This window comes from Pleuronectes platessa, chromosome 1 (assembly GCF_947347685.1).
Source record: "Pleuronectes platessa chromosome 1, fPlePla1.1, whole genome shotgun sequence".
Taxonomy (NCBI): Eukaryota; Metazoa; Chordata; class Actinopteri; order Pleuronectiformes; family Pleuronectidae; genus Pleuronectes; species Pleuronectes platessa.
The window spans coordinates 16,656,548-16,766,787 of NC_070626.1; the positions used below are offsets into that span (position 1 = coordinate 16,656,548).

General features: G+C 41.7%; 7 protein-coding genes across 9 annotated transcripts; 5 read left to right on the plus strand and 2 right to left on the minus strand.

Annotated features, from left to right (window-relative positions):
• The first annotated feature begins 3,804 nt into the window (after positions 1-3,804).
• rcn1 (reticulocalbin 1, EF-hand calcium binding domain) lies at positions 3,805-11,287 on the plus strand. Its single transcript, XM_053424042.1, has 6 exons — positions 3,805-4,269; positions 5,883-6,076; positions 6,163-6,341; positions 8,577-8,637; positions 9,648-9,847; positions 9,977-11,287. Exons 1-6 carry the CDS (start codon positions 4,043-4,045, stop codon positions 10,082-10,084), a joined length of 969 nt encoding a protein of 322 aa, XP_053280017.1. The 5' UTR covers positions 3,805-4,042; the 3' UTR covers positions 10,085-11,287.
• Positions 11,288-19,386: 8,099 nt separating this feature from the next.
• On the minus strand, positions 19,387-30,021 carry wt1b (WT1 transcription factor b). 2 transcript variants are annotated; one of them, XM_053425993.1, is made up of 9 exons: positions 26,804-30,021; positions 24,753-24,875; positions 23,459-23,558; positions 22,257-22,337; positions 21,443-21,548; positions 21,178-21,322; positions 20,794-20,883; positions 20,267-20,350; positions 19,387-20,097 (listed from the first exon to the last, which is right to left on the minus strand). In XM_053425993.1, exons 1-9 carry the CDS (start codon positions 27,222-27,224, stop codon positions 19,976-19,978), a joined length of 1,272 nt encoding a protein of 423 aa, XP_053281968.1. In that variant the 5' UTR covers positions 27,225-30,021; the 3' UTR covers positions 19,387-19,975. The 2 variants fall into 2 exon arrangements, with proteins under 2 accessions (XP_053281968.1, XP_053281967.1); XM_053425992.1 differs by having other exon boundaries at positions 20,258-20,350; positions 26,804-28,804.
• A 7,954-nt stretch (positions 30,022-37,975) lies between these two features.
• eif3m (eukaryotic translation initiation factor 3, subunit M) lies at positions 37,976-44,105 on the plus strand. The gene is made up of 11 exons (XM_053415282.1): positions 37,976-38,121; positions 38,774-38,906; positions 39,125-39,263; positions 39,559-39,682; positions 39,865-39,959; positions 40,084-40,167; positions 40,261-40,360; positions 42,091-42,172; positions 42,567-42,710; positions 43,085-43,145; positions 43,866-44,105. The coding sequence occupies exons 1-11, from the start codon at positions 38,080-38,082 to the stop codon at positions 43,987-43,989; spliced, it is 1,128 nt and encodes a 375-aa protein (XP_053271257.1). The 5' UTR covers positions 37,976-38,079; the 3' UTR covers positions 43,990-44,105.
• Positions 44,106-48,052: 3,947 nt separating this feature from the next.
• On the plus strand, positions 48,053-53,540 carry prrg4 (proline rich Gla (G-carboxyglutamic acid) 4 (transmembrane)). The gene is made up of 6 exons (XM_053424194.1): positions 48,053-48,611; positions 49,015-49,178; positions 49,262-49,289; positions 49,663-49,801; positions 50,542-50,736; positions 51,534-53,540. The coding sequence occupies exons 1-6, from the start codon at positions 48,515-48,517 to the stop codon at positions 51,559-51,561; spliced, it is 651 nt and encodes a 216-aa protein (XP_053280169.1). The 5' UTR covers positions 48,053-48,514; the 3' UTR covers positions 51,562-53,540.
• A 654-nt stretch (positions 53,541-54,194) lies between these two features.
• On the plus strand, positions 54,195-65,124 carry qser1 (glutamine and serine rich 1). Its single transcript, XM_053418416.1, has 13 exons — positions 54,195-54,331; positions 56,327-56,436; positions 56,860-56,997; positions 57,105-60,356; positions 60,693-60,997; positions 61,361-61,477; positions 61,576-61,709; positions 61,799-61,986; positions 62,410-62,547; positions 62,633-62,730; positions 63,010-63,156; positions 63,598-63,693; positions 63,836-65,124. Exons 1-13 carry the CDS (start codon positions 54,222-54,224, stop codon positions 63,974-63,976), a joined length of 4,974 nt encoding a protein of 1,657 aa, XP_053274391.1. The 5' UTR covers positions 54,195-54,221; the 3' UTR covers positions 63,977-65,124.
• Positions 65,125-69,363: 4,239 nt separating this feature from the next.
• Positions 69,364-80,898, plus strand: depdc7a (DEP domain containing 7, paralog a). Of its 2 annotated transcripts, none has more exons than XM_053419695.1 (9): positions 69,364-69,535; positions 75,463-75,925; positions 77,347-77,477; positions 77,581-77,773; positions 78,621-78,841; positions 79,019-79,161; positions 79,242-79,367; positions 79,634-79,712; positions 79,820-80,898. In XM_053419695.1, exons 2-9 carry the CDS (start codon positions 75,471-75,473, stop codon positions 80,041-80,043), a joined length of 1,572 nt encoding a protein of 523 aa, XP_053275670.1. In that variant the 5' UTR covers positions 69,364-69,535; positions 75,463-75,470; the 3' UTR covers positions 80,044-80,898. The 2 variants fall into 2 exon arrangements, with proteins under 2 accessions (XP_053275670.1, XP_053275663.1); XM_053419688.1 differs by lacking the exon at positions 69,364-69,535 and adding an exon at positions 70,678-70,782.
• Positions 80,899-83,034: 2,136 nt separating this feature from the next.
• cstf3 (cleavage stimulation factor, 3' pre-RNA, subunit 3) lies at positions 83,035-95,049 on the minus strand. The gene is made up of 20 exons (XM_053420788.1): positions 94,836-95,049; positions 93,908-94,012; positions 93,629-93,724; positions 89,085-89,117; positions 87,828-87,925; positions 87,656-87,722; positions 87,533-87,567; positions 87,318-87,444; positions 87,145-87,222; positions 86,883-87,045; positions 86,381-86,490; positions 86,155-86,271; positions 85,846-86,064; positions 85,643-85,745; positions 85,459-85,528; positions 85,152-85,347; positions 84,904-85,054; positions 84,619-84,713; positions 84,438-84,498; positions 83,035-83,609 (listed from the first exon to the last, which is right to left on the minus strand). The coding sequence occupies exons 1-20, from the start codon at positions 94,860-94,862 to the stop codon at positions 83,410-83,412; spliced, it is 2,151 nt and encodes a 716-aa protein (XP_053276763.1). The 5' UTR covers positions 94,863-95,049; the 3' UTR covers positions 83,035-83,409.
• Between the last annotated feature and the right edge of the window lie 15,191 nt (positions 95,050-110,240).

Here is a 110,240-nt window from a genome sequence, read left to right on the forward strand (position 1 = left end):
AAGAAAAAAAATCAAAAGACTGTTGTTGAAAATTAGAGCAAAAAAATATCAAAACTAAATAAGATTGAAGTCATATGGTCAAAAATGTTTTTGCCTGTGTTTAATTTGTGAATCCAACTTACAATGCACCTTTTAATTTCACTGACAAAATGAAAATACATCATTTTGGCTCGATAGAGCAAACAAAAAAAACATTTATTCATGTAACTATTTGATCATAACAATACTTTCAAGAATGGAGAGTGTCAACAATACGAAATGAAGTCTCTTTTTACATCTCGGTCCCTAATTTCTCTACAGCGCCTAAACTACAAAAACAACATGTCAGCCTCAAACCAAATTTGTGGCAGCTATAACTCCTGTATCAAATATAATCATTGTCTAAGACAGTGAAGTGATGCACAGCTTTTGTTCAGCAACCAAATATTATCATTTCTCTGATGTTGCAATGTGCTGTGTGCAGACATGTGCCTGGATTCCCAGTAAATAGTAAATGCATGCTGCTGTGGTATATAATTAAAGTACTCACTGTGTTTTTCATCCAAGTTTCTGTAGAGGAAGCTTCTCAATCAGCCTGAAACAGGCCTCACTGTGACAACATGAGGATTTTAAGAAACACTTTCTATTACTAGGCTTCTAAACTCAAGGTTCAATATCATCTGCATATCTGTTTGCCTGCCTGTTTGCACTGCTTTGCTTATTCACCTCAGGAAAATGCGCAATTCATAACATATACATTTTCCTATAGTTTACACTTATCACTTTGGTTTCACAGACACCCGTGAATGTATATAGTTTTACAGTACTGTATTTGACCTTTTCATATAAGAGGGATAGTTCACCCAAAAATGATAATCCCCTCATCTACTCCCCACTATGCTGATGGAGGGGTGGGTGAACTGTTTGAGTCCACAAAACACTTTTGGAGGTTCAGGTGTGAACAGCGTTGAAGCCAAATCCAATACAATTGAAGTAAATGGGGACAATTTCTTCAAATGTAACAAATCAGAAGAAAAACATAAAATGCCTCCATACTGCTCCTGTGTGTCATTCAAGTGTCCGTGGGCTTTGACATTTATATTCGACTTAGAATGGTGTCATTTATGTATTATATATTCCACATTGACACAGGAGGGCTATACATGCCAGGTCATAACTATGTACAACGATTTTGTGTTATTTATAACAATAAAACATATATGATCAAATGAAATAGAGTAATACGCACATTGGGTTCTTTAACACAATACTACTGTATAATTAGCATTGTTACATACAGTACATGCACGTACCTGCCAGCTCCACACTACACACAGCCATCACGGGGTGCAGGCCTCACTGTGACACCATGAAGATATTATAAGGGTATCCTGGTTGCAGTGTTGTGCAAGTTCACTACTCTCATGAACTAGTTCAAAGTTCAGTTCAAACAAGTAAACATGAATAGTTCACGTTCATACTTCACCATTTAAATTCTGAACTAGTTCATATTTCAGTTCATTTCATAGTTTTAAGGTGGACAGTGAGAATGAAAGACTTAACTTGTTAAAGAAAACCTTATCCATCACTACCCCTTGCCTTTACTGTCGGAATGTTTATCAGACAGTGTGTAAAAATCCCTCAGATAATAATAAGGTGCATCGGATCTCGGATGTAGTTGCTGCGTCTCTGCTTTCTCTTTCCATCTGTATATGAGACCGAGAGCTGTTGTGTTGCAGGTATGGCCTGCCCCTTTAAGGAAAGTTTGTAGTGTGTGACGTAGTGCACCAGGGTATTGTGGGAAAATACGCTAAAAGTGTGTTTTTGAGGAGAAGTGACAGAGCACCTAGAGGTGATGCGAGTGTTGCTCCTGCTGTATATCCGAGAAATAAAGTGGCCGCATTCCAAGTAAAGAAACATCTAACCAGTGACAGGGGCGGCTCCTGGTACAGGGGACATAGGAGACTGATTTATCATGACGTGACACATGCAATGTAAAACAATACATTAACGTCTCACCATCATCCTCTAACCCCGGGACGCACCGGAGGTAGAAGCGCTGTGAAAAGCGCTCCGCCTCCTTTCCTCGCCCATGGTAAATACTTTGGCTGTTCGCACCGGCAGCGTAGTGCCGGGAAGAACCAGGAAGCGCCGCAGCCACACACACAAGCACATAATCTCCTGTGGGGGGGTGGCGGCTACAGGCTTGCGTAGGTCAGTCACCTGTGAAGACCAGCATCATTTACCCCTGAACCAGCGCGGAGAAATGAGGATGAAATGTAACATAACAATTTAAAATATAAAATTAAATATAAACAAATTTAATTAAATTAAATATATATTTTTATAATTAAATTAAATGGGGGAAAAAAAAAAAAATGCGCAGAAGCCCATTGCGCACATCCTGCGCAGAAGCCCAATGCGCGCAGCTTCTTTTTTTTTTTTTTTTTAAATTTTTTCCTGTTTTTATATTTAATTAATTTAAATTAACATAGTGTAAGATATTTTGCAAATAATAGAAGAAGTCCTGCCAATTTTAAGTGTAACATATTGCCAGTTTGAAAATGGGAATGAGTGGGATTCAAACCCGGGTCACTGTTGTCAGAGACCGAACACTTTACCGACTAGTCCACTTCAGCTGATAATTTCCACCCGGAACTAAACAGATTAAGACGATGGACAAATTATCGTGTGTGTGTCGGTGTCATTTTATGCTGCTTTTGATAAACACTTCAGAGAAAATATTTTCTACTTTACTACATATATCTGACAGCCTTACTTAAAAGTTACTTTTATATTTTTGGCTTTTAGATACTGGATGAAACCTATTGTTAGAGAATAACCCAGTGTGTGTGTGTGGGGGGGTATTTTTTTAGAGAAGATTCCAGCCGTATAGTGAATGAATCTGGAATACGTTGCTTGTTTGGTCTGCATATGTGTGCCATGAGTGATGGGTAACGTAGTGCGAAGTCAAGTTAGTTGGTTTCGGTTAGGCTAAATCGCGGACATTTTACAGGCACTGAGCAACGACATGATGAAAGCATTCGATTTAGACAGCGTCTCTCCTGAGGAGAAAGTATTGAAATCTCCCGAGGGTCAGTGAACAGGTAGGGGTGGGGCACGTGACAGTCTAGGCAAATGGCTGTAGGGTTTTGTGGGATGCCAGGCTCTCATTGGCTGATGAGTTGGCGTATCAAGGGTGAATGAGGAAGGGGAGTGAAGAATACAGTGGTGGATGATGATAGGAGTGTCGGAGTTAAGAACAAGAAGTGTGTCACCGTTCAAATTATTGTCATTGAGTTGCGATCAGTTCATCGTTCTCATAAAAGTGAACGTGTTCAATGAGCGCGTTCTTTTGCGTTCGTTCATGCACAACACTGCCTGGTTGTGGGACCTAGTTTTGAACCCTTTGTGAGGTTATAAACTTTTACAGGTTTGTGTATTATTTGGGGAAAGGGTCGATTTGAGGCTGTGGGGCCTTGAGGCCAAGTTTTAACCTGTGTACACAGACCTGCACACACTCACACACACAGGGGGGGGGGGGGACATGATGCTGCCCCTGAGGCCGCTTGTCGTGAGGCTGCTCCCTGGACTTCTTGTTCCCACGCTGACCCACGCTGAGTCCACTCACTCACAGCGGGGACGAGTTTGAGCGTCAGCCTGCAACGTGGCGCCCGAATCCCGCTCGTGTTACCGACTCCCCCGCGGACCAATCGCGAGTACCCTGCCGGTCCACAAGGCTGGGCCCTGCCTGAAACGCACGCCGTGATTGGCTGTGCGTCAGGCGGCAGGAAATCCCGGTTTGGTTGCATCCCATTTCCTCGAAGGAAAAAAAAAAGGTGGGACAGGATTTACCTCCCCAAAAAATACGCACCGGAGCGTGAGTGCGGAGTGCGTGTGATCTGAGTGGAGCCGGTTCGGGTTCGTGTGGATGCCGCAGCAGAGAGAGGGAGAGCTCGGTGTGTAGCGGTGCAGCCACTGGGAACTTGCTCCACAGACCGCTTGGCGCATTGTGCGGTGCAGAGTCACAGGCCTGTGTCTCAGGAACCATCAACTTCCTGCCATGGACGCGCCGGGCTTCGTGTGCGCCCTCCTCCTGTGCACGGTGGCGGCGGTGCACGGCAAACCGACGCTGAGGAAGGACCGAGTCATCTTCCAGGACCCGGAGCTGCTCCGGCAGGCGCACGAAGACAACAAGAGCTTCCAGTACGACCATGAGGCCTTCCTGGGCAAAGACGAGGCCAAGACGTTTGACCAGCTCACCCCGGAGGAGAGCAAGGACAGACTCGGGTAAGACCATTATCATTATTATCTTTATTATTCTTTATTCTGGTACATCAGCTGAGAACCAGGCCACCCACTCATTGGCAGCCTCAGGGTTGTTGCATTGAACTTTTGTTTTGTTGAATCACGTCCTCTCACTTCCCCTTCTCCTCCACTGTTGCGTGTGTCTGCTCAGGCTAAACTACATTAAAACTTAACAACGTTCATGAGAGGGATGTGCATGAGGAAGATGCGCATGAGGAAGATGCGCATGAGGAAGATGCGCATGCCAGCACACCCACTGCACAGGCCTGAGTGAAGCAGCGCATCATTCGCACACACTCCTCCTTCCAACAAGACCTAATTGCTTACATCTCAATTATACATCATCGTCATCATTATCATTAAAGAAGCATTCCTAGGTGATGGAGTTGCAGTAAAGTGCTGTGGCAGGAGGCAGACTTCATGCGCAGTGCTGATGTCACAGGCTTCAGGTGCCACGTGGTTCAGTCTGTCTGGGTGACAAGTTGGCACCACGAAACACACGTTGGCTGATCTGGGCTCTCCCCCAAAAGAGAAGCTCGTTCCTGTGGTGCTGAGAGTGGGAGGATCCCTGAAACATCTCAACGTGGCAGCCCCAGCTCTCAGAATACACCACCGCTACTCTGCACTTCTTGAACGCACTGAAATGGGTTTGCCTGCCCCTCCCACCAGAGTCTAATTAGAGCCACATGCCTCGTAGTAAAAAATGGCACTGCCAAATGTATATTTACTTCTGATTGTTGGTGCTGGTGACCACAGGCTTGTGCGCAACTCATCATTGAGTTAGAAAGTGAATCAACTGTGTTTTTCTAGCTGCTTTTCTTACCCGCCACTCAAAGTGCTTTACTGCATCAATCAATCGGTCAAATTGTATCTGTATAGCCCATAGGGACAAATCACAATGTGTCTCATTGGGCTTAACACGCTGCAACATCCTCTGTCCTTAACCCTCCAGAAGAACGAGGAAAAACTACTGAAAAGAAAACCCTGTCGGCAGAGAAAGACCCTCAGAGAGAGTCATATGTCAGGGATCCTCTCCCAGGACGGACTTTAGGGCAGATAGATATCACATGTACCAAAACAGCAATATTTACAAACAGTGTCTAACATAAATGGAGAGTTGTTTAAGGGGTATTTATACAAAGAAAGTGTCTGACAGAGATGAAGGGAGCAGCAGTGTCTTGTCTCCTTCACCCACACAACACTTCTATACACAGCTCTTTTTCTATCACACCATGCAAACCCTGTCGGCACAGTCACCCAAGAATGTGAATGGAAAATAGTCTGTATTTATATAGATCCTTTCTAGTCTTGATTGCCGCTCAGAGCCCTTCACAGTATAGTTTCTCCATTCGCCCATTCCCACACACATTCACACAGAGCATCTATGAGCAGCACTTTCAGGCTCAGTTTGAGCTTCTGTAACTTGCCCAAGGAGTCATCGGCATGAGGAATGGGGGAGCTGGGGATTGAACTGCTGACCTGGTTAGAGGACAACCCGCTTTACAGCCACCCCAGACTTTACTTTTCCGTGAACATAAGACAAAGTGCCATCAATGTCTCCAACAAAGCGTTTCCTCTCTTTCCTTGTCTCGCAGAAAAATCGTGGAGCGGATAGATGGCGACGCCGATGGCTACATCACCACAGACGAGCTGAAGGCGTGGATAAAGCGTGTGCAGAAGCGATATGTGTACGAGAACGTGGCAAAGGTGTGGACTGACTACGACCTGAACAAAGACAACAAGGTTTCATGGGATGAGTACAAGCAAGCCACGTACGGATACTACCTGTGTAAGGAGCCACTTCTTTAAAAGTACAGTTTTAAGGTATAACATTGGCAGGCACCACAGTAACCTGGTTTTAATTCCCCCTCTCAGCCAACCCGGAGGACTTTGAGGAAGCCACGGACCAGTTCAGCTTCAAGAAGATGCTTCCTCGTGACGAGAGGAGGTTTAAGACGGCGGATCTGAACGGGGACCTGGTGGCTGACAAAGAGGAGTTCACAGCCTTTCTCCACCCGGAGGAGTTTGAACACATGAAGGATATAGTGGTTCTGGTAAGCCCTCTGTAACCACCCTTTAATTAAATGTGATTGGAAGAGGCAGGGTAATAAGGCTGGTGTTTGTTGTCTCTAGAGATTCCTCAGAGGGCGTTCTAAAAGCAGACATTTCGATTAACACTGAGAACAAACTAAAATCCAGTCAAGGGAAAGTTTAGTCAGAAATCTACTTTCATTACAGGAGCAAATCTGAGTTTTGTTCCTTGTCTTTAATCTTCCTGGTCCTCTCAGATTAATGTTCTTTGTTTGGATGACTCCCAAATGAAATGTTAACAGAGTCTGGAAATCCTTGAGTTTCTGTATTTTCTTTTTTTTGGAACACGTCCAGAGGGATGGTCCCACTGTCCTATTTAAGACTCTCTTTAAATATAAATTTGGCTGCGTTGGAGCAGTTGTTTGGCAAATGTTAGCAGCGATGCACTATGCAGCTGTGTTCATGAAAGTTGTACCACCCATTTGACAGAGTTAATTATTAATTGCTCATTTTGATGTCACCGAATGTTAACCAGGGAACGGTTCCACCTGTGGCGTCTTCACTGATTCTGGTAAATCTGGATTCAGCTCAGTTTCTCACAATAGGAAGAAAGAGATTAGGTTCCTTCTTTATCTTTCTCACATTCAGTCGTATGAGAAAAATTCAGGAGACACTTGATGGCTCTGGTGTAACATGATTATGGGACAGATAACTAAAGGAGCTCCTAGAGGAAGGAACGTGAAGCCACCTCACCGAGCACCAACTCTACACCTACACTCTCATTCACATAACAGGACGCTCTGTTGAAATGTCCAGCGTCACATTTCTTCCTGCTGATCTCTGCTGCTCCGGCTTTCAGAGGCTGGAAACCTCCACCACAGCTCAACACTGCTCACCACTCCAATCATTACCCTCAGGTGTATGCATGTGCACAGAAAACACCACCTTTTATTTTGCCATGCACGGTACAAGGTTTTTGTTTTCACAAGACAAATGGTTGTCATCATATATGTTCAGATAATTCCCATGTTCTGAATTTTGTTTCATGTAAACGATCCATCCATCTCAAGCTGCTTTCAGACACACACTGGACTCTGGAGAACGGACATTCTCCAGAGGGGCTTTATGTCCGAGTGAGAGGCTCCAGCTTTTCTGCGGACTTACTCCAGAGATTCTGCGAACAACATCCAGAAGACATGTATAGGCTAAATATAGGTTGCCAGCTTACTACAGGAACAATACATAGAGACCAACAACCACTCATGTTCACATTCCCACCATCTTTATTAAACGTAACCCCAATCTGCATGTCTCAGGACCAGAGTACCCAGAGCAAGTTCACACAAACACAGGGAGAACATGCAGACTCCACACAGAAAGACCAAACCGGGATTCAAACCAAATCTCAATGTGAAGCAACAGTGCTGACCACTGCTCCAGTAATCAACCATTGACCATTGAATCAGTCAACCCTTCCATTCACTACAGTATCAAACCGCTGCTCAGCTTCACACCACATTCAATTTGAATATAACCAGTAATTGATAATGATTTATTTAAAAATCATCCCATGAATTAAGTTTACAATGCACACATGTTGTATAGCCTTGTTCCTAGTCTTAAACTATGACATGAATGTTACTGACTGACCTTGAATGCAGCACTGTGATTGTGACATGTCCCTCACAAGCTCACTAAAGTAAGAATACCTCTGACACTCAGTGTTTACAGATCTACAGTGGCCGATCGCTTTTTCATATTTAATGTCTTGTTTACACGCAACCTTTCACAGGTTATAGAAAATGGATGGGTGCTCTTATTTATTATTCGCCCGCTATTAGAGTAGAGAAGCTTCATGTCCATTAATGATTCAGCAGGGTTCAGAAAGGCCGTCTCACCTGCAGGATGTATACACTGATTTGAATCTGTGTAGCTGCGTGCATGTGATACCACCACATGCACTTCAGTTGCTAAACATGCAAGTGTGTGGTTGTTAACTAATGCTCACACTGCAGACCATCAAGTGACCGTTTAGTTCAATTCAAACACCGTCACATCCAGGGTGTTGGAGAGAAAACGATCGAGCAAGGCTTAAAAGAGTTTTGCTACATGAGAAGGTGTCTGTTAGCTGACCCCCGTACATTCACTCATCCTGCCTGGGGCAACCTGTTAGTCTTTTATTACTCAAAGTGAAAGTTTCACTGTTATTGACCCGTTTGTCTTCATTTAATGACACCAATAACTCCTTGTGAATGCAGGAGACCCTGGGGGACATTGACAAGAACGGCGACGGACATGTGGATGAGGACGAGTACATCGGTGAGTTCAAGCAATGAATTCAAGTGAATCTAATACATTTTAAATAAACAAACCAAAACACAGTAATGGAAATAACAGCAATATAACCATTCAGTGGTAATTAGCTGCACAAGCTAAATACATAGTGCATCTAGAAAGAATTGAGACTGCTTCACGTTTTGTTGTGTTCCAGACTTATACTAAAACTGTCTAAACTAGGCTTTTCCTTCTTCGGTCACGTCATAATGATAAATCAACAAAAAAAACTTTTCTTTTTCAAATTTATTGAAACGAAAATCTGAATGATCTCTTTGACATGTGTGTTTTTATTACTCTTGACATTTAGCTTAGGTATCAGTAATAGTTCTCCTTGTATGGAGTTCACTGATTTCACATTGGCTGGAAAGGCTCACATCTGTATACAGCCTTGAAGCTGCCAATGACAGAGCAAAGAAACTTCCTGCGGAGGAAGCCAATGCAGTGATTTCAGAACTGGTGTAATGTGCTTCCCTATCTTGGTGTTTGTGAGGACTGTGTGAGCTGTGAAGGCGTCAGAATATTGTAGCCCACTGTAAATGTTTTTCTGTATCTTATTTAGACAGAAATCCTTTGATTCTTGCAATGTTTTTTTTAAAGATGGCATTAGGCTGTTTTGGTAATTTTTATCATTATAAGTCCATAGCTACAGAAAAAATGTCCAGCTTGATTAGGGGATTTGTAGCTATGGAATCAAGGTGAGCACCGACTTTTGACCTTTTTAAATGATTTTTCTTTTTTTGTTTAGTTGTATAAAATTCTGGCACAAACATTCATTATTCAGTAAATGTAAGGTGCTGCAGTTATGTGGTGACGCTGTTATGTAGAGTTGTGTCATTTGCACAGTTATGATGGGAGATGTTACAATATTCTATTATCTGAGTGAGCAGAAGCCTGTAGATACTAACTAGAAGAGTCCCGTAAATGGAGCCTTGAGGAAGGCCACCCAGTTTTCCACTCCTCTGCTAACATCCCATCTGTATTTGTTGTTTCAGCGGACATGTTTGCTCATGAGGACGGGGGTCCTGAGCCAGAGTGGGTCAAGACTGAGCGGGAGCAGTTTTCTGATTTCCGAGACCTGAACAAAGATGGTAAAATGGACCAGGACGAGATCCGCCAATGGATCATGCCCCAAGACTACGACCATGCCCAGGCTGAGGCCAGACATCTGGTCTACGAGTCGGATCAGGACAAGGTACAATGTGACTGAGATTCAGCAACAAGCTCAAGTCTTGTGTCTTTTCTTCTGGCCAAAATATTTCACTACATTAAATATTGTTATAACATTTACTGATCTTGCGATTCGCTTGTCTTCTCTTCTCAGGATCAGATGCTGACCAAAGAAGAGATTATTGAGAACTGGAACATGTTCGTTGGAAGTCAGGCCACCAACTATGGAGAAGACCTCACCAGGAACCATGACGAGCTCTGAGCTCTGTGTGTGTGTGGGTGTGAGTGGGTGTCTGTATGTGTAAGAAGGGTTCTTGAACATCTTTGTCTTTAGAGACAGAATCACAGACTCTTCTGCCTCCTCCTACCACCACTGCCACCACGCCATTGTTTCCTGGTAATAGTGGGACGGACGTCAGTGTGCGGAACTTTTAAACAAACACTGTAGATTTCAAACAAGCGGAGGATGAAGTTCTGTCCTGCCACTAGGAGTCCGTCTCGGTGTTTGCGTCGACTACTCGGTTTCTGACATTCAGGAGCAGAGCTTACTCTCCATCGATGGTGCCTTCCAGCCGCATGGCCGGCTTCGCTGCCTCAGAGATCTGTGCAGACAGTCTTTTCATAAAACCCGTCAAAGCTGAATGCTGAGCTTTACGTGAATGGTCAGATACAGGAACAGCAACGTTAATGTGAAACTACAGCCCGAAACGATTATGCTGGTTTTATTTATTTATAAAAATAACTTCTGAACTTAAGGTCTGAGTGTCTTACAGGATTACAGTGTTCAAATAGAGATTTTTTTTTTTCACTGAAAACACGTTGTTTTTTTTGTTTGCCTTATTGTTATTATTATTTTTGAATTAGTTTCATGCTATAAATCTAACTAATCTTTAACGGAATGGTTTTTGCACGCGTTTGTTTTTATTTTAGGCTGTGAAAGTTTTTTTTGTTTGTTAGTATTTTTGTTCATGGTTTGAAATGTATTTATTGATCTACTTAGGGCCAAACGTTTGCTCTGTTACTTTACAGCTATTCAGTTTAACTCAGTGTTGGATTTTCTTTGATGACTCTAATGTATGAAATACATAACAAGAGGGAAGACAAGTTTCCTCATGTTCTTGTTACATCTATGTTCATCTTGTGTATCAGATTAACCCAATGTTTTTATTTCCACTGTATTGGACATTACATATACTGTATATTCACCTGGTGATCAGAAATTCTACATTTATCATTTTGTTTTATGTTTTTGTATTCCGAAATCGATATTTGATATGACAGGTGCAAAGAGCTGTGTAGTCAAATTCACGTAACTGAAAACCATTTTCCTCCTCATTTTTCTTGTTTCTTTATTAACCCAAACCTCAGCTGCATGAATCTTCCACTTCACACATAGGCACAAACAAGTTTCTTTTTCCATACTGCACATGAGTTTTGTCACAATTAAAGTAAAAGTAAAGTTGTATTTATTTGTGTATGAAGCTGCTTAACATCAGTATTGAGAGAACAAGGAATTATAATTTATAAAAATTGAAAAGAAATACAACAAATTTTCTGCAAATTTTGGTAAAATAATTTATGGTAATGTAATAATATTACTTACAATTTCAACAGGGCCTCATTGTCTGTCAGTGCTCGGGCCCTAAAAAATGAAATCCTGCAAAGTCGCTTCTGCGCAGGAGATGTAGGAGGTAAATATATATATTTTTTTAATTAAAGTAAAAAATAATAACCAGGATTGCTCAACCCTTGAAAGTACCAACTGTGTGACAAAAAATTAATCTTGGAGTTAGTTTGTATCTTATTGTGATGACACTCATCTCAATTTGAAGTTGATCTGATGTAAGCCCTGGTACAAGTACCTCAAAGTAAAAATGTGGAATATGGCCAAAATGGCCACTAAATACAAAATAGCAGGCTTCCTGTTGCGTTTTTGAAATTGCACCTTTTTTGTTTGCCTGGTCATGCTACACATTTGTATCAATTTGTGTGAAGATCGGTCAATGCGAACATGTTCCGGGGGTCTCGGGGCGGGTCAACGTTGAGCCATTTTTACCACGCTCATTGAAAATTTCTCCAGAATCCGTAGATTTTGACAACTTTCAAATTTTCTGCAAATTTTGGTAAGAATCTGAGCATGATAAAGCCCTCAAAAAGCCAATTAATTTGCCTGTAAAAAACAAATAACCCTTACAATTTCAAAAGGGCCTCAGTGTCTGTCAGTGCCTGTCAGTGCTCGGCCCTAATAATTTCTTTACAAAAAATTTCTTTTAATTTTTTCCAAAAGGAAACATTTCAGACTAGCACTGAAGACGTCCTCGGTGGCTGAGAAGCACAGGTGTGTTTTGATAGCTACGACTGAACAGCTAAGTTATATTTAAGACTTTTTAAATGTGTTTCTCTCTAGAGCGTCTGTCCCCAATCTCAGGGGGTCTGCACTCACTATGAATATTCCAGACATTTCCCTTTTGTCTTCTCACATGGGCTCACTCTCTGGACATTTTACAATGGGGGCTGGCAGGAATATTTCTGGAAGTACTCCCACAATTATGTTCTCATGTACAGCCTCTTCAGAACATTTCAGGACACATCTGAAAGCAGCTCTAAAGAGATGTAGACATCCAAACCCTCATGGGTTAATTGCAGGTCAGGAGAGAGACGGGCGACAACATGTGTTGAGTTCACACATGTGCTGTGTGGGGTTTAAAGCTTCACACTGGCCACACTGAAGGCAGCTTCTTTGTCTTGGGTGTAGGCCGCCCCAAGTCTTCGAGTCGGTATTCAAGTTTTCGATGCGCTGAACATCAGGAACACGCAAATGCTGTTAACACTTCTCATGACTAATCGCAGTCTACACACACGCACAGCGGACATGGAGTTAAGCTGACTTGCTGCTGCTGCTGGCTGTGGCAGTAAAACTCTTAGATGTAACTGAGAAAGCAGCTCTGCCACCCAGCCTGTCCCCTCTGCCTGCTCATGTGGAACATATGGATATATGTGTGCCAGTTAGCAAGGCAAGTCAAGCGGGACCAATGCGATAAAGCTCATTAGGAACAAGGGACAGGGCGATGTATGTGTGTGCTGTGTTACTCTGTTGTAATGCAGGACCTTCTTCCAACACTCTCAGAACCGCAGGAGCCATAAAACGTCCTGTTTGGTAATTTTTTAATCCTTAACATTTCTTTAGGTTTAGGTGACTTTGCTGAAATATGTTACCAGATTCTTGCATGGTTTCCACTTGCAGAGTGTCGTCCCAGAATGCAAATCCCTTTTTAGATGAATTCCTGCTCCAGGTCTGATGAACAAGGTGTGACTTTTAGTGGCATCTGTATTTTTATTAATTTTTAGGTCCCGATGATCGTAAATCAGCCACAGGATTGATTGTGATGGTACCCAGGGCAAAATTTAAACATGAGGTAGCTTTTAGTCACTATGCACTATTTTAATTTTGCCTCATATTTATACAGATTTATAATTTGTATTTCTCTCCACCTCTGTTGATCTCTCTACCCCTTTCATTACACTCTTTTGAATCTCTTATATTCTCTTATATTGAAAATCATTTTAAACTCTACTGATTTTAAATAGATTTCTTCTCTGGATTTGTCTCTGTCTTGTTCTTAATATCTCTGTTCACCACCTCTTCCTATGAAATCTGCTTTATAAATAAAACGGCCTTGATCCAGTCCATCAGATAATATAACGTTTGCTTTATTGCCATGTTACACAGTGCGGGGGTCAGTCGTGCATCCCACATTTGAATAATTGGGGCAGCTTAAAACACCAAGTAGCTCAATGGACTTCCTCCAAACAGCATATGAGGGTTGTCATGTGTCTGGGTGCATCTGTGCGTCTGGGTCAACATGTGAGTGAAGGTGGATGAGTGTTAGCGGTGCGTAGAGGGATGTGTAAGAACCAAATGCGAGATGTGGAGGGGGGGGGGGGGACGTGGCCTGTGTGCGGCCTGCCTCGCGGTCATGTTTAACAGCCTGCCCCTCCTGTTTATGATAGGATCCTAATCATTCACACTGGGGGAGTGTGTGTGTTTGTTGGTGTGTGCGTGTGTGTGTGTGTGTGTGTGTGTGTGTGTGTGTGTGTGTGTGTGTGTGTGTGTGTGCAGTAATGCCTTCGGACGGCGCTCATATGAGTGTCTGCGTAGATCAACCCCTCTCCACTGACAATAATGAGCCCTCTGGGTGAGGAGAAGGGGGGTCATAAAGAGTGTAGCATATTAATGTCTGTGACCATGAATTACCCCCCCCCCCCCCCCCCCCATTCAGTATTAGTATCCACCAACAATCAAGAGTTACATTTTTTCATTGCACTCTGCAAATTGTATCTCAGCAAAACCAAAAATGGACCATTCATCCGCATGAAAAAGTACACATGTACAGACTCCTCTGTTCCTCTGCTCCCCTCTGACTCTTAGCATCATGACCATGGCCTATTTTCCATCGGAATTTATCTGCGCTTCCTCATCTTTGTCTTTCATCTCTTGTGTTTGTTCCTTCCACCCCGGGGATTTGAAGCTCAGGGTGAGGTTGGTAATGATCTTCGAGACATCTGACCCATCCTGAGGCTTTCATAACAAGCTTTCTCTCCATTATATAATAACATGCACAATGGTAAAAAAGAAAGAAAAAGGACAATATCGTTCATTATCAAGCTTTTTACACGAAACACTTTATATGTCTTACTTGAATTTGACATGTTAAAACTTTTCTCTGCATTTCTTATTCAAGGTCAAGTCATTATTTTCATAGTTTTATCACGGAAACTGCAGCGAATAAGGAGAAGCTGCCCACAGAAGAACTTACTATTAATGCCGTCACCACCATAAAGAGTAGAATTACTTCTACTTCTCAGTAAGCAAAAAGTTATATGTCTTAACTAGAATTTCACCTAGTAGAGCGCAAACCTCCGCCAAGGGCGACCACTCAACTCAAATTAAAACGAGCCTTATAGTTCGGGCCATATTACTTTTCTCATCTACACATTAGCTGTAGGTAAAAGCCATACAGAAGCCATAGCATACCATGCAGCAGCTGAAAAAGACCTACACCCTTATGGAACCACATTTAAATCCACTAGACACAAATATGTATTTGGATATGCATGAAATTGCACACATTCATCGATTTCAGTCCCCAAATATGTTTGAGTCATGTATAATTACCAGAACAATCTACAATTTAAAAAAAGAGCCCATACTTATTGCAATGTTAAAGAATATATCCTAATCTATGATGCAGATCGCACTAACATTTCACAGTCTACATTCAAAGCCTGTACTTGGATGGCATTTTAGAGGCTGATTCTATTTATCTCTTTATGTTATTTGTTGTGTTTTGTGCATCCCATCTCTCATGGTTTTATAAGACAGCAGGGGTTAAATATTTGTTAGACATGAATAAATAACTTGTGTTCAGTACCAGGCTCTATAAATAAAATGTGACTCAAAAGACAGGTTGTGTTTCCAAAAACGTGTAGCCCTTCACTGAGAAATGGACTTCATCTTCAATCATAAATCACAAAATAAACAAACTCTTGATAGAATATCATGAAGCGATTTTAGATTAGCAGGACATATATATATACAAAAAAAGAGCCGTTTCTGATTTGTGGTCAGAATCGTCTAAACCCCACTCATGATCTCAGTGTCTCTAAAACTCGGGCTCCAGCCCCGATGACACGCAGACCATTTCCTCTGTGTTCGTGCAAGTAGTGTGATTGTGTGTGCGTGTCATGTGAATGTAGGCTAATTCAGCGCCTTGCATGTTTCTACTTCTGGAAAATGAAGCTTGAAGGAATCCATCAATCTTTCATGCCATCTCTGAGAGAGTGGGTATCCATCTTCTCCCCCCCCCCCCCCCCCACACCCACCACCACGGGACACTACTCCTCCTAGTGGTGATGGGACAGAACCATGGGTAGGATAAAACCCAGTGTCTTTAAACAACTGCTCCTCGTCCATCATCGTGAGTTTTTATGTGGCCGTCAATGCAGTGTAGATATGAAATAGGCCATTAATGACTACACAATTAGAGAGGAGGCTTTAAAGAGCCATACATTTCAATTTAGGAACCATAAACCTAGTGAGTTGGTAACTAATTGTAACTGCCTTTGGAGTAATGGGAGATCTTTGGACTGAGGTCAGGATGACTCAAACTCAGTTTCAAGCAGCTTTTTACGCGGCTGCGGCGCTGCTCCAGCCGCCCACTCGCTCTGACAGGCCGCCGCATATCCTATTATGATATATGCGGAGAGGAACTTTTCGAATTTTAATTAAAAGACGAACAAAGTGGCCCACAGTGGAGTTCATGACAGTGAGGGTGGAGACAACGTCATCCCAGTGAGACTGATATCTTTGGACAAAACGCCTCTCTCGCTCCATTTGTCAACATTTGTCTCCCTCCTCTCCCTGGTCTTCTCTCCCCACGTCCCAGCATCTGGATACCTTTGGGATGGGGGGGCGGGGGTTGAGAGAGACAGAGGAGGGGGTGAGGCAAGGTCTTTTTTTCATCCGTCCCATCCCACTGCTCCCCGGGGGGCACGGGTTGGTTTGTGATCTTGAATCTCACATGATAGAGACACATCTAATCCTGTTAGGAGTTAATATCTTCCAGCGGAGTAGAGGAGACAGCAGGAGGGAGAAATGAGGAGAAGATGAAAGACGGGACAGGCGAGGGGAGTTATTCATATGTTTTTTTTGTAAAACAGCTCTATCTGTCTCTATTTGCTGGCCCACATATTGGTTTTGGGTTGGAGTATACATAGTATTTGTGTTTCTGTGCCTGTGTACTCTCATGGGACCCTCCCGGCTGCTGCCTGCGTATCCGACAGACTCCTCTCAAGGTGTTTTCCCCTCGCTGTCTTTCTGTATCTGCTCCATCTCTGCTCCCTGAGTGAGAAAGTTTACCCTCTAGGCCCCATCTGAGCTCCAGGCCCCCCAAGGCCTCTGCATTCCCAGTGCTCCTACACACCGGAGCCCCTCAGGCTCCCTGCTATACCACAGGGAAAACCCCCCAAGAACCCCTAGGCCCCTCAGACTGCCGAGCAGCAGCTCTGCACAAGAGAGCTGCAGCCTGAGGGGAGGAGGCGGGGGTGTCTGGGAATACAACTGAAAACATGCTTCACTTAACATATGAACAGTCCCCGACAGCGCCTCCTGTTGGAGTAGCATTTTTTTTTTTGCATGTGGGCCTTGTAACTCCTGTGAAGTTTCCTCTCTGGGGCCTTGACCTTGTTAACAATCCCTTGAGGCTCATAGAGGCCTCTGTGTGCTACATGTGCACTGACCTTTCCAGCTCCCAGAGGTTAAATTACGTCTTTTTTTTGCCCCAAAGAATCACAGCAGGAGCTTTATGCTGATAATAAATAAATAAATAAAATAATAATATCTCTCCTTATTAGACCAAGTCATTGAGAAGCCTCATTATTACATCTGCCTAAGGGAGGTCATGTTTTCACCCCCCGTTTGTTTATTTGCAAACAAGATTACAAAAACAACTGAGTGGATTCTCATGAAACTTGGAGGAAGGATGTGGTATGGGTCAGGGGAGAACCAATACAATGTTGGGCCAGAATCAGATTTTTTTCCACCTTGTGTCATCGGGCATTTTTAATTTTCTCATGGAAGAATTTATGGCTCTTCAGGGAAGAAATCCAGCACATTTAAGAAACTAATATCTGTGAATGTGTGATGTGTGACTGAATCTAAGGGGACTGTTGCTGTTGGGCCTTGACAGAGATACGTCCGCTACTGAGGGCCATTCTAATTCTATGTGACTTCAAGCAGAGTGCAAAGAAGGTAAAGGTGGTAAGTTGCATACATCATGGAGTGAACTGTACTTATTTCTTGGCTCTGATTGAGAGATGGAGGTTATATCGCGCTCGCATTCAAAAGGAAACCTTCTGGGGCGCTTGCCTGCGGTTCTGAGGCTGTGAAGTTAGCAGGCCTGCTGTCCTACAGATGTCTTGGGCTGTGCGTTACCAGGTGTGTGTCACCTGAGATTACCCACGCTGACACCCCTTAAAGGCAAACAGCCAGCAGTACAGCTGAGGGGGCATCTGGTGGCGTGTGTGTGTGTGTCTGTGTGCGTGCGTGTGTGTGTGTGTGTGTGTTCATGCATTCAGATCGGTGGTAACGTTTGGCAGAAAGGGGAACGGAATGCAGAGGTTTGCTGTGTTATCAGATATCTCCCATCTGAAACTTTCTCAATCAATTTCTGGAATGTAGATCAGGTACATCAGTGCAGGGTCGAGGTCAGCGTGTCTTTGAGTGTGTGAGGATGATTGGAGGCATTTAAAGCATGCACGCTCACACACATACACACACACACACACACACACACACACACACACACACACAGAGAGAGTCTTGGCAGTCTGCAGTTAAGAGTGAACTGGAGTGAGTAAAATGCTCAACTCTGCTGTCCCTCTGATCTTCGGCCCCCTGCTTCCCGGCTCCCCTGCAGAGCGAGAACAAAGAGAAGCACGTCTTAATCAAAGTGCAACGGATTAAGAAAAAGAAAAAGAACACAACATCACAGAGATACCACCTCGCGGCCATTACGTGGATTGGAAAACCAACTTGAATCAGCACTTCAAATGAGCCGTACGTGACCCCTGAAATGGGAGAGCGGCGTCTTAATCTCTCTCGCAGGGTCTGCAGTGGGAATGAAACAAGTAGAGTGCAGCTGCAGAGCTAAGGCCTCCGGTAAACGTGTGCAGGGGTTTCCATCTGTGAACATGTAGCCAACAGCTAACTCTACATATGTGCTTGTACATGTGTGTTTACATTGCTTTTCCAGGTATGTGACTTCATTAGCCCACAGAGCCATGCTCATGTTTTATTAACGTACCTGCTGCAGCTGAACCATCCCATCGCTCGTCGTCTCGCACACGAGCTGACACACAACTCCATCCACATCATCCATATTTGATGTTCCAGGGCCTGTTCTCAACGTGCCTTCCTGTTTCTCACGTTCATTTTTTTTTGCATTAACATATTTATTGTGGAGATTCAGGGCCACTAAGAGGAAGACGGGGTGGATGTGGGCCATATGAAGTCCTGAGGTGGAGTATCTCACTGTCGGAGGCCCATGTGCTGGAGTGAAAAGGCTGATACTGCCATCATGTGGATTAAGGATGCAAAGTGTCGTTTTAAACCGAAGGCTATTATTTACGTTTGTGTGTGCGTGTGTGTGTGTCTGTGTGTGTGTGTCAGGGCGTTTGCAGAAGGGGGCAGTCAGTGAAGTATAGAGCCAGGTGACACTGAGGTATGTGTCTTCTCTAATGAGATTTATTGGGCTCCAGATGTTCGTGGTTATGAAGATGTGTGTTGGAGATTTAGGAGGGTGAGACCTGCACCCTGTCAGAGTCACGGCTGGGGTGCTGGTTTACTGTCTGTCACCCACCACCCCTCACCTTGACCACCCCCCCCACCCTAGCTCCCCTGCTCATAGGTGGCCTCTTAGCCCGACAACAACTACAACATTGGTCATTTCCCCCCCTCTCTCGTACCCACGCGCAAGAAAGCACATACACTTAGACTCTCAAAACTGATGTGGAACGACATTTTATAAATGAAACAAAAAGCACAGAAAATACAAAAGGAATGTCTATAGATGTGGGCAAATACAAACATATACAAAGGTGGTGGTGGCGAGTGTAAAGATATATGTTCACGTTCCACCAAAAGCAACAATTCTCCTTGCTCAGCTTCATGGACAAAAAGTTTGTCCATTCCCTAAATCCAGTTTACACGGTCCAGCACATTTTTCAAGGTGACGTAACTTTAACAATAAAACAAAAAGCCAGTGCAAGTGTACTGAAATTTCAAAAATCAATATTTTTCCTCAAAAAAATCTTCTTGGCTCAGATTTACCGTATCCTTTCAAGGTCTGAGTTTTAAAGTCAGATGAGCGAGCCCTGGTTCAGGTGCCTCTCGGGGAATCTCGTGGATCATCTGTGAGTTCTTGAACCCGACGTCATCTGGGCGGCTGAGGGAGGCATCAGCTGTGCTCATCCCATCAGCGAGTCTGACAAGGCACCATAACCGCTGACCAGGCTCCAAGCTTCTCTCTCTACTAGCTGGCACAACATATTGTCACCTTCCTCCTCCTCCTCCTCCTCCTCGTCTCCTCGCTGTTCAGATGGCAGGCTGCAGCTTGGTCAGGTTCCTCTGGTGCATGCTGTGGTGGCGCACCAGCTCGTCAGAGCGGGCAAACTTCTTCTGACAGTTGGACCAGCGGCAGGTAAAGGGCTTCTCACCTGACAAGGAGGGGACGAGCAAAGGAAACACAAAACAAGATAAATTGTTGCTTTAGAGTGAATTCAACCCCTGGGAATGCAAGCTGGTGTTTTGTTGTGCATGACTTGTATAAAGTCAGACAAAAAGGAATGGAGACGTAGAAAATAAAGGTATACGCACTTGTTTTACCTGTATGAGTCCGAGTGTGCGTCTTAAGGTGGTCTGACCGTGAAAACTTTCTCTGACACGTCTCGCACTGAAAGGGCTTCACTCCTACACACACAGAGAGAGAGAGAGAGAGAGAGAGAGGGCGTGGGGGTCAGGGCCGTGGGAGAGAGGGAATGTGAAATGAGAGAAAGGTTGAACGTTTAAACATTTCATTAGATCACTGTAAGAGACGAAACACTTTACAAATTACTAAAGATCGTTTTACAAAGTTTCTTATATCAGAAAAACATGAGGAAGTTCTCTTTTGAAATTCAAAATATTTTGAATTAAAACATAAAAATAGTTTGGAGCTTTTATGAAGTCAATCTTTGAAACATAGACAATATTTGTCTAATTATTGAAACCAGGATTTATGTGGTAAAAGAAACATTCTTTTTTATTGTTCTTAGGACTAAGAGAGGTAGTTTCTTAAACTTTGAGTCATGGTGTTTTGCACTGGATTAAATTTGGATTTACAATAACTCCCCCCAAATGAAACACTTGTGTACCTGTGTGTCTGCGCTGGTGCCTCTTTAACTGGTCTGAGCGGGAGAATCTGCGGCCACAGTCTGTGAAGTCACACTGGTAAGGCTTCTCTCCTGCAAAATAAAACACCCACATCGTCATCATCAACATAATCATCATCAGCCATCAAAATGATTCATATGTTACGTGATTAGATTTGATTCATCTGGGTAACGTTTGCTCCATCTTTATCGATCCTCCTTTCACACACACAGCTACACACACACTCAAACCAGAGCCACAAACTCTCCCTGATAAAACACGTGATGGTTTTATCTCTTCTTCAGACTTTGTCATTGTAATGTATGAGGAGAAGATGTCTGCCGGGGTCCGAGCAGGAGTCAGTGGTGTAAATCACATCGTCTCACCGGTGTGTTTGCGGCCGTGCATCTGCAGATGTGACAGTTTGAAGTATCTCTTGCTGCAGCCTGGATAAGCACAGACAAATGGACGCTTCTCATTGGCCTCTGACCTCACAACAGGAGGAGCGATGCCAGGTACCCGTCTGACGTCCTTTAGAAAGAGAGGATAGAAAGAAGAGTCAAGAGGGCTTCATGGTAGAGATGTTCCTGTTGCGTTTGTATTAATTGTATAGCTGTGTATGTATGTGTGTATGTGTGAGTGTAAACTGACCTGTAGGCCTCTGAACACACTGTGTGCGTGTATGTGGTACTGAGCACTGACAAGCATGGGTGGAGGTGGGACTATGGGCTCACTGTCATAACTGGTTGTATGAACACTGCAGGGTAAAAATATATTAAATGGAATTAAACACGGCAAAACATTCTATAGCTACAATATAGTGCAGTTTAGTATAATGTAGTACAGTATGCCAGATAATATAAATAAACAAAATTCTAAATATAATAATACAAGAAACATTTGTAGTTTTATTTCATTGAATAGAAATAGAAAAATAAATAATTCCCTCTTTAACAGCAAGCACACTTATGGAACATCACAACTTAACTACATAATAATAATAATGATATTAACAATAATATCAATATAAGGTATATAATATAATATTTTTCATGATCGGTTACTCAATTAATTAAGTTATTAAAATTTAATGTTTAGAAAGTATCTCAAGATTTGAAACCAAGTTTTTTATTTTTTTAAATCTAAAACCACAATTTTTTCACGCACGCACGCACGCACGCACGCACACACACACACACACACACACACACACACACACACACACACACACACACACACACACACACACACACACACACACACACACACACACACACACACACACACACACACACACACACACACACACACACACACTATTCTCCTCGTCCTGATTTCCCCAGGCAGTAGGCCAACAGCCATCTGGTAAAACCCTCCTTTTCCTCCCTCACAAACATCCAACAATATAGTATTATATAGAAAAATATAGAAAGAGTGAGAGTGAGAGAGAAAGAGAGACGCTCACCTCTTCATGGAAGACGCCAGGCTGTTCATCTGGTTCCATTTTACACACTCCAGCTGAGATGCCATTTGGTAAACGTTGTCACTGAGGGAAACATAAGAACAAGAAATATGGTAATATATTAGTAAATGAAAAATTATGAAACCCGCTAATGTAATTAGCTGTGAGGATTTTTGGTAATTTGGTTTCTTTGTTGAAATGCAATTTTTGGGGAAAATCCAGAAATGATAAATCACTGATAGTATGTATGCTACAGGGTGTCCTTCCTGTCTTATCTCTTCCCTTATATGGATAATGAAGACACTTCATTCAGGGGAAACTCCAAACGGTCGGCTTATTAACACATCCTGTCCGCCCACCACACTCCTCACTGGCTTCATTAAAAAGCATGGGCTCTGGGCCATTCTTTACCTTGGCAGACCACACTGGTGTGTTGTACAGAAACACACACTTGGACATGCAATCGTGCACTCTGCGGGGGTGAGTGCCTCGGTGCCTAGCACACCACGGCCCGGTGCATGACATCACTCCGTCCTCAGTATCATTAAAGGTGGGAAACTGTTTTTGGGGGAATTCTGGACAGCATTCCTTGAGAAGTCCTTGAGGGAAGGATCATGATGGCTCGCTAATCAGCCCTGAGCTATGTTACACTGTGGAAAGACTCACTGATATCTGACATATATACACTGTGTGTGTGTGTGTGTGCGTGTGCATGTTTCTGTTTTGTTTGAGGGTTTCCAGCTCGGGCCGGACGCACTAACAACAGTGAAGTCTTCCCCCTTCTTATCAGCTGCTGTTCCAGTATTTGGGGTGCACATGTTCCTTTCCTCCAACAACATCGCAGGGCGGCATTCAAAGAATTTCATCCCAATTTACCCTTTGAGACGCTTCACATCAAAATGAAAACAAGTTGGAAACACATTCAGAGGTTAGAATAAGCAGACTCCCTGTCCTAGCTGCACCCCTCCTCCCATCACCTCTTATTTACACTGAACTTTTACTTTTTGTTCCTCATGACGGACTCAGGCACATCAGCAGTAGATCACTCAAGTGTTTGTTTTGACCTGCTGGGCAACACTTAACCTCAGAACAAATTAGACATTAACGCAGGATCAGAGACAGTGAAATGTTGACGGGGAGTTGAATCTCCAGTGGAAAGAGGATTCAAGGTAGCAGGAGTCAAATATAGCGACAACAAACTGTACCTGTTGTAGTTTCTCAGCAGCAGAGCCTGGCTGCTCGGACACGATTCTGAAGGGTTGTGGCAACCAAACATGGGAGGAGGCGGCCCGTACTGCTGGTCAACTGAAATAAAGAAATTAAACGTTTAAATACTTTCATCTTTGCTCTAATACATTTTACAAATTTTTAAAGAAAACGGATAAATTAAATAAAAATGTATAATATATATTCTATTTGTAATAACTACAAATAGAATATATACATTGTTTTCTTCAGATTACAAGCAGTGCTGAAGAAATCGGTTTAAGTAATGCTTCACAGACAATGCCTGTAACCCCCCCCCCCCCCCCCCCCCACAATATTAATAATGTCAAACTGAAGGAAAAAGATTGAGTATAAAAACACAATAGAGTGGTTGGTTTTCTCCCTTCAATTTAATTTGAAGCAAGAACACAGAGTAATTTGACTGTAGTTACTTTGTCGACTAGTTAGTTGGTATTGTCTGGCAATATGACGTATAGATAGTGATTATTTCTTTGGTATATCAATTACACATTGGTAAGAAATTACAATTTAGAAATTATCCAGGGTATTTGAACAATGTATTTGACCTCAGATGCCCCCAATGTTCAAACCTAAAGTCAAACCCTTTTATAAGTTGTTACGGTTGTTCCTATTTCCTTTTCTTGTGATCCACTAATTGATTAAAAAACTCAGTTTCAACTTTACTTAAATTGCTAATTGCAAAGCGGCACACTTTTCATTGTCCCACAACAGCTTGCTAACTAACACATGAGTCTTACAACTTTCCAAAGGATGATCTTGTCCAAGATTATTTGTATTATTTATTGTTTTCTGTCCCGGACTTGCCACTACAAACATTCAAATTCACTCCTCTTTATAAATAAATATACTGACTAATAGATCATTCCAAAGACATGGTCAGGCACAGCTTTTCTTTTCAAAGAGAGAACAGGACAATTAGAAACAGTGGTGCTTTTCAGGTTCGTATAGTATATTAGTCCCCAGACAGTTTTTGACATTCCAGCAGTCACATAAAGCTGTTTCCTCAAGTTATCACTTCCAGAGTCATTCACCATACGTATGCTTAGAGTGAGAGGAAGGAGTGTGTTTGTGTGTGTCTGCTGGCATGAATGTGTGCGTGTGCGCACACAAGATGGAGAGAGATGAAGGAAAATAGCGACTCTGTTGTGATATGAAAAATGACAGGTTACTTATATAACCTTGCCGTGACAGGACAGCCTCCCATTCTGCGAGTCAATTTAGTGGAAAAACGTTGGGGATGCAGACAGTTACCTATGTTGTTTGGAGGTGACAGTGTGTCCTCGTGTTTGAAGGAGAGGCTGGAGAGCTGAGGGGTGTGGTGGGACGCAGCGTGACCACAAGTAGGGCTGCTGTCCAAACCCACCGCTCCATAACCTGACAAAAGAAAACAAAAGAGAGAAGGAAGTTAAGAGGATCTTATTGGTCGGGTCGAGTCATTAGAATGCCATCACACAAATGACTGTAACAGTTTGAAGCTTGCACTGTCTCCAGCATCTGAGCGGTTTATCCGGATCCTAGAAGCTCTAAGTGCCTGCAGGGTTACTACAGAGACACATTCGTCAGACGACTAAATCCACTTTCCTTGTAACATATCTATTTTTTCCAGCCATCACTCTTCGGCCTTGTGGTTGCAGGCAGATGGAAATGGAAATTTGGCAAACACACCTCTGACAGGCCGAGATGAGCCACTGTAGAATAATCTCGATAAAAAAAAAAACATTGAGAAGAAAGGAATTGCACACTTACAAAATGTATTTACGTTTGTTTGTTGCGACTGCAAAATGGTAATCATATATAGTAACAATGCATACAGTGAATACTGAGTTAAATTAGGGTGGCAAATCTGTTAATAGTACATGAAATCAATCATACAACCACATGCGATGTGCGTCTACACATAGAGCCTGTATCCTGAGTCCAGCCCCGGAGGGATCTTGAAAAGTTTAAAGAAAAGTGACTCTTCTTTAAATCCCCCCAGCCTGTAGAATGTTACTCTGAGCATTTTATCACTTCATCAAAAACTACTTTCCACTGAGAAAACAAGACTCACAGCGCACTGTTAGTCAAAGTCACATCAGCCGACACTTTCAGGTTTAAATGTCTGACCTCTGAGTGATGCGCCCCAACAGACAGTAAGCACACAGAGACATATCATATCCACTGTATGTTAAATCAGCACGGGACATACAGAACAAAGACGTTTTATTCCAGATTTAAATATTTAAAACCCCCAAAGATGTGTTTGGTGCGGGTTAAGCATTAAAAAAAAAAAAAAAGTGTTGGTCAGTGCGACAAGTCCATTTTACTTTCCACAGCCTGTATGACATCAGCAAAAATTTACTTTTTCATTAGTATATATTTTTTGTATATGTATATGTATATCATATGTTATTTGTGTTTTTACACCTGGTGTGGGAGACACAAAGTTTTACTTTTAAAACTCTCACAAAGTCAGTGGCAGTTGCAGAAAATGATCTGCAGGAAAACTGCAAACATACTGGTTATGATATTAAATTAAAATTAGCCAATTTCTTTTTTTTTTAAATAAGTAACACAACAACCAAAATAACAATCTTTCTTTGGTACCAGAATGTCTAATTCTGTCCTCAATATTTTTTATGATGAGGCATAATTTCCAAAATTAAAAAGATGTGATGTTACCAAGTTTCTGTTCACAACTGTGGGTAAAATCAGCACAGCATCATAAAAAAACTTTGAATGTGAATCGTACAGACAAACCTGCACTTCAGAAAGCTATACTTTGAACGTGTATGATTACAGAGACTTTGCAGTAATTAAACTTGATAAAACCTTATAGATGATCTACCTAATCATTTAATTCCAAATTAAACACATATTACTGTTGAAATAACACTTATGGAATAACTAATTATATATGATGATGATACTACTAATAATAACTGTTATAGTGAATCTGCGAGTGACTGAATTTCCAAGGCATTAAAATAATTTCTACAGGAAAAACTCTGTAAACCCCAGTGGACAGGAGCCACTGGTGATCTCTGCCAGATGATTACCAGAAATCTGTCAACCTCTTCCTCACATGGGACAGAACGACCCGGGCGAGCTCATAGCATCCTGCTCAGACACAACACTGTTGACAAACCCTAAACACGGAGTCACATCACGAACACAAGACAGGAAATGTGAAATAACTGGCTTGTAATAACACCTAGACTTCATTGATTAGAGTGTGAAAACAGCTCCTCATGTTTCGTGGGCGCTACATAACTAAGCTAATGAGAGGAGACAAAGGTGGGACTGGTAATCAGCAGGCTTACCCTGGTTCCTGGCCGCAGGGGGACTGTCCACACAGCTGGGCAGGTAGGTCCCATTGGGGAACACTCTGGGTTGACCTGTGGTTGGTTCTCCGAAGGCTCCGACCCGACAGGGGCCTGCCCCTGTGAACTGGCCTGAGAAGTGCACTGTGAAGGCCCCACAGGGTCCACAGTGAGGGTCCTCTATGGGGTCCGCGGTCCCCCAACCTGGCTCCTGCTTGATCAGGGAGGGGTGGGAGGGCAGGGAGCTGTAGGGAGAGCTTGGATGGAGGTCCAGCAGTTGGGTCCACTGGCCAGTGCCAACGGACATCCCACAGCCGCCACCAGCTCCTGGTAAGGATGGCATGGGAGGCGCTGGAGTTAAAAGGGTCAGATCTCGAACGTCTGACCCCATGGACATGGCTCCATACGGTTCAGTCAGCATTGTTGAAGGCAGCTCGAGACAGTTCACAGGAGAGTGAGGGTATTCCAGTGAAGACACGGATGGGAAATTAAAAAGTCACAGTAATAAACTCCTACAAGCGCAACAAAAACTCAACCTGAAGAAACAACGAGCACGAAGGAAAGTCCTCTACAGAAACAAACATCAGTTATCGCAAATCACTACAGGAGCCATCTTTTCCAACCAAATGACAGCATTGATTGAAGGCGCGATGATGAACAAAATCTGCCAAATCTGATGCTCCCTGTGTATCTGCAGCCGGTGGAAGAGGGAGTCAGTGAGGGTAACAGTGCCTTGTCCCTCTGTCTCTATAATGTCTGGCTTTCCTTACTCTCCTGAAGGCTCAAATAGTGCATAACTCAGTGGACAGGGGGAGGAGCGAAGGAGGCTGAGAAGAAGATGACTCCCTGGCCGTGCACTTCTCTGCAGATCCTGACTAACAGCACATTTGCATGAGCGGGCGTTGCTTTTGATTCTTTGTTTGAGTGTCGTTCAAATTGATTAGTTGCATTAGTTTTTATGAATATGTTTGAGGTGCTTAATTTAATTTATGTTATTAAATTCCTCTGAAAAATGAGGGACTTCGTTGAAGGGGCTTAAAGTATGGACAACAACAAGTAAAAGAGTGTTTCTACGTATTTATTTTCCTGTGTGTATACATCACAACATATGGATATCTGAACATGTACAACTGAATGAAACCGACAAAGTTCAAAGTTTAACGAAATAAAACACAATTTTATTTTTTATAAAAACTAAGATGATTTGCCCTTTTGACCTGTGGGTTTCTCGCAAGCTTTAACATCATTTCTGACTCTTCTGACTCATCTGTTACATGAACTATTTCCCAGTTTCTAACTGGATGGGGCAACAACGTAAAGAAAAGACACGAGAAAAGGAAAAAACGGGTGAGTCACAACAGCCCACACTTGGTTTGGTAAGACAATAGTCTGTATATAAAAAGTAAATTATTAAGTACGTTTATTATTTTAATTATAAATATGTATTGATTCATTAAGTTTATCTTATATTATTATTTTTGTTCTGTATGTTTGTTTGTTTGTTTTTATGCAAGATGAGACAAAGTCAAGAAAACAGATCTCCACAAAACAAAGAATCCAGTATATTTTGATGAAGATTTGATAAAGGGGCAGATTAAGGATTGGCTTTTTCTCTTTCTCCAACATTGCGAGAAAGCATATAATACAATTCAATTTGGATTTGGTGAATATAAATGTGGTTTAATAAGGGCACTGTTTGAAGGTTTGCACTCAACTGAGAGTTCTAGTTACTATTATATTAATTCCAATGAAGGCGTTCACATATCCAAATTTAGAAAAGCTTTTTTTATTAATTGATATATTGGAGGTTTTTACTTGTGATTTGTTTTCTTCATTGACATATTAAATAACATAGTTAGTTATAGTTATAATTAAAATGTAAAAATAACAAAGCACGCAGAAAACATTCTCTGAATTATCCCATTTTGGTAAAAGCGCTCTTTTGCTAAAAGCTACTTCACGCAAACTGCATGGCCTTGGAGCAGAGCCACATCACACAAAGGATAATTATTTATTAGTGGAGGAGAGGGGGAGGTATGTGTGTGTGTGTGTGTGTGTGTGTGTGTGTGTGTGTGTGTGTGTGTGTGAGCACTTAAGAGATAGGGGTTTTGACCTTAACTCAGTGTAGAACTACAGAAGAATGCAGTAAGTTGAAATATGCCAGTGAATTCAACACAGCTGCTGTGGATCTTTTAACATTATAATATTTGTCAGTTCAGCAGTTCGGTGCCTCGTTTACACTAATGTCTGAAACAGTGAACAAATATACTATGCTACATCCAGTGGAGCATAACAGTCAGATGTGATGAGAACATAATGCTCCCTTCTGTCTTCACTTCACTTTACAGTGTATATGAGAACGAGTACCTTGATCTTTGTAAATTAAAAAAAAAAATTGGCTTGACCCTTGATTTCAAAATCTTTGCTGTAAAAAAAATGATGCAACAGTGAATTAGTTTAACAATGTGATTTCATTTGTTTTATTGATATCATACACTCAGCATGGAATTACTCCACTGACGATGCTGAGAGGTGAAGAGTGTTTCGTCACTTCCTCTCAACACCATCTGGATTATTATAGTCTAGGATTCCAGTGAATGTAAGTGACCACTGATTCAACTTAAGAAGAAGCGGTGGGAGGGGGTAGACGGACAACTGAGATGGGCAAAGCGGGGGAAGCAAGAAAAACAAATGAGAGTGAATTCAAAGACAAAAAAAACAGTAAGAGTGGTGAAATCTGCAGGCAAATTTCTGAAGAAGCATGGACACAGGCTGCTGTTGTTGACCCACAAGTCTTTATTGCACAATCACACTGATAAATCCACTTAAATCCAGTTTTGGTGACTATTCTTTTGGACGCTCAGTTGACGGATCACTTGATGCGGCTCGACAGATGCATATTCCACTGTGATTGGATTGGGAACTATAGCAGACTAACTTCTATAATGTGAAAATGTCAAAAAAACAAATCTATCTCAAAATAGTAGAGAAGATAATATTCCTGGATCCACCCTCTAAAGCAGATCTGCACCAACATTAAGAGAGTTCTTCACTGACCCATAGCACATCCTTTCAATAAGTTTCATATCAATCCGTCATGTTGGTTTTATGTTATCTTGGTCACAAACATACAAATCAATAAACAAGTGGACAGGGGTAAAAACCTAATCTAGACTCAAACAGAACTAGGTCTTACGACGTGTTGTCAGCTGTGAAAGTCCGAAAGTTATCGTCATTGTTGGGCACTGCCCCCCCCCCCCCCCCCCCCCCCTCCAATCTGAGGTCAAAAAGGTGCGTGGGGGAGGGCAGTTTCCTGAGCTATTTAATTATTCTCCTGAAAACACATACTGACACTTTAACTCTTTTCAGGACAACAATAAACCCTGTTTGACCAAGAACTATCTGACAATCTAATAATCCAAGCATATCTGATGACAATCCATTTTAACAGTCATAACCTCTGAAAGATAAACACAGATTTCTCTGGATGATTCGTGGTCTCTGACTTACTCTATTCTGGGAAACAAACGAGTGCAAAGGCAGACCCGTGTCCCCGGGGATCACGCAGACATCCAGAGGACGTCCACGTAGCCCATTTCAAAATAGCAGCAAAAATAATTAATTTCTCCCTAAGCAGTTTGAAAAAAGAAAAGAACCCTCCTGTGGTCCGCCCTCCACAAACAAACAGAAACACTAAATAATGTAGTACATGTACAAAAGGTTGTGGCACAATTAAAAGTATCTTGCCAAAAATATGAGCGAGAGAGAGAGAGAGAGAAAGAGAGAGAGAGAGAGAGAGAGAGAGAGGATATGCTTGTGAGCCAAGGCAAATGCTGGCCGTGCCTTCCCCAGCGGAGTCTTTAGCAGGGATGCATCAAATGTGACGGGGGCCGGGAGAAAACAAGCCTTTCAGCCCCTATGACGGATGGCAGTCCCCAAATACACCCATTCTTCAGCTCGCTCTCTGGTTAACTCAGGGTTTAAAACAACAACGCCGTGCCGAGGAAGGGAAATGGTCAATACTGCCTCTGACCTTTTACAAGAAATACACTCGACTCCAGCTTTCTACACCGCGATGAGTAAGAGGCAACTGGAGAGGGGTCGGTCCCAGCCAGAGAGACGCATGATAAACTACGCAGATATGTGTCTTGGCGCAACACATGAAAAAGAAATTACTTTTTCCATTTTAATAACCATCTGTATTCATGCTACTGCATCCGAAGATAGACAGTTTATTACGCTGCTTCTTTTCAAATCGAGAGCGCCGGCGATTTAAAACGATATGATTTATTGACATTTTTAAAACTTTAAGTAATAATTTTTTCTTTTGTGGCCACGATTTGATCATCAAAACAGGCTGTGTAAGAGAAGTGCCAGAGAGCAACAGGTGTTATTTTGATGTGCTGACAGTGGCATAAAAAAAGGCCTAGTCCTTCACTTGTCTGCGTGGGCATGGAAACACAGAGATAACAAACACGGCAGCATTTCTAGGAAAGCAAAGAACACCAAAGAGTTATATTCTTCTGTCTTCTCTCAATGAGCTTCTCAGAACAGTGGTCTGGTTGTGCGAGAGCCATTCCCCTGCACTTGAGATAACAAAAAACGAACACACCTCTCATCATCTCGTTGTTTCACACATTGACGCAAACATTTGGAAAAAACAGCATCATACCTAAAGATTAATTTTCACACATCTTTGCTTCTGCCTGTGGCCGACATAGCGCGCAACAATCGCCACTTTTTAATTTCCTCTCGTATCTTCCCAGAGTTGCTCTTCAAAGTGTTGCATATCAGCGCAGAGATAAGAAACAGAGGAGAGGGATCTCCACGGCTCACGTGTCAGACACAGCACCGGTCCAGTGATGTTTCACACACCAGCGCTTCTTCATGTTGATGATCACCTTTCACCTTTACCCTCTCCCCCATATTCATTTACATTCGTTTACAAGCTGGACACTCCAGGATCAAATACGAGTGGGAATACTTTTAAGCGAGGAATATAAACAGTCAGATCAAAGTATATGGCGTGACAGCTAAATGGTCAGCAAATCCTAAGAACAGGCGCGAGTCCATCTGTCGTTAAACCGACTTTTAAAACGGGTCATGAATTTAAACGTTTGTTAAAGAATTCTTAATAAGTAGACTGGGGTTTTGGCAGCGACTCCTCAAACTAAATCAGTGTTTATGTTTATCGTGAAAAAAATAACACATCGCCCAGTGCAACAGTGTGGCCTTAATGAGTTGGAGCAGCTTCTGGCGACACGGGCGGTATTTTTTGGGAATAATTTGTTGCTGGGACTTTTTAAATGCTTTTTTTGTTTGTTGACAATAAGAACACAACAGTTATTGGTTTTAAACTGCATTCATGGTATGTCAGCACAATGGGATTCACAGGAAACCCACCTGAGTGTGTTAGCTCCGTTAACGCAGTTTGTTGACATGATGTGATATTTCTTTTCTCTGAGTGGAATAGATCATTGACAGAAATTCCCGATTATATCTAAAGTCGGAGGCTGACAAGACGTTTAACAGATCGCTTGCTTGTTATTAAATCTTAAACTTAACCTACATTGATGTTTGATCGTTTTTTACCATTCAAAAATAAGTTGATCTTTTATTTTGTATTCCACTGTACAGTCATCTCCGGTATCTTGTTGCAATTTTCTGAATAACCCACTGTATGTCTCATCCCAGCAGGTGCCTCTGTGTCAGTATCAAGGCCGGCCATTATCAGTTCTTACCGGTAAACCCCATCCTCTTCCCTGCTGTCACACCCCGGCAGCTGCAGCCAGGGCGTAAGCAGAAAACATTTCACATATCTCCAGTGGTTACTGATTCTGTTGTCCTACCCTTAAGTCTCATTCTGAGGCGAGGCCAGCAAATGTTTACAGGATGACTCGGACGACAAATCACCACAATGAGAACATAGAGTGACTGTTATCTCTCAAAATGAGGGAAATGTGCTGTAACTGCAACTTTCTCAGCCCCAGTGAGACACACTATAGATGAACAAAATGTCAAATATGTCAAACATTAATGTTAAAGCACAATACAGTTTTTGTAAAGCATTGACTGTAAATAAGCCTTGAACAACACGTGTCCACTTCGTCTCACTACCCACAAATTCGGCCACAATTTCTCAGAAACGGACTCTGCCATGTTCAGCATTTGGAGACAGTAGGGATCGAGTGACAGATCTGTGGTAGTGAGGTCCTGTCAACACATGCTCTCGACCCAATCGTGACTTGGTCTCAGTTGTCAATCATGATGTTTTACCCTGTATTTTACCCTGTATTTTAAAAAAAAAAATCCGTAAAATGAACACTTAAACATACACCAGTGTGATAAGAACCACCTAAATGATCAGTTACTATCATTATAAAATGTAATTGATGTTTATTTTTTATTTTTTTATTGTTTAATGTCCCATTCACCTACATTGATGAGGTGGGATTTGAACCTATACTGCAGCCTAACCCCCAGGTGGCGATCGTGACGCTTTGGCTTCACTTTTGTGGTGAAGTCATGTCGTCTATCTTCAAATGAAGTCTTTACCCTCCGTTGTTTTATATTGTCGGGCTTGTTCTTAAGCAATTCGATTCATTAATGAGACATCATTATGATTGCCTGTTCTCTGTCTTCAGCACTGTATTTATCTGCAAGAGTTTGAAAGGTATCTTAAAGGCAAAGGGTCACACTGTTAAACATGCCTTTAATTGATATTTCAGAGATGTTGCATCTGTAGCTTCAAGCCAAATGTTTTGTAACATATCTCCGATGGAAATAAATTTGATTCTTTGTTTGACCATTCTCTTAAAAGAGCATTTCTCCTACTAGACTCTGGGTGTGAGTAACATAAACACTCTCTGATGAAGAGAGACCACTCCATCATGAAAACGCTCCAGTTCCTCTGCAGTGACTCAACTGGTCCAGACAGAAATATCAGAACTGGACTGTAACTTCTTTCTTTCTTTTTCTTAAGATGCTGCCATTAGGTTGCAATAGCACATTCCAAGTGGGGAGGGGGTTTACCGACCTCAGATAGCTCAACATCACAAATGCAAACTCACTTTGATTGATTGCTGCGGTCTGTGATATGAAGCTGGTCATTAAGTGATATGACAAGATAACATAGGTATTTCACGAATCAACCTTCTATGTCTGCTCACGCGTTTTAGGTGCTCGAAGGTAAGTACAGTTCGGCCGTGTAATGTCTACAAAATATTGTTTATTAAAGAAGGATAAAGTTCGAATTGAATGAACAAACATAATTGTAAATTAATTTCCCTAAGTCTGAGGTGCATCAAGCTGTGTGACTGATCGTCTGATGGTTGAGTAATCAAGTGTTCATAAGGGTAGAACAGCCAACACGATTGGCAACAGGCATTCAGCTGGGTAAGGCATTTAACTCTATACACCAATGAGCTTTAATGTGATTTAAGCTGCTTTAATTAACTTGTTGCCAGTAGGGGGCCAAAAGACATTAAATTACACAGCCACAACTTATTCAAATAATTAATTTGTTGTGACTAACTAGTTAGCAAATATTTGTAAACTTTAACCAAACAACATCAAATCGATGTGTGAAAGCAATATTCACTCTGAATTTAGCCTCGGTTTGGTCTCCACCAAGTCCCGAGAAAGTGGCCAGACTCAAACAAACGATAAAGCTCAACCCACAAGATAAATATGAAACAAAGAGGCAAAAAGTTACTATAGAGCAATTTTTGTTTTAAAGCCCAATTCCTGTTTTTAGCATTCACAAGACTGACATTTTTTCAAAGCTGAAACTTTTTCGTTATTTGTTTGTCAGTCAAACGTATTGATGGTAAATTAATTTGTAATTTTGTCTATAAAATTTAGTGAGGTTATCAAAATCCTTATATAGTCCTAACAACAGAAGATCATTTCAATGCACTAAAACGTGTGATACAGAAAAGTAGCAAAATCCTTGCAATCATTGATCTGACATGAATGTATGAAATATTATTTTCTCATCATTAACTGATTAACAAAATACTTGGCAATAATTTTTTCTAAATAATGAATCAGTTATTATTAACAGATGAAGAGTTTAGGAATTGAAATATATTAAATACTGGATTATGGTCATTTATTCGAATAAAATCAAAACAACTGGTCAAATGTTTATAAGATAGTTCTGCAGCAGTAAACCACAAAAGTCCATCATTGGACTTTACACGTCTCGGACTTACTTCTGGTTGAGGTTTCTTGGCTTTTGTTTGATTATTTGTTTTCTTGTATCTGTGTGTGTACGTGTGTGGGGACGGTGTGTCGGTTTATAAGTAATTAACAAGCCATTGACTCCGCCGAGGGAAGCAGGGAAGTTACTCATGCGATGCAGCCTGACAAGGTCAGTGACTGATAGATGAGCCCGAGCGAGGGGATTTTTCAGAGATTATGAAAGCAGGCCCAACTGTGGGAACCTGACAATTAGTGGGTGGAAGGTAGGCAGCCATGTTGGATGATGAACATGAGACTGGTTTACATGGATACTCACCACTTGGCCGGCTGACATGGAAAAAGCAGACACCTGGGCTCGACGTACTCTTAACACAGTCATTTATCTTTGAGGAGGCTGAGGAGGCGATTTGCCAGCAGTTCCGGAACAACTTGGGCTATCTCCAATCAAACATACACAGAGGAGATTTTCACCATATTTATTAAAAAATCTGTCCTACAAAAAAATCATAACCACATATTCATTTAATAGACTAATATAGAGGTAGGAAAGAATATAGAGAAATACATACTGAGGTAGGATCAATTACACGCACACACATCCAGAGGGCATTGAATTGACTTACATTGATTTCCTGGACACTTCCTCCAACCTTAACCATAGTTACTACTTGCCTAACTTGAACCTTACCCTTAATCAGACCTTAACCTAAACCTGCCCTAAAACATCAGTCTGTTTTAGGTCTGTTTGCTTACTTGGTTTTGATTGAAAGTGTATCTTGTATTTGGGGGATGTAATTTGTGTTGCTGTTAAACTCCATTATTCTATTGTACGTCTGTTATTTAAGGTACACTGGTTGGTGTGAATGAGCTGGACAAAATACAAGAAACAGCCATCCAATCATTAATGATATCACTTATACTGGGGCGTACTCTGGACAATCTGCATGTCTTGACTGGGAGACCCTGGACTGTGGGAAGAAGCTTGGGTTGACCTGGTTTTACCACTGAATCAGCAGGCCGCCCATAAAAGAAACACTCATCAATATAATGCAATACAGTTAAACCACCCCACACATTACAATCCTTTAAAATGACAGCAGAGACGGACCATTACTAATTAAGGTATGACTTATTGCAAGACTGTTGTATTAGACCACATTAGCCTAAGCAATGTGAAGCCAATAAACTACTATCTGAGTGAATGCCCCTATAAAGTAAACCTAGTATAGTCTCAATTGTTTTTTTTAAATGAATACAATTCTATTTTTAAATGGTTTTACTGAGTCCACAGCATGAAATAAAGTAATACTCAAGGGGAGTTAAAAAAAAAATCTACATAAGTTAACAATATTTTTATATAGTAAAAATGCTTAATAATTTGTTGACCCAAATATAAGCCACTGGCAACCAGTCATAGAAAAAACGAGAAGTATAAGAGAATTGGTATCCATCATGAGACATTACCCTTTGTTGCAGAAGTAAGATGATGGGAATTTGCCTTGGCAGCATCTGTTATGATTTCACAACGAATATAAATAGAGTGACCAATACTCTTCCACTGAATTATGCCACCATCTACACCCACCAGAGATCAATGCAAGTGACAAGGACAATGTCTGCATGTATCTTATGAAGTCTATGCTGCAAAGCTAGATTTAGGAGGATATAAACAGACTAAATCCCAGTTTAATACATGTACCAGGTACAGTCTCTGAGGAGATAAAAGGGTTTTCTGTAACATCCATGCTACTTTCAGGACATTCTGCTGTGAATATTATAAACGCTATCGAGCATCGCAAAACACTTTAAAGAGCTTTTAAAGAAGACAAAAACAAATTCTCTTCGATGCACCTGGAGCTTCAAAGCCCCCCCCCCCCCCCAAACGCTTTTATTCTGGACTTGAAATAGACCAGGCACTTGACAACAGCTGTTAATCAGATAATGAAAGCCTCGGAGTTACACAAGCACACTTGTGGAGAAGCAGCTATAAATTCTTTGCCATGACAGTATACAAGGGTGGGACTCAGTACCAGGCACTTGCCTTCCTAACGGAATGAAGTCTCACACTATCACTATGAGGAAGCACTGCACCAGTCACTTCCCCTCCGTGCACTATTTTAAGGTATTTGTGCTAGTGACCGCAACACACATCAGTTCCCTAACCATAACTGCGAAGAGGAAAACATTACACCAGGACTTTCGAGAAATGATGACATAGCATGATTCGTCTCCTCGTTTTAGGAATTCACCCCAAAACTCATAGTTTAGTGACAGGTGAACAGAGGGGACGCGCAGTTTGGAAATGGGAAACACTCTACAGTATCAAGACCTCAATGTTAAGTAACCTGACTCCAGATTTTTGGGGTGAACTCCTGCACCACTTACCCTCTTCACCTCCCTCACCTTAATAACCACATGACCTGTCTTGGTCACAATGGACAGGATCACACTTGGCACAGAGGGAGTGTGCACCCATGGGTCAGCGGGTGTCTGATGGAAGAGCGCTGCCCTATGACACCAACTGTGTTTCCGGTCGGGGATCTCCGGGCCAGGCCTGCGATGGTGGTCCTCACAGCTCGATCAGATAACCTCTCCCCGGGATCAGGTTCACCTGTCGGCCTTAACTCTCGTTTCGAGGCCCCAGGGTTAATCTGCCAGAGAGGAGATTGATGCCCGGATGAAAAAGAATGAAATATTAGGCTGTGTTGCTGGAAGTCAGGTGATCAAATGTATTTATGAGGCTGTCTGACCTCTGAAGGAAGGGGGAGCACAAGTTGAAGTTGTGCAGCTCATACAGGATAATAACTATAAACATATAAATAGAACTATAAATTATAACGGTGGAAGATATTGAAAAAGATAAAGTTTTAAAAGGCTCTCTTTGGAGAGAGGGGCTAATACAATGATAAATACTTTCGCAGTAAATTCCAGATGTGGTTACTGTCGCTTTAACAACTTCACCCGGAAGAGGAAGAGTTGCCCCGGCGTTGATCCTTTTTCTCTTCCGCTCAGGTCTCTGCCGTGTTGAGAGCGTGGATTTCATCATCTGGGCTCAAACAAAGTCACCAAACATGAGCGTCCCAGCGTTTATCGACATTACGGAGGAGGACCAGGTACGATGCGTTATCCTTTGGGAAATCTCTGTGCTCCGTGTTTCGCCTGCGGATTAGTCAAGAAACGGAGAACTGTCCAACTAGATAGCTTAGCATGCTAGCTAGCTAATAAGATAGCCGCTAGCGTATTAGCTGACAGGTACATGCTGATTATTAGCTGCACGCTGCTAATGTAACATATGTGGAAGGTCGGTTCGACCAAGTGCGTGATTAAATGAACCGTTTAGCTTGTTTTGATGTAGAAAAGTTGATAGTTAACGCTATTTGATCACTGTATTAACGGATAGCGCTGTCACCGCTCGAGTAGCAGGTCTTCAGTGTTGTAATTTTAGGATAGCTATACATGCTAACTACGTAGCCTCACATCTAGATAAACAAAGCAGGGAACGTTGCAACACAGTTTAAGCTCTGCACTTACTGGACAACTATAGCTGTAGCCTTTTTAATAGTTTATATATGAATATGTTTATCTTTCCTTGTAGCTTGACTGCAGCAAATTGTCCTCTTGTGATTTAAAACAGAACCTCACAGTAAATTAATAAACACATTGCTAGTATTACATTTTTACAATACTCACATTGATTCATGTACATACATGTGAAGCTTGTTGTTCTGTGTTATCGATTGTTATTTATGATGTTACTGTGTGCAGGCCTCAGAGTTGAGAGCCTACATCAAGGCCAAAGGAGCTGAGATCTCCGAGGAGAACGCTGAAGGTGGACTCCATGTAGATCTGGCTCAGATCATCGAGGCGTGTGACGTCTGCCTCAAGGATGATGATAAAGGTAGGTGTTGATGAACATCCCTGTTTCTAACCCACCATCATTCATGTACGTGTTGGACAAAGACACGTTTTTATTGGTGCAAAGGGTTACCCCTGCAGTGACAAAGTTACATGTGCCACAAATAAAGTGGAATATTGAAGTAATCAGCTGAGTCTGAAACTTCACCTGGATGAATAACAATGTTTTCCCTGTAGCCTAATTCCTGCTTCTCTCTGCAGATGTAGAGAGTGTGATGAACAGCATCGTGTCTCTGCTGCTGATCCTGGAGACGGAGAAGCAGGAGGCTCTCATTGAAACTCTTTGTGAGAAGCTGGTGAAGTTCCGTGAAGGAGAGAGACCCTCCCTCCGGATGCAGTTGTGAGTCCTGTCACCCCCCCCCCCCCCCCCCCCAGAAAAAACCTTCAGCCTCACCTCCATATGTGTTGTTTCTGAAACGTTTGTCAAAAGAAAATACATTCTTTAAGGAAACAATTTAGGTCACTGTTTTGGTGTTGAACTAAATCAGGAATTTGACTGTAGTCGATATGAACATTAAGAAGCAGCAAAGTCTTTATCTTCCAGCTTAAACAAATCTCAGAACATGTAACCAATCTGATAGAAAATCGAATATCGGTGAAAATGTATAACTGTCTCTATAACTGTTTTGTTACAGGCTGAGCAACCTGTTCCACGGCATGGATGAGAACACTCCAGTGAGATATACCGTCTTCTGTGGTCTCATCAAGGTGGCGGCAACATGTAATGCCATCAACTTTATCCCCACGGACCTTGATCAGGTATAACTGTTCATCATGATCACCTGCAAAAACTGACCGATGAAACTAGTTTTTTTCATTTATCTTTTTTGCTACAGACAAAGTTAAAGGAGGAGTGTTTTTTATTGAACTGTACACATGTCCATGGGCTGTAATTTTTCTTATGTAGCTGATTTTTGTTAAATGTTTTCGCCCCTGATCAGGTGCGCAAGTGGATTGTTGACTGGAACCTGAACACAGAGAAGAAACACACGCTACTGAGGCTGGTGTATGAAGCTTTGGTTGATGGCAAAAAAAGGTAAATTCTGTCAGAGCAAGGTGTGTGGGGAGATGCATGTTTGGATATGTACAGAAGTAAATCATCGGTGAATTAAAAAGTGGGAAAGAAATGTTTTTAACACAGTATTTTCCTCATTTCCTAGTGAGACAGCAGCCAAAGTGATGGTTGAGCTCCTGGGAAGTTACACAGAAGACAACGCTTCACAAGCACGCGTTGATGCCCACAAGTAAGTGTGTAGAACTTGTTTTTAACAATTGTCTCTAAGCCTTGATGTACTGAACATTTATCATACTTTCCATCTGTGTGCTTTGTGATTTAGATGTATCGTCCGTGCTCTCAAAGACCCCAACACCTTCCTGTTTGACCACCTGCTCACCCTGAAACCTGTTCGCTTCCTGGAGGGAGAACTAATCCATGATGTGAGTACTGAGGGATGTGTGATTCTTTACAGGTTGTATAAAAGAGATTACAGGCCTTTTCAGTTTTCCCCCCCAGAATCTATTGTCCCGTCAATTTTGTTTTCTGCAGATTTCCCAATATTGCCTTTCATAGCCCCCTAAATGTGCCAAAAACATTGTTTCCTAAAGCAACATTTTCCATCAGTCATCGCAACAATACCAATGTCACTTAATAAGTTTGAATGTTGAGTAGCAGGTTTTTACATAATCAACCGAACAGGTTGAGACAATGGGGGGGGGGGGGGGGGAAGTATTTTTACTCAAATGTATGCAGTTTCTTCAATAGAGTATCAATTACAAAGCTATATAGTTATAGTTATAGTTACATTATACATCAAGGATGAAACCATTTGCAGAAAGCCAGTGAGATGTTTATTCTAATTGTCTATGGTTATTGTATGTATATATGTATATTATTATAAATGCTGTTAGTTAAACGCATTATTAACCAAATTAACGCAAACCCATTTTAACGACTTCAATTTTTTTCTCGCAAGATTAACACAGAGCTGTCAACTCTCACGCTCTCGCCGTATGACACACAGTTTTGGTTGGTGGTTGACTAAGTCACAATAATTTTTAAAACATCATCGTATCAGGCCGTCATGAAGTACCAGGGGCGGGCGGCCGTGTGTGTGTATGCGTGCGTGTGTGCGCTCGCAGATAGAGCATCGGTCCAGGGGCTCCGCCCCCCCGCTCACTTGCTCAGAGAGACAAAGTTAGATCATAGCTCGTTCACGTGAAGCAGCCGCTCACTGACTGACTGCTTCTTAACCATGGAAACAATGATAATAAAGAGTTTCTCTGGTCTCAGCTGATCAGCGCCTCAGCTTCTTGATCAGAGCAGAAGCTGCAGTTGGTTTCTACAGAGCTTCAGTATCTGTGTTCGCCTCCAGTCTGACCTGCTCTCGCTTTTTGTTTTAATATTTTGCCAAATAAAATATATTTTTTTAACCTATTAGGCTGCAGCTATATATTTTGCCAAATAAAATATATATTTTTAACCTATTAGGCTGCAGCTATATATTTTTATTTATTTCAAAACAGGGTAGTTCTTATTTCATACATTTCCCACAAATATGGGGAGGACTCAAATAGCCCTACAAAGTTCTGTGTTTAATTTATTTCAAAGTAGGCCGACACTTGCCTGTGTATTTTGTTATTTTGTTGCTTGTCTGTTTGAGTAGCTGGCTGAAAGCAAAGAAGTAGTAGGCTTACCTTTTATTGGTAACCTAACTGTTAACGTTCATTGTTTCTGAAATAAGAGGCCTGAATGCTATGTTCACAGCAAACTTGAAAAAAAGAAAATATTAAGCCATGGTTTAACTGCACTATAGGCTGAGTCCTTGTTTACCTGAAATGTGCACTTTATAATTTTATTTTGTACCGCCCCATTTGACAAAGTTGTTTTTCAATAAAATAAAACATTTGCATAAAGCAAGCCAATCCACTTTTCCATGTTGATAAGAGCATTAAAACGAAAAAAATTATGGAAAAAATAAAGGGACATTTAGAATAGATACAAATTTGCGATTAATTTTGAGTTAACTATGACATAAATGCGATTAAATATTTTAATCGTCTGATAGCACTAATTATTATATATGTTCAATGTGTATAAATACAAAGTTGATGTTATTGTGCTTATCAAGTCTTCTAATGGCCCTTCCTCTCTCCCTTTGTCTTTACAGCTATTGACCATCTTTGTCAGTGCCAAACTAGTATCATATGTCAAATTTTACCAGAGTAACAAAGACTTCATTGATTCTCTTGGTAAGTAACCAAAACTTGATCAATTCTACAGATACATATGTATACACTTCATGTTCAAAAGTCTTATACAGTTTGATGAATGGTGGAAAATTCGTAAGCTCTAAATAGATTTCCATATTGAGCAAACCTGCAGTGCTGTGTTGACACTGTGCAGGAATGTGTGTGTGTCAGCAGTGTATCTCTTTCTCACTACTCGAGGCTTAGGTGTAATTAAAACCATGTGTAGGATGGATTCTCAAAACAGACCGTGTGGAGGGATGTTTGTGTTAATGAGTAGATTCCCTGACTGCTTGCTCCTAAATGTAGAAACAATTATCACAGGGAAACTCCCAGAGTGGAGAGTAATCGACTGTGACTGTTTGGTGCTTAATGATCCCTGCACTTTGCTCTGCAGGTCTGTCTCACGAGCAAAACATGGCCAAGATGCGTCTGCTGACATTCATGGGCATGGCGGTGGAATTCAAGGAACTCTCCTTTGACACCATGCAGACGGAGTTGCAGATTGGACCAGATGACGTTGAGGCTTTTGTCATTGACGGTACACCTCAACTAGATCTTTGCTGTCCTCCTTTATTAAGCACGCTGTTAGTTTCTCACGGCAGAAAGAGAAAGGAAAGCGATTGAATAGCTGCCTGACTTTTCTTTGTCATTCATTTACTGCCACCTTCCACTAAAGAATGAGGTGGAGATGATGGGAGATGAGTTTGACTTTACAAACCTCAGTGGAAAAAGTGTCATAAAGCAAAAATAGCACATTTTAGTGTTTTGCGATGGGGATTAGCTTCCTCTTCAGTTTCATTTTCCAAGTGCATTTTCTCTGAAAGCACTTACGTGTCGCGGGACTTTTTTAGTGCTTTCTGTCAGAGCCTTGGCCGTCTCATAATTCTTCTCCTGTCCACTTTGTCTTTTTAGCTGTTCGGACCAAGATGGTGTACTGCAAAATCGACCAGACGCAGCGGAAAGTCGTTGTGAGGTATGAAGCTCCATTAAACCATCACACATGGCTTAGCTGTAATAAAGATCTATGTTACCTGTGGTAACATCCGTAACTGGTACCGATCGAGAAGTACCTCATAGACAAACTACACACTGTACTACACCAGGGCTGGAGTATATATCATATATTTTCATCAGTAAAAACAAAACAGACATCCATTTTATATTGATATAATGCTTATGATTTAGGCACAGTTAGGAGGTATAACAAATAATTGATCTTCCTCAGATTTATAAAATGTTTTGCTGTTTATCAAGGGCTTGTCATTTCTCTGCACACAAAGAAGCTTTATGTCCAGCTCCACATCATTTATATTGATGTGTAGCTGGACCGGGGAGTGCTTGCTTCTCTAATTGTTCAGGCTGAAACTTGGCTGCAAGAATTTACCGTTGAATTAGTATGTGGTAATGGTCAAGGAATCTATGCTTTTATTTTGAAAGAGTCTGCAGAAATCCGTTGCTTCTGTATTGAAACTAGGCAAACTATTGTGCGAGGAAACATTCCACTGTTTTTCTTGTGATGCGATTCTGCCTCCAAATGGCTGTGATATCATACAGAATTCATTCATCATATCTTTTTCCACAGTTACATTTACTACTGCTGTTTTATTTCTCTGAAGCGTAGGGACATGACCTTGGTCTGCATTTATTTGTATCCGTTTTAACATTCTTCCTTTTCTGTCTCGGCTCCCATTAGCCACAGCACACATCGCACCTTTGGCAAGCAGCAGTGGCAGCAGCTGTCCGAGAGCCTCTCCTCCTGGAAGGCAAACCTAGCGAACGTCAAGACCAGTCTGCAGGCCCTGTCACCCTCTGCCTAATTCCACCGTAACCCAGCTGTCTAGACTGCCTGACCCTCTCTTCTTTCCACCTCCCAGATTCCTAGACTGAAATTATCAGTTTTTATATTCATTCAATAAAAGAACAGTGGAGATCACCTGTGATTGAGTTTTTCTTTACTCCATGTTGAATTAATCCAGCTCACAGCGTCGGGTTTGATGAATAATTACAAAGTTTGAGACGCCAACGATTTTCTGTCCCATTAATGGAAAATACAGATACTGTGTAATCAGTCTTTTCAGACGGCTGTTTAACTTGTCATATTTTCATGATGCCACTGACTCTAATGGGGGCTTGTTTTTTAAGCAGCTCTCCACATCTGCTTTCAGTTAAAGGACAGCGTGCCGGTATTAGATGAGCTGTGAGAAATGTCCTGCAGCCGGAGGGTCACTCGACTGGGAACACGTGAGGAGTGACAATAGCAATGTGAACTTCTGATGACCCTGTCTGCCTGAGGTCAGAGCTGTATTACTGTAGCATCAACACAAAGCTTGTGGTGTAGGCTGATTCACTGCCACTAACAAAGTTTCAAGCTGTCCACAGGGTTATAGATACTGTTCAGCTGTAGTCAGCGTGACTCACTCGCTCTCGATGTGTCAGAAAAAAGTGGAAAAGCAGGGACTTTTCCTATTGATGTAGAGTAAAGTGCCATTTATTCCTGCACTAATCTGCTCTCAGGCAGAGGGGCCAGAACACGAGGATGTGAACTCTCATGATATATGGCCCAGGCATTAGGTGTAAAAAGGGGTCTGTTGGAGTTCTCTCCCTCTGGGGGCTGTGATGAAATCACCACCAACTGACAAAGTGCAGACTACTGAGATTGCACTCTTTGATTCCCCCCCAACCCCAAATCCACAGTGCACCCACTTTTTGACACTAATGAAGCACCAGTTCAACTTGTTCAAATCTGTACCAGGTCATTTCTTATTATTCGAGCCCTGCTGCTGAAACACCAGATTAAATCATCAGTGAATGTGTATATTTGTTTTCTTTCCTATCGCACCGGAGGTCTGCTGAGGCTCACCGCTCACTTCTGTCCAGTTGTCCGCAGGGAGCAACATCTCCAGCTCTTATCAGTGGGTGTAAATCACCCAACACATTCTCAGGAGCGTAACCTCACCACGGCACGGGTGGCCTGGTGGCAAGGTGGAGACAAATAATGTGACCGGGGCTTAACACACTGTTTGTAAAGCTTTATATCTCCGTTTCCATCTCTCCGCACAGGCTCCTCTTTCTTAGCACGCAGTTCCTTTTCAGTTACTTCATCCGAGCTGCACAGTGAGCGCCCTCTCCTCTTGTCTCTAATTTGTTTCACTGGCTTTAAGTGACTGTTTAGCCGATGGTCCATCATATGAGATGTGCCAGATGTTAATAGTGTGTGTGGAGGATGGTGTATCTCACAAACACCATGACCCTTTCTTATCATAGATAGGTAAAGGTTTGTCTGCATTGTTCAGTCATGAAAAAGAAATGAGTGGGTTTTTCACGATGTAACCAGTGGAGTTTACAAAGTCCTTAAACCACAGTCAGGTGCTAGTTTTCACATTAAAGCTGTGTTATCACTACTGTTCATTCAGGCCATTAAGGGATTAAGTGACACACAGTTGACATGATTCAGAAAGTGCAATGTTATATTCCCAAATTAACCTGACTCTAATGTTTGAGTTAATCAAATTGAATAGAAAACTTCCAAAAATGTATCTATTCTGTAAATTGTCCTAATTATTATTGCACTTGATTAGAAAACTTGACCATGTGCAACAACATCCTAACTGTGCAATATTATCATGTCTAATTTAACTGTGTACATATACTCATCTGCTTTAATGCCCCTTTCCATGTTTTTTTAAAATGTATTTATTAGACTGTAATATTCCTACTAGTCTCAGAGTTATGTTAATCATTTTACCACAGGGACATATCATTACAGTGACAAAGAAAAAATCTTGAATAAAATAAAAACTGTCTATGGAAACGGACAGATTGACTGCAAATGTACTTTTTAGAAGGTTATTATTGTTCTTTTATCTCCATAATTATCACTATTAACATTATTATTTATCTGCTCCCTTCTGCATGTTAAGGACTTTGTATTTTAACCCTCTTGCTTTCTTGCTGTGCAGCACTTTGTACTTTGTGTTGGTACTTTGCGTTGCTCCATGAATAAAAGTATTATTATCTTTATTAATAACAGTGTGAACAGGAGGAAAACCAGAAGAGACTACAAATCATCTCAGTGCTCATACAAGAACCTGACTGTTGTTTCAAGATGGACTTGTGAACCATAAGTACAGAATCTGAACCCTCCCCATGCTACTGGTCACACCGAGCACACACCTCGCTGCGTTAGCTTGGGAATTCCCCTGAAGCGAAGCCCTATTAATCATGTCAGCTTGAATATTATAGTATATTGTATCATCTGACATCACATATAGGTAAAGCCTGGAAGTTCTCATTTACTTCTCCCCTTTTCTTCATATCAACATTCCTCTGGGGAAATCCGAGAGCCTGACAGTGTCCAGAGACGTAGCCAAGTACAAGAGAGGGGCTCTCGCTGCCCTTCAATTAGCACCATCCAGAAGTCAGTGAGATAATGTTCAATTGCATCCTATCTCTGCTTTACATAAACACTGAGCAAGAGGCCCGGAGGCTCGGAGACAGATATGACTATTTACACAGAGTGTGAAACATAAACACTGCTCTGGACGATGGTTCGCTGAGCAGAATGGGAAACTTTATCTTGAACTTGTGTTACTGCATGTTTTGCTGTTTTGTCATGTCTGTGAAATTGCTGTAGTCACTATTCTTTGCAAGGGGAAGAGCACAGATGCAACGTATTCTCAAAATCTCAAAATCAGTCGGGAGCCCGTCACACAAGCGTTTCCCATACAAGGCCTGTACACGGTGGTGCAGTCACCAGATCCCGAGCTCTCTGAGATGTTGTAAGATCTACTGCTTTTAAAAGAACAGTCCTTGTGCTAGAAATCAAACTCGTGGAGTCTTCAGGGGAAAATACAGAGATAACACAACAAAGATCAGAGTTCGTCTGCAGAGGAACCGAACAATGACAGGGAATGAATCGTCTTTTATACCGTTGAATTTAACTTACATTTAACCAAGCCAATACCAACTAAAACTATTACATGGTAGCCTCTTTAAAAGTTATTTAAGTGTTTTATTGTTTATTATACATAAATATTACAGCATTAAGTCCATACAATATATACATATGGTTAGGTAGATGTTTTGTGTGTGTTAACCAGTCATAATTAACACTGGGACTTCATATTGATCAGGTATTATGACTTCTTCCTACTCCTTTTTGAGAATAGATTGCCTCATTAGAATCTCTCAGGGGGATTTTATATGAATGTGGATGATTCCCCCCCTTGTTTTCTCTTGGCTATTTATTGTATTTTATTGAAAATAAATTAAGGAGTGTTTTGTCCTTTTAGAGGAAATGGATGTTCCCTATTGAGCTTTACTGATTAAATATTACTCCCATGTATGAATTTAGGTTATACATAATTAATGCACTCATCATTTTCGATTTTCTCCACATGATGGTGACAAAAACATTAGGTTTCTGCTCTTGCTCAGGGCAAGTGTCCTGGGTTGACAGCAACAGTGTTTAAATAACATAGAGGTAATGAACTCGGGTGGAATGATGGCCTGAGACGGGGACCCCCCCACCCTGAGTGTCCCTCCGCCCCGGTCAACAGAGCATCCTCCCAGTCACATCTTCACCTCAACAATCTGTCCCCAACATCCACTACATCAGTGCCCATTCAAATCTTTAAATGACAAATTGCTGTGGCGCTCGCAGGTGAAGTGCAGCTTTCAAAGTGACGTGTGGTTCAAAAGCCTGCAGATGATGAGGTGTTCGTTAGGGTGGAGTGCAGCTGGGGTGTGTGAGTCACAGGTCAGCTGACGCGTGTTCGATCCCCTTGAGCACTCCTGCCTGGTCATGCACCTTCAACTTCCCTGGTGCCAGCCGCCACCTAGCGTCCACTTGCAATTCACGCAGCCTTTCTCGCGTCATCCAGGTAAACGCGATCGATTGGTCGAGACTGCGCAGGTGGTGTCGGAAGTGAAGTTCAGAGGCCACCTCTGTTGGGAGTCAACAACACACACAAGAAAGACGGGGACACCTTCCTCCGGCTCCTCTTCCTCTGTACCCCACCGGAGCTGTGTTGTGGCGACACGAGGACCCCTCCGTCCGTCAGCTCCATCTTTTCTGCCGCGTCCAACTTTTTCCCACCGGGGCGTTTTCGGGAATATCGCCGAACGTTTCCTGAACCGTCCGATCGAGGCCGTGGCACGTACCTGCCTGCCGCTCCTTTATCTCGCCGCTTTCGCTTTGTCCGCGCTCCCCCCCCCCTTCCACGGGTCATGTAGAGGAGTCGTGTCGCTGTGTGGTTAAAGGCTGAGCGACCGATCGACCCAGGAGGAGACTCTGTCGGTGAATGCAGCACCGCGTGCCCGCGCACAGGTGCACGCGCCACCATGTTGCTTCAAGCGCTCGTGCTCCTCCAGCTGCTGTCATGTGGGGATCTGGCCTGCACCAGGAGGCTGCTCGCCACACAAGACCAGGACCAAGAAGGTGAGAATGATTTTTATATTTTAATATCACCCCTAATTAATACACTGATCACCCCCCCCCCCTCCCCTTTGTGGTGTCTTTATCAATCAGTCCCCCTGATAATCCATAATCTATGACTCTGGTGCAGTGATTGGCCTGGGGTCTGTGTTTTAACAGACTCATTTAGTGATGCCGCAGTTTTCCACATTCGTACTCATTAATATTAATGCTGATCTTTTATTTTGGGTCAGAATTTTAATGAACAATATAATGTGCATCGTGTCTCAAATAGCTTATTTTGCATTGTTCTTATGTGTACTGTAAAGGTCGCGGTTAGTGTTTGTTGTCTGTATTTGGTGGCAAATGAGGATTAATAAAGATGATCTGGTCCGATCTAATCATCCACTCTGTGCGTCTGTCCCAGTGTTCGCAGATGAGGGGGACGCCCACTCGTTCCTCGGTCGCCAGCTGCTGTTCAATCGGTTCGACTTTGAGATTTTCGTCCCCGGTAACCTGGAGAGGGAGTGTCATGAAGAAGACTGCAACTACGAGGAGGCAAGGGAGGTGTTTGAGAACATCCCGGATACAGTTAAGTGATGCACCAACTGGGGACATTGAATGAGCTCAATGAGCAGAGGTGTCCGTACTGATACTGATGGTCTGTCTTACAGGACGCTTTTTGGAAGAAGTACAACGACGGTAAGAAAGACACGCAGAGTAGTGGTTGTTTGCTCAATGCACACTTTTTGGTGCAAGTACAACTTTAGTGCTTTCCCAAACCTGTTTCACCACTTATTCTGCAGTGCAACGTCACTTTGGAAAAACAAATGCTTGGTCTACAACTCAAGCAGTGGCTCAGATTGAAACTGTGGGTCAAACTGTGTGTGTTTTGGTTTTGTTTTTACATCATAGAGATACTACTGTAAATAATTAATCTAGTTTCAGATGACGAAGAGGAACAGTCACGTATTGCTCAGCCGAGTACTTTTATTACATCGAGTATATATCACTGACATTATCTGACAATCTCAGCCCTGTCCTGTTACGCTCTGTGCTTTGTGATGATCCACAGCTAAGGACAATCGCCCGAACGTGGATGTGACGTCGCTCCTGGTGGGACTGATTATTGCTGGAGTGGCCGTTGTTGTCATTGGCCTCCTGCTTTGGTATTTCTGTCATGGCAAATGTAAAGATAGTTTCAGCCCGTCAAGGTGAGTGGGAGGGTTTTATTACCAGTAAGACATACAACCATCTTTTTAGCAGCAGTATTTTCAAGTCTGTAGATACTAGTGCAACTCTTTTGTACCTAACACCCAAGTATTTGAATAAACCAACAAGCTAAACATTTTGTATTATATACTATCTAATAAAACATACATTATTCACGAGATATTTTCATATTATGACAGCTGAAACTCAGTTTCTACAGTATAATTGGATACTTCTCTGTCACTTTTCTGTAGTTATTACCTATTAAGGGCTGGGAATGACATTTGATCGCTTCATCTAAACATTCATTCTCAATATATGATCTTGTCTTTAAAATATAATTAGTGGAATATCTTTCAGTTTTCCACAGGTCAGCTTTTCCTGACAAAAAATATTAGAAAACTAGAAGGGCACTCAGAGAGCATATACCTACATCACTTCATGTTGCAAATACTGTTTTCATTTAAAACTTCTGAATGTAATTTGCCTGTAAATTGACAAACTATTGATCAGTTATCCACATCTTTGCTGATTAAGTTTCTGTTGATTAAATGTTTTGGCTGTGCACCTGCTCTACTAACGTGCTTCTGGCCCTTGCCACACCAGGTACCACCCTAGGTTGGCAGCCTAACACGTATATTTTGTTGTCCACAGTTGTCTTATCACTTCCAGGTTATCACCAACCTCAATACATTAAGTAGGTCACAGGTGAATGACGTGTGTGTCTCTGGTTCTCTCACAGTTCCATACGGGTTCGCACTGGGAGGACCAACGCTTCTCTAATAATGCGCCGGCTAGAGGAGGTGTCCCTGAACCCTGTGCAGCCACCTGGGCCACAACTCCCTATGGAGGTGATCGTCCCCCCCGGGCTGCCTTCCTACGAGCAGGCAATTGCAAAAAGTGGACAGCACGACGCCCCACCTCCTCCCTATCCTGGGTAAGTGCATATGCTTTTGTGTTTACCTTTTGCACACACATCCAGATTGACGAGGACCGGACCAAACAAAACCAGAAGACAAGAAATGTCCGTACACCAGCTGAAGCTCCCACTACATTTTAAATTATCTCTCAGATAAGGATTTAGGCACAGACCTGGAGAAGGGCCTTTTAACGCTATGTGTTTAATGGTCTATATAAATACCAATTGTTTAAAGGTTTATTTAATGTTTTGGCCACAAGCCCTTTATTCAGTGGCCCAAAACGTTACCTGTGAGTTCATTACAAGGTTTGTGGGAGCTTTGGTTGGTGTGCGGACATTTCTTGTCCTTTGATTCTACACAAGTTTCTCAAAGTTGAAAGATTGTAGTGAAAACAAATTCATTGAAATTCAATTGAGAGGTTTTTTTTCTTTCTCTATAGATATAGACATGGATCATTAAAGCTAGGGTTGGTAATACTGAAAAGATGCAGCCCGGCAAACTGTGGGTAAAGTCGGTAACCAGCCCCCCGATATTATACCCCGAGGTCATGTCTAAAAACGGCTTCACAAATATTTGTTTTTATATTGACCTAAACCTACTAAAGTTTAAACTGAGCTTTGAAGCAATTGAATGTGCTGTAGTTCTGAGCCTGAAGAGCAAAACAGTGTCTAAATACTTCCAGCATGTGTTATAGCTCACTTTTCAGGTTCCTCTTCTACACTCACACATACAGTCATTCCCAATCCAGGCTGTAGTCACTGACAGGTATTTTATCGTTAGTTTTTATAACATCTCTCTTTGTTTCTGGTTTTAGGTCACGCCCTGGAAGCATCCGGCGGTAGTACCTTCAGGAATCAAAAGCAATACAATACAACTATCATTCGCAAATTTTTTAATCATCACAAGATTTGAAATGGTGCCTTATGCCCTTTGTTAATTGCTCTGATTAACCTGTGTTTTTTTACTCACACATCATTCCATCTTCTCTGCTTTGTTGGTGCATCTGTACCTTGGAAGTGCAATCTTCTCTCTTTTTGACATACTATTTCCTCAGCTGTGGGTTCAGTCATAACCTCTACCCTCTGCCGAATGAGCTTTATAACACATTTGACTCAGTTTGCTGCTTTATTTGTCAAAATGAAAATGAAGAATCAGTACAGTGTTTGACATGAGTGCTTTAAATTGAGGGAACACTTGTTCTCTTAAAGGGTGGTTATTTGCGATACAAGATTCTGGGTGAAAGACAAGGGTTTTGTTTCATTACAATAAGTATTAATGGTAATCACTGAGAGAGACTGGTGTGTTGTCATATGGTTTCCTGTTTCTTTGTGAAGGAAAATTAAAACATGGTGTCATGGTTCACTTTGCCATGAATGAAAAACAACTCAGAATTTTTTTTTAAGTTTACTTTAATTATAGCTGTGTATCAACAAATGTTTTAGTTAGATTTTTTTTTTTTTCATATGCTGATTTTGTTGTTTCTTTATAGAGTTATAATGTGTCGGAAATTTATATAATTATGAGACTGCTCTACTAATATGTGAAGTTTTTAATTTCATGATCTGTCTTGTGGTTGGTTTTAATAAATGTATTATGAACTCTTCAGAGACGGTTTTATAACATTTCCTCAGGACAATTTTTACAGTTGGACCATTTTTGCTGTGATGACAAGATAGTAACACTTGGAACAGATGTTCAGCATGTGTGTAACAAAGCCACTCAATTAGCTGTAGTTGGAATGAGTCTCATTTTAATGACACGGTGCAGAAATATGAGGTTATGCTAACCTTCACCAAAGTCTCATCATGAAATGAGGATTTGCCGAGGCCTCGTTGGTTTAGGCTGACCGGAAGCACTAAAGATGTTTTTTGTCTCATCTGCCAACTGTATTTGAGATTGTCGATGTGTGTGTGCAAACTGAAGAGAGCTGTATGTGGCTATTTACAAATTTTGTAATTTTTCAGGATTTTCTCATCCACATTAGATAAAACATGGTTTATTCTTCATCTGTAAACTGTGCAAACTGGAACGCTGAGGTTGACATCATCCTGGAAGTATAATGAGTTTACACCGAAGCAACCTTCTTATGTCACTTTTCTTCTGTGTGTGAACATTGACTCATAGAGGTTTTCATATCAGATTTGAACACATCTGTATGTAAAATGTTTACGGTTGTCGTTAAAATGATTGAGGACTATGTTCACATGTTTCAAGAGCTTCACGTGAGATAGCACAATTTTTAAATGGGTTGAAATAAATAATCAATAAATGTTATTTTTAAAGTCAAAATGTATGTCCTGAATTGTCTGACAAGGACACAGTGATGTTAAGATGACATTTCTTTTGGCCTCTTCTTTAATCAAATAAACATGTGTAAATTTCTTGTATCACACAAATAAAATGCATTAAGGAAATGTCAGTAGCTGCAGGCCATAGGATTTTAAACACCATATCAAGATTTTGGATACTGTTTGAACGCTTGCGTGACTACCAATACTGAGAAATTGACATGTTTACCTGTTAACACAAAAAAATGAAACAAGTAGGAATATACAGTGTAGAGAATTCATCTATTATCAAGGATGGCAAATGGTTACCGAAATAAAGTGTAGCTGCTGATTATTTTCAGTCATTTCAAAGTCTCACAAAGTGGAACAGCTATCAACTATTCTACACATTTCTAAAGACGGGCCTGTAAAAAATGTGTTCATTTGCCTGTTTATTTTTTATTATTAATTTATTCATCAGGGGTTTGGGCCGGATTGTATGACGAAAAAGTATATCAAGATAAAAAACAAATAAATGATTATACAAAGTTGAACTTTTGTTGTATTGTTATTGATCAAAATTATGTTTGTATAATTTATTGTTTTATTGTCCAGCTGTACCGGAGCTAAATGAGAGTATGCCCAAGACTGTATGGATGGATGGACTTTATTCATCCCAAAAGGGAAATTCCTGTGTTAAAGCAGCAAGGTATCCCAGTATACAAGATGTAAAGCTATACAAAATATAGAATAAAAAACTATGTATAAAGAATGTACATATATAACAGTGCAATGGTAGGAACACTTTCAATCTTGACATTATCGTTATTATTTCCCCACTTTGCTACAGACTGGTAGTTCTGGTGTCTGTCAGGAAACATCCTGGGAAACCCGCAGGTGGGAGTCGCACCAGCTCGGAGGTGGAAGGAAGGGAAAGCAGAAAACTTGGAGCCCAAGTGAGCGGTGCATCCTGGGAAACCTACTGACATGGGTACGTGAAGCCATGCAGGGCTTCCACGGCTCCACGGGACGGGAGGTGAACTCACACTGACGAGCTCCGAGGAGGAAAAGGGCTTTTTTAAAGTCGAACACAGCGCAGCCTTCACGGAGGCTCCGACCGGACTGCTCTGCCCGGTCGCTCGGCGGTGTCGGACGCGTGCTGCCGCCGCCGCCACTGCTACGATGCGTGTTCGCTGCTCCACGAAGCTCCGTCGGGGAAGTGACTCCTTCACCGGATGATGGACAGGAACTACCCGACCTCCAGCTTCGCGGACGCGCTGGCTCCACCAGCACAGACCGTAGCTTCTTGGGCCTATGACCGCAGCGCAGCTAGTATCAAGCCGAGGTAAGGGGAGATAAAGCGGGAAGGTGGCGGGTCACCCTCCCGAAGGAAAGCTCGGGGATGAGGGGGGCCTAGGAAGATAAAGTGCGGGGGTCCAGGTTGTTGTCTGCGGACACGTTTTATTGAATTCGAGCGGGGTTGCCTCTGAGTTGTCAGTGTTTTCTTAGCCGCCGTCACTGTCGCCCACCGATGCTAGCACACCGTCCCCTCAGCATGGCCCCGGGCAGAGTTAGGAAAACTGCGGACCGGTGTCGTTTTATATCTGGAACAAGTTTGTGACACATGGAGCTCGAGCTAGCATCGTGTTGGCCTCTTTTCTCCCCCCACAGGTGCCAGTAAAGCCCAAACAACAGAGGCAACTAGCCACCAGTGCTAATCATGTCAGTCATGGCTCTTCACGTTAGTGGTGCACAGCTCTGTGTTTTGGTGCCACTGTTATTGTTTTATTTAGAGTTAATGGACCGTAGCTGACTCAACATTATATAAAATATATTTGTTATATAATGTTTAATAAAACTGACGGACTGTATTCAGCAGCTAAACCAAAGTTACAGAACTCCAACTACAGCAAACACTGGTATGTTCCTCCATATGTTACAGGGATGTCAAATTAAAAGTCTAAATTGTCGTAAAATAATGGTGTCCACAAGCATGTAATACTCAAAAGTAGCTCTATTGATAACAATAATAATAATACTAATAATGAAATGCAGCTTACTGTGCTTTACTTAGTTTATTTTACTTTTATTTAACCAGGCAAAGTCCTGTTGAGATCAAAATCTATTTTTCAAGTGAGTCCTGGCCTAGACAGGCAGCCACACAAACAAAGTACCAGTTAAACAGGTAGAAAAACGAGAGATACAATGTGTTACAAGACTTAAGGTGCAAAACAAACATCCTTCAAAAACATCGGTCATGCCAGCGATTCCAGTTACATCAGAGATACCTGTGCACGTCCAGGACCCCTGAACAGACACATCTAGGTTTCACGGGTCCTACTTTGCAAAACCCCTGCTTTACGTAAACCAGAACAACAGCGTATTAGCAACCGCACATTTTAACACAAAAGATGTTAAAAACAACGAAATGTTGATCAATGACGGGTTGAAGCCATATTAAGATTGCAATTTGCAAATATAAATGGTGAAAAATTCTAAGCAAGATCGTAAAAACAAGACTCGATCCTTTTTAAAGAAAAACATATTGACGCAGAGCGTTTCTAACATGTGGCGGGATTTTGTTCCAACTTGCATAATTACAGAAAGCTGTTTCACCATATTCTTTGTAGTTTATCACAACTGTCCTCCACCCGACCCCGTGCAACACACAATTAATTATTCTACCATAAAAGTAAGAGGATGAAGCGCAAAGTAAGAGGAGGTAAACTAAAATGAATAGTCACATGCTATCAGTCGTCATCTGGGATAGTTCACTACCACCTACTGACCACTGTCCTGGAAGGTGATCTCAAACTTTGGACCCCCACTGAACAAATTAGGGTTTGTTATAACATGATGTGTTAAATTTCACAACCAGCGAAAAGTTTCATATGAAAATGTGATTGTGCATTTAAGTTGGAGGGACCAGAAGTAGAAACAGATAACTCCCCCTCAGCTCTGTGTTCTGTGTCCTCGGATGTTTACCTTGCGCCTGAAACAGTTCAGATCCGATTGGCTAGATCTGATTACCAGTGATTTCATTTCTGTTTCCCATAAATTGTTCCCAGGAGAATAAGAAGTATGATAATATACAATTATGACTTGCTATTTCCCCTATTTGGTTCAGGCAAACACTATCGTATTACACCAAAACTTAATCCGAGCTATCATTGTGTTTTCTGCTAATATTTCGTGAGCCTCCTGCTGCTGTTACTCAGGAGACAGCAGCCAGTCAAAGACAGAGTTGCTACTTTCCATGAGCTGGATTTACTTGTTCATATAAAGCTTGGTGCTCTGCTGCAGAATTTGAGCTCACATGTATGTTTGTGTGTTGATGCAGTCCCAGTTATGGTGCAACACACCTTGATGCAGAGCTCCTCCAGCGGCAAAGCTACACCTCCACCCACCAGCTTCCCACGTACACTACGTCACAGCTTCCTGTGGCAGCAGGTGAGTTATAGATGTTCAATATTCAAATCACGCGAGCTGCGTTTTGTGTATAAGGCTAAATGTGTCAGCCTACTGTTATAAATGAGCTATTGTAGTGACATAATTTTTATTAACACCTAAATAATGACTCCTCATGATTGTAATATATTATAATAAGATTTTTTTTATATTGATGAGACCCCCCTGAAAACTTAACATGAATTTCCCCTTTTTATTGGTGGAGACGTCTCAGAGGCAGATATCTGAGGCAGACTGTTTGCTTTCAGCTGTTAAAGTTTAAGTAAATGTCATTAGAGTATAACCTTTCTTTTGCTTTCATTTAAGTTGAACTATATTTTAAGATGCTGATTTTGTTTACTTGGGACATGGGATCTATGTTCACATAGTGTCTTTCAGTGATCATCTCCCTCTTTTGCTTTTCAGGAGCTCTTGACTCAAACAGTAATAATCCTGAGACCTCAATCATGAGCTTCCTGTCAGCCATGGAGTCGAGAAGCCTTCAGGCTGGTCCTGTAAGTGCTTCACTACTTACTCCCTTTAGACCCCCATCATGGCCTGCAGGTGAGAGCACATCCAGTCACTCAGTCTTTTAATTATTTTTGAAAAAAGTCATTAAATATAAGAACAATATTAAAACTGTTGTTGATTTTATTTTTTTTGTTACGCAGGTATAAACTCCTCCACCACGGAGCTGTACTTGACTGGTGCCCTGCCTTCCACTGCCACCTTCCCCTCTCCAGCTGCTCTGTCGTCCTATCAGCACACTGGTGCCTATCCTCCAAGGAGTTATGCTACCAACCCATCCCTGGCTCTCCAGGATCCAGCCTTCAGCACCTCCACCAATGGCTTGTTTTCTCACCCCGACCACCTCCTACATCTCAAATCAAGCCAGACCGCGCTTCCCACTTCCCTGGCCTTCAATCATCTCTCTGCCCCTGCTCTGGGCTCCACTTTGCCTGTCCAGTCTTCCACATACCGCTCAGCCCAGGAGTCAGCCCCCCATCTCCTGCAACCCCAGTTCAGCCTGCTCCCTTCTACCGTGCCTTCCCCACAGCCCTACGCAACCACTGTTTTTTCCGGCTCCATTGAAAGAGCTCTTCAGCGTGAATGTAGTGTGATCAAACACCACCAGAGGCCTTCTAGCAGCCACACAGCCTCAGAGCAGTTGCCCAATTCTGAGCACTCGTTATCGGGGTACTTTGTCTCTGGCAGTGAAGCAGATGTGTCCTACCAGCAGGAACCTGCCCGTCAAACTCCAGTGTCGTGCAGCCCTTCCACAGGAGTAGATTCATCTCAAGGGGTCAATGGCGCTCCGCAGCCTAAAACAGACTTGGTAACTCAATCTTATTCGACTACGTCAGTGCCAAAGGCTAAAGACTGCTCTGCCAAACTAGCTCCACACTCTGGGTGTGCGGAGCTGCCGAGTGGGTCTCCGGAGCGATATTCTTCCCCAGGGCACAACCAGAATTCAGTGATTTCTAATCAGCAGTCTCTCCACCTACCGAGCCTAATGTCCAACAGTTTGTCTCAAACCTACATAATCCCACACACACAGTCACAGACCCCTACTTCCACTGCAGACAAACTGTCATCCCTTTACAAGATCCTGCCTTCTCTCTCTTGCCACTCTGGCAATGTGGCAACTGTCAGTCAGACACTTGTTTACTCCACCAGTCCCAGCCTGAGCCAGGACCAGCAGGTCCAGTACGGAGCCCAAGTCCAGGGCTTGTGTCAGGGGATTCTCTCGGAGAGCTACCCCACATCCCACTCTCAGGGTGCTCCTAATGTGACTTTTACATCTCAGTCACAGGGGCAAGCTTCAGTGACTCATTCTCAGAGCTTTGCCACAGTACAATCCATAAACCAATCCCTTAACTCCTCCTACCCACCCACATGTGTTCGGAGTCTGTCTGCATCCAATTCTACGCAGGACTACACTCTCATGCAAGCCTCAGTGGGAGGTAAAACGCACAACACTCTCTCCCAGCAACATAAATATGTTCTGTCTGCACCCCTGCCTTCCTTCTCTTCATCTGCTCAAGCCTTAAACAATAACATCAGATCCTCTTTACAGGATGTAAAGCCAACGTACGGCAAACACAAACTTGAGGAGCTACCGATGCAGGACCTTGAGGCTCTCCACCAGGCAACTATGGAGGCATCGGTAGCAGAGAACAACATGGCGGCTCACAATGTCATCTATGTTGTTTCAAAAATGGATGACCATCACAAAACGCAAAGTGTTATCCGAAGCAATTCCCGCTCTGATGACCAGCTCATGGGACTGGGTCATACACACACAGAGCAAGTAACGGATGAAAGAATGGGTTCCCTCAACCAACAGCACATTCATCTAATCAGCACCAACGGTCAGGACACTGCAAACTTAAAAACTGCAAACTCCAGTATTGTATCTTCACATGTACCTCTCCAACTCAAATCTCCTGAGCCACATCAACAAAACCACCAGAATCATAATCAATCCCAGAGTCACATCCCGGCAGCCCAAACCCAATATATCACCGTTCCCAACACTCAGGTTCTCCTTGAGCCCAGCCAGATGATTTTGCTTCAGCAGCCCATTGTTCACCAAGGTCAGAACCATTCAAAGCTTGTATCAGTGCAAAGTATCCAACAGCAGCAAGGTTTGGGCCAATTGCAGGTCCAGTATCTCCAGATGGATCGGGAACTGCTAGGTCCCACTGGCACTGAACCCCACAGTCAGCAGCAGGGCACAGTTGTGTCCGAGCAGAGCTCAGGATGCCCTGACTCCTCGAAACACCACTACAGCCACTCGGCAAATCAGCAGTCAAACGATGCCAAGAACCACTTTGCTCTCAACTCCATTTGCTTCCCTGAATCTATGCTACTCGCAGATGAGAGAAACATTTTGTCGAATGTTGATGACATCTTGGCTGCAACAGTCGCAGCCTGTGGCGTCACCCCCCAAGACTTTGTCAAGGCTGCATCCTCCACCGAGGCTGAAATGGCAGTGATGGCAAGTGCTGCTGATACGAAAGGACACTTCCAGACTGTGGATATAAGGAACATGTCACCTATTTTCTCCTCAGCACAACATTCGATCCTCACCAACACTAACTCCCACACTTTGACCATGACACTAAATGGACCTCAGATGGCCACAGACACTCAGCTCAGCAGTTCTGACATTAATTCAAACGGAGATGGAGGAAGCTCTGAAAATGATTATCACTTAGGTGGGCATTTGTATGATCCCTCGGGTCTACAGAGCAGCATCAAAGATAATCTCAAGTGTATTAAAACAGAGGATGGTTATATTGACGGCCCAGGCGGAGAAGACTACCCCAAAAAGAAGGCTCGCTTCAAGTCCTTGACCAAACCAGGAGGTCCTGAGGAGGACAGTGGACAGTCCAGAGGGGCCAAGCGCAGTGGGATGGTAAAGCGGCAAAACTCCAGGGGCAGTGAAGTCAGCTCGCCATCTACTTCACACAGCGTATTTGATGGTTGTCCGCAGCAGGAGAGAATCAGGCAGAAGATTCGTGAGGTGGAAGAGAAACAGCCAGAGGTCAAAACCGGCTTCATTGGCTCCTTCCTTGACTTCATAAAATCAGGCCCCAAGCAGCAATACTCTCCGAGTCCTACGCGAACGATAAGTCGACCCAGAAAGCTGTCCACCTCATCCAAACCACTGCCATGTGTTTTGCCCGCTTTGCCACCCAAGTTGCAGACTCTGCCGGGGCCTGTGATTTCACATGAACCACTAGCAGCGAGCTCCCAGCAGAAACGTCTGGATGAAGATCTGCAAAAGAACTTGGAAACGCTGCCGTCGTTCAGCTCAGACGAGGAGGAGAACACCGGGAAGAACCAGGCCCTGAGGAACAGCATTAGCTCGGCACTCTCAGCTCTGGATGAGTCTTCAGATCGGAAAACAAGGGCAGGTAATAACAATAACACACATCTAGCCTCTCTTTATGTTACCAGAGCATCAACCTACTATTGTTTATATTAATGATCATGACTTGTTTTTCAATTCTTTTTTTTATTTCAATTTAGAAAATTGTAACATATCCTGAAGATGTTTGCAACAAATACCACAAGCCTTTTTTTGGGGGGGGGGGAGTGAATTGGAATAATGCAGTGTAAATTAAAATTTAATTAAATGTTTTCTGAAATGTCTTTATTATTTAGATGCGTGTCCAGTGCAGTAGTCATTTCACTTCAGAAAACGTTCTTCTTCAACACATTCATATGTTGCATCTACAACCCTTCTCCAGAAAACACAATCCCTGGTCCGATGATGAAACCAGATCAATCTTCCATCATGCAGCACGCTGTCAAAGAGACCTGTTTCCCACAGGTTACCACTCCTCTGCAAGGAACCAACTCCGTCATGGGAGCGGCTGCGTTTGCTGCTAAAGACAACTCCAAAGAGATGGCCCCGGGACAGGTGGCTGTGCAGCTGATGAGTGTGGCCATGGAGGGACTGACTGACGAGGAGCTGTCGGACAGTGGAGGGGAGGGAATGTACCGGGAGAGAGATGAGTTTGTCGTCCGGAATGAGGACGTTGAAAACTTGAAGGTACGACTGGTCAACAACATGGGTGGAAAAATGGATGCTTGTGAACATGAAGTTTTAAGTAAAGCTATAGACGAATCATTAAACATGAAATCAATGTTGACTGACCTGTCAGAGCTCAACTGTATCGCCCTCTGATGTAGTCGCACTTATTTAATTGAACAATCCTTGAAGGTGTCTTATTTGCTAAAAACCAAACTTGTGCTTTCCCTGCAGCGCAAGCTGCTCCACCCCAAATTAGGAATAGTTATTCATATAAGATCTCGTGTATGCTCAAATTGGAGCAGTTACACTCGCTTATCTTGAACCTGAACTAGTGCTGCATTCTGAAACCTGTCCTGTACTCTGTCATGTGCCTGGTTCCAGGTAACTATGGGAGTGGGGAGTGAGCCTCCGGCCATCTGGAAGGTCCAGAAGGCTCTGCTGCAGAAATTTGTGCCTGAACTCAGAGATGGAAAGAGAGTCTTCTCAGCCACAAACAGTGTAAGTTAAAGCAGCAGTAATACACATGTATATGCAAGAAAGAGTATTTGATCATTCAAATGACCTTTGTTTACGTCTGTGTGTGTGTGTGTGTGTAGTATCTTGGATACTTTGGTGACGCCAAGACCATGTACCAGAGGGTTTATGTGAAGTTTTTGGACACCGTGAACAAAAGGGAGTATGTACGAGTTTGTAGTCGGAAGCCACGTTGCAAGCCTATGAACTCACTAAGGTACGCCAAGAGGACTGACAGGTGAAATTGTTTTTTGTTTTTTAAACGTGTGTTGTCTGTAGTGTAACGGTCTTGGTTCTGTCACACAGGGGTGTTCAGGTGAAAACTCTACTGGGCCTGACATCGAATGCTTCCTCAGTCTCCCAGAGCCAGAAGCCCCGTCCCAAACACCTTAAGCCACGGGCAGAACCTCCACCTAAGAAGAGGAGGAAATGGAAGGAGGAGTTTTCCACCACGGCCTCAGGGTCATCTGCAGAGGAAGGTGGTGAAGATAATGGTACAGCTGCCCTTTGACATTTCTCATTAAATATAGGTTGTTCATGCTAATATATGTTTTCATTTTATAAAAAAAAAATCTAGTCCAGACTCGCACACCTGAAAATGCATAACACATAAACAATTCATGTAAATGCCAGTCTAACTAGAAAGAAGATTTTCTTGTTTAACTACTACGAATGAGAAATGTGCTGAAAAGTAAGAACAGGGATTTATTTGTCTGGACTGAAAAAGATGCAAAGCTGTTGTGTAAGTCTGGGCTAGACAAGCTTTGCATTGACAGCTGGTAGCCATGTCGCGATTGATATGACACGATCAGGAAGTGAATGTGGGCAACTGTGTGTTTTACGTGGACGAAGCCTTGGTTTTGATACAAGTTGATGTGATTTTGGTCTAAACATCTTCTGGATCTTCTCACTCTCAGAGTTAAACCCTCCGGTGCCATTTGCTTCACGGATCCTTAACACTCGAGCTATGAGGGAGACGTTCAAGAGTTTTGTGGAACTGCTCATCAGCGTTGTCTTAGACGAAGACGTAATGACGGCACTTGAGAAGGCAAAAGGTGAGTGGATTTACTTTTTGGACAACACGCTGTTCTCAGCGAGGGCGACTTAATAATGGGTCAAATCTGACTTGTCATGTTTCAGATGAGTTGCTGCTGCCACATATGAAAAGAGTGGACGGGATGATCACCGACAATAGGAAACGGCTGCTTCACAAACTTCCCATAGGTCAAGTCCTCAAGGTGGGTGTCCTCGGAACTACACATTTATGTTTTGTTGTGAGATTAATGGAAAAGAGAATCTCAGCAGCGCAAGTAGAGGTAGTTGTTACTTTCTAAATCAGAAATAAATTATCCGTCAAACACAAGGCGAATATTGACATCAGTCTTCTCCTTCACCTCCTGGTCACACAAGTAAAAACACGTCTTGATCTATTTTGATGACAAAAGGAAAGGTAAGAACTCTCAGGACCTTAACTACAGTGTATGAAGCTGTGTTACATGACTGTTCTGTGTCTTCAGGCGGCTCTTGACAGCTTCCCAGAGATCTCAGTGGTCACTGAGCTGAAGAAGGATGGGGAAACTCCTGCCTTCAAGGTGCGTCTCAGTGGTCGGGCCTACAACAAGAAGACCATGAAGCCCTACAAGATGCCTAACAAAGTGCCACAAGTAAGACAAGAAAACTAAGATGATCTGATCACAAGTGGAGAGCTCCACGTTCATCATTTCACATCTGTTGTGAGAGTCAGTCTCCTCATGCGTATCAGGTGACCTCTCTGGCCACATGCGTCCCAGACAACTTCGGAATGTGACCTGAGTAGTCAAATTTTAAAATGTTCCCTCCGTGTGTCTTGAGTGTGTTCTGACTTGCACTTAAAGTTGTCTATTGGTGACTGAATCACCAGAGACTAATGTTCATATCAAGTCCAAATGGGAGCCAATGTTTTGGTAAAATTCAGTGTGCACTTATCTGTCCAGCAGAGGGCGCAGTGCCACCATTATGCTTCTCTCACATTTCTAAGAGCCTTTAACCACTCGTGTCCCTTTTCCTGTTATGCTCTCTCTTAATACACTAAAGCGTTTTTAAGACTTTACTTTTCCTCTTTCCAGGAATACACAGTGGACCAGCAGAAAACCCAGTGGTTCTCTCTGTACCATTCTCTACAACATTACAAGTACCACACATACCTCATGTGTAAGGACGAGGTGAGACATCGTCTTACACACATGTCGACTCTTTGGTTTTTCTGCTTTAACTTCAGATGCTTATTATTCTGCTCTGCCTTTATTGTATTAAAGCCGGTTAATGGAATTTTGATAAATACTTAATACTGTTCTGTCCTCTCAGATTGCATCTCTGCAGCTGCAGACAGGAGACCTCGGGCAGGAAGAGACCGCACAGCAGTGTCTGCAGAACGGTGCTTGGATTGAGGGGCTATTTGATCGCTTCGGAGAGCTTATCAATCAAGTGCAGCAGGCCTGCAGATGATCCATCCCGGCCAGGGCTGATTTCTACATCAAGAAAGACTTGAATACACTAAGTCTAATACATAAAAAGAAGAGGATGCCTCCAGCTCAGAGTGGCAGCGGAGAAGGATGGAGTGAACCTCTCCTTCCGGCCACTCAGAGATTTTAATCAGGGACCTGTCGGTGGACTCATCTGAAAGACGTTCAGGGGTCTGTGGTATAAAAGTGGAACGAGGCCAACTGTGGGATGGCAGCAGAGTTTATGGTCTGTATCACTGCGTCCGAGCAGGAAGCCATAACCTGATCCGCAGTGGACAAAGACTGGTCCGGGGACTATTTTGGAAGATCTCCTCATTTTGCTTCTCCTAGCCTTTGTAGCTTTTGTAGTTAAAAGCCCACTTTTATTGGGCTCTTTTCATAGATTTCTAATTTTATAAATCATTTTTTTAGTTGAATACCAGATTATAACCAGTGAGTATGCACTAGATAGAAAGCATTTGGCAAAGGAAATAGAGCACAGCAAATAAAAAGAAGCAGAAATCTGATCGCCTACAGTTTTAACAAGCCTTCAATCATTTGAAGTAGGCTCATACACAGAGTTGATATATTGTAAAAAAAAAAAAAAATCTCTCTATATTATATAACCGTAGTTATATACTGTAAAACATCCATTTTATAATGGAGTGCCAACTTATATATAATGTACATTTTGTATAAAAGAGCAGGGAGGTGGGAACTGCAGCAATTCTCCTTCAGGAGGAATCTAGTAACTATATACTGTATCTATATTGAGTTTTAACACTTCACACAGCCCTTTGCTTAGAAGATGTGAAAAGGAAATTGCAGTTCCGGCACTGCTTTTAAAAAAAAAAAAAAAATTAAATTTTGTTAATCAAATATTATTACCTTGATTTATCGGAGGGTAAATGAGAAAAAAATTGTTTGTCTTTATACTTCTTTACAGACATAGCCCACATTTTTTGACGAATAGATATATATTTTTCACAGAAGTAAATATTGTAATGTTCACTACACTTTTTATGACACTTTTTTCCCCACGGTTTTAAAAGAATTGACTCTTTATTGGACAGTTACAAGTTTTATGCTATCAAAGTGATCTTGTTCTTTAAAGATGCAGTTTGTAAATAAAGTGCCGCATGTATTAGACAATTGTTTTTGCTGCATTTTGTCTGTTGACCGGTTCTAGATTCAGAAAATGCTGTGATAACACATGAGTAATAGCTTAGAGGGATTTCCTACATGTATACAACACATTATTGCAAGGACTATTGCAAAGTACTTCTTCATCGCTGAATCACGAAATAAAGGGGAAGGGGTGATGTTTGTTTTTCAGTATTTGCTCCATGAAATTCCATTGCATCGTACAACTGTCCAGAATCATAAGAAGATGGTAAAAAGTGGCCTTATACATGATCAAGAGAAGTGTTTGATTGATGGGGAACTGTAAAAGTTCAAATGTTCTTTAAATCTCACAGGAACATAATGCTTCATCTGCGTTCGCTTGTTTGTTAGTTAGCATGATTACGCCAAAACTACTCAATCGATTCCATGACATTTCGGGGCGGGGCATGACTTAAGAAAGATTGTCTCTAGTTCAAGTGTGGATCCAGGATTTCTTTTCACTGTCTTTAACATTACAAGATAGTTTTTGTTGGTTTGTCGGAGAAAAAAAAATCATAAATCAGGCATGTTAAGAGGACTGCTATTCATGAGTGTGGGTAATATGATGCAGATGCAACTAAAAATCAGGATCTAGTGAATTTAAATGTGGTTTCATAACTGTCGGACCGTGGCGGAGAAATACAATCTGCCCTTTTATGTCTAATCATGCCAAGCTCTTAAGAAATATTTAACCTTGTACCTAGAACACGCCTATCTAAATACTAATCATTCCCTTTGTTGTAGAAATGGAATGCACAGACACTTCTCTCTCTAAATTTTTTTTACAAGGAAGACTGTTGGATTTTAGAAATTATAGGATATGATTGTGTACCAGGGTTGTTTGGTACATATGATTCGTTCCTTTACACCATATTTCTTTTTAGGTATTTGAAGCATTTCGCTTTCAGGGACAACACTGAATTGTGAGAAGAGAGAGTGGGAAAGGGGTCAAAACATCTTCTGCAGGTGGATCCAAGCCTCTCTAAAACCAGATTTTATGGAAACCTCGGCTACTGTCCACTGTCTCTCGTGTTGGAGTGAACAAGAGGGGCTGGGACCCCATCATCCTTCAGGATATGTTTTTTCAAATGCCTCACTGATGTGTCCTGCTCAGAACTATACCTTACTGATTTGGTTGGGTTCCAGTTATTTGCTGGTAGGAGTGTGCAGTTGATATTGGCCTGTATCCCTCTGGGGGACGAGACAGCAGGGCAAAGGGAAACTTGTCGTGATTCTCGCCCACCGTGTTCTCATGACCAAACTATTCACTGTGAATGGGTGGCAGACATTGTGTCATCTGAAAGGCTCTTGGGCCTGTTGAATAAAATATGATTGTCCAGCCCGGCCGGCCACAATGCAAAAATTACTGGCAAACACCCCCTGTGGAACAAAACTACAAAAGTGTCTCTGTGCTGCAGCGACAGTTCTGTGAGGAAAGCCACTGTCCTCTGTCCTTTGGACTGGGAGGACACGGGGGTGGAGGACGGCCAGTGAGGCGAGCGATTGAGATTCCAGTACGGCCACGACTGGTCAGGACAGATACTGAACATCTGCTCTCCAGATGAAAAGCATCATGAATTTTAATGCAGTGCATCGTTGCATGTGTGGGAGAAAGACCGAGAGCACCCTCGAGGCAGCGTGAGGATGTGAGGAGGGCACAGAAACGGGACGCCTTCTGAAACACTCTGACAACTTATTGGTTTTGGAAATGCCCTCAACTGAGAGCTAGTGTGCTGTGTGGTGATGGTGCACTTTTAAAGCCATTTGTAAGCAGTCAAGTAGATAGTTACACAGCAGAACTCTGTGAAAGAGGAGAGTTTAGATTCCTCCTCAGTCTGGCAGCTGCTCACGTATCACATCCCACTGATGACTCCACATCTGGATCTGCGTATTTAGCAGTGGTGGGAAGTAGCTAAGCATTTACTCCAGAACTATATGTGCATATTCCTGGTTTAATTTGTGTCCCCTTTCTGTTGAGATTACTGTTGCTCAGGAAGTAAAGTGGGTCGTCCACTAACTAGAATGTCAGCGGTTTGATCCCTGGCTCCTCTGGTCTGCTTGCTGAGGTGTCCTTGGTCAAGACACTGAACCCCCAAGTGGCCCCAATGTGAATACACTGGCAAATGTAACTTGTGCTGCTCTGAGTGATGGATAAGACTAGAAAACTGATATAAATACAGTCTATTTACTTTTCACAACAAGCAGTGGAAGATCTATGATTTATCTAAATCGGGGCCATAAAGGGGACGATTAGTGGTCCAAACTGAATGTACTTTTACTGATTCAGGATAATTAATTCCTTGTTTTCTGCATGGCTTTGAGCACAGGGACAGGGGCACTTCTTGGGCCAATCAAATGTCCTCAAGTGCCCCCTTGGATCTGCCCTGGTTTCTCAGAATTTCAGTGAAAAGTTCTCTACCTGCGTGAGAACATTTCCTTCTTTTTTTTTAGAGAGAGCTACATCCTGGAGAAAATTCCTCAGAATATCATCATCATATTATTATCATAAGTGTAAACAAACTACTGCTTGGGATAACATTGTATGACCGATTGAAGGGGAAGTAAAAGGAAACGTGTGGGTCTTTCCAGGCATGTGGCGGAGAAAAAGGAGAGTAAATATTGCTTTGACCTTGCAGACGAGAGTTTGATTGTATTGACGAGAGGGCTTTCTCTTTTTCTTTTCTCTCTGTCTTTCTTTCTTTCTCTCTCTCTTTCTCTCTTCCCTTCTTTGTGTCACTGAAATGACACCTTCAGCTTTTTTGACCAGTTGACAAAATACCAGATCATCTGAATACTTCCTTCAGCTGAACACTTGTAAAACCAGTTTCAGCTCCAAACAAAGGCTTCGTCTCACTGTACCTTAAACCTGAAGGTACTGAGCTCAGAGGCGTGGCTTCGCTTTGTTATACGAAGATATGAGAACTGTATAAATATTAAAAAAAACGTCACCTATTGAAGCTGAGAAAAAAGAGCTAATCTGCTCATGTTTGTTCTGCTAAAACTTTCGTTGAGCTCTGATGAAGTCAAGGTTCAGGGGGGTTTATATAATGGTTCTTACTGTAAAGACGGGGGTTGGTCATGTGACTGAATTCAAATGAGTGACTTTAAAACTCACATATGGTATCATCAGTTTTTATGTAAGAGGTGTTTTCAACTGCCAATACAGAAATTAAAGATTTAGCGTTTTTTTTTTATTCTGGAGTATTTGATTTCTCATTTCCCTGCTGCTGACCCATACACGTGAAAACATTTTTAATTCAACAAGAACCTTTTCAGTTCTATCCTAAATGATTATTTTTGGGTGCATTTAAAGCCTTTATTCATTACCACCAGGAGAGAGATGCAACAAATGTCCCCGGCCCGACTCCATGGACACCACAGGTCAGGGTCAGCCTCTTGACCCTGCACCCATCTCTGTTTTGTAGTCTTACAGTGGTTGTGTAGCAGGAGCTGAGATATGTTCACTTCTAGTTTCCAGTGTGGGCCAAGCTCCAAATACACTGCATCCTACATTTCCCATAATGCAGCTTCAGCATCTTTCATAAGAACCCTCCTGCCTCTCAGATCCACCAAGGACTGAGTAGTATTTCATGTGTAAAATCAGTGGAGTCCCTCCTCATGTGCTGTATCGTAAGAGCAGAGGTTCCCAGATATTTCAGGCCCCCACCTTCAAAATAACTAATAGAGACAAGTATCCTGAGTGGTGGTTGATGAATACAAAGGGTATTGATTTGAGTTACTTTGTTTAAAAAGCTTGAATAGCACTCAGTAGAGAGCACACCTCCACCAAAGACCCAACGATTCTGCATCACCTTTCTCACATTCATTTGAATATAGCTCTAAAACCAGAAGATACGTTTAAAAAGAAAATCAGAGATCTATCTTTATTTTCATGGCTTTATTTTAAAGATATCTACTATTTGTAGTATTATTCATATTATTTAACATGCACTTGATTTTATTATTTGACTTCCTCGACCTCCCTCTGGTGTCTTGTGACCCTCCCAGGTGATGCCGACCTCTAGTTTTCACGTCTGCGCTGGTGAAACCTGCCTTGCTCAAGTCCATGACAGTATGTAATATTGTAACTATTCTCTCTAGGTCTTGACTCTGCTCTCTCACCTGGTGGGGAAAGAGCATTTTTCTAAAGAAGAGGTGAAGAGGACTGCCAACAAACCGGTTTGTCCCAGTTACACGCCTCACCCGCTGCATGCCTGTGCCTCATGATCATAATAGCTGTCTTCCTTTCAGTCTCACTCTGAGCCGGTGGCCGACTTTGGCTTCACAGTGTCGACTTACTGCTTCTCCCTCGTCGGATTATACCTCAAGGAAGACGGAAGGCTCCAGGTGCGAGGCCAGGTTCAGGAAATCGGTGTTATTACACCACAGCTCATGTGAGGTGAGGAGGTGTTGTTTGTGAATAAACGATGACTGCTGGGTTAAGATCAGGGCTGCTGCTGATCATGAGGCACCTGCAGTCATGTGACACAAAATAGGAAAAGGAAACAGTTGGTTTTAGGGTCTCTGTGAGATTTTTCCTTTTTTATTTCTAAATACTGTGATTTGGAGAAGACTGTGTATACATTGGTGAACGTTATATCGGGTTGTGGTGGACAGGTAGGAGCTAGCAGAGTGGAGGGGGTCTGGTTGTGGAGGGACTGCAGAATGGAGCATGCTCTTTATAAGAAGATGAACACACATAGCAGGTGATGGTGTGTTGTTCTCTCTGAGGAGGAATCCAGAGCTGACTGTATATTTCTGAGGTGACATTTTTGACTTTGGTTGTTATTTTGTATCTTAGAAATTATTTTTCTTGATTTCTCATAGGTTGTGATGTGACAACTCCTCTCCTATCCCCCTTTTCCTTACCTCTTCTTTCCTCACCTCCCCTCTACACTTCTTTCCTGCCTCTTCTTTACTCTCCTTTCCTTTCCTATCCACTTCTTTCCTCTCTTCACCTCTTCTTTTCTCTCCTCCCCTTTTCGTTCCTCTCATCACCTCTTCTTTTCTCTCCTCACCTCTTCTTTCCTCTCCTCACCTTTTCTTTCCTCTTTCCTCTTTCCTCTTTCCTCTTTCCTCTTTCCTCTTTCCTCTTACTTCTCCTCTCCTCAGTTAAACATTCCTGTTCTTTATCAGATCAGATTTACTAACAATGTGTGCTGTAGAAGTGGGTAAGAGAAAGGTTGTTTCCTGACAGTTTAACTTGACATCGAATTTGAAAATATCGAACTTTGAATATGAAACTCTAAATTAGTTTATTTTTCTCATAGATTAATATTCCCCTGACACGTGTTTTCATGTGTTAAAGAAAAATGACCTGGGCCATGATTTGGAAATTAAACCTCTCCTGGAATTTTTTTTTTTTTTATCGAGCGAGCTGTAACTACAGTCTCAGCTATAGAAACTGTAGTGTGATAGTTGATAAACACTGAGACGCTCACTATCAGGCTGAAGGAGGCGGGGCTGTGATTGGCATGAATAATGTATCGCAGTGGGAGGGGACGGTTTCGGTGGCTGACTCTAGTGCTGAGCTGCGTGCGTCACGTCGGGACTTGCAGAGCATGGACGGGATCTGACAGAGAGTGTGTGCGAGCGTGTGTGTGTGTATGTAGAGACTGGAGGAAGTCTGAATGCACCGATCACCAGGTAATACAACTTTATTGATCAAATATATAGATGTTGCTGCTATCTGCTTGTAATTGGGATATTTACTTTAACTTTTTAACGTGTTGAAATGGTTTGGATTTGGCTGAGACTCTCGGCTGTGAGTAGAAATGTAAGGTGCCATTTGGGACTTTTGGTGACAGGCTGCTATTTGTTATAGAAAGGGAAGTATATCAGGCACTATTATATTACTTTCTCATTTAAAAGTGGATGTAAATTCACTGTGTTTTTCAAATATGTCCCGAATGTTTATCTCGCCTTTCTTTCGCCATGTTGTCATATTTTCTATAAGTATAACAACAGCATTAGGAGGCAAATTTGATAAAGATTTCATACTACATTTGACTATATAATTAAGATCACTTATGGACAAATCTATGAACCTAGATAACCGAGTGCCGTGACATTCAGCGTGCTGGGTGCAGAGTCAGCAGCCTGCAGCCTGCAGCAGTGTTATGTGAAAACACAGGTAGAACAGGGTCATCGTCATCACCATGTGTATCTTTCCACCACACACACACACACTGAGCACTCACTGGGGATGTGAGGGCTCAGATTCATGAGGGCCCACGAGCCCCTCGACTTCCACCGTGTTTCTGAGGCTCGATCTGTTAATCTCACCAGTCTGAGCGTGTTGAGGGGAATGAAGGGATCTGCCACAGGCTGTTAACCACGACCTGCTGCTGCCATTGGTCCAGCAGGGCCCCAGTGCGTTTTTTTCCTCCATCGTTTGAAATCCTCACCTGTGCATACTGCAGGTTAGACAGGGGCTTCATGCCAAATGTGATCAGTCTCTGCAAAGTGGACAATTTGAACGTTGTTACCTTCTCAGATATGATCTCCGGGAAATGTCCAAACAATTGGACCTGGACTTTCTCCGGATTTTGCCTTGACACACGATCAACGCAGCGACTCGTTCTTCTCTTCCTGATATATTTGTATAGTTTCTCTCTTTTTTTCTTCTGTTTTGCGTCCATCCCGTGTTAGCAATGTCATGACTCTGCCCACTGGCTGGCGTGACTCTACTGGAGGATCTCCTGCTGTTTTCCCACATGGGCTCATTCTGAACGTATCCATTTTAATGCTAGGGGGCCTACAGGAGAAACTCAGGACGTCCGCAGCCTCTCGCTCGGATATTTGCTTTCTCTCATAAACCATTTTCAGACACGACATCCGGGGAAAGGTCCGTAGAATTGTGTCCGGACTAAATTCGGACTTTACCTTACACACATGAGAAGCAGAAGAAAATTCTCCGTTCAGACTCATTCACAACAACACATTCACAACAACACAATTCTCCGGAGCATTCAGACGAGGGGTGTTGCAGCAGGTAGAGTCAGGTCATAACGTATGAATTCCGCTGCAGAGATCACATGTTTTTCTTAAGAGCACAATATCATTTTCGACATTTTCGACAAAAAATCTCTTGACATCTTCGTCTGTGTCTACTACATGTATTGCGCTGCTTTTTCATCCAGAGATATTGGTTTTCTTTTTGTATTTTGTGTTAAAAATTTGTAAAGTGGTAAAATTGACTCGATGGCCACAATGTAGAGGATGAGGTAAACTTACACAGAGCATGTAAAAAATTACCTTTATTTTGTATATAATTTAGCTTTAAATCATGTTAAAATCAAATATAGCTTTCATGTATTTTAAATGATGTTAGACACAGGCTACCAAACAAACATGGGAAATAATAGGATTGCATAATTAAGTAATTACACATAATTTTTTTTAAATTAATGTCATCAAGTGCGTTTGCTTAATTTGTTAACATTAATTTGAACATGCTTGATTTATTTGTTTTATTACTAGTTGAAGTATTAACGTTGGTAAACACCTCCCTGTTTTCAGTGTACAAGCAACTTTAAAATGACATCAACACATGCCTTTACTATTACCAGGGTGTGTGCGTACAAGTTATAACTCGTTGATAAAAGCAGCTTTAGATGTATATATACTGCATAAACACAGCTTGCCTAACAAGACGCTGAAAATCAGTTTCTGGCGAATGATTTCTTTTTGGCACGACACATCTTGGTAAATATCACTCCCATGTGTTTGAGTTGCAACCACCATGTTCACAGGGGAGGAGATTCCCGTGTGTGTCTGTGTTTGTGCTCCCTCTGCGGTTATTTACCCACTCTGATGAGTGCAAACACCCGCTGCACTGGTGTACCTCACTGAACCACATGCATTGTGCCACCATAGTCTGTCTATCTGTGGGGTAGATCCTTTTTATTTTTCGCGCCAAAGTCCCGGTGAAGGAGCCTGGCGTCAGCTATGCAAACTGGCCTCAAATCTCTGGCTGGTGAATGCAACCAGAGGTGACAGAGCAAAGCCGGGTTCCCAGGATTGTTGTGACCCACACCTGACCTTCCACTTCTTCTTTTTTTCTCTTTAAACCTTTTGAACAAGCATTAATGGATATTGATCAGATCCGGATTTATTGTGTGACTGGTAATCCCGGCCTCCTGGTGGGATGCTCCAGATGGCCCTGCCCTAACTCCACTTCAAGGATTTCATTCTGATAATTAAGTTTTTCCTGCTAATTGGTCCAAAAGTATTTTACTTCGGTGATATTCTGCATTTTAGTAAGTTTAAAATGATACATTGACTAATGGACTTCTTCTTCCATTTATTCTAAGGATGCATTTTCAAACTTGAGTTCCTTAAAGCTTGGAATGCAATACTTTAATGATTTGTGTCACCAGATTATATTTTTTTCTGATTCCTATAACTGATGCAAACAGCTGATGTGTGTTTTTGCTCCAGCCTCTGTTGTTCTTCCCTGATTTGCAAATTCCCAGTTCGGGACCATTCTCCCTCCCAGAGGGACGCACAGTTTGACTTAGATGTATCTCATTAATCAGTAGATCACCATCACATCTTCCTCTCCTCCCATCGTGAGCTGTTTGTAGTTTTTCTCGAAACGAGTGGGTAAACATATGCTCGAAGCTGTAACACCCCCCGGGTGTTTTGTTGTCACATTTTACAGATGGGTCAGTAATTGTATTTGTCATGTTGTGTTATCGGCCTGGCTGCTGCTGCTGTCGGTGCCTGATTTATGGCCCCTGGCTACGGTGAATCTCTCAGATCCTCTCCGTTGCATTTGCTCAACAGGCTTTAAAATGCCTCCCGTTGTGAGATGAAAAGCCACAGTAACATCTCGCCAAAGGACGGCCCTCATCTGCTGTCATCGGTCCGGCTTGGCTTACGGTGAATGCCGCAAATCCTACAAAGACCTATATCAAACACCGACTGGCAGATGAAATATGCTGAGAAAGTGTGTTTAGTGTTTCAGCCTTTGAGTGCATGGGCCATGTACTGCTTTACTTGCCTGTAACGCAGCCCGGCAGTACAGCAGGAACACACGATTGTATCTCCAGTGGGAGAACGCTCACAGTGTGATCATTGTCTTTGTTTCCTTGTGAGATTGAGTGGAGCAGGAAGTGTGTAACGATTGCATAAGAAAATCAGGCACATTTGATGCTTCTGTTTTCTTAAACTTACAGCGAGTGACTCTGCAATTCTCTGAACACCCGTCTATTGTGAACGCCAACTGACGTCAGAACTCTGATTGTGGGAGATCTAAACATGCATGTCTGCTCTCCGCATCATATTTTTTCCAGAGAGATTTGAAACGGGGTTGAATCTTCAGCCGGACCGTCACGGGGCTCACTCACAACAACGAGGGCCGCACCCTTCGTCTCACGTGGTATCTCAGCCCAATAACAATAGACAAGATAATATGCGGGAATCATTTGTGTCTCCGACCACAGTTACACAACAATTACTTCCTCTAAATACACAGACTGCGGTATTTGCTTCTTAAGTGTTAATCGTGTTAATCAAATTAAAAGTAAGCTCGTCAATACTCAGTGCACAAGCGTGCCTCCTCAAAAGAGGATTTGGGTCCGGCTGCTCCCCCCCTCCATTAGATTGCATTGATCCCGGACCTTTAGCCGTCACACCCACGTACATTAACGGAAATTTGAATTCTAAGTATGCGACATTACACAGAGGACAGGGAGTGTGTGTTCGGTGCAGACAGAAAGCATCGTTCTCTGCAGACTCAGACAATAGACAAAGCTGAGAAAGTCAATTGTGGAATAACAAGTGGATCGCCAACAGGATGAGTGATTAGGAGAGTTGAGTTGGTTGTGAAGGGGTTTTATGGCGTCTGCCTGTGGAGGCAAATGGGTGGTGTTGTAAAGTTCCCCTAATGTGCGCAGTATGTGTGGCTGTATATGCTCTTTATATACGTGTGTACATATATATGAATGTCCCTCACAATTTCCCAGAGCCCGAGTTATGTCCTCCAGTCTGACCTACAACAATCGTTGAATCAAATTTCCAGACGTAAAACCCACAGAAGTATCTGTCAGATTTTCTTGATGAATAACTTAAATGATTAACCTATTTTAAAATGCACAGTCAATTGTAGCTTTTCCCTTTTCTGTTTATTGACTAATTTGTTAGTCCTCTCATCCGCTTCATCGAAATCTGTGCCGCAAATAACTTGTGCATCTTGTGAACTGGAATTATGAAATGTGAAGGAATCTCATTATTTTCCCGGCTGATTTATGACTTTTATCTATTCTATTCCTCCACCTGCCAACGTCCATCCACTCATCCTCTCTTCTCCTCCTCCATCAGGACAAGTCATGGCTGGGAAGCCTTTCCGGGCCACCTACATCTGGAGCAGCATCATCTCCAATCTCCACACTCAGGTGGAGGTCAAGCGCCGGCGCCACAACCTCAAGTCCTACCAAGACTGCTTCCTGGGCTCGGACGCCGTGGATGTGGTGCTGGCACACATCACCCTGAACCGCTTCTTCGGCGATGAGGGCGTGCCCCGCTACAAGGCCGTCCGTCTCTGCCAGGCCCTGATGGACTCGAGGGTGTTCGAGCCGGTGGGAATTAAAGTGTTTGGGAAGGAGAAGAAGCGAGCGACGTTTGAGGACAGTAGTTTCAGTTTGTACAGGTTCCTGAGCCCGACCACCACCTCCTCATCATCGCTGGCCGACGTCAACTCTCACTCCACCAGCACCATCGAGAGCGGCTATGACTCACCGAGCATGAACAGGAACAAGAACAGCTATAGTCCATCACATGAAAGGTACAGACTCTTGTCACAACATCTTCAGATCCCATTTTTGATTCGCTTTGTTCTCCGTCCTCCTGATAGCCGGAGCTAATCCCACATCCAGCGTGGCCTCTGAAAACTAGTGAAGCATGACATGTGACTCTTGAACTGCCATCATGTAGTCATGTTTTGATACTATTCACTTCCAGTAACCCTTTCGTCTCGGTGTGTTTCTATTGGAGTTTGTTTAACAGGATTTCACAAAAACTACTAAACCAACTTTATTGAAACTTGGTGGAGGTTTCCTTTAAGTTGTTTTTGTTGGAGCTGATTTGATTAAAGGGATGGATCTACTTTCTTTAATCTTGCATGATAGTGCGCTCACCTCGGCAGGACTATGAGCTCCCTCCGAGTGTCCTTCTAGTCACCAGTTTGGCAATTTTCATTTGAAACAACAGAAGAATTAACAAAATATTAAAAGAAAGTTGTGAAAGTTAAATCAAGAGTCCATTGTCAATATGCTTAATAAGATGATAGCACTAGCAGCTAGCTGATTTAGCTTAGCACAAAGGGGAAATAGGGAGAAACTAGCTTGGTAACAAAGGCGACAAATCCACTTGAAAGCGCCACTAAAGATAACAAGCTAAAATGTTGTGTTTCACTTTTTTGCAACCCCGAAACTTAAGCATGAAAGTTGAAAACTGATCCTCAAAGTTTTCATTTTCCCAGAATTTAGGTTTTGATCAGTTATTTGATGCTGCAAAACTGAAAGGAAATGATGAAAAGTTCTGATAACTGAATCTAACTCGTGATTGGTTGAGCGGATGTAATGGCTCGCTACTGTGACTCCATCCACTGATCACTACTGTGCTGACTTTGGCTGTTATATATTATATTCTATATATTTTATAATATACATTAAGCGTATTGAAAATTAAATCAATAAAGTCAAACTCTTCCTTTAAACTCAGGCGATTCTCTTTCACTTAAAAGAGTGAAGTTGTGTGTTGGGGGGGAGGGGGGGGGGGGGGCTGTAGAGCTCTGTGCAAAGACAGGCTTTATTGATGAGGGGCGAACACATGGCCAGCACTTTCTGTTTGTTCCCCTTTTGATCCGATGTTGTTGTAAGAGTGACAGCACCAGGCCCCACCAGAGAGAGTCGGATGGGCCTAATGGCAGATGAAAGAGGAGCCATGTGCTCAAACAGTTTAAATGAGGCTTCTGTTGTTCGCAGCATTGGGCCCAGTCAGGGCTTCACTGGGATAATTCAAAGTAAACGGAGAAGGAAACAAATCGTCACATGTCTTATTTAATGTCCATCAGAGATTGTTTGATGCTGGAAATTGAGCATTTATTTTGTCAGATATAAAGCGAGTCACAGGTCCTAGACAACCTTCAGCATTTCTTTCTTTCCCTAACTTCCCACTGATTGCTGTTGTTTTATGACTCTTCAGACACGAGGTGCTGGGCTACTCCACCCACTCCCCTGTTAACACGGACAATTCACTGGAGGACGTGCTGGGAAACCTCAACCTGAGCTCGACTGTCACCCCCCAGATGATGAACCTCGGCCTCTCGCAAGAGTGTAAGTCGTCCCTGATGAGACACAGGAGAGTGTGACGTGAAAACACAGGACAGGCTCTGTGTTCCTTTGACCCTTAATGACATTTAGCTCTGTGTTTTCACAGTGGTGTATGAGGTGTGGCACCAGCAGGCTGTGTTCAGGCTGTTGCAGCTGGTAGAGCTCCCCCTGCTGGAGAACCTGTTGGAGGGCAAGGACGCATCTCGGCCTCCGCTGCACGCTATGGACAGTGACCCGGACCTGTTGTATACATCGAGCTACCTGGATCGAGAGGTCCTCAAGGCTTTCAGTGAAGCCCAGTGAGTCCTTTAACAGCTTGAACATATTTATTATCATCTGTCCTTATTAACTGTTTTAGACAACTGCTTCACAGCTAATTGTGTCACGAGTGTATATATATATATTGAGTATTTATATATTTAGGGACATTTGACTTTAAGATTTGCTGACTTGTGTATGCGTAGTTACTAATTAAAGGGAGATAAAGATGTTTAATACAAAAACACATGATCGGTATAAAAAAAACTTAATTTTACATATAATAATGATCCAATAGTATAACAATATAAACCTGACAGGGGCCATTCTGTTTCATGTGTACTTAATGTGTAGGTTTGAGTCGTACACATCGATTTATATCTCCTACTTCTATACAAATACTTAGATCCAAGACGGCACGAGTTTTCACTCTTAACTCATATCTATCTATCTATCTATCTATCTATCTATCTATCTATCTATCTATCTATCTATCTATCTATCTATCTATCTATCTATCTATCTATCTATCTATCTATCTATCTATCTATCTATCTATCTATCTATCTATCTATCTATCTATCTATCTATCTGTCTATCTATCTATCTATCTATCTATCTATCTATCTATCTATCTATCTATCTATCTATCTATCTATCTATCTATCTATCTCTTATCATGTTGCAATGCTTCTTATACCAATAATTATGTGTAACTTACATCCATACCAAATCATTTCATTTAGATGTATTTTTACCTGCAAATGACAAAATCTATGTTGCATTACTGGAAGCAGTCAAGCTCACTAAATATCCAAAGCTAACTTGACCCTCCCTCTCCCTCTCCCTCTCTCTCTCCCTCTTCCTCTCCCTCTCCGTCTCCCACAGGGCCGATGAGTGGATGTCAGGGGCCGTGGACTGTCTGGAGTTCCTGCCCGATGAACTGGTGGTGGAGGTCAGCCGAGGTTTGGCCGGTTGCTCAAACGACTTGCTCCAGAGTAAGAAGCTGCTCTACGAGGTGCTGGCTCAGCATTATGGACACACACAGCAGCCGCCGCTGCTCAGCAACCACGTTTTTGACATCCACTCGGGCATCTCGGAGCTACTCGGTGAGTGAGGGGGCTGGTTCAGTGTTGGTGTGAGGCTTTTATGAAGATGATGCACAAGAGCAGGGTTCTATACATTTTCATGTACAGGATTGTCCTGGCCGTGTCACTCTAAACATGAAGGCTGCTTGTCTCTTGTGCAGCATTTTCATCCTCGTGTTTCCTTTGGTCTGTTTTCAGTGAACGGCAAGCGGGAGCAGGCTCTGGAGGCTCTGCAGCTGAGCCTGAAGCTGCAGGACTCTCGCAGCAGGGAGGAGCTTCGCAGACTCCTGAGATTCATGGCCACTGCAGCCAGACTAAAGGAGGTCAAACTGCACAAAGAGGTGAGAGCTTAAGCGCGTCTTGTGTGTGTCTGCAGATGTGTCTGTTAGATCTTTGTTAACCCTAAACCTTTCCCCGTCAGATTGAGAACAGAATGGCGGTGAAAAGGTCTTTCTCAAGTGCCATCGTCTACAGCAGGAGACTCCCCAAAGGAAAGGTGGACTTGATGGTTCTGTTCATGATGGATAACCACTGCGACCTTTTCAAAGTGAGCGCTACTCATTTACTGTGTGTATGTGAACGTGTGGAGACACGTCACAATCAACGATCCGCAAAAGACCTCAGGCACAGGGAGGGAAAAATGCTGTGTACACAGGATGTTCAGAAGAAGGCTTGCAACCAATCAGACATCAGATATTTATAATTCAATCTGACTAAATAAAATAATAATTCAATTCAACACAATTGTATTCATATTGATTTGGATCTTTCAGTCAGAGTTTTAACATGTTTTTTCTCTCTCTTTTCCACCAGATTCCTGTTTCTCTGCACAAGATGGTGAGCGACAGAATCACAAACATTGTAAAAGGGAAAGATCCAGACATGATAACAGGTTTGCACAGGTTTCGTTTACCTCCATTTTAGTAGAAATCCCTTTGCTTTAGAAAAAGATTTTCTTCTTTCATTTCATTTTTTTTTCTCCACCTCTCTTCACTGCAGGAACGACGTTCTGCACAAGGTTGAGCCCCAAGGCCTTTTCAGAAAACACACAAAAAACCACGAAAGAGGAGCTTTGGTCTTTACTGAGGACGATCCACGAGAACCCGGAACTCTCCATCAAAGACAAGAGACGGCTGCTGGGACAGTTTTACAAAGGCCATCCGGAGATATTTGTTCAGTATTTTGGAAATAGATTGTCCAGTATCAACATGTTGCTACGGTAAAAAATGTATATAAAAAAAAAGGTCATGTATTATAATGTAAAAGGATAAACATGTAAAAAGAGGAGCTGATGTGAAGATTGGTGGTATAGTGAATATTAGTCGGCATGTAAATATTTAAAGCTGCTGAAAAGAATGTGAAGTTTGAATCGATACTCTTAATAAGCTGCAATATTTAAGGACATATTTACTTGTCTTATATTTTAGATATTTATTTGGTGCAGGACACTAACATGAAATGTACGTGAAACTGTTACTTTTCCAGAATGACAAAATGGAATCTTGCATTATTTTTTATTATACGCACTGCGATGCGTCTTGATGGCGTTTTTGCTTCTGCAGCCGGTTAGGATAAGTCTGCACAGGACTTTTACATGGACATATTCTTTGTGCTATTGCAATAGGAGCAGTGTTAGCAATTCAAAAAAGAAAACATGCCTGTTCATATGGTTTGTGGAGCCATGTGATGGAAATTTGAAAGTCTGATGATGTGCTGTTGCAAACAGTCAGAGACATTCAGGAGAATCATCCCTCTGGGCTTTTGTGTTTGTTGCTACAAAACAGATGTCAGCTAGTTTTTTTTTTTTCTTTCTTTCTTTTTGAATGAAAACCCTTTGCTGCATGTCCAAGTTTCTGTTTTAAATGTTTTTGTACACACACACACACACACACACACACACACTCACACTATAAGGTGATAAAACATGCCTGGACTACCTTTAAACCACACACACACAACTTAATAACTTATAAAATTCAGCTGGACATGTCAAAAAGTCATACATGTAAGTTGAGCTTTTTTCCCATTGTAGAAACCCAATGTGTATTGTCTGATTAAAAGAGAACAATGTCCACAAATGTTCCTGGTCGTGAGATATTTTGCAGAACTTTATGCTCTAACACAAGAAGAGCTGTGGACATGGCCTTTTCTGTGAAATGCGTTTACCACCAGTCGTCACCTTATGTGGACACAAATGAATCAATGTATGTGAAACACTCAGAACGCACACACGTTCATACAGTTAAAAGATAGTGAACGCATGCGTCCCAGACCACCTCCAAATGTGGTCTGAGATCAGATTTCAGATCTCAGACCTTCACACCTGTTCTCTCTCCCCCTGTGGTCTGATCACTCAGGACGGATCACCAGGTCTGAACGGGATCTGAGACTGGCACAGCTGCTTTTGTTGTGCTATCGAGGTTCTCATGCTAATATCCAGGGCAATGTTGAAGCCCTAGGCGAGATTTCAAATTGGCGCCCCCCAACATACGCACGCAACTGTAAACAGATGCACACACAGGCAGACAAATTTGTAAGCTATTAAAAACAATACAAATATATTATAAAAAATATAAAAAGAGTCCTATACTGATAGCATATCATGTCATGTCGACACAAATAAACATTAATGATGTCCACAATCGGGGTGATTCTTGCCTCTATGTTAATTTAAATTAATTAAATATGAAAACAGAAAAAATTTTAATATAAAATAAAATAAATATTAAAAAAAAGGTGCACGCACAGTTCCTGCGCAATGAGCTTCTACGCAGGATGTGCGCAGTCTGCGCAGGCTGTTTATATAAAATCTTATATAAAATGTTATATACATTTTTTTCATCCCTAATTTCTCTGCACTAGTTCAGGGGTAAATGATGCTGGTCTTCACAGGTGACTGGCCCACGCAAGCCTGTAGCCGCCACCCCCCCACAGGAGATTATGTGCTTGTGTGTGTGGCTGCGGCGCTTCCTGGTTCTTCCCGGCACTACGCTGCCGGTGCGAACAGCCAAAGTATTTACCATGGGCGAGGAAAGGAGGCGGAGCGCTTTTCGCGGCGCTTCTACCTCCGGTGCGTCCCGGGGTTAGAAGATGATGGTGTGACGTTAATGTTTTACATTGCATGTGTCACGTCATGATAAATCAGCCTCCTGTGCCGCCCTCTCGGCATTTTGCGCCCTAGGCAACCGCCTATGTCGCCTGTACCAGGAGCCGCCCCTGCTAATATCCATTATATATCAACATCCACTGTCCTTATAATATAAAAACATACAAGTGGATCTGGAAATGCTCTGGACATTTCTGACCCCACTTTAGTTTTGTAAATGATGAGCTCAGTGTTGAGGAAAGGGCATCACTGTTTCTCACGTTCTGTCATTATTCACGTTTCCTCTCAGAACACACGTGCCTTCCTCTCAGCATCTTATGAGTTTATGTTGAAAATGCAACCAGCATCTTATCAGTTCTAGAAAACGACGAGTACTCTCTTTTCAAAGACTTTATGTTCAGTTAGATTTGTTGCTGCTGGAGAGAAAAAACAATGGTGAGAAGGAACAAACAAGCAATTACTTCTAGATAGTCTTGATGGGGAGCTCTACCAAATGTTATTTATTCAGAAGCTATTATATATAAAAAGCTGAAGTACTGACTTGTTTCTCTTTTTTACATTTGTTTGAAAATGACAGATTTCCAAATGCAGAGTGCTCTGCATAAACACTTTTATACCATAATGTTGGCAGTGAGTAGGCTCAGAGGTGAGATAAGCAGCCGCTCACCCAGAACAAAGGCTGTGCTGGGTAGACAAATAATCCTGTGATCAGTTCAATGTGAAAAAGAACAGCTGGCTAATAATAAAACATGTTCACTGTGTAGGATATTATTATTTTTTAGTAAAGAGATTGTCACAGCTCAAGATCTGCCTGGACTGCTTTTACAGCAATAAAACATGTTTTAATAATAGCTTAAATGGAAAAGCTAATATGCTTTGCCCAAATAAAGAGTTAAGTTTTCAAAAAGAAACCCGACCCCATAGAGGGGATGACTGAACTTTCAGATCAAAACTAAAGTGTCATAGACTGCCATCTAGTGGTAATGATCAGGCCTGGTACAGTATCACTGTTATATGAAATCCTTATAAAAAGTTAATACAGTTACAGAGAAAGACAATTACGCGAAAAAGCACAAGTCGAGTCAAAAAACAAACAAATCCAGTTGAATTCTTTTTCACTTTTATTGAAATGAACTGTGTTTCCTCCAGTTATCTAAAAAACCTTAACTCCACTTTTCCTTCGCTGGAAGATCACAGGGTCAAAACGGCTGAATCAATGATTGAATTAAAATTTTTTACAGTATAATGGTCAGTCTTTAAAAATAAAAACTGTTAACATAACAAAAAAAGCCCCACAAGAACACTCAGGTGACCATACTGTGTGCATGTCTGTGTGAGTGAGAGTGTGTGTGTGTTTATGAATGTTTGTCGTCTGTAGAGAAATCAACAGATCTGTAAGAAAAGACTCAGAAACATGGACACGTACGTTAAACCCCATATTAAGATTACATTCTTGTCAGGTTCACCGTGGGTTGTAGTCACTTTATCGAATCCTCTTCTGTTGGCGTGAGCGGTAGATGTCGTGTATGGGCGGAGCCACAGCTCCTTTGTCATCCTCCTCGTCAGAGTCTGCGTTAGGCCTCTTTAGTGACTTGGCAACAGCGTGGTTCTCCATGGATCCGTTGCCCTCGCCTCCTGTGTCGGGCTGCTTGCCAGTGATCAGCTCTACAGCGGCATCGACATCTGAAGAGACAAACAAATGCATCATTAAATGTCAAGTAGGAGGGCAGTATAATATTTTCACTACAGGTTAACTTTGGACCAGTGTTTAGCCAATCAACGAGCTCGGGAATTTTGGGAATTTTGAAAAAAACTAAGAATACGCAAACTAAACGCAGACCAATAAAAACTTCATTCAAAATTCTATTTTAAAGATGTATGGAAGGCAGCCCACGCTGCACTGTGCATTTCTCCTCACATGCACAGATAATTCCCAGCATCCTGCACACTACAGCAGGCCTCAATAGCCCTGCTGTAGTGTGCAGGACTATTCAGGTAAGTTTCGATATTACTGGGGAAAATATATTAACATGCTGATTGAGGATTGTTCATCTGTTCATCTAGCCTATTTCTATTCATTTATCCATGAATTTTAAAATATTTTTAAAGACGATTCCAATTGTTTGGCTAACTATTTATATCTCTGGCATTGCATTAGTGTTTTTTTACAAGCTTTTTTCTCATCTTATTCTACAGAACAATGCCACGTGCACTCTCTCATGTGTGGACACATGAGAGGCTGTGTACATTTGCAAATACGATGCAAAGACCAATGTTAAGAATGACACAAAGATGCAGAAGCATATAAAGTGCCCAAAGTTTCCTCAGGGCCCAAATCCGCCTATGACAAAACAAAATGTTTATATTTATTTCTGTATATGACAAGGTAAATACAGTTAGTATAAATTACCCACAAAATTTCCAGTTTATTCCCGTTAATTCCCATGGAAAGTTTCCAACTTTGAATATTACCGGAATTTTGCAACCCTAGTGGTGATAGACTCTACTTACTGTCAGGAAGGGTGCATCTCCGAAGAGTTTCCATGAGCTCATCCACTTGAACAAAGGGACCCTGCAGAAAGACACAGTCACACACTCTTTGAGTCCAAGCAGACAGAAAGCACCCCCTGCTCTTTTCATTACTAGCATATACACAGTATGAGCCTGATAGAATTGAACTGATGCGACTCACGGAGAAGCACGTAGGCGGGGGGAGCAGCTTCATTAGTACGACAGCAGCCGGGGGGACTGGGAAAACTCCGCCAGGGACGGGGTGTAAACCTGGAGCTGTGGAGAGAAATGCAAACAGATACATCAAAGAGGAATCAGGTCAATTGAGGAGAGAAAAGAAGGGAGGGGCGTACAACATGTTAAGACTAATCATTCAGTGTGATGAGCAGGAGGCTAAATACAGGCTTTAACTGATGTGCCGCAGGATTCATTGAGGGAAGCGTGCGAGTGGCGCAGGGGTACATACGGGCGAGGTGACGTGGCTGGAAGGGGATCATCTGGTTGGTGTCGGGTTTGGGGTACTCGGGTTTACGGTCAGCGTCGTCCTTCTGTGCAGGTGTAGAGGGCGTCACCACCGTCTCTGGGAGCAGAGCTGCCAGTTTGGCACGAGAAACATCCTGTGCACGAAAACACAGGAGAAACAGTTTCAATATCATGCAAAAACAAAGAAGCTTGAGCTGTTAAACATTTGGTCCGACGTGTAATGACAGCTACCTTGTATCCAAGGGCCTTGAGTTCACTGGACGAGCAGGGATACAGGTCCATGAACTTGTATCGGTCTACGAGCAGAGCCGTCTCTTTGCCCTCGTACTCGTCCTTGAAGGCAGTGAAGCGCCTGCGCTCTACTTTCAGGATACTGGCCAGGTCGCCTATGTTGCTCTCAAACGCCAGGAACCGAGCCCAGATCTCACTGAGGAGCGGAGGAAGAATTAACATTAAAATTAAATTAACAAACATCAACAGAGACATCAATTTTAGAAAACAGACACACACACGCAACTTAATTCAACCTTGACATTACCCTGATTTATCTGGTGACAAGCTTCCTGAGGTGAGGACACGTTCAAAGAGGACCCTGGTGTTGTTGTCCTCTGGAGAGAGTGAAGACAGACAATCAAAATAAGTGACATATTTATTTCCCATTCCTATACCTTTGTGTGTTTGATTTACAAATTAGGAGTAAATAAAACAGACACATAACCTACCATTAAGGTGAGAGAGGTAATCGATGTACGCCAGTATGTACTCCGGTATGTCTCCATATTTCTTTAGACCAAGCTCAAAGATCTTGAAGGCCACTGATTTATCCTGCAGGGGAAAATAAAAAGAGTTTGACAGTGTTTGTAAAAGGTTTGATTCTAGTCACACCTTTGACAAACACTTGTCGTGTGGCCATGCGTGTCCTCACCTTGCTGCAGTAGTACTCCATCAGGGCCGCGGTCACATACACATGGTGACGTGTGCGCAGGTCCTCCCGGCCCTTTTTGAAGATTGTGCGTCCGGACTTGATGCCCTCCGCCCTCCTGGCAAACTTCATGTACTGGATGTAGACCAGTGTGGGATCAATGTCTTCGACGCCCAAGAGTTTGTTGTAGATGCTGTGGACCTTCTCGTACTTCAGGCGGCTCTGTGAGGAAAGCAGGAAAAGACAAAGGCTGATCAGTCCGTGCGTCTCTTGTTGTGTTGGTGACGGCAGAATCAGCCACCGGACACCCACCTCTTCATAGTCAGCAAATGCAAAGTACAGAAGCATGTTCTTCTTCAGGAGGGTCCCGATGGCACGTTCGTAGATGTTGGCTGCCTCGTCACTAAACAGCTTGGAATTATTCATATCCTAAGTGGAAAACAAACATAGAAAAGTATTATAGGACTGTTTTGAAAATTCTCGGGATGTGTTTGTGAATTTCAAGTTGAATTTGAGCGTGAATGGTTTAATCTCTTACTCCTTTCTCCGCCAGCAGTTTGCTGGACTGCTCCAGATACTGGGCTGCCTCATACCATACGTCGGGATGGTGACCCAGCACCAGCAGGCACTGCTCATAGGCAAACATCACTGCAACACACAACACACACTGATCAGAATATATGGTCTAAATCAAGAGTGAGGAGAACCTGCGCCCTCTACTGGCTGCAGTCATTGACTAAGGTCTAATAAATAACTAAGATGACATAATAATAATAGTATAAAAAACAAACTTTATTTATACAGCACTTGTGTTATAAAGCACAATGTTACAAAGTGCATAACAAGTAAAAGCGAAAAAAAATTAAAACAATCAAGGCAGTTGACTTAAAGAATATTGTCTGCATAACAAATAAAGCAGTAAAAGTGGCAAAAACTAAGATAAAACAAATAGAATCAGTATTAATAAAAACAAATCATAACTTCTTAAAAGCTTAAAAAAATTCAAACACAACACAATAACTCTTGACCGCATCAGTCACCTCTCTTTGTGATGAGGGTCTGGTCTTCTGTGCGCAGTGGGTTGCTTTTCTCCCACTGGATGTACTTCTTCCACATTTCCACCTGCTGGGCTTCCTGAGGGGAGTTCTGTGGAGGTACCGACGGTGCGTTCCGGTCCAACCCCTTCATCACTGTTTCATACTCCTGAATCAAACACGCCACCACAGAACTGTCTGTATTAGCTCGCAGCAGACATTAATAGTAGATACATGGATTTGTGACCGGTTGTGTGGAAAATCTCACTTTAGCGACTCTCCTGGCGTTCATGTAGTCTCTGCTGCGGTCCTCAATCATCTTTTTGGCCAAGTGCACATTGATGCCCTGGTTATGAATGGGGAAAAAAATAGTTAGGAAATTGAGAAATCACTCCACTACTATCACGTTCTTATAAGACAAGGCCTGGGTGCGTGTCTCACCTCTTCATATTTGCTATAATCTCTCCACAGCTGCTCAATGTTGATCATGGGGTTCACGCAGCCCCTCTGGTAGACCCTCCGCACTGCAGTGATCCGTTGATTCTCAGCATACGAGCCCACGGCTTCACTAATGACACGACAAACATCAGTGTCAACATTCAAAGAGATGGTCACCAATGTATGAAGCCTCTGGATATCACGGGATAAACACTTACACTCCTTTGAGGAAGTTGATGTAGTCGACCCAAATCTGTGAGAGGAACAACTATCTGTTAGGTGACAGTCGATAAAAGAAGGGCATACACACAAGTACAAATACAGAGCTCAGATGTGTTTACCTGATAAGACATTATCTCCATGCCTATTTTGTCCAGGGCGAAGTCATACGCCTGAGCCATCTTCTCTCTGAGGGTGAGAGAAGAAGTGAATTCAGTTCAATATGTGTAACACAGGTTTACAGAGGCAAGCCGACACACAGCTCAGCTCCCACTATGCAGCATGTGCTCTTACTTGTAGCTGGGCAGCTTCCCTTTGGTCTCTCGGACATATGAGAGGTAGCATTTCCACAGGTCGATGTGCAACACTTTCATGAGACATCTCTGAAACAACTGCAGGGAATATGTTAGGACACAGTCAATGGAAACAGAAACAATATTCATTATTTGAGATGATCAAATCACCAGTCTTCACTGTTTCTTTGATTTGATTTGTCTTTTTACGTTGTGCAGGATTTTTGGGATGGGGGTTGCGTGTCCTTAGCATAGTTCGCTCACTCCAGTTATCCTGCTTCATTACCCAGGCTTCAGATGTGGCCCAGTGAGCTACACCACACTCAGATTAGCAGACCAGAGTTTGAAGTTTGTTTGATGAATACAAGCATGTTGATGTTTTGAAGTTTGATTGGCAATAAAACATCATTTATTATCACATCGTAATTTTCCTCTACAGCAGTATAACAGATGTTCAATATATGTCAACATATTGCTAATGCATTGTGTAAGCACAGTGAGGAGGAATAACTCAATTGATTTGTTTATCCAATGTTTGTCATTCTCTGCTCATAAAGAGTTTACCACCATAACCCTTAGCTCAGGAGAAAGTAACAGTCTTGAAACTTGAAAGAAATGAATGTGACATTTATTGTGATAATTATCAATATTGACAAATATTAACATTTGTGTGTAATGTTGTTCCTTTTTGTCGTTCTGGACAAAACTGGAAATTTGTTGACAAACTCAGTGAATTTAGAAAGTGAGGGAACAAATCAGCGTAGATGTTGGTTCGGTGTTCACATTTTAATTGTTACATATTAAAAAGTTGGTACTAGAAGTGAAATAAGATATTTTAAAAACCTAATAAGTCATGGTAACACAATTATGACATTAGATGGAGACTTATAAGATATATGGGGAAATCCAGATTGCAACGAGTCATTTTTAGACCTTAAAGGTCAAACTGGGGGAAATTTTTCGCACTTTCTGTGTTTGTTTGTTTTTTCCAGCTGCAAGGTTTTGTTTGTGGTATTCTGTGTTTTAAATTAATAATATTGAAGTATATGTTCAATTACACAAATTACAAGACTTTCACATTGACTTTGTTGTAATACACAGATAGTTTTAGTGTGCGTTATAAAAGTGTGTGCATGATGTAGTGGAAATCACTTGCAACTACCAAGGTAGAAGACAGCTATTCTATTCAAAGACGTTAAGATGAACTCTTCCTGGGGAAGAGTTCTTGTCAGCTTCTGTGAGTGTGATGGACACTTACCTTTTCTACTTTGTCATAGTTTTTAGCCTTGATCTGCAAATAAGAGTGTAAATGTAACGTTAATTCAAAAGTCTCCCCTACTTTTAGGGGAATAAAGGCAACATGCATTCATGCACAACGTGAACATTCGGACACACATACGATCAACAAAGTGAAATTCACACAAGAATGACAAATTACTTGTATAAAAAGAAGGGGTTTATTTTGTTCGTAGGTTGTGCCACATAGCCCAGAAGGAAAAAACACCAGAGAGCGTGTGTTACAGAGAAAATCTGGACGAAAAGATCATAGAGTAGATTTTTAAGAAAAATACAGAAAAGGTGCTTCTACTCTGAGAAATAAGGATCTGAACTTTAAATCCAAATCCACGATGACTTGGGCGGCCGTGTTCCCTTAGTCAACAATGCAGCAGGAATGAGTTTCTTTCTCGTGAAGCCAGTGTCCAGTCCAGCACAGAAAGGAGAGGCTACTGATAACATGGGGTAAGCAGCTTTGACCTATGTTAAGGGTAGATCCAGTCAGTGATGCTATGTTAATGTGTGCTACAAAGTAAAAAAAGGCAGCGGTGAACTTGACTGGTGACAATTCATAATTTACATGACAAAGAAATATCCGATTAAGAGCGTACACAACTGTGAGCTTTTGATCCAACTGAAACAAAAATGTTATTCCTTTTAGTGGTGAGGGTGCGGGATGTTTCCACTTCATTAATGACTATAATCCAAAACAAATGCTAAAAACAAATTAAACTCAATCTACACCCATATCAAACAATACAGCTGAGAATTCAAAATGAAAGGTTCTTTTGGTATTTCATGAAACTAATCAAAATAATAATTAAAAACCGTCTTGACACTAGAGCCAAACTAAAAGTACATTGTCTAGGAAATCATTTCCAAAGATGTGATGCAGTTTTGGAGCCTTCAGGGCATCATCTCTAGAAAAAGACTGACCTACTTTACTTGCTCATCTCCAATAATTAAAAGGAGAAATAATGTGTGTAGATCTATCTCCTTATAAAATGTCTAATTTACACAAAATATATTTACCCTATATTAATTTATGTAGATCTATCTCCTTATAAAATGTCTAATTTACACAAAATATATTTACCCTATAAATATTATACAACCTGGAGTCTAAAAATGTAAGTCCATTAATAAGATTTTTTTTTAAAGTTATATATTCAGAAATATCTAATTTATGAGAAATAAATTGTATAATTTAAACTCAAGTTAGAAGTCTTCTTCCAGAATCCATTAAATCTGAGCCATCTTAGTGATTTCACATCATACACAAAAAATGGATAAGCCATCAAATTAAATTGTGATATGTTTATAACGTTTGCTAAGTCAAGTGAGATGTTTACAAACTCTGACACATATCTACTAGTGACTGCTACAAGGAGGCTTCAGTACCAGGTTACTTAAATTAATCATGAAGCACAAATTCTACTGAAGAAAAAAAACACACGTATGTGATTGTTTAAACAAACTGAAATTGATTTAATATAATAAAGGAAGCCCATATAAAAAGGTACATAATTTAATACAAACTTAACAATTACACCTTATGAGGAGGAAACAGGTATGAGACGGTAGGAGGCAGAAACAGTGAGATGACATAATTTCCATGAGGGAAAGTAAATCAGGACATCATGATTTGTAAAAGATGACTACACTGAAAATGTCTCTGGCCAAATCCAATAAAAAAGAAGAAAAAAAGAAACGGAAACCCTCACAGTATCCAAACAGATTACAGTAATTGCAAACAATAATGACTTGTTAATAGCTTTCTGCACTGCAGTTAACAAGTTTGTAATTGGGCACTAACTTTACAACAAGCTGTGAAAACTACTATAAAAGATTTGTATTTGGAATAACGATATTGCAAATGTCAAGATTCCTTTTTGGAGAAACTGAGACTAGACCGATTTGTGTTCCTAAAATAAACACTACATATTTTCTCTACATTAAAGTGTGATGACATAACCCTTCAAACTGGAGGAAAGGATTTGTTTTATGACAATTATCCTGAAATGGTCTGATAGACAGACAGCAGAGGGGTAGATTGGACTCTATAGGACCCAAACATAAAGCAGAGATAAACCCAAGCTTTGAGTCATGTGTTGGCAACCTTCACTCACAGACACACGCTCACACACTACAGGGCGTTTCTGAGAACGCAGTGTTAAACACAATCCAGATTTTCCTGGTTTTGGAAAGAGAATTTGCCTAGTGTGCAACTTGTGCAAATGAGGCCGGAGTAAAATCTGACTGAGGAAACTTACACACACACTAACAATAACATCTACATTTAAAATGTAATTCGACTAAAGGGGACATAACAGACAGCTAACGCACATACTTACCAGACAGGTTTCTTTAATCTGTACATTAAGAATTACAAATCAAGTGTTAACATTTAAAATAACACACCTGCCTTGTAAAGGACTTTGAGAAGAATTCTCAGTAAGGATTAAAATGCCTGAAGCCAGTTCAAATAACCAGTGAGTCCTATCAGCAGTAGAAGCATATAAGCTGAAATAATATCTTAAAGCTAAGTTTGGGAATAATTTGTGGACAATATGAATACTAAGTTTAAGCTACAAAAAAAGATTGAGATGAAATACAATGAAAATAAGCTGAAAATAAAATCAAGACCTAAATGTTCACATAAGCAAATCATCTTATTTGCAGTACATTAAGCTCATAATTAGCTTTATATGCCAAGTAGGTTTATGCATATAAGGAATTTGACTCTGGTCTCTACCATCTGATAGTTTCACCTGCTCATTCCCTCTGCTTCACTACTAGCAGCACATCTGTGAAAGCTAATAAAGCTACCAGCCACATTCTCAAGCACAATTTTTCAATTGTAAATTAAAAACCTTTCCTAATTCACTGACAATCCACAGCGTGCACCAATTGCTCGATTTAAATAAATGGTTTTGTATAAACATCACTGTGTCCAGAATAGTTTAAGCTCCCTGTGGATAACAACTCACCTAACTATACTTCTGAGGTCTGTCAACTAAGGATCAGCAGGTTAGTTCAAATGTAACCACTCCCCCTATTTAATGATCAGTATAATGTGTCATTCAATGTGTAATCGATCGTACAATACATTGATTTCCCATTTAGGTGGACACTATCCTTTAAATCTGCCACATCCAACCCATCATCCAGACTAATGAAGCATTGATGCATTAAATGATTCATGGTCTTTTATTCAAACTCCCTCTCTGTCCTGCTGCACTTTCTTATGATCTATGAATTATCTTTCACTAAAACCTACATAACCAGCCTGCATTTGTTGCCTAACAGGAGGGTAAACATGAATATGGTGTGTCACTAAAGCTTTACTGGTACAAGTACAGATACTGCCACCTGGAGGCCAGATGAGGTTACTGACGACTGTCCTTGGGAAGCTGAGTCCACTTGGATGAGGCTTGTTGTGTTCTTTTTCTATTTAGGACACATATACATCTGTTCCATGAAATATAACACCAGGCTTTTTCTTGTCCTGTGTAATCTTGAAGGGGGGGAAGATGTCGAGAAAAAAAAGGGGCAGGGATAACTTCACCCAGGGGAGCAACCCCCCAACAAACCACAACCAGTACAACCTGAACACAAAGCCATTTTCCTATTCACAGCATAGGTGATATTTTTCTAGACCTACAACTGGATATTTAACTAGAAGCTCTATGCTGATACTTGATATCACTGTACAAATGTGCACAAGCTAATGTTACACACCAGCTGCAGTAGTGATCGGCAGATGTGGGAGAGCATCAGATAATGCATTTAAAACTGGCCCTTCAGCAGAAATAAAGTGCGAGGGAAAGTGAATCATCCTATCAGTACCTGACTGCATAACAGTAAAGCCTGTGGGTGGCATCGAGGTAAATGGGTCACTGCTGGTCACATGTTTAGGAGGAGTGGGGGGGAGACTCCCTGTTTCAAGGAAAGAATGGGCCACACAATAAAGATATTTGTTTATAAAAATTACCTCAAAGAAATGACACAGGAGGCAATAAATAGACACGACAAGTGAATAAAAGGCTAATGCACTCCAATACCATTAAAATAGTTTTAATACTGTTGCAGACCAAACATGCAACAAATTCACTTTACCCCATTTAAAATATGGCGCAGAGAAAATGTATTTTGTTTTTAAATCCTTGGAACAAAAGGAGTTTTCTGGAAAAGAAACGGTTAGAGCTAATTTCCCCTTTGGTTGCGTTTAAAGGCACAATTCTTAATGAGTCGGACATGCTCAGTTTTACACCATCATTTATCTGCGTTCAGTCCCGGTCCTTTAGTCTGTAGAATGTTTCTCATGTTGGAGATGATATCAATTGTCCAAAAAACTTAAATAAAAGCTGTCAGGCTAGAGTTGTAGTCAGGTCTATGGGCTCAAAACCAGAATTGTGACTTTAAACTCCATTTAAGTAAGAGACATTTAGATTGTGTGAAAATCACATTGTTGATCATGTTTATAAAATCCCAAGCCATGCACACTTAAGAAAAAAAAGTATTAACCTCTGCTTCAATGAATAGTTTCCAGAATCTGCCAGAACTCGGGAACTGCGTGACAAGTCGCTCGTATGTCTTCCTTGCTTTATCTATGGGTTGGTTCTAAAGAAGGAGAATGCATTTACATCCCACACTATTGAACATACGAAAAAGGAGCAATAATGTAGGAATTAAAGTACGAACTGTACTGAATCAATCTAGAAAACTCTGCCCCACTGACCCGCACCGCCCTCGATCCCCATTTTGCTTATTTAACCCGAGGAATGCAACTCTGTGTCACTAAACCTGTGCTTCTCGAATCAGAATGCTCCATGCGTCAAGGTCATATGGGTTTTCTTCCAACTTCTTCTCTGCCTTCTTCACCTTCTCGGGGATGTACTCTGCTGCCGCCTGCATACACACAAACACACGGGATAAAGGGGGTTATGATGTTGAATGGGCTGCAGTTATGGTTGTGTTGCCGTGATTCCTACAGGGACCAACAGGTTCAAAATGAATGGATGGGTTAATTAATGATAGATGGTACAATTAATCCCTGGCTGTACTGCAGGAGGATGTCTAAAAGTTTATATTATGAACATTGCATTCTGTCCCGGTCTTTGCATATAGTATGTACAGCTTATTCCTGTTATACTGTATATTTTGCACGGTCTTGAGCTTGCATTTTTTTTATTTAGCTTAGTGTGGAAGAACATTGATACCTTGCTGCTGTAACACAGGAATTTCCAAGTTTCTGATCAAAAGAGTACATCCACCTTTATTTAACGCTTACTTGAGGTTATTAGACTGATAAATCAATTGTTCTTCACTGGCTAGCTAGGCCCTTGTAGCTAGCATCCAGCACAGTGGAAACTATAGTTAATAAATGGGACTAAGTGGCAGAAAATGTGCGTTACTATCAGCTTTGCATACGGCTGATATCAACGAGGCTAAACACGTTAGCGTTGGACAACTTAAGATAAACGAAAAGGCTAAAGCTAGCCGGTCAATTTGGCGCACGGAAAGCCAAACGTGTAGCTTTGCCTATAACCTTTAAAAAAAATGCACTAGTTAGCAGCGAGGCCAGGTTACACCAGCTAATGAAGACGTTAATACAACACAGCACTGTAACGGAATAAGCTTGCTAACATTAACCTAGAATAACATTAAATGAGGTTATGCTAGCGGTCCGCTCGGGGCTAGCCGGCCCCTCAGAAGAACTGCATGTAGCTACCTGGTCGGCGGCTCCTTCGGCGGACATGTCTGGAAGAGTAATCTAAGGTAGAAATGTTACACCACGTGTGAAAAAGATCAAATATCAACGTGATGGAGACTTTTTCAAAGAACTAAGTCATCGGCATAGCTTCTCACAGGGTCGATCACACTGCCCTCACAGCAGCTAGCTGCTCCACTGCGGGCCGATTCTTCAAAATGGCGAGGAACTTGACTTCCGCTCGGTGAACCGTAAAAACAATAAGACGTCCGGTGACAGCCCTTCACAATAAAATATGAATCTTCTCAAAACACCTAGTCTTTTACCACCACCTGTCAGAAACACAGATATATACAAGTTCACTGTCATGGGGGGGGGGGGGGACATATTTACATTTCCAATCTTTGCTTAAAAACTGTTATTCAATATTATAATAGTTATATTTTTTTGTCCGTAGAATAATCAATCAATCGTCCACAGTACGATTTCAGGTTAGTTGTTTTGATATAAAAAAAATCCTGGGTTTGTTTATCTATTATCGATCAACTGTTTTTCAAATATGTTAAAATATGTCAAAATACATTAAACTTAAACATATGACATTTAAGTTAGGTTCCTGAATAAAAATACTAGGCCATGATTACTTTTCAGACAAAAAAACTTATATAAATACATTGAAGTTAAAAAATGTATAATAATGATTAATAAACTAAGGAAACAATACTGGGTGGGTTGCATTAGTATGTTGGTGGCTGACATGCCTCCTTAAAAGGAAATAAATGGCTTTCAAGCTGCAGAAAATGTACTAGTGGACACCCTGGTGAAGAATATATTTTTTTCTAGGCTGATATGATAAATAACCTCTCTGAGCATCTCTCTTTTTTAACAAAATAATCGAAAATATTGTTGTTTTATGTCATCTGTATTCAACCACTATGTACAACACTTATAATTGTCATCTTTTGGTCTATACAACTCATGATGTCAAATATGTTAGCATTTCATTGTTTTCCCACACAACTGTGTATGTGTTTATGTATGTCGAGCACGTGCGTTTCATGTGACTCATAAGTGATTGCAAACCAAGTACATCATTTTGGCCAATAGGGGGCGTCTCGCAGTGGTCGTCATAGAAATATAGACACACTTTTGCAACCACAACTCTTATTCCTGATGTTTATGCTATGGCCATTTAACCATTTTCTGCATGAGACGATGCACCATTTAGTTGTTGCATTTAAAATCACAATATATAATTTGTGTGTCGGCAACAGCACACCAAAAGCTTTTTCTGCACTGCACAATGCTTTTCACCATGCTCCCCAACAGGGGGAGACAAAGGACTAAATTATAGACACGAGGACGAGCGATTGCAATTGCGTGGTCCATCACCAGAGACAGACCAGAGCAAACGACCAAAGAGCGAATATCTGTATGAATGTAAATGAGAGTCTTGGTGGACCAGGCATTTGAGGGGAAGAACAGTGCATCACATTAGGATATATACAATTCTCACATAACATATTTCAGTTGGCATCAGTGCAGGATTTTCAGGACCATTAACTTGAAAGCTTATGTGTCTAAATGTGAAGTTAAGTCATGCACAACCTACTTTGGGTGCAACTTATCTTGGTTTCTTATCTCTGCTTCCACTCTTCCCAGCCCAGCTGTGTTTACTCAAAACGCAGCAGGTTGGCCAAGAGGTGAGCACACCTGCTTTACAGCTGACCAGGCCTATTGGTGTGTTGTCTGTAACCGGGGTGGGGATGGGTCAAGGCTGGGAAAGACAAAGGCCTCTTGGTGGATTAGGTTACAGCTGGTCTTCTCGGCTACTGGGGACTTATGAGCAGCTTTCCTTGTCAGCTGGGTGCCTCCTGACTGTCTGAGCAGCAGACCTCGCCAATCATTTCCTTAGTAACATTTTGTTGTTGACACCGAAGACAGAAAAGGAATTAGTGCTGGTTGTAAACACTGACTTCATTAAGTACTTCCACTGCAATTTCAAAGGTCGAATGTGAAACAGATGTCAGTATTTGAGCAGTGAAATTCCTGTAGTTTAAATGTTTTCTGGAAAATGAATGGTTAGGGGCTAACTTCCCCTTAGTCTTTAAAGGAAATTCTTGATAAATCTGGTTAAAATAGCCAAACAAATTCCATTTTACATCATCATTTATCTATGTTCAATCCAGGTTCTTCATTGTACAGGATGTTCTCAGGTAGATGATCTCAATTGTCCAAATGTCCCCATTCCCTTGTTCTAGAATCTAAATGATTAAGCTGGAGTTGTGAACTCATTTTCTATTTCATCGAAGGCTCCTTTCAAAAGGCGAGTGTGCAGTGAAATGATAAGAACATTTTGGGCGAGTAAGGAAGCGATGCAATATATGAGATATGATATGATATAATATGATAAGATATTATACGATATGACATGATATATGATATGATATGATGTGATGTCAGTGTGGCACACAGCTGATGAAGTGTGTCAGTGTGTGTGAGTGTGTAATGAAGCCAATGAAGTGTGTTAGAGCAGCTTCACCATTCAGTGTTGACTGTGTTTTGTATTTCCTTGTAGTTGTTGAAATATGTCATGTGACAGTATTAAATAAAAAAACACATTAAACGAAATATTAAGGTTCTTTAAAGTAAAAAAAAACAAGAGAGATAAAGACCTTTAAGTGTTTTTTTTATATATGGTTCAGATTCAGAATTTCGCCACAAACATCGAAACCAATTTATTTGCCTAATTTATAGTCATTTAATATTAGGAGGATTAATCATATTTATTTATTCATATGTGTGAAGTTAGTATAATCAACGGTTCATGCTGCCTTGTCATTATGACCCAGCTCGTTAAATATGTAGTTTGATAATAACATGATTATATTGATTGTATGATTATATAATCTTAATCTACAACGCAATACAGTTCAACTCCCAGCAGGGGTACCTGTCAATTTCTCTACGTAATAAAGACAAACAGGTCATCAAATATTTTTCAGACAGAAAATTTTAATACTCAAGAATGTTTAAATATACATACATTGTGACCCTTTCATACCTTAATATAAATCAGACGATTAGCAGGTCTTAGATTGTCACAATACCAATATAATACATTATCATCCCAGCACCATTTAGTGGTCGGCAGTTTTCTGAGTTTTGACTTCTTCTTCGTTTGTATTGTGCGCACTCAAGATTAAACAAAACTTGACTCCGCCGTGTGAAATGGCAACACTGTCTGCGATGATGGAGAGGGAGAATCAGCGTAACCTATAGTAAACAACCTATAGTTGCTTGTGGCCCCGAATGCACTGGCTCCTCAAAACTGAAAGCCTCCACCTGAAAAATGTATCACATTCCCATGCACCCTCTGCTTTTTTAAACTTGTCTCCAAATCCAATGTGGTGGTCGTAGTGGTGGAGGTGGCATTCGTGCCGCTATCCATCCCAACTGATGTACGATAGCAAACACACTTTGCATCTGATGGCTTGTTGGGCACCAAGCAGACTTCACAGGTCCAGTAAAGCAGGTTGATATCCCAAAACCCTGTTGATGAAGAGGGGGGTGTTGTGGAGGAGGAGGAGGAAGGGGCAGGGGATTGTGTGTCGAGGTCTGCTGGGGAGAGATGGCTGGAAGGGGGGGATGGGATGGGGGGGGGGGGGGGGGGATACAGATGGGGAGGGGGGGATACAGTTTTAACAGCTGAGAAGGCAGAGGGAAGAGTCAGGGAGGGTTTAAGTACTGTCCCAAACCTGTGGTGGTCGTATCCATCCCAACTGATGTACTATAGCAAACACACTTTGCAACTGATGGCTTGTTCGGCACCAAGCAGACTTCACAGGTCCAGTCAAGCGGGTTGATATCCCAAAACCCTGTTGATGAAGAGGGGGGGGGGGGGGGGGGGGGGGCTGATTGAATGGAGGTCTGCTGGGGAGAGATGGCTGGAAGGAGGGGATGGGATGGGGGGGATGGGGGTGGTGGGAGCAGGTTGTGGGAGCAGAAATGGAGAAGCTGAAGGTGGGTACATTGAAGGCGCTGGCTTGAAGTTGAGAGGCCGGAAGGTCTGGCATCTCAACAATCTAGAGTCAGAAACAAGCATGAGTATCGCTGGGCTGAGACAACGTATTCTATCCATTAACAAAATAGAAAAAAACTGATGCAGCTTAAATCAAGTTTGATCGGCAGAGATTTGGAATGTTCATCCATGCGTGTGTAAACTCACAGCGACACACGGAGTGAGAGCAGTGATGTTGGAGGCCGAAGGGGGGGAAAAGCTGAAGGTGGGCAAGGCTCAGGCAATGATGGGAACTTGAGGGCTTGACATGCCCTACAATGAGAACAGGAATGCATATGGCTGTGGCACTCGTCACCCAGCAGGGCTGAGCTCCATAGGGCTTGGCCTTGATCTGCCTCCTCACTGGGGCCTACGGATCAGAAGAGCCAAATTAGTCTCCAGTTTAATTAATAACATCCAGTCGCTGTCATGTCAGAAATTCATTGCTAACCTACTCAGGGATGACCTACGTATGACATTGAATGTGCACAAAGAATGACTATAATTAACTAATGTTTACTATAAAGTAACTTGACTTGGTTTTAATGTGTATGGTTCTCACTAGCGTACCTGGCATGGTGGTCCAGGACACGTGTGAGGGCTCTTGACTGACGCTGCCCCACCATACATGGTCTTCCCATGGTAGAAGGGTGAATATCCAAGATGGCTGGAGTTCAGTTCGCTGCTGCTTAATTTGGACTGCAAGAGAAAGGGTTACATTAGTTAGGGTTTGAGCAAAATTCGTTCACTGTGTTATTAATTAATGGCATCCTCAAACATAAACCCATTATTATATTAGTTACAAAGTACGTTTAAACTCCAAAATTCGTTTCAATATTTCCCATAGATTCTGTTGCAGATTGTGTTTGGCTAATGAATAAACTCCTGAGCTGTGGGGGTGGATAGTCTTAACAGCTGAGAAGGCAGAAGGGAGAGTAACCCAAGCAGCTCGCTACCATGTGCACCTCCAATGATAATCAGTACACAGAGGGGGCTGGCGTTGACTTTTCTGCCCGCCTGCTGAGGTGAGTATAAACCTTACAGTCCAGTGGACCACTGATATGACGGGATTTCTCCCGAGCTCCAAATCTTCGTTTCATTATAAAACTGTGGTGGGCTGATTGCTTCTACTAATAAGTATAACTATCCCATAATATTTCATGGGATGTTAATATTTGTATTATACACTGACAGACTCACAGTGAGGATGAATAGACACCTAGATACTCACACTGGAAGATGTTCCAGCGGACCAAAGGTGGGGAAGTGATGCCGTTTTTGAAGTGGGGACATCTGAAAAGCAAAAGGGAATTCATCTCAGACCAGTTCGAATTCAGTCAGAATTCTAACTTAATCTCCATTCATAGGAGAAATTAAGCTACTGCAACACAAATAATTGGTGACGTTTATCAATTATTACTTAAAGCGAATATCATTCATTTCTTCTGGTTCTGAGGTTGAATTTGCTTTCTTAATGCTACATTTAAATCTCAGTCAGTGCAAAGAAATCCTGTTCAAACCAGTTCATCACACAAGACATGTTTGAGGTTGACTGGTTGAGGGCTCTGTGCATGATAGGAAAATTACAGTTGAGTATGCCGGTACTGAGGACAATGGAAAAAGTAAATTTTCATGCAAGGGCTTTTCTATTCCAGATAATCTGGGGTGACTCAAGAGACTGAATGATCCCTCACCTATGTAACTAGTGATAGGCTCTGGGGAGTCAACTCCCTCAAGACAAGGAGGTCCCTCTTCGCTGCCATTGGGAGGAGGTGGAGGCGGCGACTGGCAGCTCTGGTCTGTCCCTGGTACAGCAACCCCTGTTGCAGTAACATCTTCATTCTTGAAGTATTTCTGCAGCCAGGAAGGAACGAAGCTCTTGACTGTGTCGGTCAGCCTACGGATGAAACCTGACTGCTGCTTAGGAAACAGAAGGAAAACGGGAGAGGCGGCAATTAACAAGGGAATGAAATGAGTAAGATACAGAGATGAAGACAGACAGACAAAAACAAGAACTATAAACTGAACACATATATTTCATTTCTAGGTTTGTGCCATCCATAGACTAAAAAGAAAAAAAGACAACAGGACATTTTTGATGGACATAAATTATCAAATGAATTCAGGTGGTTGGCCATCATCATCACATTTCATTTGAAAATATTAGTTATCTGCTTTCATGGGGTGTTAATGTTCAAAATACATGGAAGTATATTAAAAGCGCTTACTGGTGACAGGGGGGATGAGGCTGCTTCTGGGAGTATCTTGGCATCCTACAGGTGAGGAAAAAACAAATGAAATTTTTTAAGAAAACATAATTATCAAGGGAAATACTAAAATATTATGAAGCTAAGTTGACAATAACAAAATAGAAAACCACTGATGCAGCTTAAATCAAGTTTGATCTGCAGAGATTTGGAATGTTCATCCATGTGTGTGTAAACTCACAGCCACACCAGGAGTGACATCATTGATGATGGAGGCAGTGGAGGTGGTTGGAGCAGAAATGGAGAAGTTGAAGGTGGGTAAAGTGACGGCGCTGATGGGACGGGAAATTTCCTGAAGGTCTGGCATCTCAACCATCTAAAGTCAGAAACAAGCATGAGTATCGCTGGGCTGAGACAACGTATTCTATATTGAGAAATTGCAAACCCAGAAATGACTCTGCCATTTCTGAGGAGTGCATTTATCAGGCTGATTATGGCAAGAGATAAAATCATATATGATTATCTCATCTGTATTTATGACTTTTGACTTGATCTTAAAATAATTCCTGGTATACAAGTACATTGTATAACTGTGTATAAAACTGATAAACACTGGAAAACGAATTGAGAGTTAAGATATAGATAATAAATAATGTATTAGAAATTAATAACTAATCTTGGAAACAGAGTCATGGTTTCTTTACCTCATGCTCCTCTGGGCGTTTTGTGGAGGCCCGTTGAGTGGTCCTCTGTCGCCTCATCTTGCCTCCTCCAGAGCCCCTGCTGCTAGCTGCAGGCGTGTGTGACAGAGGATAGGCTGGGCTACTGGAGCCAAGTGTGCTGAGAGATGGGTAACAAGGGTACAGTAAGTACGACCGAACTTCATAAACCTCACAAAAAGCAGTCAGACATCTGCAAAACGTTTGAAAATTGCTGTGACTGTCTTGCTTTTCATTGTCATTTAATTATCATTGAAACTTATTACTACAAAAATGTTGGGGAAATTATCTTGTTTCCATTGGAAACAACAGCAATAGACAAGATTTTTAACAACAAAAACAATTATTAAAGGTGCAGAGATGACTTGTTTACATTGAATCTACATTGAAAAAAGTTGACAGAAATGCCAGCAATCTTTGCAACAATTATTATTATATATATATTGTTTTTATGGTATCATCACTAATGAATTTCGGTGTATTGATACCAAATCAAACAGAGCATCTCTCATAGTGTTGCATCAGTACCTTTGAGAAAGAGTTAGGGGATCCCTGGGTAGTTGAGGTGATTTTGAGGGCTGTGGGAATAAAACAAGAACATAATTAGCATCAGAGAATGTGTTAGACACAAACTAGTTATATTTAGTCTGTAGGAACAATGTTGCGGACAGAAACGCAGCATTATGTGCCTGGTCGTTTCTCTTGGGGTCCTGTCCACATTTCGTCTCACTCCTCCAGGACGTTTTAGTTGGACATAACTGATCAAATGAATTCAGGTGGTTGGCCATCATCATCACATTTCATTTGATAATATTAGTTACCTGCTTTCATGGGGTGTTAATGTTCAAAATACATGGAAGTATATTAAAAGCACTTACTGGTGACAGGGGGGATGAGGTTGCTTCTGGGATTATCTTGGCATCCTAGAGATGAGGAAAAAACTAAATGAAATATTTTAAGAATACATAATTATCAAGGAAAGTACAAAAATATTATGAGGCTAAGTTGACATTAACAAAATAGAAAACCACTGATGCAGCTTAAATCAAGTTTGATCTGCGGAGATTTGGAACGTTCATCCATGTGTGTGTAAACTCACAGCCACACCAGGAGTGACATCATTGATGTTGGAGGCAGTGGAGGTGGTTGGAGCAGAAATGGAGAAGTTGAAGGTGGGTAAAGTGACGGCGCTGATCGGAAGGGAAATTTCCGGAAGGTCTGGCATGTCAACCATCTAAAGTCAGAAACAAGCATGAGTATCGCTGGGCTGAGACAACGTATTCTATATTGAGAAATTGCAAACCCAGAAATGACTCTGCCATTTCTGAGGAGTGCATTTATCAGGCTGATTATGGAAAGAGATAAAATCATATATGATTATCTCATCTGTATTTATGACTTTTGACTTGATCTTAAAATAATTCCTGGTATACAAGTACATTGTATAACTGTGTATAAAACTGATAAACACTGGAAAACGAATTGAGAGTTAAGATATAGATAATAAATAATGTATTAGAAATTAATAACTAATCTTGGAAACAGAGTCATGGTTTCTTTACCTCATGCTCCTCTGGGCGTTTTGTGGAGGCCCGTTGAGTGGTCCTCTGTCGCCTCATCTTGCCTCTTCCAGAGCCCCTGCTGCTAGCTGCAGGCGTGTGTGACAGAGGATAGGCTGGGCTACTGGAGCCAAGTGTGCTGAGAGATGGGTAACAAGGGTACAGTAAGTACAACCGAACTTCATAAACCTCACAAAAAGCAGTCAGACATCTGCAAAACGTTTGAAAATTGCTGTGACTGTCTTGCTTTTCATTGTCATTTAATTATCATTGGAACTTATTACTACAAAAATGTTGGGGAAATTATCTTGTTTCCATTGGAAACAACAGCAATAGACAAGATTTTTAACAACAAAAACAATTATTAAAGGTGCAGAGATGACTTGTTTACATTGAATATACATTGAAAAAAGTTGACAGAAATGCCAGCAATCTTTGCAACAATTATCATTATATATATATTGTTTTTATGGTATCATCACTAATGAATGTCGGTGTATTGATACCAAATCAAACAGAGCATCTCTCATAGTGTTGCATCAGCACCTTTGAGAAAGACTTCGGGTTTCCCTGGGTAGTTGAGGTGATTTTGAGGGCTGTGGGAATAAAACAAGAACATAATTAGCATCAGAGAATGTGTTAGACACAAACTAGTTATATTTAGTCTGTAGGAACAATGTTGTGGACAGAAACGCAGCATTATGTGCCTGGTCGTTTCTCTTGGGGTCCTGTCCACATTTTGTCTCACTCCTCCAGGACGTTTTAGTTGGACATAACTGATCAAATGAATTCAGGTGGTTGGCCATCATCATCACATTTCATTTGAGAATATTAGTTACCTGCTTTCATGAGGTGTTAATGTTCAAAATACATGGAAGTATATTAAAAGCACTTACTGGTGACAGGGGGGATGAGGCTGCTTCTGGGATTATCTTGGCATCCTAGAGATGAGGAAAAAACAAAATGAAATATTTTAAGAATACATAATTATCAAGGAAAATACAAAAATATTATGAGGCTAAGTTGACATTAACAAAATAGAAAACCACTGATGCAGCTTAAATCAAGTTTGATCTGCAGAGATTTGGAATGTTCATCCATGTGTGTGTAAACTCACATCCACACCAGGAGTGACATCATTGATGTTGGAGGCAGTGGAGGTGGTTGGAGCAGAAATGGAGAAGTTGAAGGTGGGTAAAGTGACGGCGCTGATGGGACGGGACATTTCCGGAAGGTCTGGCATCTCAACCATCTAAAGTCAGAAACAAGCATGAGTATCGCTGGGCTGAGACAACGTATTCTATATTGAGAAATTGCACACCTAGAAATTATGTATTAGAAATTAATAACTAATCTTGGAAACTAATCATGGTTTCTTTACCTCATGCGCCTCTGGGCGTTTTGTGGAGGCCCGTTGAGTGGTCCTCTGTCGCCTCATCTTGCCTCCTCCAGAGCCCCTGCTGCTAGCTGCAGGTGTGTGTGACAGAGGATAGGCTGGGCTACTGGAGCCAAGTGTGCTGAGAGATGGGTAACAAGGGTTCAGTAAGTACAACCGAACTTCATAAACCTCACAAAAAGCAGTCAGACATCTGCAAAACGTTTGAAAATTGCTGTGACTGTCTTGCTTTTCATTGTCATTTCATTATCATTGAAACTTATTACTACAAAAATGTTGGGGAAATGATCTTGTTTCCATTGGAAACAACAGCAATAGACAAGATTTTTAACAACAAAAACAATTATTAAAGGTGCAGAGATGACTTGTTTACATTGAATATACATTGAAAAAAGTTGACAGAAATGCCAGCAATCTTTGCAACAATTATTATTATATGTATATTGTTTTTATGGTATCATCACTAATGAATGTCAGTGTATTGATACCAAATCAAACAGAGCATCTCTCATAGTGTTGCATCAGCACCTTTGAGAAAGACTTCGGGTTTCCCTGGGTAGTTGAGGTGATTTTGAGGGCTGTGGGAATAAAACAAGAACATAATTAGCATCAGAGAATGTGTTAGACACAAACTAGTTATATTTAGTCTGTAGGAACAATGTTGTGGACAGAAACGCAGCATTATGTGCCTGGCCGTTTCTCTTGGGGTCCTGTCCAAATTTCGTCTTACTCCTCCAGGACATTTTTGTTGGACATAACTGATCAAATGAATTCAGGTGGTTGGCCATCATCATCACATTTCATTTGATAATATTAGTTACCTGCTTTCATGGGGTGTTAATGTTCAAAATACATGGAAGTATATTAAAAGCACTTACTGGTGACAGGGGGGATGAGGTTGCTTCTGGGAGTATCTTGGCATCCTAGAGATGAGGAAAAAACAAAATGAAATATTTTAAGAATACATAATTATCAAGGAAAGTACAAAAATATTATGAGGCTAAGTTGACATTAACAAAATAGAAAACCACTGATGCAGCTTAAATCAAGTTTGATCTGCAGAGATTTGGAACGTTCATCCATGTGTGTGTAAACTCACAGCCACACCAGGAGTGACATCATTGATGATGGAGGCAGTGGAGGTGGTTGGAGCAGAAATGGAGAAGTTGAAGGTGGGTAAAGTGACGGCGCTGATGGGACGGGACATTTCCGGAAGGTCTGGCATCTCAACCATCTAAAGCCAGAAACAAGCATGAGTATCGCTGGGCTGAGACAACGTATTCTATATTGAGAAATTGCAAACCCAGAAATGACTCTGCCATTTCTGAGGAGTGCATTTATCAGGCTGATTATGGAAAGAGATAAAATCATATATGATTATCTCATCTGTATTTATGACTTTTGACTTGATCTTAAAATAATTCCTGGTATACAAGTACATTGTATAACTGTGTATAAAACTGATAAACACTGGAAAACGAATTGAGAGTTAAGATATAGATAATAAATAATGTATTAGAAATTAATAACTAATCTTGGAAACAGAGTCATGGTTTCTTTACCTCATGCTCCTCTGGGCGTTTTGTGGAGGCCCGTTGAGTGGTCCTCTGTCGCCTCATCTTGCCTCTTCCAGAGCCCCTGCTGCTAGCTGCAGGCGTGTGTGACAGAGGATAGGCTGGGCTACTGGAGCCAAGTGTGCTGGTAGATGGGTAACAAGGGTACAGTAAGTACAACCGAACTTCATAAACCTCACAAAAAGCAGTCAGACATCTGCAAAACGTTTGAAAATTGCTGTGACTGTCTTGCTTTTCACTGTCATTTCATTATCATTGAAACTTATTACTACAAAAATGTTGGGGAAATGATCTTGTTTCCATTGGAAACAACAGCAATAGACAAGATTTTTAACAACAAAAACAATTATTAAAGGTGCAGAGATGACTTGTTTACATTGAATATACATTGAAAAAAGTTGACAGAAATGCCAGCAATCTTTGCAACAATTATTATTATATATATATTGTTTTTATGGTATCATCACTAATGAATGTCGGTGTATTGATACCAAATCAAACAGAGCATCTCTCATAGTGTTGCATCAGCACCTTTGAGAAAGACTTCGGGTTTCCCTGGGTAGTTGAGGTGATTTTGAGGGCTGTGGGAATAAAACAAGAACATAATTAGCATCAGAGAATGTGTTAGACACAAACTAGTTATATTTAGTCTGTAGGAACAATGTTGTGGACAGAAACGCAGCATTATGTGCCTGGTCGTTTCTCTTGGGGTCCTGTCCAAATTTTGTCTCACTCCTCCAGGACGTTTTAGTTGGACATAACTGATCAAATGAATTCAGGTGGTTGGCCATCATCATCACATTTCATTTGAGAATATTAGTTACCTGCTTTCATGGGGTGTTCATGTTCAAAATACATGGAAGTATATTAAAAGCACTTACTGGTGACAGGGGGGATGAGGCTGCTTCTGGGATTATCTTGGCATCCTAGAGATGAGGAAAAAACAAAATGAAATATTTTAAGAATACATAATTATCAAGGAAAATACAAAAATATTATGAGGCTAAATTGACATTAACAAAATAGAAAACCACTGATGCAGCTTAAATCAAGTTTGATCTGCAGAGATTTGGAATGTTCATCCATGTGTGTGTAAACTCACATCCACACCAGGAGTGACATCATTGATGTTGGAGGCAGTGGAGGTGGTTGGAGCAGAAATGGAGAAGTTGAAGGTGGGTAAAGTGACGGCGCTGATGGGACGGGACATTTCCGGAAGGTCTGGCATCTCAACCATCTAAAGTCAGAAACAAGCATGAGTATCGCTGGGCTGAGACAACGTATTCTATATTGAGAAATTGCACACCTAGAAATTATGTATTAGAAATTAATAACTAATCTTGGAAACTAATCATGGTTTCTTTACCTCATGCTCCTCTGGGCGTTTTGTGGAGGCCCGTTGAGTGGTCCTCTGTCGCCTCATCTTGCCTCCTCCAGAGCCACTGCTGCTAGCTGCAGGTGTGTGTGACAGAGGATAGGCTGGGCTACTGGAGCCAAGTGTGCTGAGAGATGGGTAACAAGGGTTCAGTAAGTACAACCGAACTTCATAAACCTCACAAAAAGCAGTCAGGCATCTGCAAAACGTTTGAAAATTGCTGTGACTGTCTTGCTTTTCATTGTCATTTCATGATCATTGAAACTTATTACTACACAAATGTTGGGGAAATTATCTTGTTTCCATTGGAAACAACAGCAATAGACAAGATTTTTAACAACAAAAACAATTATTAAAGGTGCAGAGATGACTTGTTTACATTGAATATACATTGAAAAAAGTTGACAGAAATGCCAGCAATCTTTGCAACAATTATTATTATATATATATTGTTTTTATGGTATCATCACTAATGAATGTCGGTGTATTGATACCAAATCAAACAGAGCATCTCTCATAGTGTTGCATCAGCACCTTTGAGAAAGACTTCGGGTTTCCCTGGGTAGTTGAGGTGATTTTGAGGGCTGTGGGAATAAAACAAGAACATAATTAGCATCAGAGAATGTGTTAGACACAAACTAGTTATATTTAGTCTGTAGGAACAATGTTGTGGACAGAAACGCAGCATTATGTGCCTGGTCGTTTCTCTTGGGGTCCTGTCCAAATTTTGTCTCACTCCTCCAGGACGTTTTAGTTGGACATAACTGATCAAATGAATTCAGGTGGTTGGCCATCATCATCACATTTCATTTGAGAATATTAGTTACCTGCTTTCATGGGGTGTTAATGTTCAAAATACATGGAAGTATATTAAAAGCACTTACTGGTGACAGGGGGGATGAGGCTGCTTCTGGGATTATCTTGGCATCCTAGAGATGAGGAAAAAACAAAATGAAATATTTTAAGAATACATAATTATCAAGGAAAATACAAAAATATTATGAGGCTAAGTTGACATTAACAAAATAGAAAACCACTGATGCAGCTTAAATCAAGTTTGATCTGCAGAGATTTGGAATGTTCATCCATGTGTGTGTAAACTCACATCCACACCAGGAGTGACATCATTGATGTTGGAGGCAGTGGAGGTGGTTGGAGCAGAAATGGAGAAGTTGAAGGTGGGTAAAGTGACGGCGCTGATGGGACGGGACATTTCCGGAAGGTCTGGCATCTCAACCATCTAAAGTCAGAAACAAGCATGAGTATCGCTGGGCTGAGACAACGTATTCTATATTGAGAAATTGCACACCTAGAAATTATGTATTAGAAATTAATAACTAATCTTGGAAACTAATCATGGTTTCTTTACCTCATGCGCCTCTGGGCGTTTTGTGGAGGCCCGTTGAGTGGTCCTCTGTCGCCTCATCTTGCCTCCTCCAGAGCCACTGCTGCTAGCTGCAGGCGTGTGTGACAGAGGATAGGCTGGGCTACTGGAGCCAAGTGTGCTGGTAGATGGGTAACAAGGGTACAGTAAGTACGACCGAACTTCATAAACCTCACAAAAAGCAGTCAGACATCTGCAAAACGTTTGAAAATTGCTGTGACTGTCTTGCTTTTCATTGTCATTTCATTATCATTGAAACTTATTACTACAAAAATGTTGGGGAAATTATCTTGTTTCCATTGGAAACAACAGCAATAGACAAGATTTTTAACAACAAAAACAATTATTAAAGGTGCAGAGATGACTTGTTTACATTGAATATACATTGAAAAAAGTTGACAGAAATGCCAGCAATCTTTGCAACAATTATTATTATATGTATATTGTTTTTATGGTATCATCACTAATGAATGTCAGTGTATTGATACCAAATCAAACAGAGCATCTCTCATAGTGTTGCATCAGTACCTTTGAGAAAGAGCTAGGGTTTCCCTGGGTAGTTGAGGTGATTTTGAGGGCTGTGGGAATAAAACAAGAACATAATTAGCATCAGAGAATGTGTTAGACACAAACTAGTTATATTTAGTCTGTAGGAACAATGTTGCGGACAGAAACGCAGCATTATGTGCCTGGCCGTTTCTCTTGGGGTCCTGTCCAAATTTCGTCTTACTCCTCCAGGACATTTTTGTTGGACATAACTGATCAAATGAATTCAGGTGGTTGGCCATCATCATCACATTTCATTTGATAATATTAGTTACCTGCTTTCATGGGGTGTTAATGTTCAAAATACATGGAAGTATATTAAAAGCACTTACTGGTGACAGGGGGGATGAGGCTGCTTCTGGGAGTATCTTGGCATCCTACAGATGAGGAAAAAACAAAATGAAATATTTTAAGAAAACATAATTATCAAGGAAAATACTAAAATATTATGAGGCTAAGTTGACATTAACAAAATAGAAAACCACTAATGCAGCTTAAATCAAGTTTGATCTGCAGAGATTTGGAATGTTCATCCATGTGTGTGTAAACTCACATCCACACCAGGAGTGACATCAGTGATGATGGAGGCAGTGGAGGTGGTTGGAG

Excerpts from the sequence above, each read along its gene's own strand:
- rcn1 (XM_053424042.1), top strand. The coding sequence starts at position 4,043 with ATGGACGCGCCGGGCTTCGTGTGCGCCCTCCTCCTGTGCACGGTGGCG. Across the intron at positions 8,638-9,647 it reads GGATGAGGACGAGTACATCG|CGGACATGTTTGCTCATGAG; the intron begins GTGAGTTCAAGC and ends TTGTTGTTTCAG. Across the intron at positions 9,848-9,976 it reads ACGAGTCGGATCAGGACAAG|GATCAGATGCTGACCAAAGA; the intron begins GTACAATGTGAC and ends TTCTCTTCTCAG.
- wt1b (XM_053425992.1), bottom strand. The coding sequence starts at position 27,224 with ATGCTGACTGAACCGTATGGAGCCATGTCCATGGGGTCAGACGTTCGA. Across the intron at positions 21,323-21,442 it reads GTGTGTTCAGAGGCCTACAG|GACGTCAGACGGGTACCTGG; the intron begins GTCAGTTTACAC and ends CTCTTTCTAAAG. Across the intron at positions 20,884-21,177 it reads GCACGGCCGCAAACACACCG|GAGAGAAGCCTTACCAGTGT; the intron begins GTGAGACGATGT and ends TTTATTTTGCAG.
- eif3m (XM_053415282.1), top strand. The coding sequence starts at position 38,080 with ATGAGCGTCCCAGCGTTTATCGACATTACGGAGGAGGACCAG. Across the intron at positions 39,683-39,864 it reads TCCCCACGGACCTTGATCAG|GTGCGCAAGTGGATTGTTGA; the intron begins GTATAACTGTTC and ends GCCCCTGATCAG. Across the intron at positions 43,146-43,865 it reads CAGCGGAAAGTCGTTGTGAG|CCACAGCACACATCGCACCT; the intron begins GTATGAAGCTCC and ends GGCTCCCATTAG.
- prrg4 (XM_053424194.1), top strand. The coding sequence starts at position 48,515 with ATGTTGCTTCAAGCGCTCGTGCTCCTCCAGCTGCTGTCATGTGGGGAT. Across the intron at positions 48,612-49,014 it reads ACAAGACCAGGACCAAGAAG|TGTTCGCAGATGAGGGGGAC; the intron begins GTGAGAATGATT and ends CGTCTGTCCCAG. Across the intron at positions 49,179-49,261 it reads TTGAGAACATCCCGGATACA|GACGCTTTTTGGAAGAAGTA; the intron begins GTTAAGTGATGC and ends TCTGTCTTACAG.
- qser1 (XM_053418416.1), top strand. The coding sequence starts at position 54,222 with ATGATGGACAGGAACTACCCGACCTCCAGCTTCGCGGACGCGCTGGCT. Across the intron at positions 54,332-56,326 it reads GCAGCTAGTATCAAGCCGAG|TCCCAGTTATGGTGCAACAC; the intron begins GTAAGGGGAGAT and ends GTGTTGATGCAG. Across the intron at positions 56,998-57,104 it reads ACCCCCATCATGGCCTGCAG|GTATAAACTCCTCCACCACG; the intron begins GTGAGAGCACAT and ends TTTGTTACGCAG.
- depdc7a (XM_053419688.1), top strand. Across the intron at positions 75,926-77,346 it reads TATAGTCCATCACATGAAAG|ACACGAGGTGCTGGGCTACT; the intron begins GTACAGACTCTT and ends ATGACTCTTCAG. Across the intron at positions 79,368-79,633 it reads ACCACTGCGACCTTTTCAAA|ATTCCTGTTTCTCTGCACAA; the intron begins GTGAGCGCTACT and ends CTTTTCCACCAG.
- cstf3 (XM_053420788.1), bottom strand. The coding sequence starts at position 94,862 with ATGTCCGCCGAAGGAGCCGCCGACCAG. Across the intron at positions 87,926-89,084 it reads ACTATGACAAAGTAGAAAAG|TTGTTTCAGAGATGTCTCAT; the intron begins GTAAGTGTCCAT and ends TATTCCCTGCAG. Across the intron at positions 87,445-87,532 it reads ATCAACTTCCTCAAAGGAGT|TGAAGCCGTGGGCTCGTATG; the intron begins GTAAGTGTTTAT and ends TCGTGTCATTAG.